Source organism: Scleropages formosus, chromosome 16, assembly GCF_900964775.1.
Source record: "Scleropages formosus chromosome 16, fSclFor1.1, whole genome shotgun sequence".
Lineage (NCBI taxonomy): Eukaryota > Metazoa > Chordata > Actinopteri > Osteoglossiformes > Osteoglossidae > Scleropages > Scleropages formosus.
In genome coordinates this window covers 3,972,478-4,116,656 of record NC_041821.1, presented here as the reverse complement: position 1 = coordinate 4,116,656, position 144,179 = coordinate 3,972,478, and the positions used below count along the sequence as shown (strand labels likewise).

Genomic DNA, 144,179 nt, shown 5'->3' with positions numbered 1-144,179 from the left:
AGCGGTTAGGGGATCAGGAGAAAAGAGGATCTGAAAGAGATTCATTCTGAGATCTTTAAATCTTGAAAGCGATTCAGCAGCTCTGAGGGACAGAGGGAGCGTATTCTACCACATCAGCCAGAACAAAGAACCTACAGAGTTTTCACTTTGAAACCTTCCTGAGTGGGACCACCAACCAGACAGAGGTGGAGGAATGCAGCATTCTTTCTGGGGTGAGATCCTGTAGGTATCCGGGTGCTGATCCTTTGACTTTTTATAGGCTGTAACCAAAATCCTGCAGTTAATTTAAGCCACAGGAAGTCACTGGAGAGAGATAAGTAGTGGAGATGCTTTTTTTTTTTTTTTTACCTGTATGGTCCCACAGTGGATGTACTGGAGGAGTCATTTGAAAACCTCATAACACATCCTCACCTTATCCCTATTCCTAACCATAACTTCATTGCTTCCCCTGCATCATTGTCACATGACAAGGACAGCTGGTCCCTTTTTTAACCCTGGTCAGAACGTAGGCAATGATCCAAAAATCCAAAATCGAGCATGCTACACTCACACGCTGCGTATTCCTTCTCGACCTGTTTGATCTAAGACATCACACAGCTCATAACTGAATTCCTGACCCTGCATTTTTAACTAGAAGGGTTCTAGGCCCAGGCTGTTTCCCGGGCCCAGTCAATATGCCAGGCATTGTGTGTGTTTGTGTGCAAGAGAGAGACACACAAATAGGTGAAGGGAAAGAATGCCGTATTTTAGGTTCCTTGTCAGAGCTAAGGAAAGCCCAAAGCCACTGAGCCTCTGCAGCGCTGATGACACGCACCCAAAATCAATCTCAGCAACACATTCCGAACCAAGCTCATATCAAAGGCATCCGGATAATTCGTCGCGGCTTGATTTCGTTCACCACTTTCGAGCTCTTTTTTTGTTTTTTTTTTTTGATCACCGGGAATCGCGCTGAAGCAAAGGGGGAAGCCTCGCCAGACTGAGACTTCAATCAGTCAGCGAGTACGGGACACGTACTGAAAGGGGGTGTGCGATGGGAAGAGGCCCAGAAAAAAAAAAAAAAAAAAAACGGATACATAACACAGCGCTTCGGAATGGTTTCGTCATCAAATCATTCCGGAGCTCCGCCAGGTTGTGGCAGCGCAAGTCTCTTTTAACTGATCCCCCCCACGCCCCTTGCAGAATTTATGGGTGGCAGATGGATTTCTGAGCACCTCCTAGAATGCGAATGAGGCAGAAAAACAAGTTAGGATTACAGCGCTAGTCCCTCCGTTTTGCTCCTACACGAGCTTCATGACTTCATTTGAAAGGGTTATTTTTTTTCTCCTGGACTGTACAATATCTTTATCCTCTAAAGACAATAGAGCTTAAAATTTATTCAATACACTTCTGTCTCAAGTCAGTGATCTCAGTTATGAAAAATGAGACATTTTATAAGCCTTTAACTATATTATTTAAGCTACACATAAACCTCATAATAATACCCAGAGACTGGGTATTTGTTCCATTTTACAGCAAAACAACACAGAACTTCTGATCTATAATTGATAGCATTTTTAATAAGAGAACTTTAATTAAAACAGAGATTAACATTACACATTTCTCCAAAGCAACTTACAGTGTTAAGGTTACCCATTTACACAGCAGGGTAATTTTGGATTAGTACATCACTCAAGAGTACTACAGCTAGAGGTAGAGATCAAACCTGCAATCTTTGGATCCAAAGGCAGTAGCCCTAACCACTACACTACCGGGTACTCTAACATAGATAAAGTTTAATAAAAACGTGGCAGGCAGGAGCCGAGTCACATCAACTTCTTGCCTAAACTCACAGCCGCACTTGGTATGGGTTCATTACGAGGGAAAACAAGCACCAGGTGTGGCCAATTCTGAAGAATCAGAACTTTAAGAATTGGCCTGCAGTGGGAAGTGTTTATTGTCCTTCTTCAAGAGACTTTGAAAACACTGAGTAAATCCACCTGCCACTGCTCCATGCCAGACCATTCTTCAAACCAGGCGAAAAAAGTATGCAAAATATTAGGAACATTAATTTATGTGGACTTCTTGCGGGGCTGTGGAGTCGGTGCGCAAAACCTTTGACTCTGACTCCAGGAACCCAATAATTGCTTGCGACTCCACGACTTCGACTCCACAGCACTGCCCCAGCACTCCACAAGTTACATCGTATTCTGGTGATCAACTTTTCCGGCGAATATAGGCCTAACCCTGTATTACACCTCTAATTTTTGGTGGTCGACTTATACAGCGGATTGACTTATACACCGGCACATATGGTACATTTAGTTGGAGTCGATACATTTTTTTCCAACTCCAACTCCAGTAACCCAAAAAAATAGCTTCCGACTCCAGTAACCCAATAATTGCTTCGGACTCTGACTCCACAGCACTGATTTCTTAGTCAGCGATTCACTAGATGCTTTTATTTAGACTCTCCAGTGGTGGGACATTAAATTGCTGCTTGCCTTACAGAGGGGGAGTGGGTTTGAGTTCCTTCAGTGTTACACGAGCCCTCAGCAGTCCATCGGCCACAAAGTGGTAAGAAAATTGGCGTTTTCTCCCTTTCGCTGTTCATAGTGGCCCCTACAGGATGGCTGCAGTATCCCATTATTGCTGCGTCATGTTACCCAACACACCCACTAGGCAAGTAGCAAGTCTCAGAAGAGGAAGGTGTGTGTGTGCGTTGGCGTAAGTGTGTTGCTTTGAGACGGACAGTAACTGGGTAACTGACTACAGCATCAATGGAGTTAAAAAGGGATAAAACCCATAAAATGAGAGACATCATAACACAACTGTTTTAGTCCTCCTCTGAGTTACACTAGTAACATCAAGGACGACATACTGATATTTCATCCAATGAAACGTTCAGCTCTGCACCCCCCAGCAAAAGCATCCATCCTCAATACCCCCACATCTGAGCTTTGCCGTGGAATCGACGGGCAGGGTGGAATCCGAGCTGCTTGTGCTGTTCATATATTTGTTATCCTGTTATCTGGCTTCCTTAGAAATGTGAACGTTATTAAGAGACACAATGGTACTGCGCGCAACCGTCGTCTCCCCTCCCAACAGGCCTGCCTGCAGTCCCAGCCTCCATTAGAAGCACAAGAAGAGAAGTGAGTCACAGCATCTTTGGAAATGCCCTTCTTTCAAGCTGGGGCGCCTCTCTTTTTTCCCACCCATTAAAGGTATTTTCAGAAGAGAGGCCTACATTCAAGCGAAGGCAAATGACAGTAATGAGACTATTTTCAAAGCTCTTTGTTCCTCGGAGGCCCCTCTTCCTTCCTTCTCTAGGAGTCGGGGTAATTTTGCAGCTCCTCTTGCCTTCTCCGTACACCCTCCCCGATTTCATCTCAATTTGAAGGAACTTGCCGGTTCCTTCCTACTCCGTTGCCACCGCTGCTGATCCCCACGTGCCCGGAACCTCGCAACGTACATTTTGCAAATCCCGCGAACGCTAACGGTACCGGCGAACATGTACAGTGATTTGGCGAATGGCTTAAAAAGTACTCATTTTTGTTTGATGGCTACGAGTGCAGCGCAGCCTTCACCAGGATGGAGTCAAGGGAGAAGGGAGTGGAATTCAAGTACAAATAACTACATCTGTTTTTCTTCTACTCATTTTTGTAATTGGAACATTTCTTTCTGCTGCCCAGGATATCTTACATTTACATGTACATGTATTCATTTAGCAGATGCTTTTCTCCAAAGCGACGAACATCTCATAGAAAATACAACGTGTTTATTACATTAGGAGAAAAAAACACTGAAGATGCAGACGTGTGATTCTTAAGTAAATTTCTTACTTTCCACAATATGACTCGATGTTGATCACACGAGTAGCTGCGTAAAACTTTAACCGAATACCGACGATTCCAGATCACCTTCCTAGTAATAAAAAAAAATGTTTTTTTTTTTTTTGAGATATGTATAAACATTTACGTTACATTACAGCAGTAGCTGTCTAAAAGTTTGTCCTGGCATCATCTTAAAGTTATAGTGCATGAACATTTACACCTTACATGAACTTAAGAAATCATGGGCGAAGTGAATCTTCCCTTGCCGTGTCCTCACATGGTGCTCGCATGTTTCCTAATTGCTTCACATCACAAAGGCTATAGAGTGTATTTGTCATGAACTATATAGACCAACCAACATCAACAACCACTTGTCCCGAGCAGGGTCGCGGCATGCCAAGGCTTAGCCCGGCAACGCAGGGGGCAGGGCCAAGAGGACACGCCCGGGATCGGACACCAGTCTGTCACAGGGCACCCAGGAGGTCAACGTGTGATTCCAGCATAATATGAATCACTTACATTTACATTCCAGGTAAAGCACGGAGGTTCTCGGTTCTGGCCCCGTTGTGGTGGAACGACCTCCCGCTCTCGCTCAGAACTGCTGAATCTTTGTTCGTGTTTTAAAAGGGTCTTAAAACTCATCTCTTCCGGACTCATTTCACCCATGATCTCTTAAGTCCATGTAAGGTGTTCATGTTCGTGATCATGCCTGGATCAATCCTTAACAGAGCCACTCTTGCAATGTAACATAAATGTGTATTATATGCGTCTCAGAAAAAACTTGTGTGATGAATGTCGGTGCATATGATGAAGGAAACTAACTGTACATAAGAATCACACATCGTTAGCTATGTCTCTTTCTCCTAAGGTAATGCACAAATTGTATTTTCTTTGGAGAAAAGTGTCTGCTAAATGAATAAATGTAAATGTAAATGTAAATGTAAATTTACGTTTATTCATTCACTTTTCTCCAAAGTGATGTACATCTGAGAAAACAATACACAGCGTATTACTCCAACGGAGAGAGAGATGTACATGCAGACATGTGAATCACTGCATGATCATCAAACACTTGATGAGGTCATCAAAAGGCATGTTTCTAGGCAGCACATTTCAAAAACTAATGTGTTTTCTTTAAATCCAGTAGAGATCAACGGACATTCATGATTAAATTTATCTTAACAACATAAGTGCAGAAGACAATTTAAAATAAAATAGCGAGGCAGTTTACTGTAATTAACTGTTGCTGTATTCGCTGAGTGTAGGGAAGAAGAGTTCATCTTGAGTTGTGATGGGTGGAGAAGGATGGAAGCTTGGCAGTCATTCTTGCACTGCAGCTGCACAAAGCAAACAGCACAAGAAACCCAACAGGAAAGAGCTGATCGTACACTAGAGCCAAATAGAGTACATTATTGCATTTCCGTTTCACTTACACAGTGCATGACATTCAGTTTTTTGTTTGGACACACTCCAGATTATTTTCATTGCACTGAATTTTCATAAACTGAGAGATACCTGAACTGCATGACTGTAAATATTAAAAAAATAAATATTAATATTGTTTATAGATTAACATCAGTTGTTAATATTCCACATTTTCAGAACCGCTTGTCCCATTCAGGGTCGCGGGGAACCGGAGCAAACCCGGTAACACAGGGCGTAAGGCCGGAGGGGGAGGGGACACACCCAGGACGAGACGCCAGTCCATCGCAAGGCACCTCAAGCAGGACTCGAACCCCAGACCCATCGGAGAGCAGGACTGCGGTCCAACCCACTGCGCCACCGCACCCCCTTATCAGTTGTTAATATTATAATTTAATCATTTTTAATAATAAGTAGTATTAATAATTGATGTTATTAATTAATATTGTTTTCTCATATTTATAAGTAAATGTTAAAGAAAGTCAGGCCAAATACATGCTGTTCTGGTTCATCCATAATGTGTGAGTGACAGAGAGAGTGTGTGTGTTCCACTGATGTGTGGATGACTGACCCAGTGTCAGTCACCATGGTGAATAAGGTGTGTGGGCTGATAACACTACATAGAGTTCACTGGAAGTCACTTTGGGGAACACAGTGTTTGCTAAGTAATTAAATGTAAATGTAAATGTAAACTGTAATCTGACAACATGAGTATTTTGACACCTAGCTCTACAGCAATCTTGTCTATAGTTTTTTTTTTTTTTTTAACTGTAAACATTTACAACACATAAATATTACATACACATAATTGCACTGTAGATACTACTACATAATGTTGAGTACTGGTCACTGGTCATGATTATAGAGACAAGAAATTAAGGAAGATGTACTCTATCCATTAAAATAGCTAATTTCATCTGAAATATTCTTGCCCTTCTTACTGTGTGGTTTTTGTGGCGTTTATTTAGGCTAAAGCTCTGAGAATTAAATAGCGCAATTATAAACTGGAAATCCACATGACTGGCTGTGGTTCAAGAGGACAAACAGATCGTCAAAGGTTATTTTGAGAGCAAGCATGAATCAACTGTTAGTGAAGGGAAACGTTCAAGGCTCTCGACAGGCTGCCAGGCAACAGATCAACAGGTCCTCGTCACATATCAGTACCAGTCAGATCATTGGCCTTTCCCCGCTATCCTCCTCTCACCAGTGTTGCTCATGTTCTTGGCGCTCAAGAAAACTAATAATAATAATAATAAAAATAGGCAAGAAGAGAACAGCAGGAAACGGGAAGCTGGGTTTCACCGGACGGTCATACAAATTCTCATTCCAATTTACGTAAAAAGCATATTCATTTTGGCAGCCCTGCGATTTGAATAATTTCCATGTGACTTTTAATTTCCTCTCATTTGTTAGTAAATTCCTTTCTTTGTGATGTGCACAGATTTATAATGTCAGGGGCATTTACATTTCTGAACAATACCCCCAGCTACGCCCTGTGACACCGGTGACCTTCGCCTGTGATCTCTCGCTCTCGCGCACGCTGAGCCTCCCTCCAGATTTAAGAGACGGATCAAAATTCAATTTTGCCTCTGGCTGGGCTGCCTTTTTTGTCTCACATTGATATAGTTCTGCTGCTAAATATAAAGCGATGGGGAAAGACGTCGTCCAACTGTGGACTGTTTGCTCTGGTGACAGGGAACAATGAGACCAATCAGCGATACGAGGAAATTTAACGGGCACATTTAGAACGGTCGAGCTGGTTAGCGAGTTCGGATGCGGGTTCGAATCCGTTTCAGTTTGTGCTGAGCTTGCATGTTCTCCTCATGGAGCTGGTTTGGCTTCCTCCCCTTGTTCAGAGATATGTTTTTCAGGTGAAGTGGTGACTCTGAATTGCACATCGTGTGTGTGGATGACCCTGCCTCACACCCAGTGTTTCCAGGATAGGCTCTGGATCACCACAACCCTACACTGGATAAGATGCTACAGGTAACGGGACAGCTGGTAGCATAGTGGTTCGCGCTACTGCCTTTAGAGCTGAAAATTGGAGATTTGAGCCCCACCTCCAACTATAGTACCCTTGAGCAAGGTACTTACCCTAAACTGCTCCAGTAAAATTACCTGGCTGTATAAATGGGTAAATAACTGTAACCTTAACATTATACGTTGCTTTGGAGAAAAGTGTCAGCTAAATCAATAAACGTAAATAACAGACATAAAGACTGTTTAGCAAAGCGTTCTGCCTGGAGCACGTCTGTCATTTCAATCTGTTGAACATCCACAAATAATTTTTATGAAACCGTTTTTGAAATTTTCTCTTGTTTTCGATTTATCCGCGTGCACCGGCCCTGTTTCACACCATCTTCTCTAGGTGTCACTTGAAAGGTTTCTTGGCCGGAAGACACTTGCGGTGCGGTCCGAACGTTCCTACTGATCAAGCTCCCCGCAGGAATAACGGAATGGGACTAAAGACATAAACCTTTTGTGTTGCGAATATCAAAGAACGGAAGATGAAGATTGGACTGCACGCATTTCAGCACCGGCTCTGAAAGATGACGAGATTAGATGTCTGCAGAATGCGCTAAAGGCGACGATCTCGGTATGGGGCACAGAGTCACAGCACGACAGTCGATGAGTGTGAAACCGTCCAGACAGGATGCATATCAAACGATGGAAGGGAAAGGACATTTAGGTGGTGTGCCCTCCGCTGTGCAGACTTCTCCACCCAACAGCAAAGCTGCTCTCAACCGGAAATTTCCGCTGCAAATTTGTATCGGTGTTGGGCTCCGAACTTGTCATTTCTGCCAGGGGAAGCGACCGCCTTGGCCCAGGAGTTCTCGAAAATGTGTTGTCCCAGTAAGGCCTCATGGGATTTTGCAGGGGCATCTTAGTTGCGCTTTAAATGTAAGGCTGGTCGTTGGTGCATCTATTCGGGGAATGTGATTGGATACAAGCTTACTGGAGCTTCGTTCATCCAGCTGTTCATCCAAAATGTTTGATTTGTCGCCTCTATATACCTGTTAAACCAGCACCCCGAATTCTGTTTTTGTGTGTCGCTGTGGCGAAATGGACCTGTTCAACTGAAAACTGTTAATATAGTGTCAGTCAATGCTTTTGATAGAGTTGTGGATTATAGGTCCATTACATGTACATTTTGGGTAAGGAATTCTTTAATATCTTTAATTGCAATTTTATCGTGAATAAAATGATATATTTTAAAATATTTTTAGTGTTTCTCGTCAAAATTTTTGCAAGATTTTATCAAATGCAGTAAGCATTTCTACTAGATATTGTAACCTGTTGCCCTTCTGCTATATTTATATGTATCTACAGTACATGCATTTATCTTTTTCCCAGTACACTTCATCCACACAGGACTGGTGACACTAGAATGACCAAACAGTCCAGCACATTACAATATTACCCTTTTGGCATATTTCATAGAATTCTCAAAAAAAGTTAAAGAAATCACCCTTCATGTCCCTACTTGAAGTGCTATACTTGCACAAAAGTTTCAATAATAATGTAAAAAAAAAATGAATTAATTACAGAAAATATCTTACTATAAAGGGGGGTGCGGTGGCGCAGTGGGTTGGACCGCAGTCCTGCTCTTCGGTGGGTCTGGGGTTCGAGTCCCGCTTGGGGTGCCTTGCGGCGGACTGGCGTCCCGTCCTGGGTGTGTCCCCTCCCCCTCTGGCCTTACGCCCTGTGTTGCCGGGTAGGCTCCGGTTCCCCGTGACCCCGTATGGGACGAGCGGTTCTGAAAGTGTGTGTGTGTGTCTTACTATAAATAATAAAATTATTTTACTAGAAACAATCCCTTACTAAATATATTGCCTTTATGATTATCTTCCAATATATGTCTGTTTTACATGCTTTTCACACACACACACACATTTTCTGAACCACTTGTCCCATTCAGGGTCGCAAAGAGCCAGAGCCTAACCTGGCAACACAGGGCTAAAGGCTGGAGGGGGAGGGGACACACCCAGGATGGGACGCCAGTCTGTTGCAAGGCACTCCAAGCAGGACTCGAACCCCAGACCCACCGGAGAGCAGGACTCGGTCCAACCCGCTGCACCACCGCACCCCCCACATTCTTTTCATTGTCACATTAAGCTGTGTTTTGTTAAAATAAAATATATATGACAGACAGGGTGACTGGATGACCCTGGAATAACAGGACTATACACTGATTCTGTCTCTTTGGTGCTGCAGGTTCCTTCTGCTCTGTTGTTAATTGAGAAAACATTTTAAAGAGCACATAGTTCCCCTTTCGGATGTTTTAGGGTGATGTGTTTTAGGAGTCTGCCGGCCTGAGCGTCACACAGAACTGCCCGAAAAGGGAGGAAATGAACTCGCTGGGGCTGCGGTCTGGTGGTGGTGTGATCTTCAGAATACGAAACCAGGAGCGTTGGAGCAGAAGGAAGGGAGAGATACCAGTTAATTTGGGTTTCGATATGTATGTGGCTGCGTGTCTGTTTTTAGCCTCTCGACCTCCCTGAGCTGTATATTAAATATGTGTGGGACAGGGAGCAGGGAGAAGTCAGCGGGCCGACTACTTTGGTATTCCTGGCCACGGTGACTAACAAGACAGAGGAGGGATCTTGATCACGCGGAGAGATGAGATTTAACTCTTTTTTTTTTTCTGGCAGGTCAAACAATTTATTTCAAAGAGGCATTGCGCTTTAGTTCGATTTGATCATGGGAGCAGCAGTCGCCTGGGTCCCCAAACCAGCTCGACGTTCAGCAGGAAGGCTTGCTTTCCCCCTCAAAGCCCCCTGATAGCAAACAAAACAAGCAAAGCCACTTTTTTTCCCTTTCTTTTCCTTTTTTTCTCATTTATAAGCGAGGTTTCACGCGGCTTGAGATTCATAAAGTCGCGGATTCATAAATTGGAGTTTGTGCGGGCGAGCCTACGGCGTCCCTGAAGAATTTGGCAAATCTGCAGCGAGGCGCTCGCCGTATTCCGCAGTCTCGGTAAACTGGAAGATTGCCGTTCTGTAGCTATCGAAAGTGGCCGGGGAGGAGGGGGATCCTCTCGAAATACCGCCAGACCAGACCCCCACCCCCCCACCCCCCCAAATATCACAGACAGCAGCAAAGTGCCTGACATGTTCAGAGAAGAAGAGGCACGGGAACGGAGCTGAAGAAAGGGTTATCCGAGCTCTGTTTTCCAGCTCCCTGTCGGAACACAATTAAATATGCATTTCGAACGCAGGCGGATCTGAGCGAGCGCCACGGCCTCGGTATCATCGCTTCCAGAAGCCTGACTCTTTTTTTTTTTCTACTTTGAGGATGGCAACGGGGTTTGTTTGAAGAGGAGCTCTGAAACAATAAAGCAAATTTTAAAGCTCCTTCGACCGGAAGGTGGTCCCTTTTCTTATTCCTCTTTTGAAGGATAAGGCAACGCAGTAGGGTAACACCGTGCTCTGGGTGTCACGTTTTTCAATTCCTTCAGCGGGGCGGCATCCCGCGGGGTCCGAGATGTAGCTTTATTTTGTTTATTTTATCATCAGATAAGTTTCTTTCATGCTTTTATCCAGCCAGATATTCTGTGGCAGGAGTGCGGTGGATTAAATACCTCGCACACCTGCACAGCAGGAGACCCCCTTCCAAGACTCAAACCTGCGCTGGTTTCATTTCCGAGGCCTTCATCTCGATATTTCCGTCGCACGTCCTCCTGGAAATGCGGTCTGTAGCCTTCGGGTTATTACATGAGTTCCAGCCTCTACATTTTTAGCACATCCATTCATTGAAGAAGCTTTTCTCCAACCACAAACAACTTAGAGCCAACAAAAGGGCATCAGCAACAGATGAGACACTTCGTACGCTGGCACATCACTGTTGGAGTACGGTTAGTTTGTTTGATGCTGTCGTCAATTGATGAAAATGAATAATACAAAGGTGACAGGTGATGACATGCAAGCTAATGGAGATGTTAGAAGGTCAGCGGAGAAGTGGGTTCGAGACCCTTATTGAAAGCTGAAAAGGATTCTGTAGTTGTGAAGGAGACAGGGAGCTCATTGAAACAACCTGAGAACCTGCGAACTTCTGATTTTGGACCCCTTGCAAGTGAGACCACCAAGTGGAGAGCAGCGCTCTTGCTGGGGTGTAGGGAGTGATCAGGTGCAGTAGGTATCGGGGGTGCAGATCCTCGATACGACACGTCGCCATACCTGATAGACAAGATCAGTCTGAATCTGGGCTTCACTCATCAAACTGGTGGCAGCATCATAACTGCAGTCATAAATCATTCCTATCGCATATAATCCAAGCAGATGTTTGGTTTGTGCTCGCATTTCTTTAGTAATAAAAGGCGTGAAAGTAAAAGCAGCAGACGGCTGCAGATAAAATGTGTGTGTGAGTGTGTGTGTGCGTGTGTGTGTGCATGTGTGTGCGTGTGTGTGCCTCTGTCTGTGTTGGAATCCTGGCAAAGAGTGCATGGGCAATTCTACCTCACACTGAGCAATATTGGTATAAGGGAGGGTGGGGGTGGTGGAGTAGTGATCGGGGGATGAAAATTGATTCAGTGCCGCAGAAGGCGTGCCGGGAGGCGGGTGGTCTGGGGGCCTGTAGCAGCAACGGCACACAGCTTGTCTTTGGAGTGTAATGGCCAGGGAAGCTTGGTCAGGCAGCTCAGATCTTTGGCTCAAATTTAGCCCCCCCCCCCCCCCCTCCACCCAGCACACCATAGTTGGATCCTCTTTTTCGCTCTTAGGCACCCCTCCCCTTTTGATTTGCATTCTGTTTGACAATGGCTCTTCATTCCTGCTGAGCCCGGAGCTTCGCGGCAGCTGTAATCCCCAAAGCCAGCGGCGTTTCACGGCTCCGATGCGAGAGCGCGGTAGCTTCAAAACTCGCGAAGTTGGAAGGATCAGCGTGCGATAAAAGCAAAGTGTCGTCACCTGACGTGAATTCGTCGTTCATCTACAGCTCAACTGCAGTGGATGCAGAGGGACAAGGTTATGTTGTTGTGATCCCTAAAAATGTCGATTCCGCAAAGATTCAGCACCACTTTTACTTCAATTTACATGTCAAATGATGAGGGTTGTTGTCATGTGACTTTACTGGGTTACAGCTGCAGTGCTGTGGTAAACATCAATGGGTCGCGTAGTGGTTAGAGATGCTGCCTTTGGACCCAAAGACTGTGGGTTTCAATTCAGCTCCAGCTGGAATATCCTTAAGCAAGGTACTTACCTTAAATTGCTCCAGTAAACCAAAAAAACCACCCAGCTATATAAAAAGGTAAATAATTTCAAGTAGCTCAGCATTGTAAGTTGCCTGGGAGAAAGCCACCATGTAAATGTAAGATGCTCAGTGTGTATCTTTGCATGGGGATCAGGGTATTGGTGTGTTTCGGTGTGCTTTCAAACATGGTCATCAGACAGCTTGATGAGACCTCTCTCTTACCTCTTTTGCCAGCAAGGATCACATTCCGTATGTTCCTCACCCACCGCAGGACTACCCATCCCTCCAAAGAGGGTCTTCATAGTTTTGCTCATCTGCACAATTGCATGTATTTCCTAGAGCTATTGAGGTGATCTGCCTCAATCAAGGGTACTACAGCTGGGTTTTCAGGTTACAAGAGTGTGTCCCTAAGCGCTGTGGGACCTGGAGCCAAAACCACTCACCGGCATAACTTTTTAGTTTCTCTACACTTAGGCTCCTCTAGTTGTTGGTCGATAAAGATATGAATAGCAGAACAGCTGCACCAATCCCTTAAAACACATACTCATCTGATGTGTAGGTAATTGGGGTTTGACTGTTTAATATTTTAAATATTTTATTGGCCTGTCTTTGACTGCAATGCAATTTACGGAAGCGCTCTACTGTAACCCATCCGCACCGGCTGCCAAGCACAGCCAATAGTGCTGATGAAGGCGAGGCCCTCCCGGCGGTGGCAGCACTCCAGATCTCATCAGGGCAACTCCCGAACGGCCAAACGTGGCAGCGTTATTGCAGTCAGTCATCAGCAGGCAGTCGGTCTTCTTCCGACAGCGGACCGCACCGAGTGACACCATCGGAGGGGGTGACACCAAAATGAATGTTTATAAAATTTGTGTGCAGTTTTTCAGCAGAAATGTATTATTTGTTATAAAAATACTCCTGTAGTTAGTCATGAGAACAAAAACATTTTTTGAAATAAAGCCCAGTTTACATGAATCGATATACCTACAAGGGTAAAAGTCTGTGCTCATTTACTTTCCGGAACCTTCCGATGCGCTCCGCTCAGAGTTCTCATTATTACCAAATTACGTTACAATTACAATTACAATTACAATTACGACACTTTGACACTTTCGTGAAGGGGACGCGGTGGTGCAGTGGGTTGGACTACAGTCCTGCTCTCCAGTGGGTCTGGGGTTCGAGTCCCGCTTGGGGTGCCTTGCGACGGACTGGCGTCCCGTCCTGGGTGTGTCCCCTCCCCCTCCGGCCTTACGCCCTGTGTTGCCGGGTAGGCTCCGGTTCCCCGCGACCCCGTATGGGACAAGCGGTTCTGAAAATGTGTGTGTGTGTGTGTGTGTGTGTGTGTGTGTGTGTGTGTGTGTGTGTGTGTGTGTGTGTGTGTGTGTGTGTGTGACACTTTCGTCTCCACGCGCTACAAACGCGCTCGTTTTCGTCGCCGCTGCTGTTTTTATAGTCGCTGATTTTGTCACATTTTCTGGTGTATTACCTACAATATTGTGGTCATTAGTATTTGTGAACCTATATCAATACAGTTAAAATAATCATAATTTTAATGTAGTTCTTAAACATTTTTAGTTCCTTTTTCTATTTTTTCCTTTCTGAATTTTCACTTTAACCACATGAAACTGTGTCAATGCAAATACATTTAGGCTGTGCAAATGATATTGTAATTTAAAGGTGTCATTTTAATCTTGTTAGTTGTTTATGTCACTACTATTGCCGTTACATTCAGTGATACGGGAAATACGGTTTACGAGTGACATTCGTACGAAAAAACTTTACTAAGGATTCTGTATGGTCTGATACAGGAGCAGGTCCATGGCGGGGGCACCATGAGTTACCGGACTGGATGACACCAACCCTAGTAATGTCACTGGATTCCTTGACATTAAAATGTTAAATAAATTTTACAGCTGTGACAGATTTCTAGAGGTTTAGCATTTGAGATGGTGGGTCTGTGATACTAGGCTGTATTATGGCTAAGATAGTATTTGGAACCACTGCCATCCACTCGAGGGAGCAGGGTTCAAATCCGCATTCCTACTGTAGTACTCTTCAGGACAGTACAAATCCTAAATTGCTCCATCATAAATGATCTCATTGTATGAAGAGGTAAATAATCAAGAATAGCTTACTATACAAACCTAACATCGTATGATTCCTTGGACAGAAATGTTTGGTAAGTAATGCTTAGTAATAACATAATTACATTAGAATATTGTATTACTGAAAATAACATTATTTCATAAATAATATTTCTCAGTGGAAATGAGCAAAAGCAGATTGTAAGAAAGGTTACTGAAAAGAGGGGATAATGCTCACGATTAACAGTATGCCACCTCCAGTCGTAGTACTCTTAAGCAGGGTACTTACCTCAAAATTGCTCCAGTAAAAAAACCCGGCTGAATAAATAGGTAAATAACTGTAGGTGGCTTAACATCGCAAAGCAGCTTTGGACAAAGTTTACCATTGGCTAAACGAATAAATGTAAAATGTATATGTAAATAAGTAGCATCAAGTAGGAAATAAACACAGAGATGCTCAAACCTTAAAACGCAATCATTTCCATCCCGACTCTACCCCTCAGGCCGAATCATCCCAGTCCCGATATCCACACTATTAAATCGGCACCATGTTCAAATCACATAACATAATGTAAGTCTTCTAAACTGTGCGCTGTGTGTGTGTGTTTTGAAGCAGAAAATTAATAGATTTTTCAAACCTTTTTCTTGTTATTTTTGTCTATTCCTTGATGTTACAATCAACATAAACCCGGTTGAAAGCGGCCTTTCAAATGAATATACACTTTTTTAAAGCGTTCCGAAGATTTTATATACATTTGTAGATTGTATTGGTGAAATCCACATTCCATTGCCTGAAAATTGTATCTCCAGTTGTTGGACTGGACACTGACTGTCAGATCGATAGGAGGCAGATAAACCATTTCTTGATTAGATGAGCATGGTGAGGAAATCACAGGGAATTGAATAAATAATCTTCCCCAATAACATTCCATACAAAGGTTTGGGGATTTCATTATGACTTTTCGGCGATGCAGGAACAGGACTGGTTCATTTCCTCAAAAACTCCCTCTGGAGTACGAGTAACTACGTTGTGAAAAAGACCACGGGAACTCTGGATGACCAGCTAACGGCATGAGGCACAACTAGTAAAACTGCAAGCTGTTCATAATTATGTCCTTTTTTGTGCTCATCTGCTCTGACTTGAAGAAGTCCAATTCCCAACGACACGCAGAGAGAGGAAAAAGTGGAATTAAAGTGGCCAGTCTTGCAGTGGGTTCAATGGATGTCTGAGATTGGAACCCCCCCGAGTACTCCGCGAAAACCAGCAGGTTAGCGGCAAGGTGCCGACGTCAGTGTTAAATTAGAGAGGGCGCGTCCGCGATGATATAATCAACAGAATCGAGTTATTCACAGAGCAGAGTCTTTGACACATGAAGCTCTGCCTGCAGGTAAGGACGTTCCTCTTCTGCTGGAAATGAAGTACCGTCTTAACACTAGAATTTGCATATGTTCAGCTGGGATGAGAAAAAAGAGCACACAATCAAATTATTATACTGTGTAATTAACATCTTAAATTTAGCAAAAAGTTGAAAATGCGGAAAAAGTGAAAATTCAGCCGGCAGTACAGTGTGGTGGTCAGGGATGTCCCCTTGCACTATGAAGGTCCCAAGTTGGAATCCAACTTCCACTATAGTACCCTTGATGGAGGCACTTAGGCTGAATTGATACAGTAAGAATTAACCCAGCTTTTTAAATGTGTAAATCACTGCAAAGTCGATTATGTAACATTTTATGTCATCTTGGCTAAAGGAGCCTGGTAAATAAACATTTTAAAATATAAAAAACCTACAACTGAGTACAATAAGAGTATATTTCAGTGATCTTTGCTTACGACTAGGGATTGAACCAAACCTTTAACCATTGTCAAACACTCCCGCCTGGCTCCTGCAGAAATATGCCCTTGTTCTGAAAATCTTTCCTTTCCATCTCACCACAACCACAATCTTTTCCTCAAGCGTTCAAGACCGTACACAAACACCAGACGACTGGGGATATTAGAATGCAATTCACAAAGCGCTGATTCAGCATGTATAATAAGGGAAAATGAACTGGGAGGCATTTTGATGGGATTATAATTGAATATTTTGATGAAAAGGAGATCAGAAGCCCTTTAAACACACGCTCGCCGTGTTCTTTTAGCAGCTGAAGAAGTGGAAAAGTTGGCTGCAATTACCGAATGATCACTGAAGATGCAAAAGGTCGTCGGAATAGAATGGCGCCTGCAAAATGAAAAACCGAAATCTATTGTGTTGCTGAGTCGCTCCGTATCTTCGCTGCGTGCGAAAAGATATATGAGAGAACACAAGGTTAACAGCATGTATACACAGTGTATCTTTCTTCCACAAAGATAAACTTTTGGGGGCCTCGTAGGTGTATACATCACATCCAGACAATACATTATGGAGAGCCCTTCATCTTTTCTTTCTTTTTTTTTTTGATTATGAAAAAAAATATGTCTTGGCAAAAAAACACGCAAAAAAAAAACACTGTTGCCTAGCAACAGCACTGACTACCCCATCAGTGACAACAGTGAAACTGTTAATGAGCATATAAAGGCTTGGAACTTCACAGAGTACCAAGCACAAAAATATTGGCTGTCATGCAACTACTTGTACTCTGATCTGATTTTTAATTTAATCTGAAGATGATCTGAACACAGCTGCATACCCGTGCACTGTCTTGCACATGCACAAAATCATTACTTCTTGAAAATTTACTGGAACAATGTTTTGCATCAAACATCCTGCAAAACTGACAGATTTGCTACCCAGCCAGATTTAGCCTTATAAATTTTGCCTGTCTCTAGATGAATGTCTCCACCTAGTGCCTGGTCCTCTTTCCAGCACGTAATCAACTGTAGCCCCCAGGGATGAAATGGTTTTCTGTGGAAGGAAAACAGGTATTTTAGTGCATAAAGAGCAAAGCTTTGTAACTAGGAGGTTGTCAGTGCTCTCACAGGGGGTCTTGCTGTCAAACCCTTGAGTGAGGCATAAACCTTAAAGAGTTCCATCGAAAGGCCTAGTCATATAAATGGGATAAAATTGTGAAATCTGGATAAACTTGAAAACTTTTACTAGTGTACGGTTTTATTTATGCAGGTTCTCTGTGTGTGTGTTCTATTGTTCGGGAATATTGTGTGTGGAGATTCTGCAGTGTCAGTTCTACAAGTCTGTGACTGCTTTTGGACTTGGAAAGCATGTGACAGCCACCTGGCTAAGAGATGAAGCCCCCGTCCCTCCAGCCCAGCCCTCATGCCACACTGTCATATCGGGTTTGCCTTGCATCAGTCACAGAAGTGGGGTGCACGAAAATCAGCTCCCAGGAGTCTCGCTTCGGGGGGGCTGAGCACCGCTCTGGTCCCAGCCAGCAGCTTCTTTCGTTGGCAAGATCGGATCTCGTGCTGCTCTCGGCTGTTCCCCGGCGTACTCTTGCAAATGCAGTTTTTCTGTGACTGCTGCACTCCATTCTACAGCCAACCATGCCATGTGGGAGGGACATTTCCCCTTGAGGAGAGACATTTATAGATCTAAAAACATGAAAATCACATCAAGGGAGGAGCATGTGTTATTTATTGTGAACAACTTCCTACAAAGTAAAGGGCATAAGAGCTTTAAACCATTTAAATAAATGCCTACACCACAAGAAATGGACCTGGGAGCTAAAGGGTTACATATGAGCAAAAGAGGAAGAATGGACTGTGGTTTCTCAAGAACGTGACTTGTTCAACCCAAACGGGAGCACACTCGATTTAAACAAACCTTAAAGAATACTTTTTTGAAGTTCACACGATTAAAAATAAAAAGGCTGATTTTAATTGAGATCTCTTTATTTCTAATAAAATCAAATGAACCCCTCCTTCACCCTCAGCCTTACCCTCACCCCCTGCAGGGGTTGGCAGGGTCGCTTCCCCCCTCCTTTACTTACTCGGCAGGTGTTCTCGTTAACACGCATGCGAAATTTCACATCAATTTCCGTGAAACCATATGTGCCCGACTCTTCGTGGTTTTCAAGTTTGCTTAACTGTGAGGTCCTGGGAATATGGCACTAATCGCAATATCTGCACACTGTCACTAGGCTTCCTGTTTCAGACAGGAGTCATTTGATTGTAATTTCCAGTTTGCCAGAACAGTTTTAATGCCAGGCATAAATCTCTCTCTGCAGAATATAAAGTTCATTTTCAGGTGCATAAATTAGATTTTTTTATTTTAAAAGCAATTTTGATTTCACTAACAACAAGCAGGTGTTTAATTTCACAAGCATATATTAGGAACAGATATTCTCAGACACTCATACATTATGCCAATTAGTCAATTAATCAAAACTGGCATGTGCTTCTTTGTTTCTGGGGCATCTACTTAGCAATGAGAGCCTCTCATGTTGCAGTTCAGAGACACTGCGAAAACTCAAGCCTTAATGGAAACTCCCCTGAGTCCCAACCCAGGAGCAGAAATTACACACAATATAGCATTTAAAATAATGACCCTGTTATCATACTGGATGGCCTCTCATTAAAGAATTTCCATTACCTCTGTCCTGGTCATTTGTCTTTATCCCTGGCATCATGGCAGTACTACTGTACATTCTGAGCCAATGACTCAGAATGGTGAACTCGCCCTTCATTCAACCCCATCCCAGTGACTGAATTTCTTCACATTGCATTTCCTCATCCTTCCTGTAAGAGACGAGGCAGGAGACAAGAGGTGCAGTTGCCCGTTGATGAGGGCTTTTATTTGCCCTTGGAGCGGGGAGAAGGAAGGGGATGGAAAAGGGGGACCAGGGAACAGGTAGGATGAGGTTTCGTGCGGGTCAGGGGGGCTGGGAGAGTCGGGTCAGTCGGGACGGTCGGGGTGCGGGCGTCGTCTCTGGGATCGGGTTCGAGCTCAGGTTTGTATTTGTCTCATTCTCCTCCTCGATCTCTTCTTTCTGTTGCTGGGCACCGGGGAAGAAATAGGGAGTGTAATCAGCCCCAGCTATGGCTGTTTTGCCCCGGTCTCCACCCCTTCCCCGGGTCGCCTCAGCGTGCTACACCTCCCTTTTGTAATGTCAGCATGGACAAACGGGAGCTGGTGTTGATCCCATTTGCCAAAAAGAATTAGATGATAACAGCTAGAAAATAGCAATGATTTTTTTTTTTTTTCCCTGCCCCAACTGAAATTAAACTGAAGAAAAAACATTGTGTAGCATTTGTATGATAGTATTTCTTATGGGGTGTTTGAGACCAGGACACTGTCCAGAGCAAGATACAGAGTACACTATTATTTTTATGTTCTGTGCAAGAAAACCACCAAAGCATGGCCAAAAGAATATTTATTTTCTTTATTTAGATTTTGTGTTCATTTCAGTTTAAGTTTAGAACTCTTCGTTCCATGAGGGATTACCAACGATGTAGCATTTAGATCAACCTATGACTGAAAGATCCAGGTTCAGATCTCTGCAAGTGATGAAATGTACTTACTTACACTGAATCACCTGCTGTAAAAATCAGCAAATAAATAGTTTAGTATACAAACCCGGGGAGTGCAGTGGCGCAGTGGGTTGGACCAGGTCCTGCTCTCTGGTGGGTCTGGGGTTCGAGTCCCGCTTGGGGTGCCTTGTGACAGACTGGTGTCCTGTCCTGGGTGTGTCCCCTCCCCCTCCAGCCTTACGCCCTGTGCTGCCAGGTTAGGCTCTGGCTCCCCGCAACCCCGAATGGGACAAGCGGTTCGGAAAATGTGTGTGTCTACAAACCTAACATGTAAGTCACTTGGAACAAAGGAGGCTAAATCAATACAACTGTACTCCTCTGTCTGTTCCTGAAAAGGGTGGCTAGTAAATATAGTAGGAGCTCATTTTCTCTTATTCCTAATGGGGAAATTTACACTCAGTTCCCAGCCCATCCTGAAAACCACAAATACCACTGACAAATGTTTCAAAATATGTTATAAAACACTTAAAATAATGGTACATTAAAATAATCATAATAATAAAGTACTGCACTAAACTATACAATGTTTATTTAAGTTGCCTAGAAACATTGTTATATCCCATCTGGACCGTGCTGTCGACAATATTACAGAAAGACGGCTCGGGAGACAAAAATGTCAGAATAAGAGCTTTATGGCGCCTCCGCATCATTCGGCAGCAGCACTAACACAGCACACACACACACACACACACGCCCAGTCAAAAGCTCTCAAACAACAGAAGAAAGCAGGAGTCCTTATTTCCCCATAATTCCCCAAGTAGCTGCCCAATAGCTACTTATGTCCACAGCGGCAGTGCTGCATTATGGGAAAGCTACTGCTCCCACCGCCACCACTACAAGTGCCTTCATCACTTCTGTAGCATTTTCTGTCTCCTTGAGTAAGGAAATATAAGGAAACGTGTCATTAGAGGCTAACTTTTATGTTTTCTTCAGAGACGCTTTGACAAAAAGACATTTTAACGGGAAGGATTGAGGCGGATAGCGGAGAAGGGTATTCATTTGTAAGAAGCATTACAGCGAAAGCGTTGATACCAGGAGGGCGGATAGCAGGGTATGTCTGTATATAATAAAAAAATAGTTTTGCACATGAGAACACATTCATTTTCACATGAATCAGAATCCAGCAGCACATGTAGTTAGTTTCATGCCCTCCAATGTGAAGCACAAGAGAAAAAATACTTACAAATTCAACAAGCTATTCAACAAACAGGAGATTTTAAGTTGAACTGATGACGGCACCCATTACGTTTCTTCAGATGAAATGCTGTGAGGATGAACTCAGTGTCTCATTAACTCTTAAATTACACTGATCCCCCCCACCCCCAGGAGAAGGGTCTGATAATGAGAACTTTGCTCAAGGAAAAGGAAACGTGGCTCTTGTCTTGTTTTAACTGTGTGTGCATGGCAGAGGAGACAAGGTCCAGAAGATCCACTTTCATGTGTTGCCCTGTGGGGTTTTTAGATGAACATACCACTTTGATCGTGTCAGCTCGACACGCAATTCAACACAATCCAAAATGGAGGGGAGGTCATGATTGTGTCTCTACTTCCTTTTCAGTCTACGGTATAAAGTTAAATCCTGCAATATGCATAATCCTACAGTGCCGAACATATTAAAGCTTAAAAATAACATCCATAGCATCCAACACTAGGTCATCGTAATCCTTTTACACTGTTTCAGGGCTTTAGAAACGATGTAAACCCAGACATTTTTGTATTCTGAACCCTAGACTCGCCTCACATCACAGTTGTTTTCCCTTCTCTTCCCTTGTGTTCTCAAGATTAAGAGAAAACATAAGAAGGCCTGAAACAAAGGTGACCAATAACACATCAGTCATACAGTACAAAAGCAACTTGGCTGGCAATTTGTAATATTGTAATATTTTCACAGATCTTATGACCTCTATATACTTCCGTCACCTTGCATTGGTTCTGGGCTACAATTAGACTGAAAAAAAAGGAATTTATTCCTCCAAACTGCTCATCCTTTCTTTTTAATTTTCCTCTATTTCATGTTACAGCAGTATGATGAATACACTATTCAGTGGTTACACTGCTGGACATTCATTTGCTGGAAAAAAAAAAATCTTTACTTTTTTCATTATTTATGCCTATTGAGGCTGCTGCATTAAAAAAAAAAAGACAGTGAAGCTTTGGAAATCTTGCGCCAGATCAATAGTGGTGATCGACAGAGGGCTTCAAGAAAGGCCTTAGATCTTGGACACAGATCATGCATTTGTAAATTGGGCACTCATAACTGCTATAGTCAATAATGCAAAGACCAGGCCCCGAGACTGCAAATTAAAGACTTCCTCAGCTGAGCATAGTCAGCTGTAGGGATTTTTTCCTCTCCCACTCCTGCAGGACCACACTGGACCGAGATGAATTTAATAAAACCCGACTATGGCCCCTCGGCTGTACACTGTCATATTTAGGAGATGTTGGAGAGGTGTGAAGAGAGCATAAGGAAAACTTACCATATTGGAGAAAAGATGAATATAGGCCTGTCTGAACTTTGTGCTTCTTGAGCTATCAGTGCTAGAGAGAGATACTGCATTTGTACTGGATTATTGCATGCAAAAAAAATATTCTAAACAGTTTTGAAAAACTATATTGGATGAGAATAATCCATGCATCCATCCATCGTCAACAACCACTTGTCCTGAGCGGGGTCACGGCGAGCCGGAGCCTTACCCGGCAACACAGGGCGTAAGGCCAAAGGAGGAAGAGACACACCCAGGATGGACGCCAGTCCGTCCTAAGGCACCCCGAGCAGAGCTCAAACCCTAGACCTGCCACATAGCAGGCACTGGCTGAACCCGACACACCACCATGCCCTGCTGGACGAGAACAATGCAAAAACAAAATATTAAACAAATTAAATAAACTGACTGGTTGTTGAACATTATAGTTTTATTTAACATGCTTTTATTCAGGTGAGCTCCCATTTGACCTGATTGAAGACTTATGCTGAAAAGTCAGTTTTAGAGTATAACCCCTTCCATTTCGCAACAAGACATAAATGAATAGTGAATATAGTTATTGGGTATCACTGATGCTGAGCAATGTAATCTTTCCAAGGCAGTGATGGTGCAAACTATTTCATGTTCTCCCTTGGACAGAGAGTCACAGAAGAAAGATGAAATAAAACCCAGACCAGTGCATACTTTTTTAGCTGCTGTTTTATTTTTTTTGTTTTTTTTTTTTTGCGAGGTGGGGTGGGGAAGTTTTTACATTTTTCCCCAGTCACTTCACGCAATTTCAGAAGCTTTTAGAGCTTTCAGGACAACTATATCACACACCACTCACCACAAAATGTGTGCCTCTTATCTCCATGCGATAGTCCAAATGGCATTCCTACTAAGCCAAACATCCCGAAATTTTAAAAAGGCAACAAAAAGGTTGGTTTCACCTCTATGACGATGTTATTAGGGATTAAAAATGCTGTAGAAAATGAAGAGGAAGGACAAATCCATCCAAGGGTTCATCTATTTCCACTATTCATCATTTCCTCAACAAACATAATGGTAAAGTTTACGAACAGCATTCTTCTTCCACCAGACCAAGTGCCTCTGAATGCCCCGGACGATAATATTTTAAAGTGCAAATGGATGGAGACGGCAAGAAATCTCATTTAAAAGGCAAGTGGAAAGCGGTGCCTTGTAAACAAAATTCTATTTCACGTTGTTAAAAAGTCATTTGTCTCCATCATGGCTGGCAGAGCATTCATAAATAAAACAGTGATTACTTCAGGTGGGCATTTTTTTGTTCCTCCTCTTCTTTATTTATTTTATCTCTTTTTTTTTTCTCACTTTCCTGCATGCAAATAAGAAAAAGAAGGAAGAAGGGGGCTAATAGAGAAGAGCACTTAAAAAAAGAAGCGCGGTCTGTCAAAATAAGTGTTCTGTATTGCAACATGCTTCTATACCATGTGAACACAAATTTGCAAAATCTACAACTGCTTGTCCCCAGCAGGGTCGCAGTGAAGTGCCGTACCGGGCAGCACAGGGCTGAGGGGGGAAGGGGACACACCCTGGACAGGATGCCGGTCAGCCACAAGGCACCCCAGGCAGGGCTCGAGCCCCAGACCCACCTGCATCCCTGCTCTACTGCTGCACCCCCTCTAAACACAAATATTAAATGCATAAAATAGATGTTCAAGTAGACAGTTCTATACAGTTCCAGCAGTAGACACTGAATGTAGTTGTTTGCGTATAAGGCAAAGAGACATCAATGAGAAGATATTGACAGCAATTAAAGGCAGTGCTTGAATTTATTTTCAGTACAGGAAATGATCATAAGGAATAAGGGACGAAATATAGCATGAAACCCAGAATGTCAAGGTGAGAGCTGTGTTTGACCTGCTACAGTCTTCTCATTTGTCACCCTCCCCGTCTCTCTCCATTGGCTTCCCACAGCTGCTGGTATCAAGTTGTCTTGAAGGAACATTCTTACCCGTGGACAGGATGCCCTAGGAGTGGTGGATACTAAGTTGCCCGAAATCACGCTCCCGCTGCGTAACCCCATCTCTCGATCCCGCGGCCAAGTGCAAGAGGACAGGGGGTTTTGCACGGGTGTGAGGGAGACCAGTGCACCCCCGTCTGAGCGATGCCCTCGAAAGTCGACACGCTCACAGGTGACATTACAGGAGACCATAATCCAGCAAAGCCATCCCTTGGAGGATTTCCACATCAACATGCAGATTCAATTAGCAGGGCTTACGGCTCCAGCGGCCTGTCGATGCTGTTGATAACACGGTTGCATGACAGCTAAGCCTTGTTATCGCCGCGTCTCATATCTACAGGGTCTACAAAATCCCACCAAGTCCCTGTTCCCTCTCCTCTGCACTTAATAAATGAAACATGGGAAAATAAGAGTAATTCCTGGAAACCAGGGTTAGCTATTATTATCACAGACATGTCAGGCAATATCCATAAAAGAAAATATATTAAATGAGGGTATTCAACCAGTTGTCAGTGAATAAATAAATAAATAAATAAAAAATAAAATTAAATGTTTTTACATTTACAGACACTGCTATTCTGGTTTTTATGTTTTCTCATCACACATCACAGAATTAAAGAGCTGTGTTTACTGTTTGCATCCATTAAGAAGACTAGAATGTAAATATTTTAACTACAGCTACAGAAATATTTAGAAATCTCTCTGGAAATACTGACAGTATCTGTAAAAACATAAGAAGAATTTTTTCACCGGTTATATTAATGTCAGTATGTTGGATTTGAGGTCATTTTTTTTTGAAACACTGAGAAACTGTCATGGGAAAAATGAACAAAATATGTCACGATGCCTGCTTTTAACAACGTGCAAGTTGTACGGTAGAAGATTATATTTCATGGCATTTGCATCAGACGTGTCATTGGAGCTGATAGTTCTCCACAGCTTGGCTCTTCCGTGCCCATAAATCTTGGCCATCTCAAAGGTTCGGTTTGTGTAACGTGGGTTTTCGTCTTTTCATGTTAATGTCACAGATGTCTACAAAATCAGACAAAACTTCAGTATCTCAGCTAAAATAAAATATAGGAAGGCATTTTATTCCTGCCCAACCAATTACTCTTGTTAGCTGAAATTTTCCTGTCTCTGTGGGTGAGACCAGCCATTTGCCCCCGCAGACTGAAAGAGCCGCTGCCGTCCAACTGTCGGGTCGTCGCGACCCGGGACATTGCCTGGGCGGTCCGCCACGGGCCCGGTGGGTCCTGCTGACAGAAGAGGGCCAACCGCGTGTGCCAGTTCTCCGAAAACAAGGACCAAGAGCTTCGCCTTCATCAGTGTGCAGCACAGCAAGGAAAACTACCACTTGTTTCCACGCTTGCGCTGAAAACGCAATCATAAATGTGTCCATTTAAAGAAAGAAGAAAAAAGAAAAATGAAAGTAATCATAGGCTACAGGGGGGAAAAAATAGAACAAAAGAAGCAAATTATAGAAAACATCCACTTTCTAACATCTTGTTACAAAGTTATAAAATATAGGAAATACAGACATTTCCCAGTGTATTTATTTGCGTTTTGTTCAGTTATTTTCCAAAATTTCACTGAAAGGAGTGTGGGACCACCTCAGTACAACTCACTTCCACGATGTCTACAGCTCGCGTCTGGTGGTCCTGAGTGTCGGTGAAGATGAGCAACATTTAATATGTTTATGCAATGAATCAGCCATCAGCTGAATAGGGGTTTGTGAAGAAAATCTATTTTAACTATAAATTTAAATCTTTGAATTTTAAAATTTTATGTACTTCAAAGCCGGTACATTTATTAAGATAAATTTAACGAAATTTTTCATTTATAATTAATTCGTTTATCATATATATATAATACATACAGCATGTATTACTTATAAGAATTATAAGTAATTATAAAAATTACACAACACAGGTTGTGTATGTAAGATGAGGAGCCAGTAAACGCAGTAACTGTGAAAGTTATAAATGTGATTCTGTTTTACTCATCTGTTAGTTTCTGAAGAAGTGTTAGTAAAGTAGTGTTAAATCACAAAATATCACTATTTCATTTCCAACCTTCCTCTTTGCTGTTCTTTTTTTTATATTGCACCGCTTTTTAAATTTATTTATTTATTTCTTCATTTTCTAGCATGCTGATACAAAGTGTAAGATAGGGAGAAAAGATTTCATGATTTGCAAGATGATTTAAAGAGTAATCAAGGAGCTGTTCTCTCCGGAGGCGCGACGCTGACACACGCCTCTAATCTCCCGACGGCGATGCGAAATAAAGCCTCCATTCCCAGTGACCGGCTGCCAGGGTGCACCTGAAAGCTGTCAATCACACTCGCGCGCTGTGTTCGATTAGAATCTCCCCAGACGTCAGTCACGGAGGCGGACAAGCGCCGCCATGGTGCTCTCTGCAGGATTAGTGCCCCGTTAAATTGGCTGCTATGGGCAAAACATTCTGTGAGATTGGTAGGGGGGGGGTGCTCCTGGGTGTGGGGGGATAAAAAGGCCTAAGTAACACCTGGCATGATTTTGCATCAGAGACAAAGAAATCCTGTAAATTCAAGGGAATTATTTATTGTGGATTAATTAAATACATGGCAAAACGTCAAATTTACCATATTAATTGGTTTCCTCTGACAGTTTTCATTTTATTTTTCTGCCATGGCGGTATGTTAAAGATTCGGTTGTTGGAAGTGACCTTACCTTTCACAATTATTGATTCTTTATCATATCACTGTGATTTACTTTTAATGATCTTTCATGCTCTATTATACAGCATACAGACATGCATCGCTGAATGACGGGGATGTGCTCTGAGAAATGCGTCATTAGGCGATTTCGTCGTTGTGCTAACATCAGAGTGTACTTATACGAACCTAGATGGTATAACCTCAATCATAGAGTGTACTTATACACACCTACATGGTATAACCTTGATCGTAGAGTGTACTTATACAAACCTACATGGTATAGCCTCAATCATAGAGTGTAGTTATACACACCTAGATGGTATAGCCTCAATCACAAGAGTGTACTTATATGAAACTAGATGGTATAGCCTCGATCATAGAGTGTACTTATACAAACCTACATGGTATAGCCTCAATAATAGAGTGTACTTATACACACCTAGATGGTATAGCCTCGTCTGAATTGTTTGACTGTAAGCAAATTCACGATACCCCCTGCTGCCTCCAGCAAAATGGCACTGAATATAACATATAAGAAATGTCCACTGGAACATCAAGCTGTACAGCACACCATGTTCAGCCGTCTAAATGTGAGTGAAATTTCCAATATTTTCACCAAAACCCCAGTTGTGTGTCAGGTTGAGAGCATCTGGCAGCAGGTCAGAAATAAAGGCAATAAAGTCCCACTTGCGTTGCTGTTGTGTGTGAATCGCAGATGGTTGAGCTGCGTTACCGGACGATGAGTCAGCTGGGGGGTCAAACCGAGGGTTCCACATCACCGACACTTCAGCGCTACTGGACCCATCCCTTCACAGTTGTGTTCTTCGATTAATTAACCCACCACTCTCAACCTGTTCATAATCGGCCTCCTGGTCAAATTTTAAGAGGACAGTGTTGTTTAACATTGGAGACTTTACACCCACAATGCACTGCAGCTCTAGTCCCCTACTGTAATATGTATGTTTTGGAGGAATCATACCGCACCTGTAATGCCATCAGAGTACACAGTGGAAAGTTCCTAACAGAATCAAATTTATGAAACTGTCAGACACTAATATGATTTTGTTGCATAAGGTGCTTTATTTAATAGCAAATCATGTTTTTTTATGAGACAACAGGCAAAAGAAATTGTGAAAATTGTTGGGTGGTCTGGAAATCTTTTAATTTACTTATTACCGGAGGAATATTGAAAAAGCAGTTTTGAAAATAGAACTATGAAAAAGTAAAGTTTTGCTCTGTTGGTAAAACTAGTGCATATCTAACCTGAGACATACAAGCAAATATAAGTGGAAAATCTAGGACCTGATCTTTGAGAAAATGGATGCTTCACAAAATGAAATTAAAGTCCATTTTTGTCTTTTTTTAGGGGCCTGTTGCTTTAATTGATGTGATGTAGAAGTAAAAGACTTCTTGAGTTACAAACAAAACAAGTCATGAACAGACTTCCAGTCTCAGTTGTATCCATAAGCATGGAAGCTGGGGTAAAATTTACCAAAAGATTACATAAAGCAAATTAATGTTATGCCTTTAAAAAGGCAACAAGACAGTTTATAGTGCAAGAGGTGATTAAGAACATAGACCAGTGACCTGCAGGTTGAAATCCCAAGTTCCACTGCTGCACTCTAATAAGGTGCTGAATATTAATTACTCTGATAAAATATAAAGCTGTATGAATGAATAGAAACTTAAAAGTTGCTTACGATAAAATCGTTTGTCTGGTTAAGACATATAGTAATCATCATAAACAGTGGAAGGGAAATTGCGCCTTGGAATAAATGCTTTGAACAGATTTTCTTTTTTTCCTGAAAAAAAAATTCTCACATCACTCTCACAAAAAAGCCATAAACGACAAATTAAAAATATGCATATTGCATGAACAAAAGTACAGCGTACATTGAATGGTTGTATTTGTTATTTCATTTGGATGACTGACAGTTTGGCACACAGTGCAAAATAAAAGGAAAACCAAAAATAGATCAAAATTCAAAAAAATTGTTCTGTCACAGTCACAGAGAAATCTCTATTCATGACTGCTCAAATAGGCCGCCACCTCGAAAGGGTAATAAAGCGATTTAGATGAAAATCCAGCAATTGTACTATAAATATGCATCACACAATTACATGTTTTGCCGCTCAGAATTGCAGAGGACTATATAATGGGGTTATAAAATTTTAAACCCACTGCATGTTTTCCCTTCTCCTTCCACAAACCAAACATTCACACATTTATTCCTTTGAAAATAACATAAAAAACACTGATGTAGATCTTTATGAATGGCATTTTAGTTTTTTTTCACAATAACAAAATTTTCAATAAAAATCGGTGGATAAAGATTAAAATTCAGTTAAAATACCATAAATTATTTTTTCCTTGTTATAAATATTACAATCAATATTACTTCACTGCTTAGATAAGTTATAATTACTGTTACCTTCCAGGGCCACCACTCTTCAGGGGTGGCCCACTGGGTTGGTTTCAGACTCTACAATTTGAAGATCCTGAGTTTGAACACACCTCTTGCAGCAGTAGATCAAGGTACTTATCCTGAACTCATACAGTAAAAACACCATGCTGTATAAATGTGTAAAACACAGTGAAGATAATTATCTAACACTGTGATTCGCCTTGTACAAAGCAATGAGATAAATAATGGTTAATAATAAAAGGTTATTTACCATCAGCTAAAGGTTAATATTTTTACTTATGGGCACTTTACTAGAAGAACTCATGTAAAGTACTTTGCCCAGTGGTATGAGAGCTCTGCCCCTCCTAGGACTTGAAATAACACCCTTCAGGACCCAGACCCCTGCCTTTAACCACTGCGCTACGTGCCATACGCTTTGCTGACACCCTGCACATGGCTTCATTCCACAGAAAGCCTGGGAAGACGCACAGGGTGCGAACGGAGTGCCGCCAGTGAGAGGGTTGCTTATCGAGGTGTGCGCTCGGCTGTCAGGAGAGATTACACCGCAGCTCGACGCCTTCGCCTGCAACACATCCGCCGCGAGAGATATGCAAATGGAAAACCTTAGGAAACTGGGCAACAGCTGGAATGTAGTGGTCAGAGTTGGTGCCTTTCAACGCAAAGGTTAGAGGTTCGAATTTAGCTGGAATACCCTTAAGCAAGGAACTTTCCCTAAATTGCTCCATCTGTATAAATGAGTGAATTGTAAGTTGGTCTTGGAGAAAAGTTTTGGCTAAATGAATAAATATAAACTGAGCTCAGCATTAAAATATAGCCTACAAATGTGAGCACAAAGACTGTGACAAATCACCTCGGTGATGGGAGTTTGAATGGAGAGCCCTTACCTGTCATTCGATAGGCTCCCGCGCTGGAGGTGCCCAAATTGGTGAGGAGGGCGACTGGGTTCATCCTGCCATCGAAAGCCTTGGGGGTGCCACACGAGAGCTGCCTGCGATGGAATAATTCAACAACATTTTGCAAATCTCTGCTCCCCAGTGCCAGAATGGAAATGTGCACATTAGACGGATTTTTCCCAGGGTAACACTTCTAGTGCCTGCATCTGTTTCCGTGCGGCTCGCTAATATGCTTCTGTTTGACAGCGGCGTTACGGGGCCTGCAGACGGCAAATTACGGAATTTATTTACGCAATGCTAATGATACGAGGCTGCAAATATATACGCGCACCTGCCTAGGAAGCACTTTGCAAATTATATAATGCAAATTCAATTGCTGATGCTAAGTAAGGAAAAAAGAAAATGACTTCAAATTTAACATCATGGATAGATAGATAAATAAATAAATAAATAAATAAATAAATAAATAAATAGAAAGAGAGCTATATAGATAAATAAATAAAAATGGAGCCGCATCCAGATGTGAACTGGCACATAAATATTCTGCATTTTATGCTCTTCTTCATATCTGGGTTAAGAGCCGACTTTGACTGCCAGTTGATTGAACATGTCGAAACATATTTACATATTTTGATGGGAATTAAAATAGCAAATAATTATTGAGCACTTCCACGGGCTGCAGAACCAGTTTTGCTGTACTTGTTGGTTAATTAATGTCTCAAGAGGACGTTTGGTTCTGAGTTCTGACTATATGAAGTGCAGAAGACAGAGAGGTATTTTTTAATAATTATAAATTACTATTTATAATTTTTAAGTGCAGACTACCAGAGTATATCACAGCTATCCAAATGTGTGCGCATGTTTAACTACTGATGTTTAAATTTGTGTTTTAAAGAGCACATGCTAAAGTTTTGGCCATTTGTGTTAGAAAAATGTCAAGTAAATGTTTCATAAATTATATCGACATAGTATTGACATTTATAACAATGTTATTAAATGACTGTTTATTGCCTTGTCAGAATGAATTAAACCCAAATAAAAAACAGTTAAGAATACTCCCTACAATTTTACTTTCTCCCTCTGTTTTTCCGTTGAGTTTTTTTCCTTTTAAAATATCCGGAGACTACTGGATTTGACAGTCTAGCCAGGTCCTGTCTTGATCATAATCCAAAACTCCCAGCAGTTTGAACCCCCTTCACAGCAAACCAGTTGTGGCCCCAAATGAAAGTGCACCGATTGCCGGGGACCCCCGAGAGGAACCTTTTCTGAGCACTTTGTGGCTCTTCCGGTAGGGTCGGCAGGACGAACCACGGATTCCATGTTGCTTGGGTGGCTAAAACCCGAGCAGATGTTTGTGCCTGGATCCTGCGGCTAGGGTGCCGGCCCTGCCACGAGCTCCTGCTGGACCGGTTGGGCCGGCCAGTCAAACAGCTGGCGGGACTAGTGGGTTCCTGATGGTTACGTGGGGGGTACCGGGAGACAGGGGCGTTCTCCTGCAGCGTAAGGCCAAGTGGCAGTGAACTCATCTCCCTGTTCAGCACCTCGGGTGTTGGCTTCTGCCTGCTGATATAGATTTCAGCCCGATGGAGACTTTCCGCATCCAAAAAAAAGGAAAAACAAGAACCGGAACCTAAACAAGCAACGTAATTGTCCGGAACTGGGATTCAATGAGGGCAGTTTTTGTTGCAGGCCGTATTTTGCAGCAGGGCTTGAAATGAAGACGTATTTGTGTTATTACATGTGTTGAAGTAGTTCCTGTTTTTTCAAGTGTGCAGGCAAAACCGCAGTGTTTTGTGATCTGTTCAAACAGCTTCAATTGGTTTTCCCTCCACAAGACAAGCGCAACCACCAGTGCCGGGAGCAACGGCGCTCAGATGGAGCCATTCTGCGTGGGCCTTGTGAAGGAGTCGCGCTGATGGGTGGGCGGATCGCAGCAGTTTGCACCGCTCCTGCATGCCTCCGTTGAACCGCTAGTGAATTTCGCATGATGCTGATTGAGCCTGGAGGTAGCGCTCTCTCCTCGCCCCGCCCTGCAACTGACAAAACTAGGGACCATGGTCCTTTGCTCTTATTCTTATTGCTCTTGTTGTTAGCCTGGTTGCCTCAGGGATTGACATCGAAATGCCCCAAACCGACACCCAACACCCTATCCTGCACCCGCCCCCCCACTTTGCTGTTTCCATACATTTCCACCGTAAAAACACCAGCAGTTCTTCAACTAGGATTCGAACTTGCTGGCTTTGCGACTCCTGTGGGGCCACCCCAGATATCACGCTTCAGCGGATGGCTTCGCCATGCTTGTCGTCAACAGATTTCATTCCCCGCATTTGCCTCAGACTGAGCTTTAGCTCCATCCGAAAAAGCATATGCTCATTTTTCACGGGGTCAATAGATGTTAATTTCTCGGCCACGTGGAAAACACAGCATCCATAAATGAAGAGGTATATGTCCGGCTGGTGAAAAATTAATGCAGAGCTATAGTTGTTGGCATCACTCGAAAGCCCATAAGGTTAGTCTCGGAAACTGGGATTCCCTTGAAAAAACTAAATTCCATGACATTAAAATTTGATTAGAATGCATTCAGTCTCAATGTCGCGCTCATATAACTGGTGTTTATTTGTTCCCAGGTAGTTTATGAATCAGCCGCTGCTTGGCTAATATTCGTGCTCACACATCATTTGTAAACAAACTGTAAATCATCTCATAATGTGCGCATCACCTACGAGAGGCTTGAATGCAAATTCCTGGGATGAAGCAAAAGCTGCTCATTTGCATAGCAGAGAAACAAACAGAGGAGTGTTTGCGGATGGAATAAAGAAAATGAAAATTGTACTAATTTGCCTTGCATAACTTGCGTATGCCTGTTTCAGGGTGGCTGGCTTCAAGGCCAAAGGAACATGTGATCGGAAAGTACTAGACTGTCGGTACCTCTAGCAGGCCCACAATGCTTTGCAGAAATGCATCGCATATAGTGACCAGTCTGAGCATTACGAATCCCTGCAGCATGCCGGGGACTTTTAAGTCTTTTTGGTCTCTGCCCAACACTTGTCCCCAACACCTTTGCTGCGGCTCAGAGAGCTGGAGAATAAATACCTACTGAGTTTAGCTAGTGTCTGTATGAGACAGAACAGGCGACTGCCACTAGGGGCAGCAAAGGGTGTAGTGATTACAGCAGCTGTCTTTGGTCTCAGATTTCAGGCTCAAATCTCATGCTGTAGTACCCTTGATCAAGGTACTCACCTTGAATTTATAGCGTAAAAATCACTCATCTGTACAAAAATGGGTAAATCAGTGTAAGTAGCTCAAGATCCTAAACCACTTTGGAGAAAAGTATCAGCTAAATGAATAAATTCAAACAATAAACAAATCGGGCACCCGATCTCCGCCTGCAGTCGAGGCCCTTAATTGTGTAATATTGACATCCTATATAGTCATAAATGCTGTAGAGTTCCGTTAGAAACATGCACTGAAAATGAACTTTTACTACTTATGACATTTATTTATGGCGGAACACACACACGCTCACGACACATTCTGCTCAGCTGGGAAATTACCTTTCGCAGAGCAAAGTGTACATTAAATAACCTGAATTTTTTTTGTATTTATATCTATTAGGAAAACCTGTCATGGCAAATAAATGTGTGTGTGTCAGTTGGTGGGAGGGAGGGAATGAATATTAATGGTGGTTATTTCCTGCCTGCCCCCTCTCTCCTTAGCAATTCATTTGATTCTGTTTATCGGCAGCACACGTCTGGGTAAAGGGACTGGAGACGGGGAACTCTGAGGAGACAATGCCTTTGCGAGGAGGGGATCTTTTGATGTCTTTCCTTCCCCTAAAATAATCATGAATGGAGGAAACAACGGCGCCTTTCAAACGTGGAGCGGCGGGGCCCGACGAGGCGTCTGATGTGCATTTACGGCGCACGGGAGCGTTCAATTAAGCCAAGGAGCAAAGGAAGATTACGGACAGCCTGTCTTCAGCTCGTGCGCAGACAAAGGGGGTGTGTGGGGTGTGTTTGAGGGAAAATGACAGCTCTTTTGATGAGGAACACAGGCGGCCCTAATGGCGTTCCGAACGACTACGCGCCGTCTCTCGCCACGGCACATCTGAAGGACAAATACAGATTCTCCGAGAAAATCCACTCAAACCACCTGAGTCCATCGAACAGCTCCCTACACGCAGCGTAAAGTGAGAATAAATCATAAATCCATTAAATTTGTCAGAAGTGAGCATGACTAGAGACTTATGGTTAAATATTTGACTGTGGGACTGCTGCACAATGCTTGATGTCGCTCAGTTTATTCAAAGGTATGGTTCCGTAAAAACCTCAAGCTGTAGCTATACTACATTTAAAGGTTTTATTTTGTAAACAAACTGAGCCACATTAAGATTAAAGCTAACTTAAAATTATTCAGAGGTAATAGTCTGCGCACAAAGTCCAATTTAACGCTAGTTGTTTACCGATTATTTGTCCATCCATCCATCCATCTTCCTCCGCTTTTATCCGGGGCCGGGTCGCGGGGGCAGCAGTCCGAGCAGAGTACTCCAGACCTCCCTCTCCCCGCACACCTCCTCCAGTTCCTCTGGGGGAACCCCAAGGCGTTCCCAGGCCAGCCGGGAGACATAGTCTCTCCAACGTGTCCTGGGTCTGCCCCGAGGCCTCCTCCCAGTGGGACAAGCCCGGAGCACCTCCCCAGGGAGGCGTCCAGGAGGCATCCGGAACAGATGCCCGAGCCACCTCAACTGGCTCCTCTCGATGCGGAGGAGCAGCGGCTCTACTCCGAGCTCCTCCCGGGTGACTGAGCTCCTCACCCTATCCCTAAGGGTGCGCCCAGCCACTCTGCGGAGGAAACTCATTTCTGCCGCTTGTATCCGCGATCTCATTCTTTCGGTCATGATCCAGAGTTCATGACCATAGGTGAGGGTAGGAACGTAGATCGACCGGTAAATTGAGAGCTTCGCCTTACGACTCAGCTCCCTCTTCACCACAACAGACCGGTACAATGACCGCATTACTGCAGACGCCGCACCGATCCGTCTGTCGACCTGCCGCTCCATTTTTCCCTCACTCGTGAACAAGACCCCAAGATACTTAAACTCCTCCACTTGAGGGAGCAACTCCCCCCTAACCCGGAGGGAGCAATCCACCTTTTTCCGACTGAGAACCATGGCCTCGGATTTGGAGGTGCTGATTCTCATCCCCGCCGCTTCGCACTCGGCTGCAAACCTCCCCAGTGCACGCTGCAAGTCTTGACTTGATGAAGCCAACAGGACCACATCGTCCGCAAAAAGCAGAGACGAGATCTCGCGGCCACCAAAACAGACACCCTCCGTTCCCTGACTGCGCCTAGAAATTCTGTCCATAAAAATAATGAACAGAATCGGTGACAAAGGGCAGCCCTGGCGGAGTCCAACATGCACCGGGAACAGGTCTGACTTACTGCCGGCAATGCGAACCAAGCTCCTGCTCCGGTCATACAGGGAACGAACAGCCCGTAGCAACGAGCCCCGAACCCCATAATCCCGAAGCACCCCCCACAGGATGCCACGAGGGACACGGTCGAATGCCTTCTCCAGGTCCACAAAACACATATGGACTGGTTGGGCAAACTCCCACGAACCCTCCAACACCCTAGTGAGGGTATAGAGCTGGTCCAGTGTTCCACGGCCAGGGCGAAAACCGCATTGCTCCTCCTGGATCCGAGGTTCGACTATCGGTCGGATTCTCCTTTCCAGTACCCTGGCATAGACTTTCCCAGGGAGGCTAAGGAGTGTGATCCCCCTGTAGTTGGAACACAATCTCCGGTCCCCCTTCTTAAAAAGAGGGACCACCACCCCGGTCTGCCAGTCCAGAGGCACCGTTCCCGAACTCCACGCGATGCTGCAGAGGCGTGTCAGCCAAGACAGCCCCACAACATCCAGAGACTTGAGAAACTCGGGGCGGATCTCATCCACCCCCGGAGCCTTGCCACCGAGGAGTTTTTTGACTACCTCAGCAACTTCAGCCAGGGTAATGGACGAGTCCCCCTCCGAGTCCCCAGCCTCAGCTTCCTCTACGGAAGGCGTGTCGGAGGGATTGAGGAGATCCTCAAAGTACTCCTTCCACCGCCCGAGAACATCCTCAGCTGAGGTCAGCAGCGCACCACTTCCACTGTAAACAGTGTTCGTGGAACACCGCTTCCCCCCTCTGAGTCGCCGGACGGTTTGCCAGAATCTCTTTGAGGCCGACCGAAAGTCTTCCTCCATGGCCTCACCGAACTCCTCCCAAGCCCGAGTTTTTGCCGCGGCGACTGCCAGAGCCGCGCTCCGTTTGGCCCGTCGGTACCCGTCAGCTGCTTCAGGAGTCCCATGAGCCAGCCAGGCCCGATAGAACTCCTTCTTCAGCTTGACGGCATCCCTTACTTCCGGTGTCCACCACCGTGTTCGGGGATTGCCGCCGCGACAGGCACCGGAGACCTTATGGCCGCAGCTCCGAACAGCCGCACCGACAATGGAGGAGCGGAACATAGTCCATTCAGACTCAATGTCCCCCACCTCCCTCGGGACCTGGTTGAAGCTCTGTCGGAGGTGGGAGTTGAAGACCTCTCTGACAGGGGCCTCCGCCAAACGTTCCCAACAGACCCTCACTATGCGTTTGGGCCTGCCAGGTCTGTCCAGCTTTTTCCCCCGCCATCGAATCCAACTCACCACCAGGTGGTGATCAGTTGACAGCTCAGCCCCTCTCTTCACCCGAGTGTCCAAGACATATGGCCGAAGGTCAGAAGAAACGACTACAAAGTCGATCATCGACCTCCGACCTAGGGTGTCCTGGTGCCAAGTGCACTGGTGGACACCCTTATGCATGAACATGGTGTTCGTTATGGATAAACCGCGACTAGCACAGAAATCCAATAACAACTCACCACTCGGGTTCAGATCAGGGAGGCCGTTCCTCCCAATCACGCCCCTCCAGGTATCACTGTCGCTGCCCACGTGGGCGTTAAAGTCCCCCAGTAGAACGACAGAGTCCCCAGTGGGAGCGCTTTCCAGCACGCCCCCCAGGGACTCTAAAAAGGCCGGGTACTCTACACTGCCGCTAGGCGCATAAGCACAAACGACAGTGAGAGACCGTTCCCTGACCCGAAGGCGTAGGGAGATGACCCTCTCATTCACCGGGGTAGACTCCAACACATGGCGGCTGAACTGGGGGGCTATTAATAAGCCCACACCAGCCCGCCGCCTCTCACCTTGGGCAACGCCAGAATAGTGGAGAGTCCACCCTCGATCGAGTAGAGTGGTTCCAGAACCCAAGCTGTGAGTGGAAGTGAGCCCGACTATATCTAGACGGTATCTCTCAACTTCCCGCACCAGCTCAGGCTCCTTCCCCGCCAGTGAGGTGACATTCCAAGTCCCAAAAACCAGAGTTGGCGCCCGAGGTTTGGGTCGGCCGGGCACTCGGCCCCGACCACCGCCCAAATCACAACGCACCGGCCCCTTATGGTTTCTCCGGCAGGTGGTGAGCCCACCGAAGAGCGGCTCCACGTTGTGGCTTCGGGCTGGGCCCGGCCAGGCCCCGTGGGCATAGACCTGGCCACCAGGCGCTCGCATGCGAGCCCCCCCCCCCAGGCCTGGCTCCAGGGTGGGGCCCCGGTGACCCCATACCGGGCGGGGTAAACGGACGCCTTGATTTTTTTGTCATAAGGGGTTTTTGAACCGCGCTTTGTCTCGTCTGTCATCCAGGACCTGTCTGCCATGGGAGACCCTACCAGGGGCATGTAGCCCCAGACAACATAGCTCCTGGACTCATTCAGGCACTCAAACCCCTCCACCACGATAAGGTGGCGGTTCACGGAGGAGCCGATTATTTGTATAAACGATTATATCGTTGTTCATCTTGTTATTGATCACCAGCAATCAGGAACACCGACAACAAGCTGTAAACAGTGTCCTTCGCTGCCATCTGTCGGCTTGGAGAATAAACACATTTCCTCCTTTAGAAGAGGGTATTTTTAGACAGTAGCTCATTAAAGAAAATGCAATCAATCGAACGATCAGTCAATCAAGCGATCAAAATTTTTTGGGCGTCTTTGAAAATTCATAACTGTCAATAACTGAAGTGGCCTGCTTCCTCTCCCCCTTTCTGTTTTTTTATCTTTAATACTCAACCTTCACTTTTTTGTTTTTTGGTATTTTTCTCGTTACATTCATTCAAATTCGCGCTGCTGTTATCACTGCAAATATGTACTACTATTATTACTGCTAACAATAACAGCTACAACAGCAATAGTCATAAAGACAATAATACTTCTATGTGTTCTGTTTACAAGAAGCAAATGCAAGAAGCTGTGCTGGAAAGGCAATGTATCAAATTCCTCTCGATGGTTGTAGAATTTAATAAAGTGAATGCAATAAATAAAGCGAATGCAATAAATGACTAACAGAGCGACTGATCTTGCAATACATCAAATTACAATTGGAAGCTAATATACACAGTATAATTGGAGGGGGGGAAGAACATTCAGAATATTGGGATAAATGGAACGTTAAAAGCAATTACTTTCTCAGAAAGCAATTCTGAAGGAGAGCTAATTTAATACATTTACAGTAATTTTGTACAGTAATTGAAGTAGGAAAGTAAACAAAAAACACTCCAGGTCTCAGTGACAGGAAGAAGGACTGTATTTCAGATACAAAAAAGAAAAAATATACATGAAATTTAAATAATTTAAAATTTATGCACAATTCATCACTGTCATATACGACAGTCTCCTCACTGAGAAAAATCAGAAATCATCTTAAAAATTTACAGCAGTTGCAGATGTTTCTGGGCTTTGGGTGACACACCGAAGTCAGCTGAACGATTCAAGGGACGCTTAGAAAATTTTGAGGACTCATCATTTGCTTGCATTTTAGTTAGCAAGGTCATCGAGCAATAATGTTGAAAAGATGACTAATCCATCAGCACTTATTATAACGAATCCATCCCTCCAAGGCAGTGATCAGCATTGCAGGAAGAACTCTTTCGCTGCTTTATTTTGCAGGAAACTCGTGGCCATAAATAGTAATGATAACTAGTACCTGGGGAACGGGTTGGTATCATAACCAGCATGCACATGGCCTGGCAGCAATTGGGTTTGACAGGCCCGCCTTGAAGCATTAAGTCGCCATAAATAATGAATCATATTCCGGGCTTGTTTAATGCTTCAGCCCTTGCTTTAACCTTTATTAAATTGTAATATTCAGGAACTCATTACCACTGAACTGATTTTTTTTCTCTCATATTTATAGATGCAGTTTAGGTTAAGTCTCAAAAGTAAATGCTGATGATCAGATACAATACAGACATGTAATATAACTGCGTATTTGATTAATGGGCAGAGATTACATGATGCCTGATGATTTTTTTTAAAATGCTTATATTTTATGGTGGGAATAAAAGCAAGAAGAAATTTCATCTTCAAATTGTAATGCATCAAATCCTTAGGTAAATTTTTTCAGGTATTCACGTCTGAATTTCTTTCATCAGGATTCATTTGTTTAAACTGATTGAACGTTATATTCCTGGAGGAATTTCAGCGCATGCACCTTGGTTTAGCCTGGTGTCTTTTTCCTTGTAGATACGCAGTGGTTTCAGCTGATTACACTTTAGATTTGATTGATATTGTTGCGTCTACAGTTCGGCTTTACGGATTTACAAAATTTCGTTGTATTGCATACAATGACAATAAAGTATGTCATCAGCTCATCTCATTTACCCAGCAAATATCCAGGTATCGAAGCAGATAATACATTATTATATGATTACACATACATTTAGTGTTTTTTATTAGGTTGTATTGCAAAAAAGAAAAAAAAAAACTAAAATTCAAAGGTCTCTGTTCCAGCTTCAGAACTGTTTTATTTCCATTGATGCAGTTTCCAAATATTGAAATAGATTTCAAATGTTTACTTAGTATGTCCTTAGCCATAAACTTGCAAGTTTTCTGTCTTTCCAGTATCTGTGGCCGTGAGATGTGCAGTTATCAATAACCAGATCCAATAATCCAGTTATCAATAACCAGAATTATTATTATTGTTGTTGTTGTTGTTACAAATGTACAAGATTTCCAGCAATTTATTCATTTACACAGCTGAATATTTAAGGCAAAAAAATGACATAGTTTGTGTGGTCATATTTATCATAATTATAATTGCTCATAACTGTGAGGGTAGGACAAATAAGAAAATGTTTCGCCGCACGCTCCATAATTTCTTTCTCGGCTCTGCTGAAGATCCCTGGTTGGGGTTTGTTTCGTGTCGGTTGCTTTTGCATCGTAAACAGATGAATTTTGTCGAGGCTGAATGTAGTTCTTTATTTAAAAAGACAGACTTCCTTTGGTGCCACATTTTTTCCTCAAGCAAAAACGCTGCGAGTTTCTCACCATTACTGTCTCAAATTAGGGAAGCGAGAAAATAATATTCATGAAACCGTGCTCTTTGATACAGTATCATCCGCAGATCTGTCGATTGTGTGATTAAACGGTATGTATAAGAACAGTCGTGATGAAGACGGGCTACAAGTAAACGGTTCATAATGGAAAGAGTTTTCAAACAAATAGATCACGTGCAGTTGCTGTGGACGGAGATAATACATGAAACTATTTTTAATAACTATACTAAGATTTAGGCAACATAAAACATAGAAACGAAGATGAATTATAGCTATAGGGCAAGTGAGTGAGCTTGTAGTAAATCTCAGCCTACTGACTTATGTAATATCAGCAGAGAATTTCTTGTTTTTCACATATACTGTATGTTACCAGGTTGTCTTTCTTTTTACAAAAGGGGGATAGTTTCACTCACACAGACACACATTGTCTGAACCGCTTGTCCCATACGGGGTCACGGAGCCTAACCCGGCAACACAGGGCGTAAGGCCGAAGGGGGAGGGGACACACCCAGGACGGGACGCCAGTCCGTCGCAAGGCACCCCAAGCGGGACTCGAACCCCAGACCCATCGGAGAGCAGGATCTGGTCCAACCCACTGCGTCACCAGGCCCTTCTGGAGATATAATTTCTCCCTCAAGAAACTATTTCTGTGGGTTTTCTTTTGCTTTAAATCAAACAAGTGTATTCTAAAATAATAGTAATATTTCAGCCCTGCAAAAGTGACCGCCTGCAGGACCATCAGTTCACCTCTGCTACATGGAGCCACTGATAAAAAAAATAAAATCAAGGAGCGAGATAATCATATTTTGTAGATAGGAAAGCATGTCGGTGCATGATCAGGTGAGATGCCATAGCATTCTGGAGGAGAAAAACAAATTAAATGCATCTTCGTGGAGAAGTTGGTCATGTGTGGTGACACCCCTAGTGGCTACTTCATGAACTGCAGTCGAAACACACACACACACACACACACACACACACACACACACACACTTTCTGAACCGCTCGTCCCATACGGGGTCGCGGGGAGCCGGAGCCTACCCGGCAACACAGGGCGTAAGGCCAGAGAGGGAGGGGACACACCCAGGACGGGATGCCAGTCTGTCGCAAGGCACTCCAGGCGGGACTCGAATCCCAGACCCACTGGAGAGCAGGACCCGGTCCAACCCACTGCGCCCCCTGGGCAGTCGAAAGATCTGGACTAATTTAGCCAAACCTTGAGAGATTATGATACATTTACATTTCATTAGGTGGCAGACAGGGGGGCGCAGTGGCGCAGTAGATTTGGACTGTGTCTACTCTCCGGTGGGTCTGGGGTTTGAGTCCTGCTTGGGGTGCCTTGCGACGGACTGGCGTCCCGTCCTGGGGGTGACCCCACCCCCTCAAGTCCTGTGTTGCTGGGTTAGTCTCCGGTTTGCCGCAACCCCGCTCGGGACAAGCGGTTTCAGCCTCTCTGTGTGTGTGTGTGTGTGTGTGTGTGTGTGTGTGTATTTATTTAGCAGACACTTTTCTCCAAAATGAGTTCCAACAAACTCTATGTAGTGTTATCAGCCCACACACCTTCTTCACCGTGGTGACTTACACTGCTAGATACACTACTTACACTGGGTCACTCATCCATACATCAGTGGAACACACTCTCTCTGTAACTTACACACTATGGGGGAACCTGACCAGCAAGTCTTTGGACTATGGGAGGAAACCAGAGCACCTGGCGGAAACCCATGCGGACACAAGGAGAACATGCAAACTCCACACAGATTGAGCGGGGATCGAACCCACGTCCTCTTGCACCACCCAGGCGCTGTGAGACAACAGTGCCACTCACTGTGCCTCCCTGGTAAAACAATGATAAAATGATATGATAATATTATGGTTAAAGAAGCCCACCCTAGTACCAAAATTCTAACCTTAATGCTAAATGTAGGCACCTTACATACACTGTTATGTAGCACCACATGCCAGTTTCAAAGCCAAGTATAACCAGGGGCTCCAAACCTATACCCATACAGCTGGTCATAACTGCGTGTTTATGGTTATTGTTATAGCCTCGGTTAGCTGACACTTTTGTCCAGGGAGACTTTATTTTACACATTTGTCCAGTTGGATACTTTCCGCATGCAGTTCAGGTTTGATACAGTACTGCAGCAGGGCTTCCGTGGGACTGGAACTCACAACCTTCTGGCTGGAAGTCTGTTTTTGCCCGCTAGAGTGTTTGCAGGATATATTTCTACACGGAGATCCCCAGGGGAGCCAAACGGCGCGAGTCGGGTGTCACCTACCGTTGATCAACGGGGGCTGAAACGTTATTAGAATCCATCCTAACCCCACGTCTGCAGTGTATCTGTGACGCGGAGCAGGGAATGTAATTGCAATGTAAATATTAAAAGTGCGAAAGGATGACAAGATCCAAAACAAACAGCAGAAGAAAGGGTTCAAACGGAATGAGAGATGAGGGTGGCGGGGAAGGGAGCTGCGTTTGCGCACAGCCTAATGAGTGACTCGGGCTCTTTTCATATTTCACTATGCAAATGGATGCAGCTGCATTAGAGATACTCGTGAAAAAAGACATTGTGGCTCCTCTAGTCTTTTGTGAGACACCGTGCAACGGGAAATTTCCGTCTAATCTATACCTTGTGGATGGATATACAGTAACAAAGGCGAGCGCTAAAGGAACTTTAAATCAGAACAGAAATGTGAAATCAGACTGTAGAGAATATGAAAGATGCCTGTATTCACATAATTCCAATAACATAAAATGCCAAAAATTATCAAAGGCCCCAACACAAAAACATAACATTTGCATTTTATTTGAATTTATTTTTTTTAAATCATTTTTTTTTTAAAAATTTTTGTTGTGAAATGGAAGAAAATTTTAAAGATGTTGCAGGTTGATGTATTTCGCGGGGCACAAGAGGCAGCTGGACGGCGAAGCGGGCAAGTGGCTGATTTGATTTTAGTGGGGTCGTGTAAGGACACCGGCGAGGCAGCGGCAGCAACGCAGGTAATTCACTGCCATCCAAAGAAACCCATCTTGCGAGCCGTACGTTTCGGGAAGGCAAAGCGGTCCTCTATCTGTTGGGTCAAAGTCACATTTATATCCAGGTGTAATTTTTTTTTTTTTTTTATAAACACCCTACACCTACATATACAGAAAACCCGAGGCTCCTCTCCAAGCGAGGCCTTGCTTTCCCATTTTTCACAGCCTCAACGTTGAACCTTGCACTGTCTCCAACATTATTCTCAGCCTTGCGGAAATGAGATGGATTTCCTATATTCCTCTCGGTGGGCCGCGGCTCCTCCGGCGCACCGTAGCGACCGGCAACATTAAAACAATGCCGCTCCGTGCAAATTGCACCCTGTCAGGACCCCAGATTTTTATCGTTTTTTTTTGGGCGTTTCTTTTCCTTACAAGGCTTGCGATAACCAGACATTATAATGTCAAGAAGTATTGCACTGTCAGTAAATCAATTTGCATTATAGTGCTGCCCGAGCGGCGATGAGCATCCGTTTTGAACCGAACAAAAAGGAGGAAATCAGGAACCTTTAACTTCAGACCCTTCCATTTAGCTCATGGTGGCAGATTGTTGGGGTCAATGTGTATTATAGGTAAAACACGTCAATTTATTTCTCATCCGTTGTGAGATCGCGTGCAAATTTATTCCTGGCAAAAATACCAGATTGTACTTTTAGGTATTTTTCAATAAGACCACAGAGTTCAACTCATAAGCTAAAACTTCATGGCTTAAGTGAAAATGTGAGTCTCTTTTTTTAACTATCAGGAATGTTGATGTTAACAGCTTGGGTCTGTGGAGGCCACGAAAGTGACCAAATTTGTTTAGCAGGATCTATGGAGGCATCACTCTAAACAACGGGACCATCATGAGGGAAGCATTTGCGTCACAGGGTGCACGTAGTCTGCTAAATGGCCTCGTGTTCCTTGGCTGTTATTGCTCTGCATGGTTGTAGGACTCCCATCACATGATCGTCTAGCATAATATGGACCCTCCCCCCCGTGTTTAACAGCTGGTAAGATAGTGTGGGTTGAAGGTGTCGCTTGCCTTTCTCCAAATATCACCAGCCTTGATGTAGGAAATAGGGTGAAAGACAACTCGGACAACATTACGGTTCTTCCGTGGCTCAGCCCTGCTATTAATTCATCTGGCTGAAGCTCACACTGTCATTTTCAAGTCTGGCTCGTAGAAGTGCTGGTTAATGGTGCAGTAATTTTTGAGGATGTACTTTGGGGCACTTGGTGTTTATCCCTGTCGGTGAACTTGGACTTGTAACCGCTATTCCTCTTTACTACCGCTGCTGCTCCATGTTTGTTATATGCTATTGTTCTCTAGACTGTTGCCCTTACCACAAATAAATCTGCAAGTTTGCAGCTCATGCAGCTCCCATTTGTCCACCGCTTGAGAACTTCAGAACCCTGTTAGTTACACTACAGTCTAATTGCCAGACTTCTGTGATAGTCAAGAAATAGTGCTAATCGGCAACCACATTAATTTGACTCAGCTTTGCAGTTACATCTGTAATTCAGATTTGGTTGCTTAAACCTTGTGTTTGTTATTTTGTCCACCCTTGTATTTCAGTGTTAAGTTCAGCAGTAGGGTTGTGGATGAGTCAGTTTACAGACATCCATCCCTCCATCATCTCAGTGAGGATGAAGTGGGACAAGCAGGACAAACCATGCTTATGGTTTTATACCCATCTCTTTGACTCCTCTGCCAACCATGGATATAGTCTCCTGGGCCTCCTAGAGACTGCCCAACGAGAAGCCCAAACCACCTTAACTGATGTCTCACACCGAGCAGGAGTAGTAACTTTACTCTGAAGGCTTCTCCGACTCTTGAGCCTCCGATCCAGCCTAACCGTGCTGCAATAACATGTACGCTTAAAGAAATGTTACTTTGCCATTTCTATGTGGTACAATTAATATGTTCTAAAATTGGTCACCATGTGGTGCCAGTGTCTCATATGCAACTATGGCTTGCAACCAGAGCAAGGTCAACCCTAGAACTTAACTGTTAACAGTAGTGAGTAACTGCAGAGTTGCTCCTGAAATTCAACAAACCTTTTAGCCATCAGGACTAGCTCATCACACACCAAGCCGTTACATGCGTGCGGTGGCCGACCATTTAAAAACAAAGCCATCAAAAACAGTGGGCAGCGGTCAATCAAATGCTTGGCACTTCCCCTATAGGATTATGGTCAATCCAACAGGAATCCTGCTTCCGATAGATGATCAGCAGATTGGGCTGCAACCTTCCCTGAGCCGTATCTCCCCTCTAAAGCACTGATTCGAATCAACCCACTCCAAAGCAACCCTGCTTTGAAACTTCAGAAATAAGCAGCAGATTTGCGATCCGTCGCTCGTCACTCTTCTCCATGCGACGTGTCGGAGCGGGAAGGGGGCTTTCTGAAGAGGCTTAACCAAGGCCCGGTGCGCTCGCCTGCCGCCTCATTAGCCATGCACAAAGATAACAAGGAGCACGGCTGCGTCGTAGCAGGCAAGCAGCGGGCACCCCAGGCCTCAAAATAAATAAAGCCTCCAATTCCACTGGCAATCTTTATTATGGTAATTCTCTAATGCAGATTAGAAGTAATTGCTAACAATGTGTACGCAGAACAATCTCTCTTGGCTGACTACCATGCAAGCGCCGATAAGAGCATTGTCTCGTCCGGCAGCATAAGGCATTTTTTACAGACCATTACCATATTTCCTTCCAGGATTTATGTTTTGGAGTGATTTTTAAGTGACGGTGTCCATCCGTTCCCATAGTTCGTGTGAACTGTACAGCGACTACGTAGCTTGCGCAGAATGGCTGGCTCATTTGTTTGCAGTTACCATGACACCGTTTCATTCCAGTGCACTCTTGGGTAATCCAATGGCGTCCAAGTCAGGTCCTCCCTGACAGCAGGATGGGCTAGTTTTCCCCATGCCTCGGCTCTTAAGTACCCTGTCAAAGTCACAGCCCCCAAGTCCGAGTCGTCGCAATCCGTAAATTTGGATTAAAAAGAACTTCCCACAACACTCGCTCGGCTGCCCCTCCAAGCCAAGCCGACAGTGGCCCCTGCACACCGATTCTCCAGGCAGGTCTCATGACCACTTAGGCACAGACTCTGGAGGTTTGTGCGTGGGACGCCGTAGCCGATGAAAGGCGCGATCCGTACGGTGCTATACACTTGTCGACGCGTCAAGCGTCAAACTGATTGACTTTCCCCAGCAAAGCGGCAGCGGCTAATGCTAATGGATTTTCACTTTGGTTTACCCAACTTGTGATCTCGCTGCGGGTCCAAAGGACTCAATGCCGCTGGAGGTCAGACAACCATTCAAAGTCAGTAATCAATCAGCTTAGATCTATGCTTTTAAGAGGCAGACGAGGTCTGGCAGAGGGGGTGGACAGAGTCCTTCAGAACACACTGTGCTAAACAAAGTCTTTCCTTTTTCGCCCTCCTGAAGTCGAGTAAAAAGAAGCAGAAGATAGGCTGCTCATACACGACGGCCCTAAATCCGATGCAATTACCTTGCTTTGTCTCAAAGTGCATTTTCAGCACTACTTCACACATAAAACACCTTTTTTTTTCTTTTTTTTTTTTTTTTTTAAACACAAGATATGATTTAGAGGGAAAGCAAATTTAACTCAAATTCAGGAGCTTTTGATAAACAAACAAGCAAATGCATCACTTGTCATCTGCTTCCTATGTGACGAGGCGCCCTGAGAATAATGGACTCTGGGTCGTTTCCGGGAGACGAAGATGAAACAGAATTAGCATTTTCATCTCTTATCGGTATAAAATTTAAATGCATGTCATTATACAGCACAAATGCAATTACGGTGCTGAGGAGGAGTCCTCCTACACTTCTGTTTTCTTCCAACAAAGCCAGTCGGAGATAATAGGCCCCGGGGATGTAGAAACGCAAAGCTGCGCTAAAAGCATCAAGTCCAAAAACAGAACGAACGTCATGGGTATTTTTTTTTTTTTTTTTTTTGCGTTTACCCCTCCCAGGAGTATTGTACAAGAAAAGGGATGAAACCCAGTCACTTCACACCATTCCCAGCATTCCCTGACCTTTCTGCTGAGCTGCTCAGGATGTTTATCTGCACATGGAAAATGCTACCTTACCTATGCACCTATTCACCTGTGTATTCTGTCCCATGATCCCCCCCCCACAAGCATTCACTCTCAATCACAAAAGTGTGTATTAACATGTTTTAAAAACAATTTATAGAAACTCAGCACAGCTTCTATCATAGGATTGGCCATAGGCCTGCAATTCTCACCTACATTTCCACACTACCCACAGGCAAGTAATCACTCTCTGCCCTCTGACCACTGAAGTTACGAAAAGCGCAGGAATACTCCTGGGTGAGTGAGGTCACAGAGTTCATTAGCTCTTCAACATCCTCCAGAAATACCTTAGAGTTAACCAATAATACAATAATCATGGCCTAGAGTACATTAGAAAAGATGAGGGTCACAGCACAGCAGTATAAGAACCTTTTACACATCCTATGTAAACCCATAAAACGTATCACTTACCACTCCATTAAGGTGTCTAACTACTGTTGTACTGTGCTGTTCAGTACTGCACCTCAATAAACATATCAAAATAAGCAAACAAGCTAATCACATTACTATAAGGACAAATAAATAAGCTTTGTTTCCCTCCCCTACTTCTCCAAAGTGTGGTCATGGCTGTCCAGAGCCTATCCTGGAAACAAAGGGTGTGAAGCAGGGTACACCAAGGAAAGTACATCATTCCATCGGAGGGCAATGAGACACACTAATTCTCTCTGACACAGAGAAAGCAATTCAGAGTCACCAATACACCTGAAACTGGGACAGTGGGAGGAAAACAAGAGCACCCAGTGGAAACCCATGCAAGCACACAAACACATTCAAACCCCACAGATCAAGTCAGTTTTGAAGCCCATGACCGAACTCACAGCCCAGGCGGTGAGCCACCAGTGCAACCTGCTGTGTCGCCAAGTAAAAAATAAGCAAAGAAAATCTCCCAGCTGCCTTCCTGAATTCTCGCATCGAAGCGGAAGCCCCCCATCTTCGTTGAACAAGCCCGTGCGTAGCACCGATGGCCAAGGCTCCAGCTATCACCCGAGGAGAATGGTGGGATTTGGCACTGCCAAACCAAGGGCTCCTGCTCCAGTGTGACCCTGAAAGACTTCCAGGGCGAAAACGGACACGGAGGCACCGCCATGCAGGACTCCCACTTGAAAATTAACTTACTTTCAGCCTTGCTGTCTCGCTGCTGTGCACTTCGCTTGATTTAAATGGAACTTCCCCTCCCCCCCAATGCCACTTCCTCCAGTCCAATGCTAGTTAAATCATCCCCGCTCCTCGGATACCGCAGTTCCCGGGCCGTGCAGTTAGTAATTCTATCAAAGCTCCGGGTCTCTGAGGCTACCGATTTACCCTGAAGTCAAAATGACTCACCGCACACCTGACGTCTCCTTTGTGGCTCTGTGGATCCAAGGGCGAAGTCGAAGCAAGAGTGCAATGGGGAAGACTAATGAAATTCTACAGATAATGTATTTAAACATTAGTCAAAGGGGGCTGAAGCATGCTGGGAGTCCAAGGCCGACTGACTGCCCACCGCTCCTGGGTACGCCGACTCCACACAAAGAAGAAGTAGTACTGCTGTTGTGAGAGCAGATCCAAGAGGAAGGTCTCCCAGGACTGCTCTTCACACTGCACACACATTCCTCCTTACATGTGTAAAGTCAGCAAGGGTGGGCAGCCAGCTAGTCTTCAACTTCAACAGCATAATGCAGGTATGGAACATTTTTGTAAAGCATAGCACTTCAATATAAATGAAAACAAGGAAGGACATTTAAAAAAAGAAATCAAGTTACGATATATTTGTCAATTTATTACACGTACGTGGTGCACATTTAAGACGAGATGAAATTAAACATTATCAACGTAGGGACGTGAGGACTGTGGGGCAGGAAGGGGGAGCGCTGGGAGGTCTTGACCCCTGGGTGACAGACACAGAAGCAGGGCTCTGAACCTGTGGGGTTCATCTCTCACTAGAGTCTCTTCTATAGCATCTTTCTCTTCTCGAATTCCTGCAGGGAGAAAAATAAGGGGTGTGGTGAAGGAACAAGCCATGGTTCAGCTTTACTGCAACCCACAACCATTATTCTCTGCCTACGCAACTCTTATGTAGCTTAACAGAAACTGGCAACACCCACAGCCACTATTTATGCATTTCTACTACCTATAATTTCAGATACCCAGAAATACATCAGGAGAGGCTAAAAATACTCCCTTGGCAAAAAAACTTTTCTTTTTTAGATTATTCCTTCACACAAATGTTTCAGGCTTAAAGGAATAAAAATAAACTGGCTTGCGTGATGTTTTATTGACAACTTTCCTAGTCGGAAGTCCTTTACTGCCACCTAGAGGAGGAAATTCTTTTTTTTTTTTTTTATAAAGGTGAGAAATAGAAATGAGCACGGGTGTCAATCAGCATGTCATACAGCCGTTTTTTGCTGCCAGGACAGAATGGACACAACAAGACTCATAGTCAAGAGGCCAGGAGGCGTTCTACAGGAACCGGCCGTATTTCGTCCACAGCCAAGGTCCCTTGGTGCTGGTTAATCAGAGCAGAGACGACCACTGTTAAAGGTTCGGCTTGGAGCCTCTCAGTGCTACATGTGCCACGACAACTCCCAACATGCACTGTAGCTGTTTCAGTGTTCCAAGGTCAGGAAAGATTGTATCTGAACATATGGCCACCTACATCCAAAGTAGAACACGAACTGACCCAAGTGTCTAATGACAGGGAGGGTCAGGAAAACTGGCTTAAAGCATCTGTGCATTTTTTTTTATAAACCTAAATTATGCAATTATGTTGTACATACCTCAAAGACGACTGATAATGACTTTGTGCTTAAAATAAACGTAGATTATGGGTGAGGTGCTTGGTGTGTATGAAGAACACAACACTTCTGCGCAATTAGAAAAGCCAAACTACAAATATGGTTACATCTGCTCTATATAAGTGTATTTACAAGGCAATAAATTGATAGAGCACAGTGAGAAAACAGCACAACTTACATCACAAAGTTGTAGAGGTTTACTGTATTTTATCATTTAACAGATTGCACTATAGGTACATTTTGCACTATATTCCAATTTAAATTTTGTGTGTGCGATGAGTTATTAGGTGATGATTACAGTACTTAATGTGCTCGGTTCCTAATATCACTCTTCCCCACAGAGACAGTTTCATTATGAGGCCAAATGTGTTGTTTAACAGGAACACAACTGTGGCCTTACAGCAGAACTACTGTATGATGGAAAGAGCAACTGGTCACTTACCGGCTCTGAGGCCAAGAGAAGGAGGAATCCCAGCCCCCCGTCCTTACCTTAAACATTGTACTGCCCAGCTGGGCAGGGGACATGCTGACCACCACCCCTGCTGACTGCAGGGCTGCGATCTTCTCTTTGGCACCGCCCTTTCCACCAGCGATGATGGCACCTGCATGGCCCATCCTCCTGCCTGGGGGAGCTGTCAAGCCTGCGATGAAGGACACCACCGGCTTGGCTTTGTCACCCTGGGGGCGGGGGGTGAAGGTGATTTATATGAAAGACTGGGATGAACTGTTGGCTTGCATTGCTAACAAAAAGACAGAGTACGCCACCAGAAACTCAGGAGGTATAAAACTGGGTTTTCACACTGTGGAGTTGTGTTATTACATTTCAATTTTTAAACTTCATTGCTACCCCCTTTTTTAAGAGTACATATTGACAGCACCTGTTGATTACGTATAGCCATTGTTATATCATTACAAAGCCAGAAATACAGGTTATCAAGCTTGCAGAACATAAACACCATTTGTCAATCGTGATTTGTACAAAGACAATCATAAAGCCACATTTTAAGAATGCTGACCCATGAAAATCTGCCTATGTAGCTATATGCATGTGTATATTTAGACCGTGAGGGATTGGCATAAATATACAATTCACTTGCTGCATGTAAAAGAGCTTCTTTCTAAAATACAAATTCATAAAGAATCTTAAAACACAGAAAGGGTTATTAATTGATTTGAAAAAAGGTCCAACTCATAACTGCACTGTATCAGAGTTTGCACTATTTATGCAAACAAGGATGGCAATAAAAAAGCGCCATATTTCATCGCAGATAATCAGCTAAATTCACCAAATTACCATTTATGGTAATCAGGCAAGCAACAGTTCTGGCAAAGGGCATTTTTATTGATAAATACTGCATTGAGGGAAGCTTCTCAGGATTTTTTTTTTTTTTTTTTAAAAAAAAAAAAAAGTTGACATAAAAACAAGGATGATGTTTAAACCAAATTCAAACCTGGAACTAAAATGTCCAACCTGAGCCAGTTCAAGTCCTTTTTGAATCCTGGCCAATTGAGACCTTTAAAAAAATGCCCCACCCCTTCGCAAACATACTCCTTAATCTACCTAAACACTTAATATTGCAACTAATTAAGTACGGCAATTAATTCCCATCCTCTCAGACACCCTCCTGACACAAATCGAGTCAAATTAGAATGAGAGTCCGCGTTGGTCTCCGCCTGCCTGCCAATGGAGATGTACGGCTTTAATTACAGAACTCTGGAATCGCGTTTCCCATCGCCCCTTGGGCCACCTGGGGAGCAGATCATCGGCGTAAGGATGACTGCTGAAAAATAAGACGTGCCAAAGGTAGCATGCTCATACATTTGAGGAGATAAAGACCATGGATGGCGAGATGATCGCAGCTTTCCATCACAGTGCAAGTTTCATCTCTAAAGAGTTGACTGATACAAATCAAAACCTTAACCATCAATGATTCGCTGACCCACCCCATCCAATTTTCCAAATTATCCCCCGACACAGGCCTTCCTCAGTGAATTACGCTGGATTTGTGGGGGATGATCAGTGTGCAGAGCCAACAGGAATTTTTCCCTCACAAGCGAGACATTAAATGAGAGGATTAAGGGAGGCTGCCAATCTCTCCATCTCTCGCCCCTAATGCTTTCATTTTCTCATCCTAATGCACTGGACGAGCAGCATAAGATCTCTGCTCCATCCCACATGCAGGAGCACGAATCGCAACTTCTTTTGAATAAGTTACATTTAAGGAAAAAAGACAAGAAAAAAAATTATACAATAACACAATGTTAACCTGGCCATATTTCACAGTCCATATCTTCAGGAAGTCTAACACCTACTTCTTTGGCGATTTCTCCACGCAGGATTTTAGTGGATATTACCCAAACTCTGTGAATCTATTTTTATAGGATCATTAATAACTCTTTTTAAAAAACCCAATCATTATCAATAACTCCCTGTCCAATGCTGGGTAACGGTAGGCCAGACCTTGCCATTAAGGCATAGGCTTGTGAGGCAGGGTACATCCTGAATGAGATGCCAACCCATTACAGGGTAATCATGCATTACAGGCAACTGAGTCTTTGGACTACAGGAGGAAACCAGAGCACCAAGAAAAACCTACAGAAACACAGGAGAACATACGAACTCCACACAGACTGAACTGGATTTGAACCCACAGCCCAGGAGGTGTGATGCACCAGCGCTACCTGCTGTACTACCATGCAAAGCAGAGGGGGGGGAAAAAAAGAATTTACATTTATTCATTTAGCAGACGCTTTTGTCCAAAGCGACGCACATCTCAGCAAAAGTACATTAATTAAATAAATGAACCGCAGCAGAGCTGTTTCAGTGCAGTGGGATTGAGCTGTGGAGTCCCTGAACGACCCTTACGGTGTTGTACTGCTTGAGGTACTCGGCTGCATTCTCTTCTGCGTCGCCGCCGATCTCCCCAATCAGAATGATGCCCTCCGTCTTGGGGTCATTCAGAAACACCTCCAGGCAGTCGATGAAGTTCGTCCCATTAAAGGGGTCTCCGCCGATTCCTGGCATCAAAAGAGCCCTTTTGGTAACAGGTGCCATACTATTCTTGGAGGTCCAAATCCGAGAGGAGCGATGCCGATATAACCGCAAGCAAGGGGCCGCCTTCAGCAGCAGCGCAAGCAGTACAACAGATGGGCACAGTGATTAGTAACCAACTTGAAAACTGAAGAAAGAGCAAAAAAATATCCTGCAGTAATAATATCAAGTATAAATAGTATAAATGCACAATTATTGCACGAATACTTGAATGAATGGATTACACTCTCCAAAAAAGATAAAATATTACTATGATGATTTAGCAAATCATAAAGCCAGTTTTTTTTTTTTTTTAAACTTTTACCTGTAGTACCTTGTTTAAGGGTAGTACAGGCAGAAGAGGGATATGAACCAGGCCCACTCAAGCACAAGGTGAGGGCTCAACCACTGAACTCATTATTGCCAATATTTACAGTTAACAACACTAATTTTTTTTTTTTTTTTTAAAACCAAAAACAATGGTGAATCGGTGGGTAAGGGGTGTGTTTCACACTTACCAACACACAGGGACTGTCCCAGTCCAGCCTGTGTGGTCTGATGAACTGCCTCGTACGTCAGAGTCCCGGACCTGGACACGATGCCTGAAGGAGACAAAGTCCTTTCACTAATATGTGAATCCAACACACGCGAGTCAGGAAAACTTGCTCTTACTCAAGTGCAGGACATAGTGCCACAGGGACAGGAAGTGGAGCTTGTCTCACCGATTCGTCCTTTCTTGTGAATATGGCCGGGCATGATTCCAATTTTACACTCTCCAGGCTGCACAGAACACACAACCTTGTTATTAGACGTGAGAGTCAAAAGGGCCATTTATTCCCCATCAGTCCTAAAGAGGGTGATAGGGAAAGTACAGCAGAAACACACCATTTTACTGTGACACATATCTAGGTAGGGGTGGTAAGATAGCTGGGGTGTGATCTGTTGATAACCAGCTTGTTTGCAGGTAGTTTTGAGATCGGGGGAATGAACACGGGTCTGTCAGTGAGCATATTTGTTGACGGTTAAGTAAAAGTAAACAGGGGCAGGCAGGCAGGCAAAAGGGTGGGCCTTACATTGATAACGCCGGGGCAGTTGGGCCCGATGAGGCGGGTGGCGCTCTGCCGCAGCAACCTGTGCTTCACCTTCACCATGTCCTGCTGGGGGATGCCTTCCGTGATGCACACCACCAGAGGGATCGCCGCGTCCACAGCCTCCAGGATGGCCACCGCCGCAAACGGAGGGGGCACGTAGATCACAGAGGCGTCTGCGCCTGTACTCTCTTTCGCCTGCCCGGGGACAAAGAGCAGAGAGAGCAGCTGCATCACACACTGCATCCAACTCTCAAGTGCTAAGAAGGACAAATGCAGATGAAACGTTACCTCCTTGACAGAGTTGAAGACCGGCAACCCCAGGTGGGTTTTACCGCCTTTGCCGGGAGAGACTCCGCCCACTAACCGGGTCCCATAGTCGAGCGCCTGCTGGCTGTGAAAGGTGCCCTGCAAAGAGGGGCGAGACGACCTTTCCGTGAAGATGACTGACCTAACGAAAATACTGTATTAATAATAATGCAGGAGCAAGACTAATGACCAGTGAAGTGTGCAGCCACGAGGCACAAGACACAAAACACTCACACGCCTATTTACCAGTGCAATGCCTAAGGGTATTGCTCAACACACTTGTCAAATGTCCATCATCTCTGAATTTAATCTATTAATGTCATTCTTCATTAAATGACGTCGCAATTTAGAGTGTACACCGTTTACATTAATTTCTCAACAAATAAATTGAGCTTTGACTGATACCAACTTAGCGATAGTCTTGTTTATGAACAATTGTAAATTTAAACGTAGGTGCCAGAAACTCATGAGCTTTTGTTTTTTTTTTTTTTTGGGGGGGTCATCAGCAGGTTTAAAATATATACTTTTCAAGTTATACCTTCAAAACACAGAAATAATTCCGATCTTTTTGTGCCTCCATTTCTTTATTATAGTTCTTGACAATTACAGCTCCCCCCAAAGTCATTCGGCTTCATTAATCTGCCCAAGCAGCATGTGTTTATAAAAGCACAGCTGCCATTTTACAACAGCGTGCAGTTCATTAAAGTGTTGAACATTAATTTCCAGCATTCCAAGTCACAACTCTTTCATGTTAATTATTAAAAATGATGTTGAAATGCAGAAGATAAGCAGAACCGGGGTCAAAATCAATGGCCGAAGTGCTAAACCTATAAGTACTGACATGCAGGAAACTGAACCAGCATTTTTCCCCTCTGTCCTATAGATCCGTTCTGTTGTGTTTACTAAAGCCAACTTTTTATTGTCTCGTTCTTTCATGTCATGCATAATGTGCAACAGTCTCCTTTTTGTCCCGTCCCCCCCCCCCACTTTTTTTTTTTTTGAGTGTCTGTTCTAATGATGAGGCCATGAATTTGAAATATGGCTTGCTTGACAGGCCAGGGAACAAGTCGATGCCTTTCATAGCATCCCTCTTTCATTCCTAATTACAAGTGTCCATTAGAAATTCATTTAGAGACCCTTTATTATGTTAAGGAGCCATTCTGGAAAAGCAAAACGGCAAATACATTAATCATGACGTGCAGAATGTGAGCTCGTTGGACACGGCTGTCGTTCCAGAGTGGGCAGAAGTCAGAAACGGTTACGATTCTCTTTCATCCTTATCCAAAACGGAATCGCACCCGGGCTCGAGCTGCTAAGGCTCAGCAAAATTAGTCGTCTCCACTCCCATAGGTAACCCACAAAGAACCACGCATTAAAACCCGACAGCTTCAACTGTCTCTTTCTCCAGGCAAAACTAATATATTACAATTTCACAGTGTCACTGCAAAAAAGTTTTGACTCGTTTAACTTTACTACTTAAGCTTATTCATTTTTAATACAAGATCATTACAAGTCATTGACTTTTTCAAACCCACCCTGTGATCACTGTTTTTGACTATTTGTAAAACACAAAACGCTTTGACAAAGTTCCAGACCAAGACTGCAGTGGATCTTTTCAACTTATTTCTAACAAAAGGTGTTTAAATTTGCAAACTCTCTAAGTTGTTCAACAGGTATTTGAATTTGAGAGGACAGATGACTACTGAATATTACGTTTCTCCCAACACTTTGAAACATTAAGGACATATATTACAGTTTACAGGACTTGCTGGATTTCTTTTTCTATATATGTGAATATTTGGGCTCTGATATTAAGGAGCTGGTTCTTTTAAATGTTTGGTGAAAGAGTTCAGAGCATAAGCCAAACAGCCTGCCTTGTCGACTCAGACTACCACTGTCTCAAACAAACTGAAGGAAAAAAAAAAAGGGGGGGTTAGATAACAAGGACATTAGATAAATACACAGCCACCTCTTATGCAATCTGGAGAAAGATCATGCAAACACTGAGATCTCACAGAGCTGAACAAAACAAAGCTGTAGGACGTTTCAGTGCAAACCTGCTTCCCGGTGAAGCCTTGGCAGATGACCTTACTGTCCTTGTTGATGTACAGGTTGTTTCTCGTCCCGGTGTAACAGTGCCGGACTCCGTTCTGCTTTACTGAGAGCATAGAAACAGTTATTAAAAAAGTTTCAGTGTAAAAAATCAAGCCCAGTGAGGAAGGCTAAAGGATGACATTGGCCCACTTTCTTTAATAACAAGATGCTTCTACAGCAGTCCCCAAAACCAGAAGGGAAGACAAAACAAAGATGATAAACGTGTAACCAATCACTACACGTGACACATTCAGAAATGCCCAGCACTGTTCTTAAGCTCTCAAACTTTAACAGCTAATACTTTTAGATTTCTACATTTCACAGACACTTTTCACCCAAGTGACATACAATGTCTGCTATGTATTATTTAGATGACACTTTTACTCAATGTAACACAGTGCTAGTCAGGGCTGTGGAGTTAGTACACAAAATCTTTGACTCCCGACTCCAGTAACCCAATAATTGCTTCCGATTCCATGACTCGGACTCCACAGCACTGCCCAAAAACTGCTAATTATTTTGGGGCTCGACTTACACGCTGGCATATACGGTACATTTAGTTGGAGTCTGTACATTTTTACGGACTCCAACCACAGTAACCCAATAATTCCTTCCGACTCCACAGCACTGGCTAGAGTCACCACAGTATGATTATTTGCCATCAATACAACAGAGCAACATAACACACAGACACACTAGGGAGAATTTAGTCGCCTTTCCACCTGAAACACGTCTTTGGACTGTGGGAGGAAACTAGAGCACCCGGGCACACAGAGAGAAGGTATAAACCCAAATCCCTGTCCAATTATACCATCCAAGTGGTGAGACACACCAGTGCTATCCACTGCATCACTGTCTCTCTTACTGCAGGTCTCCTGTTGACTATAAATTTACAAAAATAATGTACTTTCGATCATGCAAACCAACAACACAGTAACCTTTGAAATGGCTCAGTAAAAGATAAGTTATCACAAAGTGAGTGTGCTTAAAAGCAATTTAACAAAACAATAAAAAAAACTAAAGGGCTATCTACTGCAACATTTCCAGTAAGAAAGAAGGAGAAAAAAAGAAAAGAATGAAGAGTAAGTCCAACAAACTCAACCCTGGCCCTCTGAACATTAATACACACATCTTTGCTAGGCTGCACAGGACAGGGGTCATTATTGTATCGTTGTAATCAATACCATATGGTAACATCACCATTATTCAGTTCTTTTAATAAGCACAGAAGCTTTGAAAAGCCATGCTGGCCAGCAGAGCAACCCTTTCTGAAGCAGCACATTGTGATGATCCGATGTGCCCTCAGTAGCCAAACACTCCTGAAAACGACGTGGGCTGGTAAACCTTCCCTCGATGCTTCAGGGGGAGGCAGAGTGGGAACTTCTTGAAAAAGGGGTAAAACGGTTCGTTTCGCACTCTCAGACCGGTACGAGATCCCCTCTGGACAGTAACGCTGCTGCCTAATGGTCTCTAGCACTCCTGCGTCCACCATCCCATCATGGAGATAATCCACACAGAAAGCTGGTCTGACACATCAATAACTACTAACACACGTGACAACAGAAACAAAACAAGGACTGACAGGACCACACACTAATAGGCTTGACAAGGGTAACCACAAAAAAAAACATACAACAATTAAGTACAGTGAACCAGGTACAAACGACAGGTCAATATTATAGTCAATCCGCAATAAGTAACCATAAGCACTGCTGGCTATAATTAAAAACGGGTGAACATTTGGTAAATAGTTTTAACCATACGAACACGGTTGACCACACTGTGTCTGTGACAGGTGTACCACAACAGTTAGTAACCACAGCTACAGGTAACTAACAGGTAGCATCGGCTCAACTTTTACACCAAACAAGTTTACATATCATTGGCATCTCACTGGAAGGAAAAAACGAGATAAGAGTTTTTAAAAACAGTGTTTGCCGCAGTAGGTCAAAGGTCACAGCTGCCGGCCTGCAGAGTTTACCTGCAGATTCTGACCCGAACGAGCAGCTCACCCCTCAGCAGAGGGATGAACTGCAATATGAACGGAAAAAAACAGCAGCCATCTTTTTTTTTTTAAACCGAACGCTGTCAGACTTCTACGTGACTCTTCAGCAGTCTGACAATAACAAAAACGGCTTTAATACTCACAGAGCAGCCGGGCAAACAGCCTACTGTGAGACATCTTCGGTCATTTACCAATGACACGGTGCTGCGCAGGACCTTAAACGGCAAAGGGGACGGGTGACCACAAATATGCCTGATCAAAAAGAAGGGATGGAATGGCCAGTAATATGCCTGATTAAAAAAAGGAATAGTCGGCCAAAAAGATGCCTGATCAAAAGACGGGACTAGTTGGCTAAAAATAAACCTGAGCAACAGGCCAGAGATATGCCTGACGAAAAGGAAAAGAAAGGCCTGATGAAACATGTAAAAGACGACTACTGGGAAAACTCTACTGCTTACCATTATTTACCAAGTCATGGTAACGCGGGGACTTATGCACCAAAGCAGTTGATTAGTTAGAAAAATGGCTATGTATGTAACCTCTAACCAAAAACAGTAAACATTGATTTACTCTGTATATTTTAATTAAATAGAACTACACTGCCGCCTAGCGTATCAAGTATAAAGTAAGGCCCCGTTCTTCAAACATTTATTTCTGGGTAAAACTAACTTTTTCCGCCCGTCTAGTAGGGTAAACCACCTCACCCCCGCCTTGCGCTCAGTGATTCCGATAGGCTCTGGACTACGATGACCTTCAGGACAAGCAGTTATTTTATTATGCGTGGATACATTAACATTTTTCAGTTAAGTTACAATTATTTATGCTTATGCAAATAAAACCCGGTTTCATTTCTAAACTAAAGGTAGCTTTCCGCAGCAGCAGCTAGAAATTTATTACATACATTTTAAAAGAAGCGAGTTAGACAATTTAAAGCAGACGTTATTTTTTTAAAAACACGTTTATTGATGCGATTTTCATTATCAAATAAAATAAACACCGATTAATGTAATTTAGGAAAGCAGTGAAAGAGCATTCAGCCCACACACATACACACATTTTCAGAACCGCTTGTCCCATACGGGGTCACGGGGAACCGGAGCCTACCCGGTAACACAGGGCGTAAGGCCGGAGGGGGAAGGGGACACACCCAGGACGGGACGCCAGTCCGTCGCAAGGCACCCCAAGCGGGACTTGAACCCCAGACCCACCGGAGAGCAGGACTGCGGTTCAACCCACTGCGCCACCGCACCCCCCATGCATCCCTTTCACGCGTATTCCCACACTTGAACTACAAAAAAAAAAATTACTCCGAACTACAAAATGACGCAAGTTTGTTTTGGCCAGTTAGAAAACACCAGCTCTCCCGACGGCCATTGGCTAAGAAACGAGACGTCACAAAAACGAGTTAGCTCTATTCTAGAACGAGTTTACGATACTTCTTACATTCTCCCGCCTTCGGGCCGCGCTGCGTAACGTACGCCGCGACGTACGACGGCGCCCCCCCAGGAAATATGCCTCTGTAGTGAATTCAAAACTGGCTGCATCTTCATTCAAGATGGTGCTGGAAAGCATTGCGAAGATCATCAAAGTGCAGCTCCCAGCCTACCTCAAAAAGCTGCCTTTGCCAGAAACCATCGGCGGTTTCACGCGGCTCACAGGTAAGTAGTAAGTAAGACGACGTCGACGGTGTTTATTCATAAGTTCCCTTTTTTTATCCATGACTTCTTTGAAGAGCCGGCTCACTTGCTACATAATTTGCTCTTCTTACTTAGTCTTACACTCATGAGCTGAATAACAGGTTAAAAAAATAATAACTTCTGTCACACGTTAAAGGAAATGGATGATTTCATTAAATATTTCACTGAGTTTTCTTCAATAGCTCTGCATTAAAGGAGAGAAAAAAAAAAACTTGAACAGCTAGTGAAGGGGAGAATAAAAATAAGTTGTTTTACTTTCACTTCAGCTGAGGAACTGGGGTTTGATTAGTGTAGCCATGCAAACTGCATCCGTAAATTATGTGTGTATGGAATATGAGATATTCCCTGCGTGAAGTGTGAGGTGGCACCAGAAGTCATGGTGACTGACAGTGGATCAGTGCTGGTCTGGAGAATAAGAAGTCCATATAAAAAAAAAAAAAGTCTCTATATATAAATCTAAAGAAGTGTCCCAGGACTGGAAAAATGTGGACTCCTTTTACCTGTTCTGCTGGAAGCGGCTTCTAAAAGGACACCATGGCATGGACAACCGGGGGAAACAAACAGATGGTTGTCGGATCTAACTATGGACACAAGCGGAGGACAGAACTTTCTGGAAGGACTTTGCATATGTGGTCGACGTCAACTCGCTGGTGTTTAATAGCACGAGCGCCGCTGCTCGTGGCTTTGACTGTCGCTCTTGAGGAATCACCCACGGCGTTTTCTTTTTCTTGGGCTTCCAGTTTAGATCATCAGGTCTTCGTTGGGTCTGACTGTCACTTGACCCCAAGAGGCCTGGATGCAGCGGTCACTTTAAACAGAAATGAGCAGTGAAAGGAATCGTCTCAAGAAGCCGAGGTGGTTAAAATCCTACCTCGCGACAGAGATGGCTTTAAAAGTCATCTTTGCAGCAAAGCTGCATGAAGCTTCTCAATCAAGGTCTGCTGATCGCATCTCGATTTGAATAATTACTCAACCTTGATAACATTTTATTTGTCACCCGAGAACATCGGCGCACGATAAGCAATGTCAGCTATGCAAAGACCACCCAGCACTTGGGCGTTAATTCTAGTCCCTGTCTTGTGCTCTTCAGATGCCACGTTCCCAGAAGAGACGTAAAGGTGATTATAATGTCAGCGGTTCTCATGGTAAAAGCCACAAATTTGCAGCTGAACACAGAGGAGTTGCGCAACACCATGATTCAGCAGTTTCCTCTTTTTATGTGTCTTGTTTTCATAAATACACTTTTGATTGAAAAAGCAGGGGAAACGGAGTACAGGGTACCTCTAAATGCTATTTTACGCACTGCCGACTCCAGCTTGCGACCGAGTTACTAGGGGCCATGTTTCTACCAGTTTTGGACCACGCTGGTTCTGTTTAAGCACGACTAGCAATAGTAACTGAACTGAATTTAATTTCATGTTAAGTTGCCCTTCCTATTTGCATATAAATGGAACCCAGTGGGCATTTAACAAGTGGTGATATTTTTGTTTTATTTCCTTCTTTATAAACCCAAAAGTGCTGAGCAGTGACTTTAAAACAAGGGTAAAAACAGGACATTGTCCAGTTGAAGGTGCTTTGGATGAGAAGGTCCCTTAGAACCTTCAGGATTGGCTGCTGTAAATTTTTGTGACCTGAGACTGGCTGGAGGTAACCCGCGATTGAGCGCCGACCGTGCTGTCTCCCGGCGTCGAGCACGCTGACCATGTTGGGCCGGCCATCGCGTGCATTCCTTCTCGGCTGCTCACCCGGCCCCCGGTATCTCGCAGTTTCAGACTGGCTCCGGCTGCTGCCCCTGCTGGGCATCCTGGCCCTGCTGGGCTACCTCACCATCCGGCCTTTCCTGCCCAAGAAGAGGAAGCAGAAGGACAGCCTCATCAACCTGAAGATCCAGAAGGAGAACCCCAAGGTGGTGAACGAGATAGACATTGAGGACCTGAAGAGCCCCAGTGCCTGCTACTGTCGATGCTGGCGCTCCAAAACGGTAAGAGGCTGTGCGTTGACCGCAGACCACATGAGGACGCCCTTATCGGGCACCATTCAGCCCCTGCAGAGGTCAAAGGTCAAGCACGAATCGCCACTCTTGATGTTTAGGCAGAAGCTCTTTGCACTGTAAAAAAATTCTCAGTAATTACTGCTTTTATCAGCTATTTATAAATGATTTGTTTCCGGTTTCAGTTTCCTGTGTGCGATAAATCGCACATCAAGCACAACGAGTTGACGGGCGACAACGTGGGCCCACTAATACTGAAGAAGAAAATTCTATAATCCGTCACTTTCCGGTGGGGCAGGGCTGGTCATCGGATTCTGCCTTGGACAGCTTTTAGTTATTTTTAATCATCTTTTTTTTGTGGGGCGGTTGGGTGTGTTACCATTTTCCGTAGTGTGTTTTCACACATTTCAGTTGGATAAATGTGTCTTCTCAATTTATCACATTGGGTTCGGTCCAGTTGTCAGTAAGCAGGTTTCTGAAGAACACAAACATACATTTATAAGGTAACATTATAAGTAGTAAAGTGCAACTGAGGAGCGTTGGTCAAAAAAAGGCTCTGAAGCTCCTCGCGCTTCCCATTGTTTAAATGATGATGATGATGATGATGAGGAGGAGGAGGACTTCCACGTTCTTTTTTCCGGTGAAGTGAGTGTCTGCCAGAGCCTGTTGGAGGGGAGCCACGTTTCACGGCTGTGCTGGATTGATGTCCAGGGTTCGAGAGCTGCGCCTTGTGTGGATGCAACCCGGCTTGATCCAAAACGCGCGCTTGACGCTGCAGTCGTCGTTAAGGGAACGGACTTTGTGTGCCCCGTTTCCTTGGAGAACTAGAAACGAATACAGATATTTCAGTTCTAAGTAATGCCCTTGTTTGTAGTTGTTTCCCCCTCCCCCCTCCACACAATAGTATTACTAAAATGTCAGAAAAATTGTGTGTCCTGTCACCGAGCTCATCTGAAGGCACACTGGGCTCGAACCCGGACCAAGGCATCCTTCAGCATCTGTGATGTGGCCGTGCAGCCCGAGGGAAGCCAGCCCTGGTTGTCTTTCCACCTCTTCTTGTTGTGTTTTGACTTTTTTTGTTTGTTTTTTCTTTTGGGACTTAAAATCCACATAAACTCATCTTGTTTTTCGCACATGTGGAACATACCTTGCTGTTCGTTTTTTGGAAGCGAAGGCGCTCCCATTTCCCGTCTTTCGTCATGTAGCCTTAATTTGTTTCACATACTGATGTTCTGTAGTGTCGCAGCCGTTTGTAACACCTCTTTCTTACGCTACCGTTTCATATTTCTGCACATTATTTTCTATTGTATTAAACTTCAACATATGCAACTTCATTAGTGTCCTTCGCTGCTTCTTGCGTGTGACAGCAGTACAGGTGTGTAACTGTCAGTGCCTTTGCTCTCTGTTTCTTCTCAGTTTGTTTTTCTTTTTTTTTCACCCCCACCTCTTTTTCTTCACTAAAGGAAGCTAATTTACATTGGATTTGAATTCCAAGACACCTAAAGATTAAAAATGCAGGAGCAGAGATACGTTTTCAAATGATGGCGTTCGTCTCCTCGTCCCCATAGCAGCTCGTACTGTCCTTCTGTGCTCTTGGCCCTCCCACGCCACACTTGACTCGACATTTAACATTTTCTCTTCACCTTTCGCACCCTTTCTGGAGCAGCGTCCATAGCAGACTATTTATGTCTCTCTTTCTCTCTCTCTCTCTCCCCCCCCATCTTCCTGGGCAAAATCCCAGGACAGACTGATCCTGGTCCCTCCTTGGTGTCCACTTGAGCCTTTCACATACTGCTATGCTTGGTTAAATAAGTCATTAGGATGTATTTATTTACTTTGCTGTACAGGTTAAAAAAAACACAATACATGTGGTCATAATATAAACAAAAAATGCTACTTCACAACACAGGCCTTTGAGGGCATCATGGATGGAAGTACCATGGCGTCTCACTCGTGGGTTCCAAGGGAAACCGCGTGAACGTACAAGACGGAGAACCGAACCCAACCTCACCCCCCCACAGCTGGACTTGAACCCCACACCCATCGAGTAGCTTAGGAATTGCGAAGCACTAGTTTTACCTGCTGTGCCACCATGTTGCCACAAGAGAGTCAAACAGATGAAAAACATTTTCTGTGGAACGACTCATTTTCTGGAGAATCAAAACAACAAACGAACATAAAATATATCGAATGTGAATAAAACTTCAGCATCGTATTTTTGCTCTGCTTTTGTAGTGTAAAAAAAGTGTTCAATCACCTCTCTTGACAGCTAGAAGTATAGTATAGTGCTTAGAGCTGCTGCCTTTAGAACCAAAGGTTGCAGGTTCAAATCCCACCTCCAGCTGTAGTACCCTTGAACAAGGTACCCTGAATTTCTCCAGTAAAATTACCCAGCTGTTTAAATGCTAAATAACGTAATGTACGTTGGAGAAAAGCATCAGCTAAATATAAGTGCTTTTTGGAAAAAATACTCAATTTTTACAGACAATATCTACCTGAGCATCACTTGTAAACATTGAACCCGTTCACCTGAACCAGGACACAACATGTATTCAAGCACAACACATGTAAAAGTCTACAGTACAAACGAAACAATACTGCTCTCTTAGTGTAACATTCATCACAAGCTACACTCTCAACACTCTGCAGAAGTGACCTTAATATATGGGGTCCTCCACTTACGAAATATGCAACTTACGACGGTCATCTTATTAACCTTATTGTATTATTTATAACATTATTATAAACATTATACATTATATTATACATTTGATCATAATATCTAACGACAACCGCTGTACGATAATCTCAGCTGGCCGAGCTGCCATATCTGTGTTATTTATTAGGTCTCGGTCAGTGTTTGGGTGTTTAGCAGTGATTATTATTGTTCTATACTAGTACAGCATATTATTTAAGTCCCAATGTATGGTCGTAACATTTGTCCTCGTTTAGCGTATGAGGTGTCCAGCAGTGACTGCGATTTGTTTTATTTACAAAGAATGTGTGCAATTCAATTAAAATTACGTTTTTTAATGGCTAACAAGTGAAAAAGTGTGTGTTTTGGTGATGCATAAACAAGGAAAAGAAAATAGATCTATAAATGAAAGGAGAATAATACTGCACTGTGAAAATACAGGCTTTAATGTTAACTGAATATAATAATTAAAATTATTCTGATGCTATATTAGTGTTAATATGAAAAAGTGAAAATGAGTGGAAAATATAACAATATATAGAAGCATTTCTACATGTCAGTGGTTTCTAAATCTTATGGTTTACATAATACATTATAAGGGGTTTGTGTCATTGGGACGGAACCTCATCTTAAGTCAAGCACCACCTGTAATGGAAGCAGCAGCTATCAGTAGGGTTTTACTGTGGTATTGTGATTAAAGCTGCTGCTTCCTTTTGGCTTTTCCTTGGATTTTCCCCATTTTGAACCCCAGGTTAACCTTCACACTTTTCAATGTAGAAATGAGCTTCCCGAAACCCCAAACAACCCAACAGGATAGCGGCTCAGCGAAGGAATCGGCCGTTTAGGGGTCGCTGCAAAGACAAACGCAGGACTGCTGGACCAAAATGACCAGAAGAGTCTAGACTGACTCAGACTCTTTACAAAAAGCCAAAGTCCACTGTTCCATGTTGCCAACAGCCTGCATATTTATATAAAAAAAAAAAATCCACGGAAAATGGAATATGATAACGATTGGCTTATTGTAACAGTTCCGACATATTTGGCTTGAAGGAGGAGTCCAAATGAAAAACGACTTTTTAAAATGCAGTTTCTCAGATGTCCTGAAAAATGTATTCATTGTATTTAATAAGTAAATTGAGAAGGAAAAAAAATAACTTCACTGCCAGTGAAAAGCAAACCTTGGAGGTGACACCTCTAGTTCCTCCTCAGATGTGACCAGATTCCCTCCCCGGTCACAGGGGGCTCTCGTTCCTGCAGTGCAGCTTCTCTGCTTTGCCCTCAGATGGAGCTTTCGTACGTGACGGGCGGTGGAGAAGGTGGGACCCCCCTCTGCCAGCCTGCATCTAGAGCAAGAGTTTCAACGAAACACTCTTAACAACGTGGCCGCACTCATCATTATTATTATCGCTGCTCTTTTTAGGCAAGGAAACGCCAGGACCTTCACCGTCAATTTAAAAAAAAAGAAAATTCAGTAAAATTCTTTGTGACAATGGCCTGGTTCCCCAGACAGGAGGACGCTGCCATCGGATTTCTGGATTCAGAGGTTTAAATTGGGGAGTCATGCAACTAAGATTGCGCTCTGGATATGTGAATACTGTGCAGTGCACCCTCTACACTGTATGCACCTGCAAGTTCTGTTGTACTGTGTTTTATCATAGTCATTTGCAAGATGAACAACATTTATATTGTAATAGAATAAACAGGACAGAAGAACAAGGCGAAATCATGAGTCTGACTCCTAGATCAGAGCTCCTGATCCATATTTCCTTTGCATGTACCTCTACAGGGTGCGGATTTGGTTATTACGACAGGGACGTCTGTCGACAGCCCGTTTCTGTGTAAAAATCCTGCAACCAAACAACCGCGCCATTGTGCGGCTCTACGGCATGCAAATTCCCGAAGGAACAGTGCTCCCACTATGTACCGTATCAGCAAATTTGACCGCATATCATATCACGTTCACACACACACACAAGATACTGAATGGAGAGCGCAGGCAGTGGTTATAGCCGCCACATTGCACTCGAAGGACCTAGGTTCGAATGCCACCTCCTGCTGTAGTACCCGTGATCAAAGCACCTCCCCTGAATTAATACAGTAAGAATTACCCAGCTGTATAAATGGGTGAATCAGTGTAAGTAGAAGAATATTATTTAATATTATTTTTTGAAGAGAAGCATCTGATAAGGGACTCAGCTGGGGTTTGGCTACAACCATTGTACACTAAAGTCTGGTGTTTTTGGGAGTAAGGTACGAGGAAGGTGTCCTTGGAGCGGTGGGGAATGCGTGGCGGGCTTACCCTCGGGGCGACTGGTCCTCCACTCAGGGTCCTTGGGCCTCCGCAGCAGCCGGGGGCCGGTCAAGCCGATGAGCAGGGCCCCCACCGGTGCCGTGACCAGGATGGAGAGGACGGCAACCGTGAGCACATCCATGCCGTAGCCTTCGAATTCCGCGTTCTGCCGCTTGCGAGCCATGTCCAGAGCCGTGGAGCCGATGGCCGCCTGGATGGGGCACGGCGGGGTCGGGGGAAAGTAGATAAAGATGGGGGGAAAGGGATGGGAACCAGGTCATTGTAGATTTCGGATGCCCTCGCAAACAAGAGAAAACATCGCCAAAGCCCTGTGCCGGAAGAAAAACCCCACACGCACATTTGAGCAATTTCAAAACACACTCCGAAGTATTCGACGAAAATAACATTTTATATTTACTGCATAATTTTTTAAAAAAACTTTGAAAACAGTGCAGCTTTACGTTTGTTCTTGTTGATCATAGTTGGAAAACATTTTTACGAAGACGCATTTTTATAGGTTTACCAAAATTTCATCACAAGTTGGGAATTTTACCGCAGTACATACTGGCACCAGTACCAAAATACACTGCAATCATTATCATTATTAATATTATTATGACTATTAGCACTTAGCGCAGCTGGTAGTGAAATGATTTGAGGTCGGTCCTTCCATTTGAAGGACCCAGGTTCGAATCCCCTTTCCTGCTGTATTACCCTTGATCAAGGAATGTACCCTGGCTTGATAACAGTAAAAATTACTTTATAAATAGCCAAATAATTGTCAGTAACTTTGGGGAAAAGCAGCAGCTAAATGAAAAAATGTCATACAAATGTAAAATTTCCAGAGCGGCATGGTACAGTGTTCACGCCAGTCATCGGTGCGAGTCCCACCTGCACGGTGGCCTTGGGGACCCATGCCAGGGCGATGAAAATCTTCTCCTTAAAGCTGAAGCCAGCGAAGAGCACCACGATGAAGGTGAAGAGGACCCGCACAGTGAGCGCAATGGACAGGGCTGCCATGCCAAGGCCTGCGCAGACAGTAGGGCGCATGCTCATTTGCATACACACACCGTCTTATTACCCCCCGCAAAACACTCGGCTCCCTACTGCATCCACTTCTACAACTGCATGTCGAGGAAACCTTCCGATTCAGCACAGCTAGGTTACTTCGCAGCGATGAGTCGACTCCAGTGTTGGGAGGTTGTGCTTGACGAGTATATCTTGAGCAGGGTAAACTATACCAAATATGACGGTGTAAATTGGTGCAAGTTTACGGTATTAAACTTCGAAAGCGTCCCGAGTCGACAAATACTTAAGGCCTCACCTACTGTCAGTGGATTGAGGGACGAGATGGTGATTTCCGTCCCGATGAGGCCAAACAGAAGGGGCTGGAAGACGTCCCAGGTCCTCCCAACCACGTCCTCCACAGGAGCCTGGACAGGTGCGCACAGGACACGTCCACGTGAGTGTGTGCAAAGTTCAATTGTTCCATTACGCAAATTATCATTATTTATTATGGAAAAAAAAATGGTTCCTGGGCAAAAAAAAATCTCACTTGAACACCAAATTAAAGACCAAAATAAAAAATGTTTTTGGCCACTATGATAATTGATTAACACATTTTATAATGTGTAACAAAAATGATTTCTACCTTGTATTTTAGTGTTACATTTTTATGAATTCATGCATTACCAGTAAGAGATAATCCAGTGCAGGGTCACGGCGGTCCAGAGTCTAGCCCAGAAGGGCAGGGTACGAGGCACAATTTAATAATTTGGCTCAAATTTATGTTGGAACATGTTTATGATATGAAGAAAGAAGTTCACGAGATCACACTCTGTATGTTTCACTCCACAAAACACACAATCACTGTGCTGAGTGTTTGATTTCTAATCCTGCTCCGGCACCTTTGGCCAAGATACTAACCCGAAATTGCTCCAGTAAAAATGACCCAGCCATATAAATGAGTAAATCACTGTAAGTTGCTTTGGAGAAAAGCATGAGCTAAAAAAAATTAATGGTAATGACAGAACTGAATCAGCTAATTCAGATTTGATATTGTATTTACCGTGATGTAATGTTGTGATTGGTTAGCAGTGTCAGTGTAATAGAAAGTAGGTGCTATACACTGGTTGGTTCTGTTACGAAGGATGCATAAAATCCACCTGGGTTGCATATCCGTTGTGGAAGTGAAATGGCCCCAGTGCAGAATAATGAGCCCGTTGCATGAAGAAGGACGAATACGTATTTTCGTAATCCACCGAAGCGGTTTTTCGGTGTACGAGAACCTGTTATATGAGTACTTGAGTGTATTTGGACGTTGAATGACAAACTGAATTTCAGTGGATTTACCCAGCGGAGGCCTGCTGCTGAGCCACCTGGTTTTACAGGCCTCGGTGCACTGGTGATTACTCCGAAACAAAAAAATTGAGTCAAACAGGTTGAGTGGAATCAATGGGTGGTGGAGTCAGGTAGGGGTGCTGGACCGAAGATCTCTTACAGACAGACCGAGCAGCCCCTGGCGCACACATTGTATCAGCAGCAGCTCTGTACAGTAAACAGAATAATACTTGTAGGTCAATGGGTTATTGCTGTTATTACATATTTATTTTTACAGAGCGCTCTTTTCACCCGTGATCAGTAAAAATTACTGTAAAAGGTCCAGGGCGTGACGCTACAGTTACTGTTATAGTTTACTGTACAGTAAGGCAGGTGGCAGTTGAGGAGAGGAAAACAAAAGATTTCCCAGTGGCTGCCCACCCCTCCTGAGTGTTATTACATTTGTTTATTTATAGACTGTTCTATTTATGTCCAATTGTTTATGATGCGGGGGCGCGGTGGCGCAGTGGGTTGGACTGCAGTCCTGCTCTCCGGTGGGTCTGGGGTTCAAGTCCCGCTTGGGGTGCCTTGCGACGGACTGGCGTCCCGTCCTGGGTGTGTCCCCTACCTCTCTCCAGCCTTACGCCCTATGTTGCCGGGTAGGCTCCGGTTCCCCGTGACCCCGTATGGGACAAGCGGTTCTGAAAATGTGTGTGTGTGTTTATGATGCAAGGACGGATGGTGGCGTCGTGGTTGGAGCGGCTGCGTTTGGCCCCCAAGGTTGCCGGTTCAGTCTCCGCCTCCGCCTGTAGTGCCCGGGAGCAAGGTGCTTACCTTGCAATTGCTCCAGTACCTTCACCCAGCTGTGTGCCTGGGTAACTAGCTGTAGCCCTGCAATGGACTGGCGTCCCATCCAGGGTGTGCCCACCCCCCACCCTTCAGCCTTACACCCAAGGTCTCCAGGATAGGCTCCGGTTCGCCGCGACCACGCTCGGGACAAACGGTTGTTGAAATTGGTTGGTTATGAAACATAGGGAATTGGGGAGTGTACGAGGGTGTGTGTGTGTGTGTGTGTGTGTGTGTGTGTGTGTGTGTGTGTGTGTGTGTGTGTTCAACAACAGGAATATTAAAGCAGGTTCCTTTTCACAGTCACACGGGTTAATCAGAAACACCCCCCCACTTGTGGTCATCAGCTCGTATCATGAAGTTTCACACTGTGATCATAGCTGTTTCAACACTACATCTTACTGGCAGCTCTCAGGGGCTCATGGGAAACCTGTCTGTGTGCGGAACCATCGCAGCATTCGCCAAGGGGCTGACCTTTGACCCTCCCCAGCCCAGTCCAGCCAGGAAGGACAGAACGAGGGCGCAGAGACCACCCGAGCCGGGGAAGCCAGCCACTCCGCTGGCGAACACGGAGAAGACTGAGAGTCCGAGCAGCAGGAAGGAGCGCGTGGCCACCAGGTCCTTCTGCAGGAGACATAGCAGGGTCAGCCATCAGTGACACACACACACACACACACACACACACACAGAGAGACCGCCGTGAGTACTCTCACCTGGTCTTTACTGGGGAAGAAGCGGATGAAGAAGCCCAGAATGACCCCTAAGGCAATGCCCCCCGCCACCTCCAGGACCCCCCTGAGCACGTTGTACCAGGTGGACCCTACAGAGGGAGGAGCCAGGGGGAAAGGGTTCGACACAACACACACCACACAGACAGTTAACGGAGCACGAGCAGCGTGGGATTGACTTTGCGTTTTTAGCACCAAGAGTTACAGGATTTAACACCCGACTGTCAGGACCTCCTTCCTGTGCGAGGGTCATACCGTTCCAACGACTTCCCCTTTGTTTACACTTGCACAGTGTTGCAGAACAGCACTGGGGAGGACTGCACCGCAGTGTTGCTTTTGCATTGGAAATGAGCTATATGGTAAGAAAAAAAAGTTTCTGAGAACTGTCTGAGAGCATTTCTCTCACTCTCACACACACACACACACACACACACACACACACACACACACACACACACACAAGAGGACCTGCTGATCCATTAAAACCAACAGTGTTAATGCAACAAACAGTAAGTTTTGAAGACAGCAGGCAGAAAAAAAGAAGAAGTCGCGGTCACATTCTGCAGGCAACCTGTCCAGACCAGAACCAAAAACCCATTTGTTTATTTGCCGATAATAACATCCGTTTCTGTTCTTATGCACATCGGCCACAAGACCGACCCGAGAAGAACAGCGGGTGGCGCAGCAGTTAAAGCCGCTGCCTTTGCGTGCAGAGATTGCTGTAGAATCCTTGATCGAGGTATTTTCCCTGAATTAATACTGTAAAAGTCACCCAGCTGTATAAATGGGTAAATAATTGTAACCCTACCACTGTAAGGCGCTTTGGAGAAAAGCAACAGCTAAATAAATGTAAATGCGATCCCTGGAGGGAAATTCAAAGAATGCAACACAGTGCTTTTCTTCTGCCGTCCCTTCGCTGTCCTTTCTGTAGCATAACTCAAGGCTGATGCAGAAAACCAGAAGAAGGGCACTCGATCGAGAGGGAACCCATGCGTTTTTCCGCAGTCTGCACTTTCGCTCTACATCGCTCCTTATGCACAGGGGTTCGAGACTAAGTTTGGCTTTGCGATGTAAACACATTTATATTTCCGATACTCCTGCACCTCAACACTAGAGAGTCAAAAAAAATAAATAAATATAATTTTAAAAAAAAAAAAAGAAAAAAATAAAAATGAGCGTGGGTGCAGTAGCACAGTGGGCTTGACCAGGTCCTGCTCTCCGGTGGGTCTGGGGTTCAAGTCCTGCTTGGGGTGCTTTGCGATGGACTGGCGTCCCGTCCTGTGTGTGTCCCCTCCCCCTCCAGCCTTAAACCATGTGTTGTCGGGTTAGGTTCTGGCTCCCCATGACCCTGCTCGGGACAAGCGGTTGTAGACGTGTGTGTGTGTGTGTGTGTGTGTGTGTGTGTGTGTAAAAATAATAAAACCACACCGAGAATAACACACAGCACTGGATGTCACTTATAACATTTACATAGGTTTCAGAGTAAATTGTAGCACATTTTCTCTATCCCAAAAGACATACAATGTTCTCAACCAAACATCAGAAACATTTAAATATTTGAGTGTTGAGCATGTTGTGAAACATGGAATAGTTGATATGGAAAGTGTCCATTACATGAATAAATTTAAGTGTCCTGTAAATGGGTATCCAAGGCGACTTACCTATGATCATTCAGTCATCTATACAGCAGAGCAGTGTAACATACACACGTGCACTGAGGGCAATTTAGAGTGAACAATCTGCCTGAAACATGTCTTTGAAATGTGGGAGGAAACCAGAGCATCTTGAGGAAACCCATGCAAACCCCACGCAGAATGAGCTGGATTCGGACCCACGTCCAGACCCATGTCCAGACCCACAACCCAGGAGCTGCGAAGCACCGGTGCCACTTTTTCACATCCATCTCGACTTCTGTAAACATCACTGCTGGACCTGCGCTGGAGAGAGTACCTGTGGCGAAGGCCACGCCCACGCAGGTGGTGAAGCCCGTGATGGCAAGGATGTCGTCGAAGCTGCCGGCAGCCATGAGCAGAGTGGGGACGCCCTGCTCCACGCCGTATCCCTCCTTCTGCAGATGCAGCATGGAGGGCACCACCACGGCCGGGGACACGGCTCCCAGCACGAACCTGGGCGGGGGGAAGAGGTCAGCGGTCAAGGGGCAGGGGTCAACAGCAGGTGCCTGCCCTGCTTCCTCCAAGCGTGGTGGTCCTCACCCCAGGATGAAGCCCCAGATCCAGGGCAGCCCCATGAGGAAGTGGGAGGCCACTGCCACCGTGCTGGCCTCCACGGTGCACGGTCCGACCGCCACGCGCACACACACCGCCTTCAGCTTCTTGAGAGCCTTCGTGACCAAGCAAGGAAAGGCAAACGAGTCAGTAAGGCCACGGAAATTCCCCTTCCACGCACCCTACAGGATGGTACCACGGTAAAGGAGACGTCGACGATAAAGGCGGGACGCGGTGATCACACACCGAGGCGTCGAGTCCGAGCCCCGCCCGGGTCAGGATGACCGCCAGCGCCACGTTCCTCAGCGCGGCCGACCACCTGGGCTCGACGAACACGGCGTCCGTCACCACGGGGACATTGCGGAGGAGGACGCCGGCCAGGAGCATCCCTGTGCAGGGGAAAAACAAGGTCACGGAGCGAGACCCACATCAGGGGCCCAGACACAGGGGACTCGAACCTCTCCGACGTCGAACCCCTCAATATGTTCAGCTGCCTACAGAAGGGAAGGATTTGTGCGGTAATGAAAAGTCTTTGTACCCTGACCAGGCCACACCAACACAAACAGCTGTGTAACGCCATCAAACCGAGACGGCAACGGTTGTTCCGTTTTGATAAAGAACAAAACGCAGTCCCTTTGCGCATGATAATAATGACCATATTCCATAATGCACTGGGCCTGGGAAGAGAGATAAGCCTGGAGACCTCAAACAAAAGCTTTTCAGACCACACACTCCAGCCAACACCCTGGTTACAGCCTACAAACGGTTAAAGGATCTGCACCTGGTCGCTCGCTACACCCCATTATGACAACTGTGCAGTAAGTCCAAAACCAAAAGCTCAAAGGTCCTCAGTTCTCGCTCCAACGTGGTGCAATGAGCTCCCTCTGTCCCTCGGAGCTGCTGAATCCCTCTCAACGTTCAACAAGGTTCACAAAACACATCCCTCCTGACTCACTTTTCTCCTGATCTTCCAGCTGCTCCATAAAGTTCACCACAACATCTAGCGCGACCACACCAGTATTTCCTATAGGTTCTATAGGCAGCTGGTGAAAACACACTGCTGACGCCCTCTGGTTTACTCTGAGTGGTACGTCCCTCAATGAGTAAATAAAAATATGCTTCTTAACAGTCTCAAAAATCATGACCGAACGTTGCCCGAGGGCACGGTCACGTGTCTCCCCGAAGCTCACTATGGATCAGGACGAGTACCCGGAACCCGGACCTACCCAGGAGCGGGGGGAATGGGGGCAGCGTGGGGAGTCGGATCAGGGCCACCAGCTTGCCGCCAACCATAGCGCTGAGGAAGAGGACCACCAGGCCAAAGAGGCTGCCCCCCGGGAGACACTCCTTCTCTGTGATGGACCAGACCACGCCGAAGAGCACCGCCGCCATGGTCACTGCGAGGGAAACGGGGACAATTGTGCATTAATACTCGCTGCCGCTATCCCAGGACCATGGACACCGCACATACTGGTTGGAGGTACCCAGAGTTACCTTTGGTTACGAGGGAGGCGAGGAGCCCCCGCGGGGGGCACGGGCAGACCTCTCGAATCCGGGCGCAGCAGCCAACGGGATCCGTGTTGGTGCCGGCATCGCGGACGAGGGACGCGGTCTCCTCGGCGGCAGGGGGACTCTCCGAGCGCGTCGCCGTGATGGCGATCTGCTCTCTGCAGCGGTCCTGGTCGTAGGTGACCAGCAGGGATGAGGGCACACGCTGCGGACAACGGCACCATTGACCGAATGGTGGCTGGGAGACACCCCATCACACTGGATACCATGTTTTACTAGACCAATAGGCCAGTTTTCCCATGTCCAGTATTGACTTTGTCTCTCATTCTCACACCCATATTTAATAACTCATCTTTAACAATGGCACACAGATTAGTCAGTCTGGTTAAATATTGTTGAAAGGAAGCAAGAACAGTCCAGATCTACGGAGGAGAAGGACACCTTTTGATTATACATGTAATAGAAAATATTGACTATCAAGACTAATATTATTCTGTACTGAAAAGCTAAAATACACAATTTGATGGGACAAGCGGTTCTGAAAATGTGTGTGTGTGTGTGTGTGTGTGATTTTTTCATGTACATTGTTACAATATAGGACCGTACAGTGTTACAGAATTAGAGCACGTGTGAAAGAAGTAACCAAGGAGAATAAAATCAATAACAAATGGAATAAATATAAATAATAATATGTTCAAATGCTATAAACCAACTGATCTTTTTTTTAACGTGTGATGCATAAAATTTTGTTTGTCACATAACCAAAGATACATCAAGTGCAACATATTCCAGTCAGAGGAACAGCAGCTTAAATGTGATCACTTTGCTCATGCAAGAACATTCAATAAATCATTAAGTTGAAGCAATAATATCGATATAGTAAACCTATTTAATTATAACTAGTTATTTTCCTATGGTTCCCTTGACACCTACTGCTTGGCGACTGATTTTTTTTTTTGGGATCATACATGTAAATAGGATATAAATGCTTATTTATTCAGCCCACACTGCAATCTTTGGCATTTCCAAACTTTGCTGATATAGCTGGTAAGTAAACAGTGGTTTATTTAATAACTCCATTAAGTTCAAGTATAATGCTAAGACATTATAGGAAACCCTTGATGATGTTTTTTGCAGTGACCAACCTTCACTGACAAGAAGATGCGAACTATAAAACAGCACACTAGTGCCCCATTGTTATTATTATTATTATTATTATTATTATTGCTGAATCTAAATCAGGTGAAGGATTCCCAGGGAACACACGGTACCTCTGTGTGGTTGGCGTCCATCTGAAGGATCGGCTTGGTTTGCACGCCGTCCATGGCATCCCGGAGCACTGCAGCTCTCCGCCTTTTAACTGCAACACATGCCAACATATGTGTGTGTGTGTGTGTGTGTATAAAGGGCCACATCAGCTAGGCCAAGCGACAGCTGTTTGCACTGTGACTGTGACAGGTGTGGCGCTGCATTCATTCAAAACCAGAAGCACTATTATATTTCATACACAATGGAGATACAGTAAAAATATTAATTATTTATCTGACTTCTCCTAAACATGACTTACACAGGTTTGTTCACTAAGCTACTTACACTGATTTCCTCATTTATACAGCTGGGTAATTTATCAAGGGTACTACAGTAGGAGGTGGGATTTGAACCCAGGGCCTATGACTGCAAAGCAACAACTGTAACCACTACGCCACCTGGTGCTTTTCTGGCACGTTACTCTTCAATGCACCACAGCAGTCCATTTACCCCCATTTCCATTACACTGTCACTACCAGTACATTTCTGGTGTCTATTTCTACACTGGTAGCAAAAAAAAAAAAAAACAACATGCTGTCAACCAACAGGTGGCACAATGGTTAAGGGTCTGGGTAACCTGAAGGTTAAAAGGGTAAAAGCTGTACTACTTCATACTACCATTGGGCCTGTCAGAGAGGCAGTTACCCTAAATTGCTGAGGTAAAAACACTATTTGTCCAAATTACTGTAAATTGCTCCAGACAGAAACAGCAACTAAATTACAATTATTACGTTTAGTCATTTATCTTTACATTATTCATTTCAGCAGAAACTTGTCTCTAAAACACCTTCCGATTAACACTGTGTAACTTATGAGCCCACACACCTCATTCACCGCGGTGACTTTACACTGCTAGATACACTACTATGGGTCACTCATCCATACATCAGTGAAGGCACTTTCTCAAAGTCACTCACACACAGTGGGATTTTTAGTAACCATATTATTATTATTATTATTATTATTATTATTATTATTATTATTATTATGACAGTTATAACACAAAATACAGTATAATATATGCAGAACACATCATTCCAGAGCTGTGATTTTTGTTTTCTCTATTGGCACTTAATGCCAGTGAACACCGACCACAATTTATTGTGTTATTATCAGTATTATTTCCCAAGAAATAATTTTTGTTAGTTTGCCCTGTCTTTAGTTATACTCCGACAATCAGTTTTACCAGGGAAGAACTGCTGAACATTCGGCAGTACACACCACCCGACATTTTACCGGTTTTCGACTTTTCTGACGTTTTGCTGGACATTGTAGTCGGAGGTGCAGCGGCGCTGCTCAAGCGCTCCAAGCGCTCCAAGACGCGCAAGCGCGGAAAGCGAGCCGGCGCGCTTGTCAAGCTCCGAAAGCGCGGCTTTAGAACAGCGCTGCCTAGTATCCATCTGGCGAACCTCCGCTCCTTACCCAACAAAATGGACGAACTTTTCCTCCTGTCCCAAAGAAACAAGGACTTTCTCAACTCTGCTGCTCTGTGTTTCACGGAAACCTGGCTGAATGAAGCCATCCCGGACAGCTCGCTACATCTGCCGGGCTTCCAGCTGTTCAGAGCGGATCGCGACGCGGAATCAGCGGGGAAATCACGTGGCGGTGGGACATGCTTCTACATCAACGAAAGGTGGTGTACAGATGTAACAGCGTTGAAGAAGATGTGCTGTCCCGACCTGGAAGCGCTCTTCATCAACTGCAAGCCCTTCTACTCGCCGCGGGAGTTTTCCTCGTTCATCCTCGTAAGTGTTTACATTCCACCGCAAGCGTGCGTGAACGCAGCGCTTCAGCAGCTGGGCGACCAGATCACTGACACAGAGCAACAACACCCGGACTCTGTTATAATCATTCTCGGGGACTTTAATAAAGCAAATCTCTCCCGTGAACTGCCAAAATACAGACAGCATATTACATGTCCCACCAGAGACAGTAATATTTTGGACCACTGCTACACCACAGTAAAGGATGCATATCACTCTGTTCCACGGGCAGCTTTGGGGCTCTCTGATCACTGCCTCGTTCATCTTATACCGACCTACAGGCAGAAACTGAAATCAGCTAAACCTGTAATAAGGACTGTTAAAAGATGGACTGGGGAAGCAGAGCAGGACTTACAAGCCTGCTTCGAGTGCACTGACTGGAGTGTTTTTGAGGCTGCTGCTAGCGATCTGGATGAGCTCACAGACTCTGTAACATCATATGTCAGTTTCTGCGAGGATATGTGCATCCCTACCAGGACTCGTTTAACATACAACAATGACAAACCGTGGTTCACTGCAAAACTCAGACAGCTTCGTCAGGCCAAAGAAGACGCCTACAAGAACGGGGACAGAGTCTTGTATAAACAGGCCAAAAACACACTGGCAAAGGAGATCAGAGTGGCTAAGAGAAACTACTCTGAAAAGCTGAAGAAACAGTTTTCAGCCAACGATCCTGCGTCAGTGTGGAAAGGCATGAAAGACATCACAAATTACAAGACACCACCCCCCGGCACCGTGTCAACTCAACAACTAGCCGACGATTTGAATGAGTTTTATTGCAGGTTTGATAAACCATGCCTCACACCCTACACCCATTCAGACCCTCTCTCCACCAATCACTTAACAACTCAAGTAACCCCCACCTCCCCCCCTCCTGTACCTTTGATCTGCGAAGAGGAGGTGCATCGGGTCTTCATCAAACAGAAGACAAGGAAAGCACCAGGCCCAGACGGTGTCTCACCGGCCTGCCTAAAAACCTGTGCTGACCAGCTGGCCCCTATCTTCGCAAAGATCTTCAACAGATCACTGGAGATGTGCGAAGTTCCTTCCTGCTTCAAACGCTCCACCATCATCCCCATCCCAAAGAAACCCAAGATCACAGGACTTAATGACTACAGACCTGTCGCCTTAACATCTGTGGTCATGAAGTCACTTGAAAAACTGGTGTTGGACTACCTGAAAGACATCACTGGACCCTTGCTGGACCCCCTGCAGTTTGCTTACCGAGCAAACAGGTCTGTGGATGATGCAGTCAACATGGGACTGCACTACATTCTGCAACATCTGGACAAACCAGGGACTTATGCGAGAATCCTGTTCGTGGACTTCAGCTCAGCCTTCAACACCATCATCCCACACCTCCTCCTGTCCAAATTAACCCAACTCTCCGTGCCCACCTCCATCTGTCAGTGGATCACCAACTTTCTGACAGACAGGCAGCAGATAGTGAGGCTGGGAAAATTCTCATCCGAAACTCGCACAATCAGTACTGGAGCCCCCCAGGGATGTGTGCTCTCCCCACTGCTCTTCTCCCTGTACACCAACGACTGCACCGCAAAAGACCCGTCTGTCAAACTCCTGAAGTTTGCAGACGACACCACACTCATCGGCCTCATCCGGAATGGCGACGAGTCTGCCTATAGACAGGAGGTCCAAGAGCTGGCTGTCTGGTGCAGTCATAACAACCTGGAGCTGAACACGCTCAAAACAGTGGAGATGATCGTAGACTTCAGGAGAAACACCTCAGCATTATCCCCACTCACCATCATGAACAGCACTGTGGCAACAGTGGAGTCATTCAGGTTCCTGGGCACCACCATCTCACAGGACCTGAAGTGGGAGCCCCACATAGACTCCATTGTGAAGAAGGCCCAGCAGAGGTTGTACTTCCTTCGTCAGCTGAGGAAGTTCAACCTGCCACAGGAGCTACTGCTGCAATTCTACTCTGCAGTCATTGAGTCCGTCCTCTGCACCTCTATAACTGTCTGGTTCGGCTCAGCTACGAAGTCAGACATCAGAAGACTGCAGCGGATAGTTCGGACTGCCGGAAGAATCATCGGCACATCCCCCCCAGCTCTCCAAGAACTGCACTCGTCCAGAGTCAGTAAAAGGGCGAGCAAAATCATTCTAGACCCCTCACATCCAGGCCACTTCCTCTTCGAACCCTTGCCATCTGGCCGGCGCTACAGAGCACTGTGCACCAGGACAGCCAGGCATAAGAAAAGTTTCTTTCCTCAGGCCATCTACCTCATGAACACCTAAATCTCTCCCCTAGAGAGTAAACCGTGCAATACATAATGCTATTTATATTTATAACTATTTATCACATTTCTCTTACACTCCCTTGCATTTGTATCTAGCGACTATTTTTGTACTATTTTTGTATATTGGGTACTTTATATTTCTTAAATATTTTTTATCCCTTGCTCACATACTCTATCTTCTCATCTGTGTCTTGTCACTGTCATTCTGTCTGTGCTGTGGTAGTTCCTGTCACCAAGACAAATTCCTTGTATGTGCGAACATACTTGGCAATAAAGCTCGTTCTGATTCTGATTCTGATTCTGATTCTGAAAACAGAAAATGCGTGCGTGTGCACAGCGAACAAGGCACGCGCGCCCCCTGCCCGCATACACAGAAGCCATCTGGGGATTGTAGTTCTACATAATGCGCGCCGCACACAACGTTACGTGAAAGAGCGCGGACGGAACAGCTCTACAAACTGGCGGGAACTATGTTCAGTGTTGTCGAGGCAGCAGTGTGTTACGTGGGGAAAGACGAGGAAGTTTTCGTGTGTGAAGCGAAGTGCGCTGTACTCACGCGGTTCGGGCCCAAAGAAGCGGAGTCCTCGCGCGCATCACTGCGCCACGCACTGGCCTCGAGCCCAGGCGGGGGAGGGGTGTCACAGATGGCACCGGGGATTACACACACACACACACACACAGGACTGGGAAGGGGTGTTGCTACGGGCAACGGGGATTACACACGTGCGCACACGCGGACCAACCGTGAGCAGCACCGAGGTTTGGGAGCGGAGCGGAGCGGAGCGCAGCTATAGAAGGGAATCGCTACAAGTAAGCGGGGGGCTGTCAGGCCAACCATGAGTATCACGGAGTTTTGAGCTGAAACGTGTATGGAGCACAGAACGTGGCGCGGGGGGTGAGGGGTCATAATCAGACACTAAAAATGTTTACGTTACTTTTATTCATTTAGCTCACCTTTCTCTCAAAGCAAATTAGAATTATTTTTCCATTTATACAGCTGGGTAATTTTAGTGGAGCAGTTCAGAGTGGGTACCTTTCTCCAGGGTACTACACCAAGGGGTAGGATTCAAACCTGCAACCTTTGGTCTAAAAGCAGCAAATCTAACCACTACGCTGCCCACCCCCCCGACAAATGCATCTGTGATTATTAAATAAACACTCTCAGTCACACACTTCTGCTAATTACTCATCCTGATCAGGGTCCCAGCAGTCTGGAGCCTATCCCAGAGTGGAATAACAGAAGGGTGAGAACAGGACACCAGAACACTAGTCCACCACAGGGTACCCCTCCCCCCTTCTATATAGCCAATTCAGAGTCACCAGTTCATCCAAACTGCGTGATTTTTGGATAGCGGGAGGAAACCAGAGCACATGGACAAACCCCATACAGATACAGATTTGACATGGGGTTATTTCTACTCTATCAGTTCAGGGCGAGTACCTGTATAAAGGGTACTCAAACCTGGGACTCTGAGATTGCAATTGGACAACACTAACCATTGTGCCACCTGCTGCTTTTACAGGTGTTTAGAGAGAGACCCAGACCACAGTTCCCTCTGCAGGTTCACATCCCACTCCAGACCTTTCCCAGGTGTATTTATAGGCCCCGCCCTCTGTCCGGCAAAAGGGTTAATCTCATCCTGTTAAAGCTACAAAGCAGGGAGTCGGGTCAGGACCGCTGGGACCGTGGCTCTGCAGAATGGCGTCCAACGCACTCGGCAAACCTGTGTTTCGCACCAGCCGACACACACCCTCGTAAAGGCGCAGCTGGAACACACAGAGGCCAGTTTTCAATATGGAAGAAAAAAAACTGCATCTCTTTGTCACTGTTAATTCTGACCAGGCCATAAAGTGTAATACTAATAGTAATAATACAAATGTTCATTTCAGCTTTTATTTTATATTTTTATTATTATTTTTTATTTAATTTTCAAAGGTGGGATGAGCGCATGGTGAATTACACTTTACATTTATTCATTCAGTTAATGCTTTTCTCTAAAGCCACTTACAACATGACAGGGGGGCGCAGTGGGCTGGTGCTGGTCCTGTTCTTCGGTGGGTTTGGGGTTCGAGTCCTGCTTGGGGTGCCTTGTGACGGACTGGCGTCCCGTCCTGGGTGTATTCCCTCCGGCCTTACGCCCTGCATGCTAGGTTGGGCTCCGTGTCCCGTATGGGGCAAGTAGTACAGACGGACTTACAACATGAAGCTGCTTACGTTGATTTTACACATTTATTTACCTAGGTAAATTTCACTATCGTTTCAGGGTAAGTACCTCGACTTAGGGTACCACAGCAAGAGGAGAGGGATGAGGAGATGTAAACTTGCAACCTTTAGGCACTAAGGTGGCAGCTGTAACCACTAACCCCCTGCTGCCCTCATTAGGAAACTTTTAAATTTTTTTTTTTTAATCATAACAATAAAAATCCATGTTTCACATACAGATGGATGTTTATTGGTTTCTTTATGAAGAAAAATGCATGATTGTAAAAATCTTGTGCCCAGTCAAGAGTTTTGCTACAGATCAACTAAAAGCTGGCTTTGTTCCTCCAAGTTGCTAACTAGCTTCTGCAGTCCAGTCGAACCCGAGGCCTCCGGGGCTCAGTGGTCTCCACGCTGGGTCCTCAGAGGCGCCACCCTCCATCAATGACCTGCTCCGTCCCGGTGACGAAGGCAGACTGCAGTTGCAGAGAGAAGCGTATAAACACAAAGCTCACAAAACCACCAGTTTCCCAAATCCCTCAGTGATTACTGAGGAAACATCCGGAAACCTCTGCCGTAAAGTGTGTGATTTTCGCTTATCAGCTGGAGTCGGGAACCTCTCAAGTTTTCACACCTCAGTTTAATTTTCGGTCTTTCTGCGGTAATCCATGGTGATGCTCCGGTAGGGAGGTGGTTTGAAGCCCCATACATTTAACCACATTATTGAAAAACAACCCAGCCCACCCCACCCCACTGCGCTCACCTCGTCGGAGGCCAGGTACACGCACAGGTGAGCCACCTCCTCCGCCGTGCACATCCTGCCCATCTTCTGCCGGGCCAAGAAGTCCTTACGGGCCTTAAATCACAGCACAGGTGGTGCAGGAGGTCACTTTCCAGGAGTCAAATTACTGCAGTACATTTACCATGATCTATATGTCGCTCATCTGAAAGTCACCTATGAATAAATGTCACCACACAGGGATACAAGGGGACAAAGAGTAAAAATATAGATAAAGAAAATGAAGAGGAAGAAAATTATACTACATTTATCTGCTGTTTTTCCTGAAATGACTTATTACATTAAGCGACTTACACGAATTTACCTGTTTATACAGCAGGGTAATTTTTACTTTCAGTCCAAGGTAAAGTACTTTGAGCAAGGGCAGTACAGCAAGAGGTATGACTCGAATCTCATCTTCTGCTGGGTCCAAATGTGTCAGCACTAACCACTGCGCCCCCTGCTGGCCCTGCTTAGTTATGCAGTTTAATTGATCACAGTACTATGGACCAACGACATGACAAGGAAGACAAGACTCTCTTTGGTGGGAGAACTCTGGAACAAACCCGTTCAACACACACACTGCGGTCAAAGGGACGGGGGTGTCCCCTCAGTGACGCACCTGCTCAGGGTCGGGCCTCTCCGCCATCCTCTCCCTCAGTGACGGGGTGTCCACCGTCCCTGTGGTCACACACACACAGCCGGTCAAAAGTTTGAGTACACCTGCTTGAAAACCAGGTTCCTGCATTTATACTGTATAGCTATATATATAAAGATGCACATTTAAAGCAAAAATTAAGAACATGCGTGTACTAAAAGAATTGTGGAGGGGGGGCTGAGGGAGTTCAGCCAGTGTCCTCAAATTTTTCACTGGAACCGTATACACCCATTATGAGGTTCACACTTTTCTTTTTATCTGTAAATATGTGAAAGGGGGAACCCCCCCCCCCCAAATTCTTTTTTTACATCCTGTAAAAGTCAAATAAATGCAGGAACCAGGAGGTCAAGCAGGTGGACTCAAACTTTTGACCAGGAACCCATGTTTTTACCAGGGCAGATGCAGTTGCAGCGGATGCCCTGGGCGATAAAATCTGCCGCCACAGACTTGGTGAGGCCGATGACGGCGGCCTTGGACGTACTGTAGATGCACCTGTCCACCACACCTGAAACGAGGTAAGCGTGACGGACAAACATTCCAACACAGCCAATGGGAGCGAAGCGGCTGCTCGCCGAACACGCGACGCTTCAGGAAGCCGCACCCTTTATGCTGGACGCCACCGATGACATGTTGATTATGTTGCCGGACTTCTGAGCCACCATCTGGAAGGTTGGAAGCCATTTAACCATCATGCCACCTAGTGTTTGCACACAGCGTTTACAGAGTGGGGCTGCAGTTCCATCACCTTGGGCAGGAAGGCCTTAATCATCAGGTACATGCTGCGGACATTGACATTCATAGAGAAGTCCCAGTCCTTCTCCTCACAGTCCAGGATGGAGCCATGGTGGACAAAGCTGTAGAAGGGAGACACCACCATGAAGTCATTAAATGACCGGGGGGGGGGGTCTCCATGTCACCTGAATTGGACCTTTGCTCCATACAACAGCAGGTCACCTGCCAAGGTATCACATCTACCTTTATTCATTCAGCTGACACTTTTCCCCAAAGCAACTTAAATTATTTACTGTTTTACACCAGGTAATTTTACTGGAACAATTTAGGGTAGGTACCTTGCTCAAGGGTACTACAAGTGGAAGTGGGATTCAAACCTGCAACGTTTGGGTCCAAAGGCAGCAGCTCTAATTGCTATGCTACCAGCTGTTCTAGCTAAGCTAGCTGTCCACATATCACATTGCATCACGTCTATCTGGGGACACCTGGCTTTGGACCCAAACATTGCAGGTTCGAATCCCACCTCCAGCTATGGTACTCTTGAGCAAGGCACTAACCCTAAATGGCTCCAGCAGAATTACCTGCCTGTGTAAAAGGGTAAATAACTACACAGATTTGCATTATACGTTGCTTTGGAGAAGAGCGTCGGATAGATGTAAAAACACGGTACCCAGCCACGTTGAAGAGGACATCGACACGGTCCAGCTCGCGGGCCAAGGCCTCGATCTGATCTCTCTTAGTCACATCAAGCACCCTGGTCTTAATGCCTGAAAAACAGCCCGTGAGACAGATCCCAGAGATGAGATGAGAGTCAAAGGGGATTCGCCCAAAGTCATGTGAGGCGATTTAGGCCCCGATTAATAGGATTACGCCGCCGACCAAGGAATACACACGGAACGCAGCCTCCGAAGCCTGTATCTGGGAAGAGAAGCTATTCCTGACACGGCCACCAAAACAAATCCATGCTACTCACCACGGTGATTAAAAATCATATCTAATTGCTTTTCTCTCCATTGATCTCTGAACGTCCTGATACCCAATACATTTATTTACACGTATTTATTCATTAGACACTTTTCTCCAAAGCGACGTACATCTCATAGAAAATACAACGTGTTCATTACATTCGGAGAAAGAGACACTTAGATGCAGACGTGTGATTCTAAAGTACATTTAGTTTCTTTCCACCATATGAACCAATGTTCATCACGAGTAGCTGCATAAAACTTTATCCGAATATTGACGATTCCTGATCATCTTCCTAGTAATAATGTTTGTTTTTTTTGAGATATATATAAAGATTTACATTACATTACAAAAGTAGCTGTGTAAAGGTTTATCCGGCATCATCTTAAAGTTATACAGCATGAACATTTACACCTTACATGAGCTTAAAATATCATGGGGCATAATGAGTCTGGAAGAGTAGAGTTTTGAAACCCTTTTGAAACGTGGACAGAGATTCAGCAGTTCTGAGAGAGAGGGGGAGGTCGTTCCACCACAACGGAGCCAGAACCGTGAATAGATATATAATATACTTATATTATATATACACATTATATAAATGAGGGGGGTGGAGTGGCACAGCAGGTTTGGCTGGGTCCTGCTCTCTGGTGGGTCTGGGATTCGAGTCTTGCTTGGGGTGCCTTGCAACGGACTGGCATCCCGTGCTGGGTGTGTCCCGTTCCCCTCCAGCCCTGCGCCCTGTGTTGCTGGGTTAGGCTCCGGTTTGCCGCGACCCCGCTCAGGACAAGCGGTTTTAGGCTCTGTGTGTGTGTGCGCGTGTGTGTGTGTGTGTGTGTGTATAAATGTTAATGTTATATATAGCAATAGCAAGCAATAGAGATGCTTCTGAGCTGCTGTGATCATTTAGCTGGACTCAAACCGAGAGCATCACTGAAAGGCGGAACCACAGCTCATAACAGTGGGAAAATTAAACAAGAATACGTACACTCTTATGCAACGTTAAATAACTTTAACATGCTAGAAACTTGCAGAGATGCTGATTTTCCAGTGATGCTTTGCAGAGGATTGGCCACTAGAGGGCAGCACACGACCAGGAAAGCTGCACGAGACAGGAGTACAGTACAGTACAGTACAGTACAGTACCTGAGAGCCCATCCAGCTCCTTCAGCTTCTTTCCATTGATGTCAGTGGCTATGACCTGGGCCCCCTCCCTGGCAAAGGCCTGCACACAAGCACACGGACGTGGATCACTTCAGTCGACAGCGACACCAAAACCGGGATCAACGGGATCAAACACTGATCCATTTTTTTTAGCATCTCCAACCTTTGCGCTGGTGGAACTAAGGTGAAACTACTGCTTTATCAACACCTGAAATGACTTGCAGGAGCTAAATTAAAACAGTAACAATATTATTATTATTATTATTATTAACAATCGTAGTATTAGTGGTAGTAAAATGAATTACAATAATAATAATAAAAATACTACTAATAATAATAATAATGTTATCATTATTATATGTCACTCAGACTATTTCATTTTTCACCAATGGCAATGCAAGGTTATGGGGAAAAAAAAAATAAAAAATCTATCCATGTTACACACCAGACTTCAACATGATATCCCAAAACAACATTCTTTGTACTTCACAAGCTACAATAATTAAGATTTGTTTCGTACCCCAGTTACTGTCATGTTATTTTGTTTGCTCCATAGCTTTCAGAAAGAAAAAAAGGAGAAACACAAAACTTTGCATCTTTCTGGCCTAGGGCCGGTTCAAGCAACGGTTCAGATCGAGGGTGTGATGCTCTTTGACTTTTCATGCATCGCTGGCGGCTCAAAAAAATCTAACTTTGCAAAGGCAAGTGAAGAAAAACTGAAATTTCCAGCTGCTGAATCATATTTCACTGCCAACTTGAAAACCAGTCACGCAACTTTTCCTGATAAAAAGGCATCAGATAAAAAAGCGGAACGATCCGAGCCCCTGTTCCTGCACCGCGGTAAGTGATGGAGGCAGGGGGATGATGGGTTGGCTGCCTTTGATCATTGATCTGCAGATGAGCGCATCCACATCGGAGATTTTAACAGTTCGATGGAGTTGGAGTCGGAAGCAATTATTGGGTTCCTGGAGATGAAGGGCCCACTCTCTGGCGGGTCTGGGGTTCGAGTCCCCCTTGGGGTGCCTTGTGACGGACTGGCATCCATCCTGGGTGTGTCCCCTCCTCCTCCAGCCTTGTGCCCTGTGTTGCCGGGTTAGGCTCCAGTTCGCCGCAACCCCCGCTTGGGAGAAGTGGTTTCAGACTGTGTGCGCGTGGAGTCGAAGGTATCATAAATTCAGGAGTCGGAGTCGGAGTCAAAGGTTTTGTGTAGCGACTCCACAGCCCTGGGTTCTAAACCCCACTGATGGACTGCGCAGGACCAATAAAGTGACGTGTCCAGTGCACAAATGACACATCTTTCACTTCCCAAAAAAAAAAAAAAAAAAAAATCTAACCAAGAGCCCCTCCTATTTCAACTTCTGATCGTGGCTTTTCATTTAAAAATCATACTATTATACCAAGGGGAGTAACAAAATATGTCATTTATTTCCCGAGGTTTAACTGAGCCTAGGTAAAACATAAAAACTAATTTTAGGAGTGAATTGTGCAACTAATTACAAGTCAAATTAACATAATTAAAAATCTAAAAATGCTCACGATGAACGGAAGTCCTCTGAAAGTGTAATGACTTCATCAGCATCGTGTCTAAAGCACAAACACTGCGCTGGAATAACATGTTAAAATCCAGGGTTTGGAAGCTATTTTATTTTATTATTTTTTTTTTTCCCCCCACAACCTTGCATTGCCACTGGCAATATATCAAACAGGGCGCACGCCATAATAATTTTCATTATTCACTTTTACCTTCATTCAAGGTGGCATAGAGTGTTACATAATTAAATTTACAATGATTTACCCATTTACATGGCGGAGTATTCTTACTGTACCAATTTAGGGTAAGTGCTGTGGTAAGTGCAATTGAGGGTAAGGGCTGTGCTACTTTTGTTACCTTGCAGTCGCGAGGACTCGGGTTCAGATTCGAACCCGAGTCCTTGCGACTGCAAGGTAACAAAATTTGCCACTACAGGTAATAAAGGAGTATTATTCCAACATTAAGTGCTTCTTTGGTGCTGTGATACATTACGATGGCTGCAGCTCTCCCGATGCCCTGCGCAGCCGCCGACAGCACGATCACCTTCCCATCCAGGCGACCCATAATGCACTGCTTCTCTCTTACAGGTAACACGGTCTGCAAGAGACAAAGTCCGTAAGTGCACTGAAGGTCAAGATGGAACATACTACTCAAAATTATGACCAAATGCTTTGTTCTATGCCGTTTAGTTCAGCTGATCTGAAAGATGATACTAAATGCAGGAAGTCCCCGAATTACGAACGAGTTCCGTTCCTAAGTCTGTCTTTAAGTCGGATTTGTATGTAAGTCGGAACAGTTCGGTACGGTGGGTATCTAATGTCAGTAAGTCAAATGTTTATCTTAGTACATCGTATATCGTGTCCCTTTCAATGCATAAAAAAACATTAAAGAAACACTTCCAGATGCACTAAAATATCTTTATTATAACAATACAGTAATAATAATACAATGTAATACAGTATTTATAATAGAGGGAGAAGAGGACGTGTGTGTGTAGGTATAAAAACATTAAAGACACTTTCCTAGTGTTCACTGGCGTTTCACCCTTTCCAGTTGCTTTATTATTTCCATTCTAGTTTCAGTCGTGATTGTTTTCTTTTTCTTTGATCCATCACCATCACTTGCTTCACATTAACGCTTTGGTGTCATGGTTACGAGGGTAAAAACAAAGAAAATAAAAGGCAAATACAGTAACACACGAGACAGCGTTAACGGCAACGTGGTCCGACTGAGATGAACCGAGTCCGTTCCACCTCGGGCTCAAGCGCCCAGGAACCGCTGTACGTTGTAGATGCTCAATGTTTTGACGCTCGTTGCAAAGTAGTGCCTATTTGTTATTACGAGTCATTGTTTGTAACTCCAATTTTTAATATTTTTATTAAATTTATACATTAAATTATAATATTTTTATATCTACTTGATCGATGAACCTCGGTGCAGCAAGTGGTAGGTAACGAACTAGGTTTGCTTGAGGCTTTCATGTCTGCAGCTATGTCTCTTTCTCTTAATGTAATGCATAAATTGTACTTTTCCTGAGATGTATGTCGCTTTGGAAAAGCGTCTGCTAAATGAATAAACGTAAATGTAAATGTAATAGAATAGGCTTTGGGGGGGGGGTGGTTCATAACTACAGTTTGTACGCAAGTCGGACGTTCGTAACCCGGGGACTGCCTGTATATATCGATTTTCTTCTGCGATTTAATAACACTTTATTCTCAGAAACCGTGGCTGGAAAGTGAGCTCTAATTGCTCATACTTTGCATTCACATTTTCTCATTTTTTAAATTTTTTTGGGGGAAAAAAACACTTGGAGACACAATGCGGTACTGAGAATAACACGGCTTTTCTGCATTAATCACTGCTGTTCCATGAGCTGTAATACAATCCAACCGTTAGACTCTCATTTAAAAGTTTAAACTTTAACAAGTGCACAGACTTTGCCCTTACTACTACTACTAGTCTTAGTTTGTCCCATGATCATACGGGGTCGCGGGGAACCGGCACTCAACAGCACATTTTTGGTACATTTTTTCTTTTGTTTTTCTCACAGCGTTTCATTATGGATACCAACAGAAACAGTTATTATGATAACTGGATACGTTGTGATAAAAATCGATACAAATTGGGGTACAAAGTGAAAGTGACTCAAAATCATTGACAAATGACAAATGTTTCTTGTGCTCGGAGGCCTTTTTAAATAAAGTTGTCATGACGCGGCGTTTTGGACACAAAATTCCATCGCATCCTTAACTGAAATTAAATTTTTTATCTAAATCAATTTCATGCCGCCAGTTTTTGGGGGTGTTTTTTTTTTTTTGCAGGGTACATAAGCGCGAGTGGTGTTCCCGCTAAGGTCTGCCTTACCTTGCAAGCGCCGCACGTTCGGCTGTTCCGCGTGCACACTTTGGTCCTTTACACGCGTGGGGTCGCCCACGGCACGAAGCGGAACTGCAGGGAGAGCGCGGCTTCGCCCCGCCCCCCCGGCCTCTTAGCCCCGCCTCTTCCCCCTGCGCTCCGCTTCCTCCAATGGGGGCGGAGTCCCGGAGTTCGCGCGCGTCAGGGCTCGCGCGGGTTCCCGTCGGGTTTGGAGGACGTGCGAAGCACCGGGAGTCGACGTGCTTGGGCGCGTGCAGTTTTTTCCATTCATTTTTAACATTCGGATCGGTCCTTTAATACTTTAACAAAAATTTTGAGTTTGATTTCCTGCTTTTTTCTGCACGCGTAGTGTTTACAGCGGTGTAAATAGGTAAATAACTGCAGATAGCTTAGTGTAAGTCGCTTTGGAGAGAAAAGCAGCAGATAAATTTAAATATGAACCAAATTCCTTTATGGACTAAGTTTTGGAACCAGGGCTGCTTACTGTTATACACCTGCCTGGGAAGTAAATGTGTTTCACTGCTACAGCCCAGTCAATAACTGAAATTCACACACACAACCACTTGTCCCATTCAGGGTCACAGGAAGCTGGAGCCTAACCCAACAACCCAGGGCATAAGGCTGCATGGGGAGAAGAGACACACCCAAGACAGGATGCCAGTCTGTCACAAGGCACCCCAAGCGGGACTTGAACCCCAAACCCACTGGAGACCAATATCCGGTCTAACCCGCTGCACCACCACGCCCCCACAGCTGAAGTTCCCTCTGTAAATATGTGGAAGACCGAAGTCTTTAATTTTCTTCCACTAGAAGAATTAGAACATCTGGACACCCTTCCGGAACATACTAGAAAGGGCTACAGGATCATACCTTATGAATTGAAATTTGTATTTATGTTGATTCATTTAGCAGATGCTTTCCTGTAAAGTAGCTTGCAAAGTTAAGGTTACAGTTATTTACTTATTGTACAACTGGGTAATTTAGGATAAGTACTTTGCTCAGGAATAGTACAGCTGGAGGGGGGATTTGAACCTGTGACCTTTGAATCCAAAGGCAGGAACTCCAACCACTGCGCTACTAGCTGTCCGTTTTTGAGTTATTGATTTCTCCACTGGCTACTGGCCCAGTTCTCCTGATTCATAAATATGGATTATATGGTGGTTCGCACCTAACATTAATAACAGGAGGCAGAAAATGCGTGATATCATTGTGTTGTGTGTGTACATAAAGCATTTTGGACAAACGCGCGTCGTACATTAATGCCAGCTGAGCTGCGTAATTACGGCGGGGTGCAGATTTCCTAACACCGCCTGGACTTTCTCAGTCCGTGAAAATCATTTACCGGATGGCACTGGTACGGCAAATTATATAATAGAGTATAATACAAATAATGACAAAGTGCTATAAACCTCTAAGCTCCATGTGCGTTCAATCAGCAGGGTCCTATCTTGGGGTGCTGTAGTGTATAATTCACCCCTTTGAGGTGTGGTACCCAGCTCCTCGAGGTTCTCGAGCTGAGTTACCATCATCAGAACCTTCCACCGGCCTGCTTATAGTAGAATTTTTTATTAATTTCACCAGCTCTGTGTCTGATGTTATTATACAAGACGACTAACCATGTTTACTTTAGTATTATTCCCTGGCAATGCTGGTCCACTATGTCTCTTCTCTGCTCGCTTTCATCAGCTTCTCTTTCATCAGGTTTCCCTCAAACCCAGATTCTACTAGGGCTCAGCTGAGGACACTGCTTAGCGTTGATTATCAGCAGATGGAGGTAGCGATCTGAGCTACTGTCCTTTGAGGGGGTGACATTAACTCTGGAGGACACCTGATGAGTGCTGAGTTTGACACGTTCATACAGTGGGGTAATTTTTAGTTAATTTTTACCATATTCTTTAAAGGGTCTTGTAGCGGAGGCCCTTTGAGCGGAAGGTCACAGCTCGAACCACTACGCCACCTGCTGTCATGTATCACAATTCTCTGTGTTTCTGATACTCTCTGGGCAGAGCAAAAACGTGCAGGCAGGTGAGCGGTCAATAATTAAAAGACGTTCCACCGTAAGCCTTTAGAGGATCACAGTCCAGCTGCTTCAGGCAGGCGCGCGGTAGAACAGAAGAGACCTCCAGTGCGAAGGCTGTTGTTGGAAAATGAATAAACAAAGTGGAAAGGGATTGAACTGTTGAGCAGCGCTGCCTCCATCCGTCCACAGGCTCGACACGTTGGTTTTGTTAGATACTACAGTGACGCCGCACAGCAGAAACCTTCGAGAAGAAAGCGTAAACACGGGTCTCGAGTGCATTCCTCAACATCCGAGGCTGAGACAGAGCAGGGTTGGCTGCCTTACTCCTAGAGCCTGCGTGATCCCCCCAAGCTATACGACCCCTACTGATGAAATGCTTTAATGAGACCGTACAAATATGAGGCACTCGACCCCCACAGCACCTGGACACACACATATACGTTCAAGCATATGTGGTAAGAAGTTGGTGGATTTTGTCCACATGGTTTCTACAAGCTGTTGGCAGCAGGAGTCCTACTGAGATCACATGTAATCCATCACCAGTATACATACATAAACACATCAGGCTGATATATTCATAACTTCAACATCTGTTTACCTTTTCCATGTTGAACGCTGTGCTTTTGACTCGCTGGGGATGGCGCTGCTGGTCCACCATGTCTCCTATCTGCTTGCTTTCATCAGATGTCCCTCAAACCCAGGTTCTTTGAGGGCTCAGCTCAGTACACTGACTAGCATTGGGAGAGCAGTAGATGGCGATAGTGGGCTGAGCTACTGCCTTCCTCTCGAAGGACATGGGATCAAATCCCACTTCCTGCTGTAATAAACTCAACTAAAGGTTCTTACTTTGAAGTGCTGCAGTAAAAATTATGCAGCTGCCTAAATGGGGGGAAATAACTGTAAACACCATAACACTCTGAGCCTTTCTAGAGGAAGATGTAAATGTGGGCTGTGTGTCAGGAATTAGGGCAGTAAAAAAAGACCCCCTACACTTTTGAGGTGTAAATACACATTAAGAGCAACTCATATGGAGTGAACTTCGACTGTGCTCTGCTAACCACAGCATTCCTCTTCTATTTCTCATGAACCGACCCCTTAGATGTTCATTAAAATAAAATCCACTTCCAGTGACCAACCTAACTCCATCTATTCTCATCTTTGAACATCAAAGTGTAAAGAGCTCTGGAAACCACATTGCAGGACTTCTATTAGCAGGGTAAATCACACCATCCTGGCAGGTATTACCAGGATAAATCACACCATGTAAATCTCACCACAGTGACATGGTAAGGAATGGGAAAGTATTATCTTATTATTACCACCTTACATGAAGTCCACAGTGTGTTACTAAATCACCTAAAGCCACTTTCATATAGTAGATGCTATCATCAATTCCATTTATTTAAAATAAATATAATTTTAGCTCTAAAATCTTTCTATTAGTTGATCATTTCAATTTCAGTTTCTTAATTAAAAAAAAAAAAATCATCAATTTTACTGAACATCTTTTTAATCTCCGATCCATGTGATTATTCCTGCACTATTCAGGATTAAAGGCTCTGTGATGCAATAAAAATATACTCTTTATATAATATGAGCGGTTTTACAATATTTGTAATGAACTTTAAAAACAAGTAATTTAAGATATAGGAAAACAATCCCAAAAAGAGATACTAATTTCAAAGAAATATCCAAAAAAAACCAATAATATTTATCTAATAATCTTTTACCAGGAGATATAATGTTGAACATTAAAATAAAGTGAAAATAAAATAATTTAACAATAAGTAAATAATTAATACAATCAGAGACAGCTTAACAAGATAAACGTAATTAATACAATTTCATGTCATTTCAGTTTAAATAATTGTCACTTGTCATAATTTTGAAGTTAAATAGTTAATCCTCTGCAAGTAATAGTTAATCATATTGCAAGAAAACTCATTAATTAGTATATATATATATATATATATATATATATATATATATATATATATATATATTTTTTTTTTTTTAATTAATACAGAGTTTAAACAGGGCCGGTTTGTCTGATTTGCTCACGTGGAGGTTCCCCCAAATCTCATAAGACGATTAGCTGAAATGCGTGACACACTCCTGTGGGTGGACTCACCGATGTCCACAGGAAGCCCCGGAGCGGAGACTCTTCCTCCTCTGGGGGACATTAACTCTTATCAGGGAAATTACCCTGTTGAGGAACAAACTGTAATGATCTCCTCTGTCATTTCAGACAGACGTCCTCAGGTCGCACTTCTGACCGTTGGGTTTCTGCTGAACCCGCTGGTGTTGCGGGGGGGTGGTTCTGTTGTCCTCCTCAGAATCACACTTCTAATTATGACTGTGAATTAACAGTCAGTCAACTACTGATAATGAAACACCGTCAATCTGATCAACCATCAGCACTCACTTGGTGCTGACAAAACCGCATCGATTTCCTCCGAAATTACGGAGGAAATTTACTGTCCCATTCCTGGAATTCACTGGCAAGTGCTTTCCACCCAAAGGGTTTCAAAGATCACAAAGGACTGGTTGTGAACCTCCACCAAGGGATATCTACTGTACAGTCGTCATTCAGTGTGATCTCCAGAGTGCTCTATCAATTTACATACCTTCATACATACAATAATACACAAGGAAAGATGTTAAGACCCTTGTGCTAAAATTATGGGAGCTGGACACAACCAACCGTGCCACCAGTACTCATTTCCTTCTCAATACCTATAAACCACCCACACCTCTTCAGAACCTCTGAACTTTAGAATGTTTGTGCACAACCTATGGCCTTTAGAACCTATGTCTTTCAGAACCTATGGCTTTCAGAACCTATGGCTTTCAGAACCTATGACCTTCAGGACCTATGTCCTTCAGAACCTCCGACCATTAGAATGTATGTGCACAACCCATGGCCTTCAAAAACTCTGACCTTTAGAATATACAGTATGTGCACAACCTATGGCCTTCAGAATCTTTGATCTTTAGAATGTATGTGCACAACCTTATGAACTTCAGAAGCTATGTCCTTAACAACCTATGTCCTTCAGAACCTATGTAACTCAGAACCTATGCTGTAGGAACTTATGTCCTTCAGAACGTATGACCTTCAAAATGTATGTGCATAACCTATAACCTTCAGAACTTGTCCTTCAGAACCTATGACAATAGAACCTAGTGGCTTCAGAACCTACATCTTCAGAATTTCAGAACTGTAGTGGCACTCAGCTCAAGTGTCAACAACAATCAATAATGCAACTGAAGACTCATGAGTAAATGTTCTTTCAAGAGTCTTGAGTTACTGGCGATGGAGTTATGAAGATCCCCAGCGTTAATAAACAAATTTAAGCTGGAAGGTGATTATTTTAAGAGGCTAAGCTGTTTTACACTTTGTTGTGGTGAACAGCCTCATCTTCTCCTCTCCAGACACTCTGGGCTGATAACACAGGCCGGGCTGGAAGAACAAAGTATTGAAACACCGGAAGAAGGATTGCGCAGTAGGGATTCTGCTGAAAAATGAAACCGTTCCATTTATGCATGTAAAAAATGGTCTGAAAGGAGGATCGTTCCAGACAAAGTGCAATGGAAACTCTTCTGTCTTTGTAAACAATGCTGCACATTCTTTTCACTGCACTCTTTCTCCAAGTTCTACAACATCCAGACTGAGAATATGGTATTTCACTATTTACATTTACTCTTTGAGTTGAGACATTTCTCCCAAACACCGTGCAGTTTAAGGCTACCGAAAATTATTAACCCATTCATGCAAGTGTACAATTTTTATCGGAGCAGTTGAAGGTAAGAAGCTGCATCAGGGTTACAACAGCAGCAGGTGGGATTTAAACCTGTGAGTCCAGAAGCAACAGCTCTAACCATCACACCATCTGCAGTTTTTCTGGCCCAAATTTCATATTTAAACTTTAGCATCAACAGGTAGTGTATTAACATTTTTAATATTTAAATGCTTAATATAAAATATTTAGTTTCTCAGGGGCTTTGTCTTTGCCTGAGGAGGGTGATTCTTCCAGAAATCCACTAAAAATTTCCAACGCCTTGGACTGGTCCGTTAGTTTGTTGGCACGGCAACCGTCTCCAAGTCAGGCGGGTCTAGCAGCAGCACTCATACTGGACCCCAAGGTGCACCGTATGTGTTTTAAAGACACCACTGCATGTCCAACACTGTGGGACATCATCGCTTTGACAGCAGAGCGAGACACAAGTACTGTTATCTTCTCCCCTTGTTGATGTTTAAAAAAATCCTGTGAAGAGATTGCAGGTGGGAGGAGTGGGGGGGGTGACTCTGGGTCGAGGGGCCTTCATTGGTATTCTTGGCGGCGGAGCTTCGTTCCACCACTGGCTGCCTGAAGATTTCCATCAGTCCCATTGGGCCCAGGGGCTTAAGTCCATATCGATGTGTCACAACGCACTGCGGTGGGTATGAAAACAGAGTCGCCGTGAACCCTGGGGGAAAAGGCTCCTTATTCCCACTTCTGCACCAATGAATATTTGCAGATATAACTTGGAGAGGAGAACCAGAAAGTGAATTAAGAATTAAGTGGTTGTGCTTTGTGAATCTCTTAATTAAAAGCAAGTGCAAGTATATTTTTTTTGACCCATGTTAGCCAATATTTTCATGGAAAACCTACAGATGAGCCAGATACATAATGATACATTATTAGCTGGAACATTATTATTCTTTATTCATTTACATGAATGAAGGGATGGCATGGTGGCACAGCGAGTAGTGCCATTGTCTCACAGTGCCTGGGTGGTGTGAGAGGGAATGGGTTCGATCCCTGCTCAGGCTGTGTGGAGTTTGCATGTTCTCCTTGTGTCTATGTGGGGTTCTTCTGGGTGCTCTGGTTTCCTCCCCCACTTCAAATACATGCTGTTCAGGTTCCCCCATAGTGTGTGAGTGACAGAGAGAGAGAGTGTGTGTGTGTTCCACTGATGTATGGATGAGTGACCTGTTGTAAGTAGTATATCTAGCAGCGTAAGTCACTGTGGTGAATAAGGTGTGTGGGCTGATAACACAAGACAGAGTTCACTGGAAGTCACTTTGGAGAAAAGATGTCTGCTAAATAAATACATGTAAATATAATGCCTCTCCTCAGTTCAGCTTACAATGATTTGCCCAGATAAAGCTGATTAGTTTTTACTGTATCACTCCAGGGTAGTTACCCTGATCAAGGGTACCGCACAGCAGTAAAATTCGAACCCAGGACCTTGATGGCTCTAACTACTACACCACCTGCTGCCCCAAAAAAAGATTTTGCTCTTCAGTTCTTTCAGGCAATATGAGAAAAAAATTAAAAGGTTTACTATATGTTCAGCGCACCATAGGGGGTCATGAATCTTAAAATAATGTACTACAGCATCAGTGCCTTGTATTTTATTTCTATGACACCGCAACAAGTGTACCTGCTTGTGTTTCTGTGTCCACATGGCTTCTGCGTGTGTGAGCTTTTCAGCACGAGTCACCATACATATTGTACCACTTTTAATAGAACTCATTTCCACCTGAACTCCCAACACGTCCTTGGTTCACGTCCTTTCGCATCAAGGACTAGATAAAATACCCTGCAACATGTCCTTGTACCATGGTACAAAAACAACTCTCACGAAACAATGAGCAGCTCTTGAGCTTTAAGGGTGTGAGAGGAACTCAAACCCGACCCTGAAGGAGAGGACCTCCTGGTTGTAAGTGCAAGCCGCCTCATCCCTCCCACAGGGTTGTGGGCAAGGATGTCTGTGAACTGATTTTATTCCAGGAGAAAAGGTGAAAGCTTGAGCTGCTCGAGAAGCGAATGACAGATAGGTATCTCCTTACTCATGAACAGCATAAAGTCAAGTGGAGGATATTGCAATGTTTTACCGTGAAGATAATAAAAGACGATCACAGGTGACTGGAGGCTTTTATTTTCTGCCACAAAATGTGTGTCTCTCAGCCACTCAGGCTCCTCCTCCACTGCTGTCCCTCCAACTGCGTGCTGCTGCAAACCAATTTTGTGTTTTGTGTGTGTTTGTCGGTGTTTTAAGGGCATTATTTCATCTTAAAGACACTTTTCTAGGAAGCAGAAAATGAACACACTTGAAATGGACACAGTTCTTCACACAGTGGATTATGGGTAATAACGATCTGGATTTTTCCACGGGGCCACGGGCACTTGAGGACCTGCCGAGGCCGAGAGTCCAGCTGAGTCACCGAATGCCGAACAGCGACAGGACCGTTGACGACCCCTGCTTCGAGGTATGGCTGTGGAAGGGTACACAGGAAGGAAGTGAGGGTGTTCGGGTGAAACCTGCACATTATCAAGACCACTGGCTGAGACCGCTTGATAACCCAAGATGCCCACGGGCCGCGGTGCTGCGGTCATCGCATCGCCACCAGTCGACAGCCTCTTGGCATGAGAAAAAAGCCAACAATATATCTCCAGGACACCTCCCCTGCTCTTCACACTCGGCTGATATCAATGTGTGGAATATGATTTGGGACGATGGAGGAAAGGCTCTCCGTTACATCCTGGGCCCAGGACCTCTTGCCTATTTCACTGTTTGTTTCTTGGAACATCTAAGGCCTGGTGCCTATAAACTTGTACCGTACCGCTGCCTATGTGTGCAAATAATCAGTTGAAATCATTTTTCTCTGGATCCATAACTTACGAACACAACTTGGATCGACAAACACTTGTTCGAGTGCAAAATCACTTTTACCTGCTGAACCACAATCTATAAAAGCTTAATAATACAGTTATTAACCAGTTTATTTACTGGTTATTAGCTGGTAAGGTTATGTAAAAATCTGAGCTACAAATAGAATAAAAAAACACTTTGTCACAGTTTTTAATGTTTTTTAATAAACTTTGGGCTGGATTAAAATTAAAACAATTTCAAAATTGCTGGAAGCAAAAACACTTGGGATCTACAGGCTCCTACTCATTGTTGATTGTCAACCAAGTCAGGCCATAAATGCATAATGCTCCGTATCTTATTTACATTTACATTTACACGTATTCATTTACAGATGCTTTTCTCCAAAGCGACGTACATCTCATCGAAAATGCAAGGTTTTCATTACATTAGCGGAAAGAGAACTTTGATAAAGACGTGTGATTCTGAAGTTTGTTTATTTCCACCGTGTGAACCAATGTTCATCACATGAGTAGCTGCATAAAACTTTATCCAAATATTGGCGATTGGCGATATTTTTTTAAGCTATATATTCAATTCAATTTATTTTTAGAGTGCTCTTCTCACGCAGTGACACAGACATAAGGTAAGAAAAACAAATACATCAGAACACGTTACATGCCGAGCTGGGGATCCAAGATGCCATTTACCAACATTATAATTACTTGTTAAACACACACACACATTTTCTGAACCGCTTGTCCCATACGGGGTCGCGGGGAACCGGAGCCTATCCGGCATACTTGTTAAACACTGGCTTACAAATTGTTACTTTCTAGAATGCCCAGGAGGGGTGGGCAACCACTGGCCCGTGGACCCCCAGAGGTTTTTTCTCCCTCAACCTTCAGTTGGGAGTTTTTGTTCCTTTCCCCGGTGGCCAGTAGGTTTACTTGTAGCTCTATAATAAGTTCTTCATTATGGTAGCCATTAGTTGACTGTCTTCTTTGTTTGTATCAATTTTTCTTGCTGTATGCCTCTGTTAAAGCGCTCTGTGTCACTGCGTGAGAAGAGCGTTCTATAAAAAATAAAAAATAATAATAATAATAATAACAAAGAAACAAAGAAGACGGTTGACTACAGACTATCGTAACACAATGCTTTTATAGACATATAAGTATGCCTACTGGCCACAGAGGAATGGAACAAAAACTCCCAAACGAAAATCGAGGGAGAAAAAAACTCTGGCTGCCCCCCCCACCCCTCCTGGGCATTCTAGATTAAATAAGACTTCTAAGCGAGTTTAATAAGTAAGCAATAAAGACTTTGTTGCTGTATGGTAGCTTGAGTTCCCATTTCAGGAAGGTATGTCTCATCCATCATGGCAGTTGGTCATCATCTTCAGTCGGCCGGCCTCCTCAGGTCTTATGTAGGGAGACAATGCTCAACAAGAAGAAATAGCTAGTAATTTGTAACTTTCATGAAAATTTAATTTGCATTGGTATAGAGGTGGGAAAATCAGACATAGCCAAGCGGGATTACATTTCGAGGTGGAATGCCTGAGTGAATATGTAAGTCTTTAGTCTGCATTTGAAGACAGAAATGGACAGGGCATTTCTAACAGTAACTGGTAGACTATTCCACAGTTTAGGTTCTCCACAACTAAAGGCGTGACCTCCTACTGAGGTCTTATTGATCGCAGGTACTTTAAGGTAACCTGCGTCTAATGAACGAAGATATCGTCAGGGGAATTAAGAATCAATAATCTCACAAAGGCAAACTGGAGCAATGCCATGTACTGCCTTATAGGTCAAAAGTAGGATTTTATAATCAACTCTAAATGCGACCAAGAGCCAATGCAACGATTTGAGTACTGGTGTTATATGGTCATACCTCCTAGTTCTAGTGACAATTCTTGCAGCGGCATTTTGTACCAACTGTAGCCTGGATACAATCTGGTATGGACAACCTGACAATAAAGCATTACAATAGTCCAGCCTGCTTGAAACAAAAGCATGAACCAAAGCCATACATACAGTATATAAAGATACATAACATTTACGTTATGTTGTTACAAATGGCCAACACTCAGGAGCAGCAGACGCAAGCTGTAAACACTGTGGAAGTGAGTTGAATAAATCTGATCTCACACTCCTGTTGTTTGGGTGCTTTTCACTGCCTGTCTGCTACATTTGTGAAACACCGGTAGCATTGAAAAAATGCTGCAACGAGCGGAAAAGTGAGAAAATATACAAGAGAAGAAAATGCAGTTTGGAATAAATAAACTGGGAAATGTTTGCATCTTCGAAAACTCTTAACATGAGGAGCCACTTTACTGTTCCGTTTTTTTTTTTTTTTAACCACACTGTCAAATCCCTACATCTGGTATATAATCTTTTGATAGTGATTGGATCGGGCCTGTCTCCCGCTTTGCATTTTTACACAGCCCCAGCGCTGCAGTCCTTGTATGGGATTAATGCAATGGCATTTTCCGCCGTCTGTATTTCCAGCGTAGCGTTCGAGTTGTAAAAACGACAAACAAATGGAGAAGCACTTGAGCCAAAGTGCCTGCTGTGATGAATGATGAGTTCTGTTGAGTCGCGTACGGCTCGTTGAACCGCTGAACAAACCTACATCATTCCGTTATAAGAGAGTCAGCCGTTTAAAAGAAGCTGTAAACAAGTCACAATAATTTCTCATGTAGCTGCAGTTGTGTGATGACTTTGTGAGGCTTAAAAAGCCATATTTCCCGGGGCTAGAATGTGGAAATAGGAGCTGAAATGTCCAGTTCTTGGTCTTCATGCTCCATAGCCTCGAACAACTGAGCATGAAGACCAAGAGATCACATCTATAGCTGCAGCGGTACAATATCATTTGAGCTGGACAAATAAATGATATTAATTTTAAATTGCAATTACAGGTACAGACAGAGAGACAAAAACAACAGTGGAAGAGACACTTGGATCAGACTATGACAAAATAACATTTACACACAGTTTATAAGGATAGAAACATAAAAATAAAGTACAGGCTTATATTGACATACGCTACACGTGTAATTAATCATACGACATATATATACTGTGTATATATACAGACTGGTAAATTATATGTGTGTAATTAAAAATAAATATTGTATTATATATTGGGGGGAGGGGGCATGGTGGCGCAGCAGGCTTGGCCAGGTCCTGCTCCCAGGTAAGTCTGGGGTTTGAGTCCTGCTTTGGGTGCCTTGCAATGGACTGGCGTCCCGTCCTGGTTGTCCCCTCCCCCTCCAGCCTTACTCCCTGTGTTGCCGGGCTAGGCTCCAGCTCGCTGTGACCCCACTTGGGATGAGAGGTTTCAGCAAGAGTGTGTGTGTGTGTGTGTGTGTGTGTGTGTGTGTGTGTGTGTGTGTGTGTGCGTGTATTATATATTGTCATTAATACGTTAATAATATATGTTATATACAGGGGGCCACGGTGGCACAGTGGCACAGTGAATCTAGCCAGGTCCTGCTCTCTGGTGGGTCTGGGGTTTGAATCACACCTGGGGTGCCATGTGATGGACTGGTGTCCCATCCTGAGTGTGCCCTCCCCGCCTTGTGTGCCCTGTGTTGCCGGGCTAGGCTCTGGAACACCATGACCCCGCTCGGGACAAGCAGCTTCAGCCACTATGTGTGAGTATATATACACATATATAGAAAATTTAATGCATATCATCCATATTAATGAAGTGTTACAAGAGGTATAACAGAAAAAAATTATATTTATGAATTGTGTATTTTCAAGATAGTTTAAATACCATATGGTATATGCACACTGGCACATACTGATGTGTGACATGTCCACTCCAGACAGAAACTTGCACTGGCATTAACTAACACACACATTCACATTGACACTCACACACACGCACGCACACACACACACACACACACACACACACAGACACACACACACACAGGCACAAATTAACTTTCAAGTGCTGAATTCAGCTTTTCATTAAAAATGATCTCTTTGCAGAAATCCAATTTTCTAGCTAAATTGAAAGAAGGAAATTTCATGGTGACCAAGTGGCAGCACCCTGAATCCACTGGGACAGCCCAGTGGATGAGGGTGGTGTGGGGAGGGTGATGGAGGTGCATGGACTGGGCCTGCAGGCATGGGGCTGATGGGAAGTTGGTCTGGCGTTAATATGAAGATGAGTATCGCTCACACTTAAACAGAGGACCGTACGCTCAGCTCCTTACCGCACTCCTCCAAGTGATGTGTCTGCCTGTCTTCTTTTCCATAGGACACAGGATCACCGACATCCCATAATCCAGTCGGAGCAAAAAGCAAAGTGTCCACATTATTGCCTCATGGGATTCTCACCTTGCTTCACCCACTTAGGAAGCAAACCATGGCTAAGCAACTGCCCAGAATGCCACAGGTCCAAGCAGACCCGAACCAGCACCCTAACCAACTAACCCTAACCCTAACCAACTAACCAGAAGCCTAACCCTAACCCCAAAACCTAACCCTTTCTTACAGTAAGGAACCCTACTTTTAAACCCTTAAACTAGGTAATTTACCTGATCTCCGGTCTATCCCGGCACCCCTCGGGGCACCTTTCGTATCCCCCCCATCTCGTGACTCACCGGACCATGCAGTTCGTGCTTCTCCCATTTTTGGACACGCACCGCTGTCCAAACGGCAGTATGATGCAAAGGAAGGGAGAGGATGCCAGTTCATGAGCCGCATCTGACATCCAGCTGGTCTTGTTCAAAACAGGCATGAACGTCCTATCGCAGGCCATAAGACATAAAAAATCAGCGTGATAGGAAACAACAGGTCTATTTATAACAGCGAGCTTTGGTTATTAAGTACTCCTGGATGGGAAAAGGCAGTGCTGTGTGGGTTTTATTGTTCCTCTGTCCCATATCCTGAACCGCACATGTCATCTTATAAAGTAATAAAGAAAAAAGAGGGAAAAAAAATTAGCGTTGGATTGATAGTGTTCCCGAATAGAGCTATTGCGCTTGTAATAGGAAACCAATACCAGTAATTATTGTGTTTCTACCGGTATTTCAGATTAAATTGCTGCTCTCCTGTTGCACTTTTTAATAAGGTGATTCAGGTTTCGTAATTGCAATACCAGGGTGGTGAAAGACTTCCAATAACTGCTTAAAGGATGCCGGCGATGGTTTCCTTAGTGTGTTGTTTTCGCACTTGATGTGCAAGGAAGGCAATTAAGGCTTCTTACAAATTCACCACCCCAAGCAACAGCCACCCCCCCATCCCCTCATCCCTCCACCCCCCATCATTTCCACCGCTATCATCAGTATAATGGTAACTCAGCCTTTGGCCAGGTAGACCTAATGACCCAGAGCATTAGACATCTTCACTGTGTGTTAACCATGTCCTCGCACCCTGACCATTCCAAGAAAGGAACACAGACCTCCTGCTGTGCTTCTTGCCTGTTTATTTAACACAAAAGGAAATTTTGGTGGGGAAAATGTAAATATGTATCAGAGTCTTTAAACTCACTCATAAACATGGGTTTTTATCTTGATGAAACCCACCTGCGATGTCCTTAAAGGGTAAGATATGTTGACCGCTATGAACGAAGCACAAGGTCCAGCCACTGTGTAGCCACTCAGAAAATGCTCTGGTTGGAAGGACCTGTCACACATTCAAAGCTTTTTTCTTTTCATCTCCTGAAAGAGTTTTTTTTTTTTAATTCTTAGCTGACACTTTTCTCCAAAGCAGCTTACAATGTTGAGGTTACAATTATTTATCCATTTATACAGCTGGGTAATTTTACTGGTGCAATTTCGGATAAGTACCTTGCTCAAGGGTACTAAAAGTGGGATTCAAACCTATCACTACTAGACCCAACAGCAGTAGCTGTAACCACTAAACTACCAGCTACCTTGGAAGTTATGATTTTAACTATCCATGAAAAGTGTTGGAGCTGAACGATCTTCAATACCTCCCCAAACAGAACCTGGATTTCAAAAGTACTGAAGCATTTGTGAGGGATAAATAAACATGCATACAGACACTTTGTTGGACTTTATGGACCCATACTAAGAGATACCCTAGAATACGAGGATTTTTAGTGGAGAATCTCTACTGGCAGTATGATTTAGTCCAAGTCCAGGATTTATCTTGGATGAAAATTGCTAGATGCAGTCTAGACCACATCATTGTGGAACAAATGAGGAAACCGGTGTTATTGTACTTTTGGACACATCTGGAGATAGCTGGATTCTCTTGAAAAGACATTGATTATTGGAAAGGTTAGAGGAAAAAGAGGAAGAGCACAAGCAGGAACCAGATGGAAGGACTCAACCACAGCAGAAACAAATACACCCGTTTCAGCATTAAGGACACAAGTGGAGGACAACCCTAACCCTAACCCTATACATGTGGTCAACAAGAGTCAATGTTGACTCAATGTTGACTCGACAACAATGCGCTTTTAACAGGTATCCACAAAACCAACCATTTATACTATTCAAAACATTCAAGGATTTCACCATGAGCAAATCCTTCTACTAGTTGAAATGCAACTGCGTCTTGAATGTTCTTGGGTTGGGTGGTCTTTTCCCTCAAGCTGTTAGGATCCTGAACTCTCTGTACCACCCATAACCACCCATTACATACCAGAATCCTGAACTCTGACCACCAGCACCAAACCCCCCAATCCAGAAGGACACTAGTCACTTCACACAGTCTGTAGAGATTGTCGTCTCGCGTCCCTAGCAGTCTCTCTTGAAACCTCACTTAAATTTGTGTCCATCCCATGTATAACTGCTTTATTTGCTTAACTTACTTTTTTTGCACTAGAACTAGTAAATCTGTTTGCATTTCTATTTACTGGACCAACCACACCACTGCACTTTATCCTATTACTATGCTATAGCATGGGCCGCGGTGGCGCAGTGGGTTGGACCACGTCCTGCTCTCTGGTGGGTCTGGGGTTCGAGTCCTGCTTGGGGTGCCTTGCGGCGGACTGGCGTCCTGTCCTGGGTGTGTCCCCTCCCCCTCCAGCCTTATGCCCTGTGTTGCCGGGTAGGCTCCGGTTCCCCATGACTCTGTATGGGATGAGCGGTTCTAAAAGTGTGTGTGTGTGTGTGTGTGTACTGTAGCAATAATAGTATATGTTGCATACAAACAGTCCCCAGATTACAAATAAGTTCCATTCCTAAATCTATCTTTAAGTTGAATTCGTTCATAAGTCTGGATAATTGTAGATTTCTTCCGGACAGAGCCTTTTACATGCTCCATTATTTTCGTTTTGTCCTTTAAAATTTTCCCAATCCTTGACTGACCGTAGCCTAACGCTTTTCCAATGTTTGTTGGCGTTTCATCTTTATCTGATCAGTTTATTATTTTCACTTTAGTTTCAACCGTGATCATTTTCCTTTTTTTGATGCATCACATTTATGCTTTGGTGCCATGGTTATGAGGGTAATAACTAAAAAAATTAAAGCCAAATACAATAACACATGAGACACTGTTAACGACAACGTGGTCCGACTGAAAAGAACGAAGTCTTTGTCCTACCTCGGGCTCACGTACCCATGAACCACTGTAGATGTTCAGTGTTTTGATGCTCGTCGCAAAGTAGCGCCCGCTTGTTATTACAAACCATTGTATGTACCTCGAATTTTCAGTATAATAGGCTCTACAGGGGGTGGTTTGTAACTACAGGTTGTACTTAAGTCGGACGTTCATAATCCGGGGACTGCCTGTACGTTGTCCTGTATGTCACACCGTGGTCCAGGAGAAACACTGTTTCACTCCAATGTATGTTCTAAACATATTGTGGAAGTGACAATAAAGTTGACTTTGATTTGACTTTGAAGTGCAAGTTGGTCTTGGATGTTATCTTAGGTTCGGTGCTCAAACTCTGAGAAGGCAGTGGAGGATGATGCAGGTTTCGCACCAAAAGGCTCTGTGGTGTTTCACTAGTGGCAGGTGAGCCTGCTTTGGTGGAAGAGACACAATAACAGCCCCGATGTCCCGCCGGGATCTGAAGCAGAAATATTCCAGTCATCTTTGCAGCTGCTGCTGATCTCTCGCTTCCCTGCTGCCTCACTCGCAGCTTGAATCGAAGAAAAAAAGGGGTTGGGCAATGACTTTCCATTAAATATACACTTTTCCACTCACATCCACATGAAAAGAGGGGAGTGACATACTTCAGATGTGTCCGTTTTTCTCCCCCCCCCCGAGACCATGATTTCAGCTGTATTGCCTCAAAGTGTATCATCAATAGACTTCAAATTCCACATGAAACACATCGCACGTTCACTCTGAATAATGGACAGAATGCGTTCATCTGAGGTGTCAAATCCTGAAGTGCACAGTTAACAACATAATATATTATACATACTGTATAGTATAATAACATATGACACAATTTTCAATATGAATGAAAACATGAAAAATTTCAATAAACGTTTTAATTATATTAGCAGCTTCATAGAAAAAATGTCTTTCGTAATATTTCCATCATAATGAAGCAGTGATATACTGTATAGCGTTACACAATAGTGAAATGGAAAAGACATTTATAAGATATGGAAGACAATAACATTTATTTCCGTTGTTCTGATGCAAATATGTCCGTCTGCGTTTGACTTGTTTTTCAGTGAATCTGACAATCAAATGTTTTAAATATGATGCACACAGGTGTGTGTCTTTATTTATTTATTTATCTATCTATCAATCATGACTCTTCCTTTGGAATTTTTTTTTTTTTTTTTGTAGGCAGAATGGGAAAAAAACAATGAAATTACCTTCAGTGAATTATGACGTGCCGCCTCCTATGTAATTAAGGATATGTTGCTTAGATTATCTAATCTGATCCCGCCTTGTCCTTGTACTACATGATTTTGAGGGAGAGCTACGTGTCTTTGCTGGATCACATCGTTAGGGAGCGCCCGGCTTCGTCTCTTTCTTCATTGACATGTTTAGGAACCGCAGCTCCTTTGACATAAAAGATCTTGGGCCCAGTCTCACCAATCAGAGATCACAGCCACAGCATTATTTCATAGTTGTATATATTATACATAGACCTCTACATTATAGCCGTCTTTACCATTAGAGGACTACAGTATTTAAATTTGCAAAGAGACAATGGGTTTCCTACAAAATAATGTCATGCATAAATACAGTTTAAGTGTAGTTTCCTCTGGTTGAACTTGGCAATGAAAAATGTTCATTCTTGATGTCACAGATTAGCAAAATCTGATAACTCTTTGAGGCTAGATGGCATTTGCACAGCTGCTATTTGCAGTGCAAAAATATAGAAGACGTGTCCTATTCAGTCCTATTCAGGGCTGGAGATGAAATGAGATAGGTACCTCTGGCATGTTATCTGACTTAGTCAACTGGTGCTTGTGAAAGAAGTAATAACATGTGGCAGATACAGGGCAAACACAAACATGCACATCAACATGCTGTGAAAGGAATCAAACGCACCCTTCAGTTGATATGTCTTCAAGTCGGTTTTTAAATAACTTGCCTTGATGGCAACATCATCACATATAGTATATACAGCAAATTGCTGGTAAATTGGTATGTCTTCTCTTAATCAGCCAGTATGCCCCCAGAATGAGCTTGACCCTAATCTCTAACTGCTAACTCTTAACCCTAACCCTCTAACCTCTAACCTCCAACCCCTAAATCCTAAACCCTAAGCCCTAACCCTAACCCTAACTTTAACCCTAACCCTCTAACCTCTATCCTCCAACCCCTAACCCCTAACCCTAACCTCAACCATAACCCTGCCTTCTGACCTCTAACCTCTAACCCCTAATCCCTGACCCTAACCCTCAACCCAAATCTGTTCATTTAAAATATTATCCAGCCATAAAGATTTAGAGGATCACAGAAGGACTGAAGGAAATAAAAAATTGCTCATTATTATGCAAAAATCACTTATTTAATTAAAACGCTACATTTAAACCTGGTCACAAAAGATGCTGTGAATCATGTCTGTTTTCTGCACGACTACGTTCCTCTTCTCCTTTCCTTTTCCTTATGCATGTGCAGCATTCTTCTCCACGGGCCTCTCTTGATGCGAGGAGGGCATCAAAGACCTCTCTTTAGCCTGAGGGCGCTCTCAGGAGCTTTGTTAAGGTGGTAAAAGGTTTTTAAACTTTATTCTGGTGCACTTAGGACTCATTTTCTTTTAGGGCTTAGTTGCACTTGAATATACCCCCTTTTGGGCGAAACCACTAATGATTAACTGGAGGAGGAAGCATTTTCCAAACATGCCAACATGGAAGGGAGGGACAGAGCCCAAGAGCCAGAACATGGGGAGACTGGCGGGGGGTCTTCATGGGGCCATTCATGTCAGAGAAAAGGATTTGCACCAACATTTATTTATGCATCTCATACTTCTCTGCCCCCAGGGGGTAAAATATGATTAAGGAATCAAATTTTGGTATCAGATGACAAGTGGAGAGAGACTATGCACCACTGGGGTTTACAAGTGGGATGAGGCTCAGGCTGCAATGATGAGGGACATCTTTCATATGATGCAAGATGACCCAACTGGCAGTTGGTGCAACAAGCATATGCATGAAGAAATGAGTCTAATAAAGACACCGACCGGAGGCATCGCACCCGTTACCGCAGCGGGGTTTCATCATATCACACTATAAAATACACATAAACTGGTCCACCGGCCCCTCAGTTCATTTGTAGGAAATGAATGACATGATTGTCTGGATGGGAACGTGTGTGTTAAATGATCCTGTGATTGCTCTTACTCTGGTACTTTGTGTTCAGAAGAGTGGCGGGCGACAGTAAAACACTGATGGGGGAAGTCGTCGAAATGTCATCTTCCTGCTGACGTCCCTCTCCGGGGAGCGGAGTTACAATAAGGATCCATTGACACTGAATGGTGCTTCTCTTTAGATGTTTATTACTGTCAGGGCCCTGATGATAACACTAATGTTTCATAATTTACTCGCTCGCTCGCTCGCTTGCTCACTCGCCCACTCACTAACTAGCTAACTAACTATATCCACATTGTGATGTGAACTAGACGGGGTGCGGTGGCGCGGTGGCGCAGTGGGTTGGACTGGGTCCTGTTCTCTGGTGGGTCTGGGGTTCAAGTCCCGTTTGGGGTGCCTTGCGATGGACCGGCGTCCCGTCCTGGGTGTGTTTCTTCCCCCTCCAGCCTTACGCCCTGTGTTACCGAGTAGACTCTGGTTCCCCGTGACCCTGTATGGGACAAGTGGTTCAGAAAATGTGTGTGTGTTATGTAAACTGGTCTTTGGTGAGCGTGACCAACGCAGATCTTCTTCTTCCTCTGAGACTTATTCAGAATCCTAAACACGATCACTTCTTCCCCATAAAGCACATTGTATTATGAATAAAATAAGGGTCTGAGCAATTCAGATGGTAGTATAATAGTCATAAATAAGAACAATACTTTCCATATTTCTTGACGTACACATGGGGGTTAAGAGCCTGATCTGGCTGCATTCCTGCAGAGCCTGTAAACGGCCCCGAACCCCGACCCCAAACCTGCGAGTCCATCGCAAGAGAAGAGGAGCGAGATGCAAAAGGTGAAAAACAGGGGTGGAGATGAAAGCCGAGAGGAGCAGATCAAACGGCCCGCAGGAGGACGCCGACGCCGAGCGGCCAAACGCTTTGCTCATCTCCCAGGGGAAGAGGGCGGACAAGCGTCGTCTTCACCGCTGGTGTGTCAAGTCGCTCTGGAGGTCATGGCCCAAATATAATAACGTCTAGAGTGACAACATGTGATCATAATAAGTAAATCATTTCTGTTTATGGTGTACAGAAGCAGGAAAACAGCAGCTAATATTGCTGCACTTATTACTAATGGTAACACTGCTAATGTTGCTATTACCAGTACCGAAAGAGTTATTACATCCTCTTGTTGTGGGTCATACTGACCTGCATGTGTGTGCATTTTATGTATATATACAGTATATAGACAGTACTGTGCAAAAGTTTTAGGCACTTGGTTGGGGAAAAGAGCTGTAAAGTGAGAAGGCTTCCAAAAATATTGTTCTTAATTAATAAACTTCCTGCAAAGTTTAGTAACCATCCATCGTGAACAACAGCTTGTCCCGAGTTGGGTCGTGGTGGGCTTGGCCGGGTCCCGCTCTCTGGTGGGTCTGGGGTTCGAGTCCCCCTTGGGATGCCTTGTGACAGACTGGCGTCCCATCCTGGGTGTCCCCTCCTCCTTCAGCCTTGCACCCTGTGTTGCTGGGTTAGGGTCCGATTTGCCGAGCCCACACTCAGAATAAGTGGTTTCAGACAGTGTGCGTGTGTGTGTACTTTCTTTCTTTAATGACATACAAAACCCTTGCTGTTATACTGTAACTTTTTGCAAAAGGAATGCTTGGAAATCTAAAATATGCTCTTTTCCGTTGACACTGATGCAGAAGACATTAAATAACCGTCTAAAACAAATATTTTTGTGAAACATCTAAGGGCCGAAGACTTTTGCACAGTACTGTATATATATGCATTACATATATTTTTTTATATGTATAAACACGTGTATGTATATGTATACTTAGGTTTGTGTGTTTATATATAATAGCAGCTGGATGGCCCAGAGATACATAGAGATATATATAAAGAGGCCTAGAGGCGTAAATATAATTTTCTGCACTGTATATATGCAGTTTGGTTAATTATACATGTAGTCTAATTATTTGTGTTTATGTATATCTGAGTAGGGGGCGTGGTGGCGCAGTGCCGCAGTGGGTTGGACCGGGTCCTGCTTTTCGGTGGGTCTGGGGTTCAAGTCCTGCTTGGGGTGCCTTGCGATGGGCTAGCGTCCCGTCCTGGGTGTGTCCCCTCCCCCTCTGGCCTTATGCCCTGTGTTGCCGGATTAGGCTCCGGTTCCCCGTGACCCCGTATGGGACAAGCAGTTCAGAAAATGTGTGTGTGTGTGTGTATATCTGAATGCGGTGGTGTGGTCCAGGTTCTGTTCTTTGGTGGGTCTGGGGTTCAAGTCCTGCTTGGGGTGCCTTGCAATGGGCTAGCGTCCTGTCCTGGGTGTGTCCCCTCCCCCTGTGGCCTTACATCCTGTGTACCGGGTTAGGTTCTGGGGCCGGCAGGTTCGGGTGGGCCTTGCTTGGGGTTCCTCCATCCATGTATATCTGAAATTCAATTTCCTTTTATATTTCTATCCTTAAACACCATCTCTAAATGTTATTTATTTTGTGATAGTCTGATCCTAGAGTCTCTTTCACCGTGTTGTTGTTGTCCATCTATGTATGTCTGTTTTGTATGTGGTATCTATGAAAATACACAATACAAAAATATATTTTTCTTTTATATCTATTTTAACACTTTTTTTATTATATATGTATTAAATTATGTATATAATTTACCAGACTATATATATATATATATATATATATATAGCGTGGTTAATTTTTTACTTTGTGCTGTTCTATGTGTAGCATCATGTGTCAATATATGGCTGTACTTAAATTTCTTTTTTATGTTTCTGTCCCTATATATCATGTCTAAATGTTAAACAATTATTATGTCATAGTCTGATCCAAGTGTCTCTTTCACTGTTGTTTTTTGTCTATCTATCTGTCTATCTATCTATCTATCTGTACTAATAACTGCACATCTTAAATTAATATTATTTATTTGTCCAGGTCAATGGATAGTTTACCATTAAATCATTTACCCGGTGGAGCTCTCTGTCACCGTTTACTGTACTACTAGTACTACACTAATAGTGCTCTTACTAGTACTGTTACTATTACTATAATTCCATTCCCTCTGCTACTGTTACTATTAATGCCACAACTAATACTTTTCTTTACTCCTTATTTCTTCCACAACTGTTACTCCCACTAGTAGAACTGCTGATAGCATTTATGCCACTAATTAAATAAGACCATAAAAATTTGTTTTCATCGGCTGAGAGCAATCATTACTGATTGCTACTATTTTAATCACGTCGTAACAACGTATAAAAATAATAACTTTCCGTAGCAAAAACTGGAACTACATTATCAGCTATGTAGTGTTTGTACCTTTTTGTGTTTGTGCTGATATTTAGTAAGGCTCTTGCAGTGATGCTAAGAGATTTAATCTAGAATGTTCTATCCATCATATAAAGAGGCATTTTTTACTACAGGTGATTATCCTGTTGAGCCAAGAGCAGAAATACAAGAGATGCCGCCGCGGCGCTCCTTTGGGCAGCGGGTATTTACAGTATACAGCACCTGCGGCGCTTTGTTGGGTTTGGACCGCAATTTCACGCATGGCTTGAGATGAGCTTTGAACATTATCTTGGAAAAAAGTGGCGTGTGCATTATTGGAAGGAGCGGCGGCATTCCGTGCTGCGGCTAATGAAAAATTACATTTTTACACAATGAGGAAGGGAGAAAAATGAACACGTATAACGCAGTTATGGGATATGCAAATGAAGGTTCACAGGTGCTGTGGAAATGAGTGATTACGAGACAAAGTCAAGTTAGTCAAGTCGAGTTTATTTCTATAGCATATTTTCAAACACAATGGTCCTTCAAAATGCTTTACAGAAAATAAAGTGCACAACAAAGTGCACATCAGTAAAACTATAAATGAGGAATAAAGACCAAAATTAAAGGAATATAGTATATAATACTAAGACATTTAAGAACAGACATTGAAAGTAAAAGAAATCAATTATATAAAAGCGGTGGAAACTAAAACTGTTTAAAATAAAATTGAAAGAGGCAAATTCGGTGGCTTTTAGGTGAGCTGCAGCAAAGTGCCGTGCGCAGCCGCGGTTATTTTAAACGGAGCCTCGAGCGTTGGCAGCCGAAACAGGGCCTTCGGTTCCGCCTGAATGGCGGCGCCGCTCCTGTCCACCCCTTTTTCCACCGCATTAATGATCACGGGTCACAACAAGAGAACGAATCCAAAATGCGTTTATATCTGCATTATAGCAGGTGGCGCACAGGGGAACACGTGAGGGGGAGGGTTCGGCACCCGTTACATGGGCTGGGAACCATGGTGAACACAAGGAAGGAGGCCTTCGGTTAAAGATCTGATGGCTTAGGCCTGATCTGAGTTTGTTTTTGTTTGTTTGTTTGTTTTTTTATGGAATCTTCCGGAATCTTCTGTGAAGTCTGCAGTGATTTCATCTATATTTCTCCAGTGAATGACATAGTGGAGTTTGTCTTTGTGAGGCACCATCATCCAGTGGTTGTGATCTTTATCTAAGTGACACCTTCATCCAGGGCCACTATAAGAATTTTTAATATACATTTATTTATATACAAATTATTTCTATACATTTCACAAAAATTTACCCAATTGATATTCTTGCTGTATCAATTCAGGAGTGGGACTCAACCCAGCAACCTTCCTGTTGCAGATCTAACCACTACGCCACCTGCTGGCCCCACCTGCGTTCCTCCCTTACGAGTGACAGCTTCCTCCCATCTGAAATGTGAAGTCCAAACATTCTGGGTTCAAATCCCGCCGCAGTTCCTTAACCGCCACACCCCCTGCTGGCTCAATCTACGTGCTGCGTGTGGAGACCGCTTCAGTGCTCTTCCCTTTGGATTCGGAGGAGATCGGAAAATCCGAGTGTGTGTGTCTGTGTGTGTGTGTGTGTGTGTGTGTGTGTGTGTGTTTGTGGGGGTGGGGGGAGGGGTGCGTCAATGCGGTTCCTTGGATTAAACACCATCGCAACGAGACGGATGATTTAAGAGGCAGGAGCACCGCGCTCATCGGTCGAAGCCAGGGGCCCTTTCGCGACCCGTGTTTGCTTCGATTTCCTCTTCCCCGGCGATCTGTCAGCGCCGAAAACCTCCTCCATTCCATTATCTGTTCATTGATATTCTGTCTCAGTGCTGCAATGTTTTATTTACGTCTCTCTGCTGCTCTCCTGCATATATGAACGCAAACCGCCGCCACTTTCTCCGAATTCTTTACTTATTTGCTTACGTGGCGCTGTTTCTGTGTGATAAACGACCGCTGCTCTGAAACATTCCTCCAAATGGACTTAGTGTTAGCAGTGGTAGAAAAGATTGGGAGTGTTCGTAGCTCAACAACGCACGCACTGTGCACTGATGATGTCTTCTCGACTGGTGATGAAATGTTTGCAGTCAAAATTTCAAGCTCGGCAAATAGCTGAACACTTGGACTTAGCGTTAAGATAACTACAATTATTTACCCGTTTTTACAGTTGGGTGATTTGGAGCGGATCAGTTCATGGTAAGTAATTGGTGATTCTCAGGTTCTGGCTCCGGTGTGGTGGAACGACCTCCCCCTCCCACTCAGAACTGCTGAATCCCTGTCCACATTTAAAAAGGGTCTCAAAACTCAGCTCTTCCAGACTCGTTATGCCCCATGATTTTTTAAGCTCATGTAAGGTGTAAATGTTCATGCTGTATAACTTTAAGATGATGCCGGATAAACCTTTACACAGCTACTCCTGCAATGTAACCTAAATGTTTATATGTACCTCAAAAAAAAACAAATTATTTGTTTGTTGGAAGATGATCAGGAATCTTTGATATTCGGATAAATTTTTATGCAGCTACTCACGTGATGAGCATTGGTTCATATGGTGGAAAGAAACTAAATGTACTTTAAAATCACACATCTGCATCTAAGTGTCTCTTTCTCCTAATGTAACGAATACTTTGTATTTTCTATGAAATGTACGTCGCTTTGGAGAAAAGTGTCTGATAAATAAATAGATGTAAATGTAAATACCTTGGTCAAGGGTAATAGAGCAGGGAGTTGAATTCCACACCTTCAGGCTGCAAACCGTTGCTCTAACCACTACGCCACCTGCTGCCATTACTAGGAGGTGTTGGTGTTTCCATGAACACCACGTCTTTATATTACACACTAATGAACTTTTCTGCGACAGACTTAATACAAACATATTAGATTAGTTCTGAATGTTTATCTACTCTGTATGAAGGTACCATAAATCTCCTGCGCAAGTTGTTTTAAACAAATAACTTTCAGCTTATCATCAGTCTATAATTGTGTTTTACTGTTGAACAAGAACTGAGATGTTTAGAAAAAAAATATTATGCTGATACTTTTCCCTGAGGCGTGGTGGCGCAGTGGGTTGGACCGGGTCCTGCTCTCCAGTGGGTCAGGGGTTCAAATCCCACTTGAGGTGCCTTGCGGTGGACTGGTATCCTGTCCTGGGTGTGTCCCCTTTCCCTCTAGCCTTATTCCCTGAGTTGGTGGGTTAGGCTCTGTGACCCTCTATGGGACAAGCGGTTCAGAAAGTGTGTGTGTGTTTTTCCCCGAAGTGAGTTACAGTGATTTACCCTTTTACAACCTGCAATGCGCTAGCATCCCATCTAGGTTTCACTGCCACTATGACATGGTCATGTGGTTAAGGATACTGAGTGAGTGAGTGAAGGCTCATCTATTTTGCTGGGTAATTTTTACTCTGTAGTTCAGGGCAAGTAAGTACCTTGTCCAAGGGTACTACAGCAAGAGGTGGGATTCAAACCTGCATCCTTCAGGTGCATGGTGACTGCACTAATGACTACGCCACCTGCTGGGCCCATTTCAAAGCGCATAATATGATTTTTGGAAATCAACCCGCTCGTGTTTAACTTCCCCCCTCATGCAAATCATGGTGACTCATCCATTTAAAGAGCGGGAACTGGACTCAGACGAAGTGCAGAGACAAGGATGGACGGCGGCTCCACGATGGACAGCGACGGTCAGTGCGCGGAGGGGTGTGCGACAGATTCCTTCGGCGTACAACGGCGCCAGAGCTTTTACTGCGCCCTCGCACCAGAAGGCCTGCTGGGATATTTCACGCCGAGGCGCTGGACGCAGGGCGTCTCGTACGCGTCGGGAGGTTGAGCGAGACCCGAAGGGGAGCGGAGGGGGGGGGCGTGCCGTGCCACGACTCTTTGGCTTCAGTGGCCTGACGACTATGTGATGTTGTCCACCCCACCGCGCATCCGTCTCACTGCCAGTGCTCCGCTCGCTCGCTGTGCCTCTGTAAGCCACGGAACATAATAGATCTCTGGGCTTAAAATAAGAACAGAAGCTGCCCTGCGGTGTGCGGGGGGGGTGGTGGGGGGGTCTACTGATGTTGCTCTTCAATTCAGCAATGAAATGAAATGAAAAGATCGACAAAGAAACAAGTCAGACTGGGGAAAAAAAGCTCTGGGTCACGTCGCAATAACTGGGCTCATATTAACAACCCGGAGCTGGAAGATACCTGCTTATATTTACTTGTTCATCGCATTCATTTTGCTTTTACGATAAACGTCGAACCAAATTCAAATGCCGCAACTCCCACAGTCTGACGCAACATTTTATTATTTATATGACACCTTTCGCCGAAACAATTTACAGCTATTTACCCATTTATAGAGCACAGCAATTTTTACTGTGTCAATACTGGGTAAGTACCTTGGTCAAGGGCAGCACAGCAGGAAATGGGATTCAAAGCCGGATCCTTCAAGTGGGAGACGGCAGCCCTAACCACTGCGCCACCCGCTGCCCTGCTCGAAGATGTGCCGGCGCACTCGATGGTGGATCGGTTTTTCCGGCTCTCTTCCGTTTTGCCGGCCGTTTTTCCCCATTGACGCCGACGATCCGCCGACTTCGGACTTTTCTCCGCTGAGATCGGCATCACGTCCCAGGCACCCTGCTGCTCCGAGCACAAACAAGGCCTCGGAATCTCAGAACTGAAATCTCCTCCCCGGCAGTTTGCAGAGCCGGGAGTGGAGGAGGAGGAGGAGGAGGCCCGTCCCGCCCGCCGGCCCCGGCACGTTGCTACGTCGCAACTCGGACACTCCGATCACACCGTTTGCTTGGAGACCCAAACAGCGGGTCAGGATGTAAATGGGCCGGATCCGCAGGCCTGCGGACAAAGCTGGGAACGGAGCGCAAACAGGCCGACAGACGGAATCGCTCCGTTTCCTCCGCCTCCTCTCCGGCGCGTGTTTACCAGGGTACGCACAGCCTGCGCACTTAGGAAAACAGAATGAATTATTTACGTTCTGAAAAGTTACTTTTAAGAGCCGTCACGTGCCAAAGTTCCCCAGTGGCACCGGAGAGTAAAAAGCGAGTATTAACAGTAACAGATCAGCAGCAGCCTGGTGATATGACATATAATAATAATAATAATAATAATAATAATAAATGAAGATTTAACCAAAAGCACTTTTATTGAATCAAAAGGACACACTGCACAGAACTGTTGAGAAATACGCTGAACACCAAACACAAAGTGTTACACAATATGTTTATAATCACACTGCCACCAAAATATTCATAATTTCACTTCATGTAGAAGACTCATCTGTTACGCTGCGAAACGGCAACAGATTTTAATACATTTATTTTTTGACTGTAACATGAGTAATGCACATAAATAAAATACCAGAAATCCACTAGATATTAAATAAACACATGCATCGGTAAACAGTTATAACTCCAAACACTTCACTGAAAAAGTCAAAATCTGACATTTTTATGACAGTTTAGGACATGTATGCACTCCCCGAAACTGGTTAAATTTGTACAATGAGCAATTATAGATCTTTACGAAAAAAGCATCTTGGACTTTAAATGACCAAAGCAATATTTACTGCAATTATATTTCTACTTAAAAAAACTTGTATTATTGTTATTATTCTTATTATTATTGGTTGTGCACACTCACTATACGCTGCCAATAAAAGCAGCATTTAACGCAATACAGTCATGGCACAAAGAACATTTCAGCTTTGGGTTTTCAAAAATACATATTTTCTTCAGCATTGTAAAGTAGCCAATAAAAAAAGTACATCATACAACAGACTGTTGAATATTTTAAAATATTTGAAAACCAACTAAAGAAATATTTTGTGCTCACTAACAGCGTGTCCACAATGATACATTCTGGGTATTTACGTTCAAGACGTCATGACACATTCGCTGCACTTTTTGGTCTTGGAAAAATGACCTTGATTTACATGGTTTTCCAAAGCAAATAACATCATTAAGCTGCTTACAATTCTTCACGCATTTATACAGCTGGGTAACTCTAGGGGAAGCGGTTCAGCATAAATATAAGGCTACTACAGATGGGATTCAAACCTGCAACCTGTGGATGCAGAAGTAGGGGCATTAACCGTGATACTACCAGCTCCTCTCCGGAGACTGAAGGTATGTGTGATGGTCATTATTCTTGCATAAAATATTAAAATAAACGTATAAAATGAATAAATTTCCATAATTTACACCCTCAATTCTACCTACCTACTCGGTTTAAGCAGTTCAACTTGATCTTCATTTATTTCCACACCTGCACTACCTGTGCGTTTCTACGACACACACGATTTCCTCTAAAGCAACATGTGGAATTGGTCATTACACACCTGCTACGTCACACGAGAAACACCGTACCTCATCAAATACCCATTTCATGGTAAAACTAAGGGACACAAGGCCTTCGCACACTTTGAAGCAGCACTGTGCGTTAAAGAGGTGGAATTCAGGCCATGCGTTTGTACATGTGGGAAGCTGTGGCCGAAGGGGACAGAGGAGCACAAGAAAAATTAAAAAGTAATTTCAATTTTCTGCCTCTTTCCTCCCAGGGGACTTTGAACATTAGATTTAAGCTGCTTATGATGATTTGCTACATTTTACTGTAATAATTCAGGATAAGTACCTTGATCAAGGGTGCAACGCGGCTCTTTCCAGCAGTCAAGGAGAGCTCTAACCACTACGCCACCTGTTGCCCCAACTTCTCTCTGCGACTTCTGAGGCTGCTGGAATTTTTTTCTATCACTCATATATATGAACCCTGTGACCCTGATCCAGACAAGCGATTGATGAAAATGGACGGACGGTTTCGTGGACGGACGGATATTTAACCACAAAGAGGTTCAGTTATTCAGTTATGCTCTTCTCACTTCATTTCTGTTTACAGCATGTGAGTTTAAACCAATACTGAGGATTGAGTAAAGTAATAACATTGGTGTGTGAGCGTGTGTGTGAGTGTGAGTGCGTGTAGTCCACTGATGACTAGATTTAATGTGAGGTCGTTCGCTTCCTCCGCGTTGTAATAACGCGCATGTTTTGCAGTTCTGCTCCTATTTATGACCCTTCTGGCGTAATATTATAAAAGCACAGATTGCGTGCGCAGAGCGGAACGGCCAGCGCCACCTGGCACGCCGCGTTTGGCCTGCATGTGTGGCCATGGTGCGGCGCCGCCCGCCGATGGGCTGATGACGACTTGTACCCGCAGAAAACCGCGCTTTACTTCACTCCTCGCAGTAGGAATCCTCAGCATCATGAGAAGGACACATGTTCTGCGTATATTTGCTATGCCAGATATAGCCCCGATGGGACTGCTACCCTCCTCCGCCTCTGGCTGCCTGGTGGACCCACACACAAGAGGCCCAAAATCAAAAACACCAAGGTTTAAATTTGCCTCCAATGTAGCGGAATGAGCTCCCTCCCTCTGTCCCTCAGAGCTGCTGAAGCCCTCTCAACTTTCCAAATGAGTCTCAAAGCATCTCTCTTTCAGACCCATATATCTCCTCGTCTCCTTTTCACTCCATAAACCTTCACTTTACTACCTTTCAAGAAACGTGCCTATTAGTTATAAAAACGGCTATTAATTTAATTTACGATGGCAAAAACGGTGGTTCCGGGCTAAATAACTGTACTTTGAGAACTGCGAGTCTGCATTGGTATTTCTGTTGGTAAAATGCACTTCTGCACATCGGAAAAAGGTCGTCGGAAAAACCGCACTGGTGCGGTTCACGAGTTGTGAAAAGTGTCCGCTAAATGAAGAAATTAAAAAACATAAGAAAATGTGAATGAATAATTCAAGAGTGTAATAATAAATACATTTATTTTTTTGTAACTGTATGCTTATTTAAAAACTGCTGCACGGGCCTCAACCGCCAGCCCCGAAACGTGACTGAGCTTCAGGAACGTCGGGATGATTCACACCGACGAGGTTATTGCAGCAAATCCTCAACGGGGTGACAGTTACACGCAGAAGCGATTGAAAAAGGACGCAGGAGCGCAGATTACGATGCGAAGCTAATTACTCCAGAGCAGATTTTATCGAGTGCATAAACTGCAGCGGGCGAGCAGGCGGTGCTGAGAACATCTGCGCATTTTTACTGCCTCACGCTACATGTGCCAGGCATAGAAAGCAAAAAAAAAACCCATAGCGGTGTCTCCACGGTCGAGAAAATCACGCCATACATGGTCACGTAGCTACCAGCTGTCATGCAACATACATGTTATATGAATTATGAAATATTAATCAGCGCAGGGTGTGTCGGTGGGTATGCGACGCTGGACACTTTGAGTAAACGGGGGGAAAATACTCTCATAACTCCAGCTTAGAGACTTCTGTCTTCTTGGAGCCCCTAAATCTCACTTCTCAACGGTTCCTCTCCAACATCTCCATTCGCCACCAAAAGGGGGTCTATGAACACTCCATCACCTAATGAGAGTAGAGGGTGGATGTGGCGAATCACAGCACACGCTCATCTCTCTCACACACACACACACACACACACACACACACACAGGGAACCATGCGGCTCTGGGATCCGGATGCCAGTCAAAGCGGGATGCGCTTAGCAGCCCATCTCGAGTGTCATCCCACATAAATCCTTCATAAGGGCGAGAGGTTTGTGAACAATGGACAGAAGAAGATGAGAATAAGTGTGCCTCAGAGGCAACATAGGGGCACAGCGAGTAGCGCTGCTGTCTGAGAGCACCTTGGTGGTGTGAGAGGATGTGGGTTCAATCCCCCCCGGTTCATGTGTTCTGCGTGTCCGTGTGGGTTTCCTCCAGGCGCTCTGGTTTCCTCCCACACTCCAAGACATGCTGTTCCGGTTCCCCATAGTGCGTGAGTGACAGAGAGAATGTGTTCCACTGATGCATGGATGATTGACCCACTGTAAGTAGTGTAAGTCACTGTGGTGAATAAGGTGTGTGGGCTGATGGGACTTTGCTTTGGTGAAAAGCGTCTGCAAAATAAAGAAATATTTCTAGTCGCAAAACACAGAAAAGTTACTGGAGACGAACAGATCAGCAATTCACGCTGCGCAGCCATGCAAAGAGAAATTTCTGGGGGAAATGCTAAAACACGGTAAAACACCCCGCTGCACGCCGTGCCGTTCCACCCTGCTAGGAAGTCCATGCCTTTCCACGGGCTCTGCAGCGTCCCCGTCCACACACCAGCGCCACGTCACCCCCCCTTGCGCCCCACCGTCGCAGTCATAATCGATCGAAGAGTCGTAGGTGCAACTCTAGAACAGAACAATGAAGGAGATGATGGTGCAGATCACGTTTCCACACCGAAAGACATTGTCCATCTCGAGTGTCCCTCCACTAATTATATCTGAATGCTCCATGTGGAAATTACATATCACACTGAACATTTTCATTTTCTACAAATGCTGCATGTCTCAGGATCATTAAACAGCAAACTGGGAACGTTCCCCATCCCCACTCTTGGGCTCCTGCAGGACCGTCCGTCAACATCCAGAAGACATTAATAACCCTGATGCTGATTAATTCCAACTAACGGATTAATTCCTCTGCAGGAATCCGGGAGGTTTCTTCAGTGTCCAGGAGGACGGAGGGGTGGGGGGGGGGGGCAGCGAGGCCCTTCAGGAGAACTCCTCCGTGCTGGTGCTGCTGTAGAGGCTTGGTCGCAAGGGGGTCTTGACGCTGTTGCTGGGGCAACCGTTGAGGCTGGCCTGGCGGGAGCCGCGCCTCTTCCTCCTGGAGGAGGACAGGGCGTCCCCGTCGGCGGGGTCATAGACCACCACCATGCTGGACTCCATGCGCGACAGCGTGTAGGTGCTGCTCTGCCGAGTGGGGTGGTGGTGCATGGCGCGCAGCTCCATCTCGTCGTTGCTGGACACCTCGATGAAGGGGCACCAGCGGAACACGCGCTTGAATCCAGCCCGGAACCTGGAAGCCACCAGAGGGGGACGCGACCGGAACGAGTGAGACCGCCGGCATCGTACGGCGACGGCTAAAAAAAGCAAGACGGGGTCGCGTCTTCGCTCACGGACACGGCCACGTCGACCCTCGACGCCCTGTGCCCGCGAACCGCGCTCCCCCCGGGGGGCGACTGCACTGACTCACATGTCTCCTTTCACAGGATGACAAAGGAGAGAGGAAACTGCTGCCTGCTTGGTGTACTTACCATCCTCCGTCACCTGAAAGTTCCGGTGAACAGTTTTCTAGCTGAGATAACTTTGCCGAACATAACAATAGAAGGTGCAGCAGACAGTAGCAGACTGGGTATAGAAGAAGGAAAGAGCAACAATCACAACATATAGGAAAAACACCCTGCTACACCAAAAAAATACCCTGCTATACCAGGAAAACACCATGTTGTACCAGGAAAGCACTCTACTATACCCGAAAAGCTCACTGCTATACGGGAAAAGGCCCCGGCTACACCAAAAAATACCATGATATACCACAAAAACACCCTACTGTACCGGAAAAGCACACTGCTATACTGGAAAAACACCCTGCTTCCCCGAAAAAAGCCCAAGCTACACTAAAAAAATACCATGCTATTCCAGGAAAACACCCTGCTATATCACAGAAACACAGCCTTTAAACTCCCATAAACATGTTTTACACCTTGTTCTCCCGTCACTCTTCAAACGGCAGATTTTCAAAAGAGGTACAAGGGCCTTGGACTCGGAACGATGCTGTGCGAGACCAGCCCCGGTGAGACCGTTGCCGTCGCCATGACGAAACGCTCGTCTCCCGCAGCACCGAGTCCGGTCCAGCTCTCTTACATCACACATTTATAACTGGAGCCGGAACTTTAGCTGGAAACAAGTGCTCATAATAACCGCGGCAGAGAAATCGAGCTGCCCGGCCTTTCGGTTTCGTGCTATGATCATTTGTGCTAAGATCTACGACTCAAGATCCCAGGGAATAATTGATGCGCTAAAATGCTGGAGACCTCCAACAATGAGGGAGAAGGCAAACCGTCTGAAAATAACACGTCATTAATATTATTTTGTCACATTTCCACTGAATTATACACGTATATCGTTAAAAAGGCCAAACGGCTTTTCGCGGCTGGTACGACTACCGAGGAGCGGAAGGGCGATTCCTTTCCCTTGCCGCCTACGCTTCAGAAAACTTCTGAAAGGTGCCGACTCTTGGAGATGAAGAAGCTGTCCAGGCAGCGCCGTTTCTTAATGACTGCGCCACCTCTCGGTCATAGTGACACTGTCGCAGCAACCCGGTTCCTTAAACACCAGGGAACTTTGGAAAACACGTTCCTTAGTCGCTTCGGACAGGACGCGACGGCACAGCGCCGTACGAATCGCCGCTCCGCCGAGAGCTTCTGGTCTTTGAATCGGCGCATCCCTCCGTAGGGTGTGGACATCACCTACCTGCTGTTGAGGCAGCAGTAGATGATGGGGTTGTACATGGTGGAGCTCATGGCCAGCCACAGCACAGTGAGGTAGACCTGCTGGATATACTTCTGCTTGCTCAGCATCTGGTTGACCCCGAGCACGATGAAATAGATGTGATAGGGCAGCCAGCAGATGGCGAAGGTCACCACCACAATGATCATCATCTTCACCACCTGTGTGTGGAGCAGAGAGCTTCTGACTGCTGGAGCTGAACACCAACTGCTTACTCGTCTCATGGCATCGAATGAAATGACACAAATGCACACTTTTCAGCCCGGCGCTCAGTTCCGGGGACAAATATTTGGAGCGACGACACACGGGGATGAGACCCTGGAGCAGAAGCACCTGACTTTGTACTGTGGGAGGAAACCGGAGCATGCAGAGCAAACCCAGGGAAACATGGGAGAACGTGGCTGCAACAAATAAGACACACATGCCATTTCAGACAGGAGCCAATTCCATCTCCTGGAAAAAGAGATTTGCAGTAAATCAGAGGAGATAAAGTTGAGCGGTGTAACGGGGAACACGGCTCAGCGGAACAGACAGGTTTTTGCGTTCTGGCAGCTCCTTCCTAATGCGTGTTGTTTTTATTGACTTTCGGAGCAGAAACAGCAGCGAGGGGTCGATCGACCGCGCAGCCGGACGAGCGAATTGCAACGGCCCCGGCGGAACGCGGCGCGCACCGACCCCAACACGTCCATCGGCGGCTTGTTGGGTCTTTAGTACAAGCCCAGCGGGGCACCTCTCCGAAGGTCCTCAGCAATAGAATGTTCTCCATGTACACACTCACAATGAAAACAAAACACAGCCCCAGTGTTACCAGCAAACGGAAATGGATGGTTTCGGTAACCTTTGCAAGAGAGGTTAGGAATCATTTACCCGCAAGACCAATTCTGGAGTCTGTAAAAAATGAAATCTCGGAAGTGTTGCGCCAAACCCTTGGCCACGCCCACCTGTCAATCACGTACGAGGTACATAACGCAAGGCGGATAACTGCACGGGCTACGCACAGACACGCCACCGCCTCGCTTCCGAAGGCATCCGAAAGCGAAGGGCACTCACCGAGCTCACCCGGCAGCAGGTGCGAGTCAAGATGGACAGAACACTAAGCGTTGGCCCGAATGCACAATCACAGCGTCTTAATTCCAACCGCTCCGTCTTTCTCAGCGCAATGCATTACGGCAGTGGTCGGGCGATAAAGGCCTCTGGTCCGACGCCTACGGCTAACAAGGGCCCTTGAGCCGAAGGGAGCTGGCGCGTGTTGCCCTGTCCTGGTTAACCATGCGCTCAAAGCTCCAAGGTCAAATCTCAAAGGTCCTCCGATTGCCCGGTGCAATTAGACTTTGGAACGCGATCGGAAACACGGTGCCGTAGCCGGCGGAATGCTCTCGGCAGCATCGTGATCACCTGCAGGGGTGGGATGGGGGGACGGGAGTTGTGGGGTATGAAACAAGACCCCCCCCCCGAGCCGCGTTCGCGAGGACGTTATTTGCATCCCTCCCAGGCAGCTTTGGGCGCAGTTGATGAGGGAAACCAATCAGCTGTCCTTCACTCGGTCTGCCTTTTTTTTTTTCTTTTTTTTCTTTTCCTGTCATTAGAGTCAAGTGAGCACCAGAATACATCCATATGTCATAATGAAATTACACACTTGGCGTGATGGATGCGATAAGAGATCTCTTATGTGTTTGTTCTGGGAAAAGCTGCAAAGCAGACGCATATATAATAAATTCTGCCGAGTCCAAAGCCAATCACACAGAGCAATGAGATTTCAAATTTCAAACAAATATTAGTATATCAAGTGATCGAGCGATTCGGAGCAGAAATATTCCAGAAAGCAAGCAGCACCGTCCTCAAAAAAGGAAAACCTTTGATGTGGACTGTGAGTCCGCAGACCGGTGAAACCAATCACAATTTTTGAAGCAGGTTTTGTACCAAAGCTCCTCTGGGTGAAGTTCCTGCATCTGGATTCTTTACCATCCTTAAACCAGTGGGAAAAAGAAACACACACACAGTATGAAGCCGCTTGTTCCAGGTGGGGTCCTGGCGAACCGGAGCCTAACCCATCAGCACAGGGCTGGAGGGGGAGGGAACACACCCAGGATGGGACACCAGTCCATTACAAGGCACCCCAAGCAGGACTCGAACCCCAGACCCTCCAGAGGGCATGACACGCCATGCCACCAGGGAAAAAACTAAATGGTTATGAAGAGAACAGAGGAAAACTAGAAGACAATCTACACTTAACTATTCCTGCCCCTAATTTTAATGAGCCCAGCATCTTATGCGGGTTCAAAGAATAAAAGTCGCCGTCTTCCTTCCCGACTGTGGAAACGCTACACATTTGGAGATATGGGGGCAGATAAATTAAGCAGAGGCAGCGGGGGGGAGGGCGGAAAACATGTTAATGAAATTTCTAAATATGCAGTTCATAAATAAAGGAGCACACAGCCCCGGGGTCCCATATGCACTCAATTTAAATGAACGCTTTGCGTAACAATTCCGACAAATCACCGCAAGACCGACTGCTGTCGGGATGCATTTCAAGACTGGTGATCAAAACAGGAAGCGCCCCCCGCGGGGATCCTTCCAGGGGTGGCAGGCGAGTCTGACACAAGTGTCTTAGCAAGGCCCGCCCTGGGAATCCTCTTGGCCCGTGGACTAGTGACACGAAATCAAGAGCTTAGAAAAACGTCGTCTGTCACGAAAGCAACAGGTCAGTTTGAACCCATGTCCAAACACTCGTAACTGCAAGCGGCAGCATGGTGGCACAGTGAGTAGTGCTGCTCTCTTGCAGTGCCTTGTGATGTGAGAGGACATGGGTTTGATCCCTGCTCAGTCTGTGTGGAGTTTGCGTGTCTTCCCTGTTGCCTCTGGGTACTCTGGTTTCCTCCCACAGTCCACAGACATGCTGTTCAGGTTCACCTACTGTGTTTGTGTTCCACTGATGTATGGATGAGTGACCCAGTGTAAGTAGTGTATCCAGCAGTGTAAGTCACCACGGTGAATAAGGTGTGTGGGCTGATAACACTACATAGAGTTCATTGGAAATCGCTTTGGAGAAAAGTGTCGGCTAGATAAATGTCATGTAGCAACCTGCATTACTGAGAGTTCGGACAGGAAACGGATCCATTGTAAATAGTTAGATTCTGGGTAAACTGTGAACAAGGTGCCCAGCCAGTGGGGGCAATTCTAGGGAATATAATGGGGTGCTGTGCTTGGCAGTGTGTGGAGAAAAAACCTGGAGATGCTGAACTGGCTTGAGGTGCAGGTCCTTGAGGGAACGGGGTCCTCGGGCCAAGAGCATTATTTCCTTCTGTGCCGGTGCTCTAATTAAACGTTTATTACGAACACTGCCTGCGCGTCCTTCTTCGCCCCATCCGAACCCAGAGCTCCACGCGCCACGCTAATGTAATTGGGAGTTGGTCTCATTCACCGTGACGATGGGGTGGATTCTCGAGCTGGCTTTGTTTGCGATCGATTCCCTCCTGGGAGACCAGGAAGATGCGGCCCTGTGCAGATAACGACTTTAATTCTGCCACACACAGACACACACACACAGATGAACAAATCCCGTCACCACTGACAACGGACGAGCTTCACCCCGGCATTAAGGGAGTCAATATTTCACACTCCGCTGGCCAACAATGTTATTAAAATCGGTGTCTGTTTTTCCGAGGTCCTGGGCAGCAGGCGGACTTTCACCCCAGCGAGAGGCAAGTGCCCGCAAAACGGAGCTAAATTAACTGATTACCAGGGCAATTAGCACAATCCATCTGGGAAACACGGAATGTCAAGCCCAGCAGGACTGTTTCGAAGTCCAAAGCTCCTAATCCAACATAACAATCAAACGTTAAAATCACAGCGTCGCACACAGAAGAAAAAAACTCTCTCTGCCCTTTTCAATGCATTTCATGCAATTAAATTGTAGACGAATGATAAACGAATTAAAATGCGCTCGGTATTTATAGGTGGGCATTCTGGGGCCTCGGATGGCAACTCATGTTGGGACCTTGGCGATGATTCTGGGCATTTTTAAGGGCACTTAAAAAAAAATACACTCAACAAAAACCACTGTATTTTATACTGAAGTGATACTTTTCTCCAAAGCAACTTGCAATGTTCTGCTACCCACAACTTCTCACCCCATTTATACAGCGGGGTAATTTTCACTGTACCAATTCAGGGTAAGCACCTCGCTCAAGGGCACGACAGCAGGGATTCAAACGGTGTCCCTGTGCTTCGAAAACTAAAAGACAGACTGTAATTCTGTGAACTTTTTTATATCATAATCATACCCATGAGTCAAATTATTACGACGTCTTTGTCCAGGATGTAACCCAGACTCGTGTCCCGCGCTTCCAGGATGGATTCTGGATCTCTGCGACCCTGCGCTGGTGGAGCAGGTACTGACTGTGAATGAACGAATGAAAATACAACATGGGAAGATAAGACAGAAATAACCCTAACACAAATATTAAAAAAGATGTTGCTGTTGGTACAGAAAAAAAGGGGGCAACTGGTCGCATAGTGGTTAGAGCCGCTGCCTTTGGATTTAAAGGTTGCAGGTTCGATCCCCACCTCCGGCTGCTGTAGCCTTGAGCAAGAACCTGAACCGCTCCAGTAAAATTACCCAGCTGTATAAACGGCAACATAATTGTCACTTTGGAGAAAAGCATCTGCTAAATGAGTAAATGTGAAAAACATCTTTCATTCTAATTAAAAAATGCACCGCCAAAAATTATCTGGGAGCCAATTATTTTTTCCATAGGAAATAATCTTCGTTCCGCTCCCTCGCCGCGGGAATTCACCCAATGGAGTGATCCCGTAGAAAGAACCGACCCTGTTATCGGAGGAATTGCGCTGTACGGCGTTTCAAAACGTACTGCTCCTTAGCCGCACGTCTACACGTGCGCTAAAAATATTAGTTATGTTTCCCAAAGAAACATAAGCAGAGTAATTACTGTCAGGGGCTTCCTTTACGACCATATATCACCGAACCGCGAACGGTGCCATATCAGCAAGGGATGAGCCTGCCGAAGACTCTTCACCCACGCCAGACCCGGTCGGCTCGGGAAAAGTCCAGATCACCTATCCGAATAATGTGCGTCTCCGTAATCGGCTTCCCATTGTCTCTGAGCAGCGGTTCTCTAACCGCGGCCCGCGGCTCAGCCGCCGTGAGCTTGCGCGTCTGCTCTCAAACACGACCGGCTCCGCATTTGGAGTAATCTTCCCAAATCCCCGCGGGGCGAGACCCCGCGCTTGTTTCCAGACACGGGGTCAGGCAGCCGTCGGTGATGTAAGCGGGTTCAAGGGAGCAGCTGGAGAGGTGGCGATTGTCAGCCGTGCAAAAGCGCTTCGACGCCACAGATGAACTCCCCATCAGCACATATAGGGACAGTGGCAAGCGGAGTGTTTCGAGCGGCTCTAGGTTTGAATCCTACTCTCATAGCGCTCTCATACCACTCATACTACAATCGTACTCTCGTGAGTCCTCACATACTTACTTGCCGCGGTAAAAATTACGCAGCTGGGTAAACCACTGCAGGGGGGCTAACATTACAAATTACTCTGGAGAAAATTGCCGGACGTGTGTATAAATGTAAATACGGTATACCTCAATAAGCACTGTACAGCAGTCCCCCCTTATCCACAGGCGATATGTTCCAAGACCCCCGGCGGATGGCACCGAACCCTATATATACCATGTTTTCGCCCATATGTACATACCTATGATAAAGTTAAATTTATAAATTAGGCACAATGAGAGATTAAGAACAAGTAATAATAAAATAGAACAATTATAACAATATACTGTAGGGTTACTTGGACACAAGCGCTGCGATACCGCGACAGTCGATCTTACAACCGGGTCGCGTATGCAGCGTGGATACGCTGGACAAAGGAATGATTTACGTCCAGGGCGGGAAGGCATGAGATTTCATCAAGTTACTCAGAGCAGCACGCAATTTGAAAGTTATGAAGTGTTTATTTCTGGAATTTTCCATTTAACATTCGGATCGCGCTTGACCCTAGGTAAGCGACACCTTGGATAAGGGGGGTGTGGTGTTAAAATTTAGTAGACAGAAATCGTTAAGGAGGGTAACTGGTAATGATTTTGTCCTGCGTGTAAGGCCGCGTGCTGTGCGGTGGAATGTAAGACCATCGCGTGAGAAGCAGGCTGTACCAAGCACCAGGTCAGAGGTTATCTGGTAAAGGGAGGATGCGGACACCGAGAGCATCTCATAAGAGGCTGGTGGTCCTGCCTTGCCTGGAGCGAGGTCGGTTTAAGGTCAGCTGGATGGTGGGGGTTGGACGGTTCAGCTTTAGAGCGAAGGGTTTTGAGAAGAGACGAGCGGTAAGTTACTAAGCAAAAAGGTGAGAAATCATTGAACACATCTGTTGTAACGCCCTGTAATGAATTATGTATGAGTTTGGCAAATGAAAGCAGGCGATTAAGGCTGATCGGGGAGACACCCAGTTTCCGGGGATCTCCCATCGGCCGACGTCTTTGTGCGTCCGAGTGCGTTTCTTTCAGGGTCTCCTACGGCTGAAACCGGAACGGGCAAGATTTCTTTCACGGGGAACCACTTTATACCTCAACAAGCACCGTATTTACAAGCTCAGCTATTATTCACTGCTGTCCGGTTAATTTGTGGGGACTTTTAGCCAAAGTCCCTCATTCAGGGCTGTTGTTGATACAGCTGGATATTTTTACTGAAGAAATTCAGTTTAAGTACCTTTTTCCCTGGTAAAACAAAAGGAGCAAGAGTCCTCGCAAGTCCAAGCCACTAATCACTGTGCCACCCGCTGTTACTCCATGTTTTACGAAAAACGTCTTGATTTCGAAAAATTTAGGAGATGTGTAACGGCGAAACCTTTTTCCCCACGAAGCAGCACGCCTGTCCTTCACGGTTCTTCAGCCGGCGGCTCGACGACGCAATTGAAACAGCGAAACGCAGCGAACCGGAGCACCCTGAGGCCGTTCGCACGCCCGGTCCAGGTGCGTTAATCCCCACAAATCGAAGCGTTGTCCACATAGGCTCGGCGGATTAAGTTTGACGCAAACAAAAGTCCCGAGGCAGTTTTTGCGCAGACTTGTGTCGGAGGAGGTCGTGCCAATTTGGCACTACTCCAATCGCCGGTACTAGTTCAGGCCTTTGCAAAGGGGACGGATTTAACAAATGACCCCTCTTGGGTTCGTTTCGCAGAGACTGAAGCAGCAAAACATAAATATCGGCTCAGTGTGCGGAAACAAATGGCTTAAGAGGGAAAAAACTACACATACACATATACCTTTCCAAGAACAAAGAGAAGCCAGGATTTGTAGCCCCACCTGTATCATTTGTCTTAAAGACCCTTCTAGTGCCCTGCAAGATGGCACATAAAGCACACCCCCACAGTCATCTGAACCCGGAACTGCGCCGATGTGCCGACAAATGGGTTTTCTGTTTACACTCTTAAGTTTCAGTGTGATACAAGAGGGGATGCAATCAGTGCTGCGAAGTCGGAGTCGTGGCGTCGGACGCAATTATTGGGTTACTGGAGTCAGTCTGTAAAAATGTACCGACTCCGACTTCAACTAAATGTACCGTATATGCTGGCGTATAAGTCGATCTGGCGTATAAGTCGAGCCCCAAAAATTAGAGGTGTAATACAGGGTTAGGCCTACATTCGTTGAATAAGTCGACCCCGAAAATAACGTGCAACTTTCGGGCAGAGCTGTGGCGTCGGAGTCGTGGAGTCGGAAGAAATTACTGGGTTACTGGAGTCGGAGTCGAAGGTTTTGCGGACCGATTCCGCAACCCTGGATGCAATTATTGTAATTCTGGCTATTTGTACTGCTGTGCACCACCTCTTGTGAATAACCCACTGCGTGCTCACCAGTGCGGGTGTGTGTGCTTGGGCTGGTTATTCCTAGCTCTTAAAAGTTGTTGTCCGCTACCAAAAAAAAAACATTTCCCCAGGGTGACCCCAGCAGTTATTGTAAATTGCACAATTAGAGCACATTTTGTTTACATTACGTAGTCTAGAACATATTTACATACACACACGTAAGACACACAAACTCACTGCAATTCAATAAACAACTCCTAATTCCACCTCTCCAAAATTCAAATACGCATTACAATTGATCAACATTTTACACTTTTCTACACGGAGCTGGAAAATTTTAAAAATGTCACTTGAACATACAGGTGCACCCGCAGTTTTCTGTTTTCTAGGACCGACCAATCGTTTCTAAAACGTGGCAGGAATAACGTACATGTTCGTACACCAACAGCGCCGCACACACTTACACGCTCACCAACACATGCGTATGGTTACGCAACATCTCAGAAGTACGATAGGATCTCCAGGAGGAACCTCTCTGGATGCTCACAGTAATTGCTGGCCAATATGGGCCGTGAGTAATCTGTGCCTATGGACTGTGGCAGTAATTACGGCTCCAGCGATGGCTTAGGACATAATGGCAGCCAATCGCTCCAACTTCCTCTTCAGAGCTTAAAGCGCAAGCAATGAGACAAACAGAGGGAGCTGAACACTCCCGCTAATGGTGACTCTGGTCCAGGAGATGAATTCTCAGATCGTGGCTCTACAGACACCTGGTTTTCAGGGAATTTGTGGCAGCGAAAAACAAGGTGGAGAATTAAAAAAAGGAAACACCATAACTTTACAGGTCACCTGTTGCAATCTTCTCAATCACATCTTGCAAGGTATTTTATTTTGGGCAGAAGTGACAAATGTTTGTGTACCATTTCTGGGAGAGTCTGCTCAGGGTTCAGCCAGACTACGCTGGAACATGCTGGGTCCGCGCCTTCCAAACAAGTGTCGTTACCATCGGCCTACAGCCCAGGAACACACAGGGACTCAAGAAAGAATTCCAAGGACCCTTTGATCATCTGCTGATTTATTGACTTCACTTTGTTCTGAGATTCATAAACAAGTTTACATATTGGCTCATGTTGAAAGGCTGCTTAATATTTTTAAATTTTGAGATTTGACTGCAAACCCCAACTCGCAATGTTTGGTACAGCAGTTGCAGTTTAAAAAAAAAATCGGCATTAGAAAACTTCTGTTGGACCTTCTGTTTCGCGGTGTTACCTATTGTCCTCCCGTGGTGACCACGTGAGGACAATAGGTAACATCACAAAAGCAGAAGGTCAAACAGAAGCTTGCGATTCTGTGATTTTGCTCACAACATACCGCATAGGACTCTAGTCCCAATCAGTCTCTCCACGTTTCTGCCTAAGTTTTCCTCCCCGACATCAGCCCAAGGACTTACAAAAGCCAGGACACTGGGCCTCTTGATCATTCACTGACCTTAGCATCAAAAGAACATGCTTAACTGCATGTTGTTTCTATGGATCTCACTCTCTAATGGAAATAAAGTTTGATGCTTTTTCTCCTCTCTGCCCAGTTCAGAGGCGACTCCATCTCAGACTCTCCTACACACTGTTTATCTTCTATTGATCTCCCAGATGCTTTCATGGAGAGCAAGTCACGGTGAGAGTGCACCTCGACTCAGCCTACGGCACGTCAGCAGTTCTCACCAGCGAGATATCTGGTCGCCTTGGTTCTCAGAAGAGAGAAGAAGACAAAGCTCTTCAAGAGGTTTGCGCCATCTGATTGCACTAATTTACTGATCCCATGATACGCCTGTGTATTCTTGATTAAACTCATTGCATTTCAGAGCTGAGATAACAGTCTCTACATAGTTTCATATGTCCGCAAGAGTCCGCAAGAGTTCCCACGGGTCCATACATTTCTATACATTTCCACATGGGTCGACACGGGCACCTTACCTTCCTCTTGGCTTGCAGCTGACTGTGATAATTGTCCGACGAGTCCCCGGGAATCTCTCCTCCCCACAGCGTCATTCCCACGATGGTGTAAGTGATGCCCATCACTATTAGGGGCAGCATGTACACCAAGGCAGCCACAATGATGTGGTACCTACACACAAATTGATAAAACGGAGGGCTTAAATTTAATGGTAACTTTAACAAAAGGAAGCCAACAACAAAACATCTCACTTGCAGCATTACATTCAGTGACGACATTCGGCAGACAGAGAACATGATCTCAGTTTGATGGATTCAGCATTTTGGTAATATGGTATTGTAAGACTATCATGCTAAGGTTATGAGACCTCTCCTTCCTGAACTGGAAGTTGTGGAGTGGTTTAAGCTTGTGAACACCACACAACTGGCAATAACTAAATAAAGATTACACATAAGGAGGAGAGACTGAGAAAGATGGGTGTGGGGTTGCTCACATCAGAGGGTCAGTGAGCTTCCTTGGCCAGGCCACGTAGCACAGCGTTCTGAGTTTTATCTTCAGGGTGGTTGAGTAGAAGCACAGTGGGAAGGCCAGCATCACTGCCAGGGCCCAGATGCAGAAGATAACCACCTTAGTTGCTGTTGCAGACAGCCTGGGCTTCAGGGGGTGGATGATGGCCATGTATCTGTTGGTAGGAACCATGATACAAGTAAAGGTAACTGACCGGGCCATGCCTTAACCTGCATCACCTTTCCACTCAAGATAAGTTCATAACAAGATCACCAGTGTTGGTCAGGTACGTGTTAGCCATAAGAGACAAACAGTAGATGCACAACATACAAACTCTAATTTTTTAAGACTCCAGCCCCAGTCCCAACCCCCTCTCTACCCCTTCTCCTCCTGAAAAGAACTGGGGAAGCATAAATGGGGACAGTCCCCGCTGGCCATTCATTAAGGTTTGCACCGTGACATAGTTAATCCCGGTGAGGTGTGAGGACACGGAACATAGAAAATAAAGGATTAACTCTCAGAAATGCTACTAGACAAAAATGAAACAGCGCAATTCAGGGCGGTTAGATTTTAGGCTTCCACAAAAGTGTATTAAATCACCTTAGAAAAAGACCTTTTTTGGTTGCCATGTTCTGCTGATTAAACTTCCTTGAGTTTAACGAGAAGAGTAATGTGGTTTGCGCAGACAGACTTAATTTCAAATCAAATATTTAAACGTCTGGAACATTTACCACGGTAAACACGTAACAGTGGGGCTCGATTTGTAGCCGCAAATTTAATTCCTTTCACGCTGAAATGAACCTCCGTCCGGAAATGGTGACGGTAGGCCATGCCCGCATGGAGCACAACGGGGATGGCGATGGCGTATCGCAAACATTGACTTAGCGCAATACCGCTTTCCAAGCAAAATCACCTGACCGCACACTGGTTAACTGCTGGACACTAAACAAGGGTCTCTGTGCACATGACAACACTGACGGCCAATATCAAAGATGGTACAAACACAACTTTACCCAAAAATCAGCTCATCGTTTTAACCGTTATTTAGCTGATGCTTTTGTCTAAGGCAAATCAAAGTACAGGTGGCCCCCGATTTACGAAGGTTCGACTTACGATTTTTTCGACTTTACGATGGTGAGCTGGCAATCGATATTCAGTAAAAACCGTTCTTTGAATTTTTCCCAGACAAATGATATGTGGTGCTATACCGGGGAGCAGCAGCAATCCACACCTCCCAGTCTGTCACACAAAGGTCTGTATTAAATACATTTTCAATGTATGATGGGTTTTGCAGAACATAACCCTATCATAAATTTACATTTAGCTGATGCTTTTTCTCTAAAGCAACTTACAATTATTTACTCATTTATACAGCTGGATAATTTTACTGGAGCAATGCAGGGTAAGTACCTTGCTCAAGGGTACTGCAGTCAGAGAGGAGGCTTGAAACTGCAACTTCTGGGTCCAAAGACAGTTGTTCTAACCACCACACTAACAGCAGTTATGTTAATGATATATGCATTATGTTAATGCATAAATTGTACTTTTGCTGAGATGTACATTGCTTTGGACAAAAGTGTCTGCTAAATGAATAAATGTAAATGTAAATTGGGGACCACCTATATTAGATTTGTATATGAAGACACAATGATTGGTGAACAGTATTTGTTGCGGCAACTGTTCAGGATTTCCATCTTGATCAAGTACTACAGCACTAGTCACTTAATATCATAATTATTCACGGAAAAAAAAAAAAAAATTTTATGAAAAACCACAGTAAATTTATCAAGCCGACCTGGAAGCTCTTCTTGCTTTCAGTGTAGAAAAGGGACCGATTCCAGCTATTTTACCCCCTCAGTAACCGTTGACTCAAATCCTGGGTCCACAGGCATCAACGTAAACCAGGACAACGCGGTGCACAACACAACTGTAACACCAACAGCACAGCCGGTTCAGGCAGCAGACGAGGTTATAAATCTATATTCAGTTGAAAAGCACTCTTGTACGAAACGTTCTTAACGTAGTTTGATGGAATAAATTCAGTCCCAGGAGCGATGGTCACTTATCGATCCTGCCCAGAAGCGTCACTCAAAGTCTCAGTTTCTAACTGAACTCCGAGCTCTCAGAGGTCCACGACACCAGCAGCACCATCACGCAGCGGCCCTTCGGACACGACAAGAACGCGATCACGAGGTCACATGGTTGTTTACAGTCGGTCCCCTACTCCCGAACTTTCGAGTCGCAAACTTTCCGGTGTTTCCAACCTTTTTAAGTAATATTTATTTTTTCATTAAGAGAGCTAGCGCACCCATCTGAATATCTCGCAAAGCTTCAAGCAATGCGTTGACTGGCGGCAACTGTGAATAGTAAGCAGAGTAGAGAAGGTGAAAAAGCAAACAAAAGGTGAACGCTGTGGGTGATCCTATACCTTCTATTTTTTAAAGCAATAACTGAAGCGATGCCTCAGTCATTTTCCATCTTCGTGTAATACCTCCAGCTCCAAGTCGACGTTCAGTTTTTGTCTGTGCTTCAACATAAACAACGTAACTTACGTTGCATTTCAAATGTCTTATACTGTGCTTTTTTCTTATTATTATGCTTTGATTTGTATTAATGGTTCTTGTGCCCTTTGTAGGTTGTAGGGTTAGAAAATGAGATCCGAGATGAGCAAAAACACCCTGATCTATTGACATTTATTAATTTAGGTGAAGGAGGGGGTGGTGGTGTGGTGGCACAGTGGGTCCTGCTCTCCCGTGGGTCTAGGGTTTGAGTCCTGCTTGGGGTGCCTGGTGTCGTGTCCTGGGTGTGTCCCCTTGCGCCCTGTGTTGCTGGGTTATGCTCTGGCTCCCTGTGACCCCCCCCCCCCCCATGGGACAAGTGGCTCAGATTGTGTGTGTAATTTAGCTGATGCTTTTCTCCAAAACAGCTGACAATTATACACCCATCTATACAGCTGGGTACTTTTAATGGAGTAATGTAGGGTAAGTACCTTGCTCAATGGTAGGAATACAATGTATAGTAATAATATATTGGACTTTGGAGAAAGCTGAATGAATAAATGTAAAAGTAGTAAGGCTGGAGATAGGATTCAAACCTCCAATGTTTGTGTCCAAAATGTAGCAGCTGTAACCACTACGCTATCAGTTGCCCAAGAAAAAAAAAGGCTGGATTTCTCTACCGTGCTTTCTTGTTTACAACATATCCTAACTATCTCTGCCAAGGGACACGAAACATGCGGGTGCATGCACAAACCACGCGGGTGCATGCACGAACCACGCCGGCTCACCGGGGGAAGGGCCGGGGAAGGGAACCAGTCTGACATGCTGCTCAGTTACCATCCGAAAAGATGCTTTATTGCATTCCACCCGTTACAGCTCTACAAGTTGCTGACAATTACGTTTTCATTTATCCATTTAGCAGAAGCTTCTCTTCAAAGCCACTTACGAATCAGAGTAAACAAAAGTGATCTCGCTCACAAGCAAACAGATAGAGATGTGGGCACCACTGTTGAGGTTCAGCCACCGAGTCCAAAATCACCATTAATACTGATGCGCATGTCATGAGGACCTGCAGGCAGAATTCACGACAAGCCTCTCGTACCTTCAACCCGGGACCTTTTGGAATGATGCGTTTATTGCGTTGCACTGTACCGTTTAAAATTTAAATGATCAAATTATGTTTCTTGCATCTGCAAACACTCTCATATTTAAAGCACCAGCAGCTCTGTCGCCAGGGAGCCGTCTCTTCGCGTTGAGCTCAGCATCTTCCTACATCGCTTCCCTCGCCGAGTCATCAATAACAAATCGGCCCCGGTGATGATCAGTCGAGGAATCGAGATGAAACTGCTCCCTGGCTTCCGATTGGCTGGAATCTGATTGGTCTTTGCTCATTGGACACCTTGGACAGAGGGTCCTCAGGTGGCAGGCTGTTACCTTATTGTACTGTACATTTACAGAGCAGATGGGCATAACTAATAGAATTTACACAGCTTGTTGCTCTCGGACTTAATCGGGTGAAAGAGTTGGATATCTACCTCAGCATCTCCGCCTCGGTGCCATTCTCTGGACCTGCAGCAATGCCCTGCCATTAAGGCTTCAACCCCCCCCCGCCCCCCAAGTGACTTAATCTGATTTGTGCCAATGGACTGAATGACTGAGTTGGCTTCTTGAACAGAACTGCCTCCCGTGTCCGGTACTCAGCGGGTTGTGAGTTTGCAATCCATCTCGCAGATACAGGCTTTCTTCCAGGAGTCCAGTCTCGTGCGAACGGAGCTTTTTGCTGCGCGGCTCCAGCTCACTAGTGTTATCGAAAGGAGTGCCGACTGAGTCCTGGATTCCCTCGGACAGCCTGCACCAGAGTTGGACCTCTGGTGCTGACACAGCCACTGCAGAAAAAAGCTCTCCTCCTGGTGCCAGGAGATCCACTCTCTACTCTCCTTCTCTTCCATAGCAAGAATTGGAAGTGTTTCTTGACCCGATTTCACTGTCGATCAGTCAAACCTTCAAAATGTGACCCGCAGAAGGCTGAAGAGCCCGAGTATCTTTCCTCCGCAAATATGATGTAAGAGCAGCACCTAAATCCCCTCAAAAAGAAGACCTCCGCAGCCCGTCGTGCATCGCGCAGTAATCCGGTCCGAAAGGTCACTCGGAGAAGCCGTAAGGTGTGAAATTGGGCCGAAGGACCCGAATCGCACGGCAAAGGGGAAGCTGCTGATTAAATGTGTAGCGCCTATAATCCTTGTTATGTCTGTTCCCAAATGTCAGCAGACATCTCTCTTTTCATCAGAAAGGTATAGGAGGGTACGGATTTTAAGACGTCTTAAGGAGGTCTTGGCGTTGGGAAGTACTTAGTACCTCCTAAACATGCCAGACCAGCCACTGCCTCTCCACGGCACGCCAGATACCATCTGCGTTTTGCCGACTCGTCCACCGTTTTACCTGTTTCGACAGGACCTCGCCTCCAGCCAGGATCACAAGCACGACAATCATAGTAAAACAGGGCTTAGCAGTTCATGGCAGACGATGACAACCGATGCTTTACACGATACAACCAACAATATCAGGAGAAATCTCCGAATGATGAAACAACACAGTCGTGAGAGCGTTCTGCTCATCATATTTTCTCTCTCAGGGTATACTTGCGATACGGCTTCAGAATTAAATTTACAAGGCCGAGCATTACCGACAGCAAATGAAGCCCGTAGCAGCTCTGATACTGACTTGTTCCATTATTGTTCGGAGACAATTTGCCTCTCGGCTACTCTGCAAGGACGGCGCTAATTGGATCATCACCCAGCCCGTCGGCTTTATGGCTCGTCTTATCGCTCCCCTCGCAACACGCATCCTCCGCCTACTTTGCACGACCCTTGAGCAATCCGCTCTTTATTATTTACATTTCTCTGCTCAGACTTGCAGGAGGTGAAGCAAGGAATCTTAAGAAGTGGCCGAGACTCCCCTTGCGTTTGATTCATCGTGGAGACGTCATCTTTTACACCTAAAGAGGAAAGGGAAGTCAAGCGTGGGGGTTCCTGCGGGGCTTTTATCCGAGGTCCTCCTTCAGGGGGAAGGGATAACCAGAGAATAAAAACAATTACCATTACTGTACCTCCTATTGATAATTGTGATGCTAAATATGGCAATTATTTCATATTGTTCCACATATGGCAACTATCCCAAATTAAAAATCCCCCTGCATTTTACATTTATTCATTTAGCTGGCGCTTTTCTCCAAAGCAACTTACAATGTTAAGGTTACAATTATTTACCTATTTAGACAGCTGGGTAATTTTAGTGGAGCAATTTAGGGTAAGCACCTTTCTTAAAGGTACAACAGCCAGAGGTGGGGATCAAACCTGCGCCCTTTGGATCCAAATTAGTAGCTCTAACCACTACGAATCAGGACAGAACTGAGATGTAGGAGCACTTTTAACATGTAACTGTACCACTTGGGCTCATCATTATATATTTTATATGTAATAAATCTTTATCCCGTCCTGGGTGTGTCCCCTCCCCCTCCGGCCTTACGCCCTGTGTTACCGGGTTGGCTCCGGTTCCCTGCGACCCCGTATGGGACAAGCGGTTCTGAAAATGTGCGTAAATCTTTAGTTATACATTTTATTATTTTTATTATGTTATGAAATTTTTAATTTAAGTGGCCTAAAAAGCAGTGAGAAGCAGCTCAGTAAACTCTCTGGGTTTTAGACACGCTGGTGCAAATAGTGGGAAATGTGCTAAAATTAGTTTGGGTAAATTAAATTTGATGTGGGTGCAAGGAATGACAGATGTCATTTCGTAACTCAGCGTATTTATGTGCGTTTATGGGACTCCTTTTTTCCAAAGCTTACAGTGTTAAGTAACCAGTTTAGCCATTTAAAGAGCAGGGTACTTTTTATCAGTTCATAGTTAAGTACCTCGAACCAAGGATTCTGCAGCAGGAGGGTTTATGTTTATTCATTTGGGTGACACTTCTCTCCAAATCAACTTACACTGTTAAGCAACCTACAGCTATTTACCCATTTACTCAGAGCTGGGAAATTTTTACTGGAGCAATTTAGGGTAAGCGCCGTGCTCAAGGGTGTTACGGTAGTAGACGGGTATTAAACCTGCCACCTTTTGATCCAAAAGCCCCAAATTCAACCACTGCAGCATCAACTGCTCCATATGTTTACATATTTATATACAGAAATAAGAAGATATCTCCCTTGAGACATGGGCGCTGTCGGTTGTTGAGCGAATACATTTATTAGTTTATCCATCCCCTTCTTCCTACATTCACTTGCAAAGTTAAGCAAATTTTCCTTGATTTACTCATTTGTGTAGCATGGTAATTTTTACTGTATCAATTTGGCCGCACAGCGACACGGCGAGCAGCGCTGCTGTCTCACAATGCGAGAGGACGTGGGTTCGATCCCCGCTCAGTCTGTGTGGAGTTTGCCTGTTCTCCCTGTGTCCGTTTGGGTTTTCTCCGGGTGCTCTGGTTTCCTCCCAGAGTCGAGAGACATGCTGTTCAGATTCCCCATAGTGTGTGAGTGACAGTGTGTGTGTGTGTGTGTGTGTGTGTGTGTGTTCCACTGATGTATGGATGGGTGACCCAGTGTAAGTAGTGTATCTAGCAGTGTAAGTCACCGCGGTGAATAAGGCGTGTGGACTGATGACACTACATAGAGTTCATTGGAAATCGCTTTGGAGAAAAAAGTGTCTGCAAAATAAATGTAAATTCAAGGTAAGCGCCTTGATCATGGAGGCAGTATCACCACCACGCCACCTGCTGGCCCCCTCGCTCTATGAAACACCTCACCTGGATAGCAGAGCGCTTAGCTGGAAATATGTTATGTGTGTGGGGGGGAGGGAGGTGCGACACGTACCTGTCCACCGCGATCGCTGTCATGGAGTAGATGCTGGCGAACACGGCCGTGACGGGGAAGAAGTTGTGGAACTTGCAGTACGCGTCGCCAAAGTACCACTCGCCGTGCGTCGCGTACACGAAGTTGATGAGCGTGTTGAAGGCGGCCATGGACGCGTCCGAGAAGGCCAGGTTGAGCAGGAAGTAGTTGGTGACGGTCCTCATGCGCTTGTGCGCCAGGATGATCCACATGACCACGAGGTTGCCGAACACGGCTACGGCGAGCACGCCGCTGTACGCCACGGACCAGAGCGCGACGCGCCACAGCGGCTGCACGAACTGGTGCGCGGTGAGGTTGCTGGAGACGTTGGAGCCGCCGCTCGAGCCGTTGGCGGGAGCCGCCATCTCCCCGACCCCCCTCCTCCTTTCAACAAACTTCTCCCGGCGCTGGACAGGTGGTCGGGGGGGCGTAAATTCGCCGCGATGACGGGCTCGCGCGCCGGTCCTCGGTCAGAACCGGCAGCTGTCGCGAATGGGTTCGAAGCCGAACGGCGGGTTCGAGTCCGAGCGCCTATGACGCTGCGCCATGGCCGCGCGGTCCCGAGCGCCGGTCCGAGGGGGATGCTCGAGTGTCGGCGGCGCGCAGCGGTGTGAAGGCACGAGGCGGGGAGGGCTCCGGATGAGGCAGGTCCCTGAACCCTCCCATCGAGACAGCGCGCCGCAGAGCTCCTCCGTCCAGCGCGGCGATCCAACAGCGACAGAGGAGCGCGTGGGGCGCGTCCCCGGTGCGCAGCGCCGTTACGCGCGGAAAAGCGGATCGATCCACCCCGCGGGGGTGAAACGGATTGGAAATCAAACGGCTGGGACGCTCACTCCCGAGTGTTAATTAACACACTTTCAGTCGCCAACACCCCCGCCCCCCCCCTCGGTTTTTGGCAAACGAAAGGGCAAAGACAAAGTGCTGTTTGAGGTGCGATTCTGTACCCGCTAATTGGTCATTTGGAGAGGATCTTTAATTTAATTTATGTTTGCATTTCAGAATTAGGGAGGGATTTTAACAAAGCCAGATGAAATTATATTTAAATGTGTCTACGTCAGGTTTATCATACCGTTTTCTGTATGCATGATTATAATAACTGGCTGAATTACCAAGCCTCGTCCGCCAATT

The 144,179-nt window shown here is 44.9% G+C and overlaps 5 protein-coding genes across 7 annotated transcripts; 1 reads left to right on the top strand and 4 right to left on the bottom strand.

Annotated features, from left to right (window-relative positions):
* Positions 1–49,140: 49,140 nt before the first annotated feature.
* Positions 49,141–60,272, bottom strand: suclg1 (succinate-CoA ligase GDP/ADP-forming subunit alph). 2 transcript variants are annotated; one of them, XM_018735948.2, is made up of 10 exons: positions 59,751–60,272; positions 59,436–59,507; positions 57,251–57,351; positions 55,176–55,292; positions 54,870–55,082; positions 54,519–54,576; positions 54,315–54,398; positions 53,632–53,783; positions 51,255–51,443; positions 49,365–49,949 (listed from the first exon to the last, which is right to left on the bottom strand). In XM_018735948.2, the coding sequence occupies exons 2-10, from the start codon at positions 59,467–59,469 to the stop codon at positions 49,923–49,925; spliced, it is 975 nt and encodes a 324-aa protein (XP_018591464.2). In that variant the 5' UTR covers positions 59,470–59,507; positions 59,751–60,272; the 3' UTR covers positions 49,365–49,922. The 2 variants fall into 2 exon arrangements, with proteins under 2 accessions (XP_018591463.2, XP_018591464.2); XM_018735947.2 differs by having other exon boundaries at positions 49,141–49,949; positions 59,436–60,272.
* Positions 60,273–60,754: 482 nt separating this feature from the next.
* Positions 60,755–64,313, top strand: cisd2 (CDGSH iron sulfur domain 2). Its single transcript, XM_018736101.2, has 3 exons — positions 60,755–60,950; positions 62,756–62,970; positions 63,165–64,313. The coding sequence occupies exons 1-3, from the start codon at positions 60,848–60,850 to the stop codon at positions 63,252–63,254; spliced, it is 408 nt and encodes a 135-aa protein (XP_018591617.1). The 5' UTR covers positions 60,755–60,847; the 3' UTR covers positions 63,255–64,313.
* Positions 64,314–66,797: 2,484 nt separating this feature from the next.
* LOC108924592 (sodium/hydrogen exchanger 9B2) lies at positions 66,798–81,592 on the bottom strand. Its single transcript, XM_018736100.1, has 13 exons — positions 81,483–81,592; positions 76,863–76,951; positions 75,577–75,796; positions 75,309–75,479; positions 74,329–74,471; positions 74,071–74,198; positions 73,808–73,983; positions 71,843–71,949; positions 71,604–71,753; positions 69,289–69,397; positions 68,856–68,992; positions 67,974–68,175; positions 66,798–67,017 (listed from the first exon to the last, which is right to left on the bottom strand). The coding sequence occupies exons 2-13, from the start codon at positions 76,914–76,916 to the stop codon at positions 66,953–66,955; spliced, it is 1,662 nt and encodes a 553-aa protein (XP_018591616.1). The 5' UTR covers positions 76,917–76,951; positions 81,483–81,592; the 3' UTR covers positions 66,798–66,952.
* Positions 81,593–83,051: 1,459 nt separating this feature from the next.
* bdh2 (3-hydroxybutyrate dehydrogenase, type 2) lies at positions 83,052–91,430 on the bottom strand. Its single transcript, XM_018735737.1, has 10 exons — positions 91,317–91,430; positions 89,445–89,549; positions 87,404–87,482; positions 85,965–86,061; positions 85,308–85,416; positions 85,164–85,224; positions 84,954–85,067; positions 84,527–84,585; positions 83,890–83,982; positions 83,052–83,602 (listed from the first exon to the last, which is right to left on the bottom strand). The coding sequence occupies exons 2-10, from the start codon at positions 89,514–89,516 to the stop codon at positions 83,549–83,551; spliced, it is 738 nt and encodes a 245-aa protein (XP_018591253.1). The 5' UTR covers positions 89,517–89,549; positions 91,317–91,430; the 3' UTR covers positions 83,052–83,548.
* Positions 91,431–123,550: 32,120 nt separating this feature from the next.
* tacr3a (tachykinin receptor 3a) lies at positions 123,551–143,842 on the bottom strand. Of its 2 annotated transcripts, none has more exons than XM_018735600.2 (5): positions 143,034–143,841; positions 135,657–135,845; positions 135,184–135,334; positions 125,357–125,553; positions 123,551–123,899 (listed from the first exon to the last, which is right to left on the bottom strand). In XM_018735600.2, exons 1-5 carry the CDS (start codon positions 143,414–143,416, stop codon positions 123,593–123,595), a joined length of 1,227 nt encoding a protein of 408 aa, XP_018591116.2. In that variant the 5' UTR covers positions 143,417–143,841; the 3' UTR covers positions 123,551–123,592. The 2 variants fall into 2 exon arrangements, with proteins under 2 accessions (XP_018591116.2, XP_029114812.1); XM_029258979.1 differs by having other exon boundaries at positions 123,665–123,963; positions 143,034–143,842.
* Positions 143,843–144,179: the final 337 nt, after the last annotated feature.

Coding starts and splice junctions, on each gene's coding strand:
- suclg1 (XM_018735947.2), bottom strand. CDS start 59,469: ATGTCTCACAGTAGGCTGTTTGCCCGGCTGCTCT. Junction 54,399..54,518: donor TCACAAGAAAGGACGAATCG/GTGAGACAAGCT, acceptor TGTCTCCTTCAG/GCATCGTGTCCAGGTCCGGG. Junction 53,784..54,314: donor GGGACAGTCCCTGTGTGTTG/GTAAGTGTGAAA, acceptor TTTTGATGCCAG/GAATCGGCGGAGACCCCTTT.
- cisd2 (XM_018736101.2), top strand. CDS start 60,848: ATGGTGCTGGAAAGCATTGCGAAGATCATCAAAGTGCAGCTCCCAGCC. Junction 60,951..62,755: donor CGGTTTCACGCGGCTCACAG/GTAAGTAGTAAG, acceptor GGTATCTCGCAG/TTTCAGACTGGCTCCGGCTG. Junction 62,971..63,164: donor GATGCTGGCGCTCCAAAACG/GTAAGAGGCTGT, acceptor TTCCGGTTTCAG/TTTCCTGTGTGCGATAAATC.
- LOC108924592 (XM_018736100.1), bottom strand. CDS start 76,916: ATGGACGGCGTGCAAACCAAGCCGATCCTTCAGATGGACGCCAACCAC. Junction 71,754..71,842: donor TCTTCCCCAGTAAAGACCAG/GTGAGAGTACTC, acceptor TGTCTCCTGCAG/AAGGACCTGGTGGCCACGCG. Junction 67,018..67,973: donor GAGGACCAGTCGCCCCGAGG/GTAAGCCCGCCA, acceptor CTCTTGCTCTAG/ATGCAGGCTGGCAGAGGGGG.
- bdh2 (XM_018735737.1), bottom strand. CDS start 89,516: ATGGGTCGCCTGGATGGGAAGGTGATCGTGCTGTCGGCGGCTGCGCAG. Junction 85,417..85,964: donor GTCCTCTTCAACGTGGCTGG/GTACCGTGTTTT, acceptor TCCCTTCTACAG/CTTTGTCCACCATGGCTCCA. Junction 85,068..85,163: donor GGTGGCGTCCAGCATAAAGG/GTGCGGCTTCCT, acceptor ACCTCGTTTCAG/GTGTGGTGGACAGGTGCATC.
- tacr3a (XM_018735600.2), bottom strand. CDS start 143,416: ATGGCGGCTCCCGCCAACGGCTCGAGCGGCGGCTCCAACGTCTCCAGC. Junction 135,846..143,033: donor ACAGCGATCGCGGTGGACAG/GTACGTGTCGCA, acceptor TCCTACCAACAG/ATACATGGCCATCATCCACC. Junction 123,900..125,356: donor TACTGCTGCCTCAACAGCAG/GTAGGTGATGTC, acceptor GGTGGCTTCCAG/GTTCCGGGCTGGATTCAAGC.